Raw genomic sequence first — 107,062 nt, forward strand, 5'->3', positions numbered from 1 at the left:
TGTTGTGCTCAACTCTGATGAAATAATTGAGATTGCAGCTGGAAGGAACATGTAGCACACTGAATCCTGTAAAATGCCCATTGTTTTTATTAGTATTTTTCCCTGTTATGCCCATCATTAGCATTGTAAGGAAAGTAAGAGTTGTACATGTATTTCTGAAAGCAAGCTAATTTTAGAGAACATTATCTTCCTTTTACACTACAAAAAGATGATTAGAAGTACAATGGAAAGCAAGGGTATTTAGAAAGTCTACTTTGGAGGTCACTTTAGAAGCATTTCTATGCTATAAATGATCACAGAAATGAATATGAAAAAATGCATAGATGAATTTTGAAATTGTAAAGGTTTTGGCAAGTGAGAAGCCCTTTTCACATAGTGTCATCTGTTTTTGCTTTTACACTAAAACAGCCCTGCGGTATCCTTTTAAATAGTGCAGGAGCCCCCAGCTGGGCCTCCCTAACTTCTAGTGCAAACCCCACCAAAATGTAGAAAAAAACCTTTTCTCTAAATAGCAAGAGCCATGTGCCAGCAGTGCATGTGTGTATGCTATAATATAGACCCAGGTTGTGTGATATTTGTAGGCTTTACAGATTAGAAATGAAACCAGTTTTGTCACCATACTGACATGTTCTCTTAGATAAAAAACTCAGACCAACCAGAAAACAAATGCCCAACATTGGCACTCATCAGCCTTAAAGATGGAACGAATTAACATTCTAAAAGCAAATCCATCCCCAGCAGATTTGTTAGCCAAGAAAGGGAAGGCTCCACTGAATCCAGTAGAGATCCAGCTGTTGACATTGCAGAGACATATTTGAATGCATGGTGACACAATACCAAGAGACAACATCTTTAGTCTTTTCAAGTAAGAATCTTTAATTTGTAAGATCTTCCACGTGGAGGTGTCTCTATTACAACTTTTATTCTACTCAGTCATTTATATTTGGAATTTTTGTAGGACATCTGGGTGATTCAGTCAGTATGTGAACAGACAGTAACAATAAAGCTCCAGGCCTTACGAGCATCACAACATAACCCATATCCCCATCAACTGCTGTAATAACAACTGTGCATGTTCTGGCTTGGCTTCTGCTTATTACTGTAGTAGCATCTCCAAATGCTGCTGCCCATTCAGTGGAAGACTGGAGCTGAGCATGCTGTGTGTCAGGGCAGCAACCTTTGACATGTCTGGCAATGAACTACATGCCATGAATCTGGAGACAAGCATTTAGGTGCTCAAAGTTTTTAAGGGTCTGAAGCATAAGCTTCAAATAAAGGAGCTTGCAGGGGCACTTCACTAAGAAAAACAAGAGAAATGGAGCATTTGTCCTTAATCCAAACCAGAGTGGTTACTGACAGAAGAAGGACACTGAGAGGATCAAAGCTGTAGACAAAAAAAACGTGGCAGTTAAAAGAGAGGGTGCAGCAGTATCCTCATTCCTACAGACACTTCCCCCTGCAAAACACCGAGAGACTGCACATAAACATTTTTATTATCATGTCACATGATGGTGCTGCATTGACGGTGATAGATTTTCTGGCAAATGTTTGTGTAGAAAGGCAAACATATGGCAGAGTGATCTACTATGAGACGGATGTTTGGACCTCCGCCCAGCCCTTCAGGGATTCTCAGGATCAGTAAGAACCAGTAGGTCCGTTATAGTGTGTGTGTGTAAGAATGTGTGTGTGTGAGAATGAGTTCATATTCAAGGAAATAAGGGGATGTGTGTCTAACATTCTGATGTCTGAAGGTTTCCATCAGCTTTGTGTGTGTATACTGCACCGAATACAATTTCATGTGATGTATGTATAAGTAACGTGTAGTATAAGTTTAATCTTCCAGTTTTTCATTAGTAGTCTGTAAGCATGCAGAAATACATAGCATTTATAACACAAAAATTCTGGCTGGAGAACTCACATGCAGAATCTTGCTGGTTGTGCAAATGAGCAGTCAGAATTAATGGGAGTTTTACACTCAGCAGGCTTGTGTGAGTGTGCTTCCTTTCATCACCTTCTGCAGCAGAGGACTGGGTACACCAGGTACACTGGCCAGATTACTCCTTATATTGGTGTCAGCAAAGTTGCACCAACATTTGGCTTATTGGCCTTTGTGACAATTACAGTAATTGTAAATTATGTATTTGCTGAGAAATTAATTCCTCGCTTTGATTTGTATACATGTCACTTCATCAGCTTTAGGAAATGAACACAAAATGTGAGCATCTTTTGCCTGTTCATTTAAAGTCTCATTGCTGAAACAAACAGACAAGCAAATTGCACAAAGTGCATACAATGGGCAGTACTAGATGTAAAACATGTTATGGTTCTCAATTACAGAATAGCCTGCTGTTACCAGTTTATATTACTGCCCAGAATCTTGATTGTCCATATCCTTTGTTAACAATTGTAATTTTGTGTTATGTGGACGTTAGTGATATCCAGGAAATGATTCCTTCTATACTGGATGCTGAAGTCTATGTGCTGTGAGTTCCCTAAGCTACCATTGTAAGGTAAAATCTATCCTTGAAGGCTGGTTGTGGGCAGAGGAGGACACTGCATGGGAAAGCAAACTGCAACTCATTTCAGTTATCTGCCATTGCTGCCTCAGACTTGTCCTCCACATGGATGTATGGAAAAGTTGATCTTTACCTGTTGACAGGGTCCAAAATGACCTCATTCCAGCTCTGCTTAAACTGAGGCTTGCAGAGAAAGGTCTGTGGTGCCTAGCCAGATGTACCAGTTCTTGCCTTTCTACTACTCCTCTGCTAGCTATGCTCCAGAAATTCACTGTTGACCATTGGACGACAAAAAGCAGCTTTGAGTGTTCAGACTACTTCTCTTTGGGCACCGTGGGCCACATGGCAGCAAACACTGACTTTTATCTTCACAGGGCTAGCATCTGCCTAGTACAGCAAGCTGTCAGACCCCATGGAGTTGCAGAGGGAGGATGCAATACAAGCAATCTCTAGACAGGCAATATGCCCTTTGAAAGTTTCAGTGGGAGGTTTGCCTGAGTAAATCAGGAGCATCATGTCCAGTGGGAGTAACAGTCTATAAAAACCTGCCCATTATAAGACTATCATTGCCAATTCTGTTTGGCTGCTTCATCTCATAATATTCTCTTTGACTTTCTTAATACTAACCAGCCTAAATATTTTATGCTTGTCTTCCAGCAATATACTAAGCCCCTTGCTGCTACTCAGTGAAGATGATAGGTATTATTTTTCTGTTTATTCTGAACCATTGTAGTTCTCTGAACTACAGTGGGAAGGTTTGAACTACTGTTTACGTTCAATAAGACAGCATCCACTTAAACATAAGTGACAGCTAAAGAAGAAAATAAACAAGTGGCCAGAAATAAGCCATTTGCTTACCAAGTCACTATGTTCTAATTAAATGGTAATGTTGTCACTTGTCTAGAAATATGTACATCTCCTGGCTCATAATAATTTCTCTGCATGTCTGTTAGGATGTGTATTATTTTGTAATATTTATATTGCCTTTGTATCTTACTGAGAGTTCGCATTTTAGCAACTCAGGTTTCTCAGTGATACAAATCAGAACTTCACAGTATCCACAGTAGGTAAAGAGGCATAAACAGTAGCAGAAACAGACCCTTTGACTTCTGAGAGATCTAGTGCATATTGGCTGTTTGCTAGCAAGTGCAGTAGCCCTGATTTATTATTATTCTATTTATTATTTATAAACATATAACTTTCCAAACTCAGAAGAAGAAAACCGTGCTTCTTTGAAGAGGGCAGTGTTGAGGAAAACAAAGTCAGACTGTGGAGAAAGGGATACATTATACAACAAAGGGATCACTGAAACGCCAGGCAAGGTAACGTTAATTACAAGTTATAATCTTAATTGTTACTAAGCGCACTAACTTCCTTTCCTCCTCCACATCATACTCATGACCTTTTCTTCTCATCCTATATACGTCTTTAATTCCAGGCTCTTTACATTCTTACTCTAACCCACACTCATTAGAGATGTGGTAGACCTAATCAGCTGTCCTGGGTGTCTGGGAGGGATGGAGTTTTGGGGAAGGAATTCCAAAGAAATGAGGTTGTGATTCTTGAGAAGCAGGATATGAAGGACGTGTCATGAGCAGGGAGTATAGGCTGGAGATCTCTGAAAGACAAATAGGTGAGCAGGATATTAGGTTTGGCATGGTTAGTGGGGAAACAATCAACATGTGGCTGCCACATGACAAGATGTAAGTAGGAAGGGGCACTCTCGCAGGCCATCACAAGAAACGCGATCTGGAGGTAGTGGGTATGTGGAATGTGTGAAGAAATGTGCTTTTAAGAAGCTCTCACAGGAGCCAGCTGGAACCAGTTCCTGCGTTGCACAGAGTGGTGTGCTGATCTGTCAGAGAACACCAGAAGGCTTAAGTGATAGCATTTCAGACCAAGTGTGGTGGTGGTGGACACAGCAGCTTCAGTCCCACCCTTCCAGCTTCCTTCACTCCCTGGAAAGGAGTGGCTCCCCGGACTGCTGAGTCCCTCTTTGTTGAGAATTAGTAACTTGCCCCATTTTCTGCCCAGCCAGTGAGGACTTTCTTCCCCTGCAACCCATTAGGCTCAGTATCATATCTACTTCTCCAAGCACTTCTCCATGCCCATATTCATTGTGGCACCATCATAGTCATCACCCTCAGCATCACCACAGCCACACAGCCTGAGAACTCTCCTCAATGCCTTAAACACCAGAAATATCTCAGTCCTTACCCGCAAGTGCCTTTGAGCACTAGTAGCACCCAGTGGTACAAACCAGCCTCAGTCTCAAGAATCTTCATGCTAGCCACATTATCTCTTTTGCTCCTCAGCTTCTATCCCTGTTATTCAGGTGACACAGATATGAAGTTACAAAGCTCCTTAAATAAATATGTCCTGTTGTCCATGTCGGGATGTAATAATTCATTAAGCCACATTCCAAAAGGTACTTTTGACGAATGTACCAGAGGACATGTGAGAGAAATCCTTTTCTCCAGTATTTATGAGGGGAAACTACGATGGGGTTAGTGTCATGAATCTGGCACTAAATTTATTGTTCCTGCCAACTCTCAGCATATTTCTCAGCCAATAAATCTCTGAGGCTTTAGATGACACATTTAAAATAATTTCTACAGAGGAGAAATGTCTGTTGCAGGGGTTTTTTCCTAGGTATTATGAGTTTCTTATTTTAGAGATGGGCTGGCCATTTGAAGAGGCATTTTATAGATTAGTATATCAAATGGAGATGAGAAGTCCTTAGTTTGATTGCAATGAATGACACCTCTGCCAAACACTTAAAATTATGGGAACAGCAAAGTAGACTGTGCATCTTATCTTCTGTCCAACAAGGTAATCTTCATATCATGTGTAATGTTTACTGCATATTAATGGAAGCACTAGGTTTTGATGAGTGTTTCTCAACAAGTGACTGCTAAAGCGTTTCACATGCCACAAGAGAAAAAGCAAAGAACAGTGAAGTTGCAAAGTCAGGTAGTCAAACGTTGGGAAATACTTGGGATCAGGCTGCTGGTGCAACTTTTATTCTGCTGTCTTCTTGGGAGGTTTGTGATACAATCTTTAATAATCTCTTTCTGGGTTGGTTGGTTTGTTTTATCCCCCAGTACAAAATCTCAGGCTGGTTACCACTTAGACACTCTACTAGGTCAGAGTCCAGTATCTCTGAATGCAGTGTCAAGATTTCCACATAAGCTGATGAGTTAATTGGCAGCATAGTAACAGCTCATTAGTCTTTGTATGCAGAAGTTACCATCAGAGAATGAGACACAGTGGGCCACAGAATTTTGTCAGATCATGTGTGGGTTTTCTTGATGAATTCTAAGATATTATGCAGTCTTTGTCATCTTAAATTTGTGGCTGCTTTTACCTCTATCTCCTGACCCCTTTCTGCTCCTTCCCAGACTTTAGCTCCTGGTCCCCTTCCAGCTTTTCCCAGTTCTCTCTGCATGTACGCCTGATCACTCCACTCTGGTACACTGTCTAGCCATTTTTAACTCTCATGAGCTTTGCTTCCACAGTCATGAGCTGAATCACATTCACTTTAGCCTAGAGCACACTTAGTCCAGACAGAACATCTAAGACTTGTTTATCAACCCCTACTGGGCACATATGAATGTTTTTCAGACTGTTGTAACTTGACTGTGTTTACAACTGGCAATTTGGTAATTTTACAATGATTTCTTCCACTGTCATTGTCAGACATTGGGTATGGTTTAGCCACACAGTCATCACAGACACTTTCCATTTTAATAGTTAAATTATGAAAAATATACAAGCAACTGAAAACAAAGGTTGAATTGGAACTTGTTAAGCAGCACTCACTGTAGGCTGAAAATGTGGCTTTGGCTGAAATGTCTACAGAGAACAAGGAATGGCAGCAATGCATATTCACTGATAACATTTCCATCCCATACAAACCTTTTCCATTAATAATGGAAAACTCCCAGCCAGAGAGAAGTTAATTTTAACTGAAGTGCTCCCATCTTTTCTGCCTCTAGGATACACGTTCACACCTCTACAACACATAAAGCAATCACTTTAAAGATTGTCTAATTTAATATGATTTGGAGATTGCTACACTGTATAACATAAGATTCATGAAACTGAGTATAGATAACATGCTCCAGCTATGACACACACCCTTCTCCATTTTAAACTTATTACAGAGAAGGCTCAAGATCCCTTGGTGAGCTTCTTATCTCCAGTAATTAAGAACATCCTAATGGGCACGGTAAGTGCCCTTCAGTGCATGTTGGGATGGACATATAACATCACAGCCTCTTTGTGCCTTACACGGAGTAGCTCTGTGATTTCAGACAGTGCTCTCAGACATGCCTTGCACAGGGGAAAGGCTCAGTTGTGACTCAGAACAACTTCCTATTAAAATATTTAACAGAGAAGCACTAGTTCACTGTGGACATCGGCAAAATACTAATCACCATAATCATCGCTGGCACATTTTTGCATACAGGAAAAGGAAACGAAGAAGGAAAGAAAATTATATCAGCTATAGATAGATGAGTAAAAAAATACTTTTATTTCAGTATCCAACAGGAAAGCTCGTCATAAAGTGGCCACGCTGCAGAGCATTTAGGGTCTGATCTCAGATGAAATTTGAGTGAAGAAAGCAAAAATGGTGAGGTGGGCAGGGACAGAATTTCAGAGGCAAATATAATAACCTATGTGGCTTCTACAGACACAATATAGCGAGCACCTCACGAAATGGACAGTGCAAGATAGCAACATGAATAGAGTTCACATACGAGACAGTTTGCATACAAATGTATATGTGCAAAACTATGACCATGGAGTATTTAATGCAAAACTTGCGTATGTTTAAAAATTTATTCATTACTTTGGAGAGTTCTTTTGAAATTGGGCCTTTTATGTCCACATGCTCTTTTCTTAAAGATTGATCCATACTTTTGAATCAATGGAATTCTTTCCCTATGAAAATTGTCAACTAGGAATGTAGCTATTTTTCTCCATATATGAATAGGGGGAGAATGATCAGTACTGGCTTAAAGCTTCTCAATATCTAAAGAACAGTGTTTCCTTGGAATTACTGGGAGAGCAAAATTCAGTAGTGTGGTAGTGGCTTCAAAACAGTTACCTCAGACACCATCTGTTCTGGGTGGCTCCTGGGTTTCACTACTGACCACACTCCTGACCCTGCCACCTCTCTGTGTGGTCCTGCTGGGCCTCTGCCTTTACTCCCCTCCCTGTTCATACTTTTGGAAAGAGAACCCCTGTCTGACAGGATGAGAAGTGAGAGGGGACTCGATCTTACTGTACTGGGGGGCTTAGGTGAAAGGAGAGAGCCTTCCCTCCTGCAGATCTCCCATGCTCAGTAAGGACACTGTGTTCCTGCCTCTGACCTGCTGACCTTTGTTTGCCCAAGACAGATTCAGCTCTTGACTCCTGTACACTTAAGACCTGGCTTATATACATGTAGTGTATGTACTAGCAAGCCTCTGTGCCCGTGCATTCATGGTTATGATCTCAGACTGCTCTTGAAGTGTTTGGAAGAAACTCTCTGCACTCCTCTTTCCCACTTCAGTGTAGAATGGGTAGATGAACTCCCTTTGTATAGAAGAGAAATGAGAATAATACAGGTGACATGGCAGGACATCTCAGGCTTTGTATGCTGTGATGAATGGCTGACAGGTTATGCACACTAAAAACTCCTTTGCTGTATGTACTGAGGTGTGTTTCTGTGCTGTCAATAGGTGGAACATTTGATTTGGGGTTTTTTTCATTTAATAGCAGGGAAATTTGCTTTTTCTTTCCTGTCCTTTCTCAGTACCTTAACCATGGCTTGATGGAGAAGCTGTCTGCAAAGTCTGTTGAAGATTTCCAGCTGGCCAAACCTGAGCAGAGTTCTTATCTTCACAACTCATTTATCCTTTATACCCTATATGAAGGAGAAAAAGAGAGGTGCATCCTTGCATGTCTGTGGGACACATTTTCTTCTGCTTTGGAGCTCTAGCATGTCATCACCTTCACTGAAGACTAGAAACATTATTCATTCACTGCATTCTGTGCCAACACCAATGCTGGGACAAAAGGAAGTTAAAAGTGGACATTTCAATGAGATGTTTCAGTTCAGTATCTAGTCACTTTGAATTTTGCTATCCTGACATTAGCAATACATTGTTGCATTGATGTTTAGATAATAATGTCTACAGTTTCCTTTTGGAAGAAAATGGCATACATCCTGCTCATTTAAGGTCACTAAATTAGTTACTAGAAAGAGCTATTCACATCTGGGATCAAAAGCAAATAATGTATTAAAAATAAAAAAGAAAAAAAACCCACAACCCAACCCAGCTCCACCTCTCCAGTAGTTTTCTGGAGATAAGGCTGGTTCGGGGAGGTAACAGAGATATGAGAGGTGAGACACAGCACACAGGGTTATTCTGGACAGACTCTGATCATAGTGCACTGCTCCTACACTCAGAGATTTGCATTACGTTTTTCAGAAGGGAATTTAAATTCAAATGAGGTATCCGTTTAAAAGCTGCAAAATCCTATCAGATGTGAAAGTGAAACTGAGCTGTTTGGCCACATGTCTGTACTGAAGGCGATAACCCTGTCACTGATCTCAGTACTTCAGGAACAGCTACCGGCATTGAGCACAGTGCAGGCCAATCATCTGAATGTTTGTTCAGCTTCTTGGATGGTTTTTTTCCATTGTTAGTCTGCTCCTGATACCTGAGCTAATGGTTTTACAGCAGCACTTCCCCCAGCAGAGAAGTGCTTATCCTGTTTTATGACCCAGAGTGACAAACTTTATTGACTCATGTACTGCCAACAGCAGCATTTGGGCACTGGAACCACATCTGGGGACACCATAAACAGCAAGAGTCTTCTTGGTTCTGTTCCATCCCAGGAACAGGTGCTACAAGTGTTTCTTTCTCTTCTGTCTCTGTCATTACAAGACCTTACAGACCAGTAGTGCTCTCTATTGTTCATCTACTTCCTCCCTAAAATGTGACCCTACAGTCTTCAGCCACCTATTTTCTTCTTCATCAGAGGGAAGGTGCTTTCCTTGGGACTCAGCAAAGCACTCAGCCAGAGCTGTGTCCCTAAACCCAAAGGAATAATTGCCTCCTTGCATGTGGGAATGGTTGGGGAACCCACTGCTACAACCTCAGCCAAACCTGCAGAAAAACCTTTCCTAAACTTCTCTTCTGGTGGCTCTGCTTGCAGGTTTCTTCCTGCTTTTGCTCCTCTAGGCAATACTTTGGCATAATAAACATCAATGATAATTTATTTCTGAACATTACAACCTAGCTGGTAACATTATGGTAAAAAAGCTGTATCCATGGTTTGGATTTGTGAGTTCCCAGTGCTTCCCTCCCACAGAGGTGCATGTTTGAGAAAACTGGCATCATCTGGCAGGAGCCAGGCCCCAAACACGCTCTGAGGGCCAGCCCCTGTTGTGAATGTAACCAGATCTCAGGTCTTCGTGGCTGTGGGGTTTGAGTTCTGTGCTGAGAAGGAAGGTGGAGGGGTTAGTGGTGGGTAACATACTGGGTACAGAAACGGGGAAAACTCTGTGCCCAGGAGCCAGGCCTTTGCCTAGGGGCCTGTGTGCGGCCAGGGGTCTGGCTGCGCGGGGAGGTCGTTCTAGAGCCGGGGTTCTGCAGGTACCCCCGGTGCAAGGGGGCCGTGTTGACAGCGTGTGGCCAGCAGTGCCGGGGGGGCAGGCCGAGGCACCCCGAGGAGCCCATCTGTGCTGGGGCCTGGGCCTCCATGACAAGCGGGGACGGGGCACTCCGCAAGGCTGGGAGCCTTTGGAAAGCGGGGGCCCTGCTGTAAAAATCAGCCGGGTTCTCCTCGCTGCCCAGGCTCCATGTCGGGCGCGCATAAAGAACCATGTCATGCTTCAGCGGGGAAGGCAGGGCCGGGAGGGACTGCAGCCGCTCTCTGCTCTCCTATTTTCATAGAAACCGATCTGTGTACCTAGAAAATAACAGGAAGAGAAAGCGCGGGGGGGGGGGGGGAGGAGCGGGCGGGGGATAAGAAGATCCTGTTTTCGGTCGCTGCCCGAGGAGTAATTCGGAGGAGACGGCTCCATCTTCCCGGGGCCGCGACGGCTGCGGCGGGGATGGAGCGGGCGGCGCGGGCGGCGTAGCCAGCTCGCACGGGGGGGCCGCGGGCAGCGCCGCGCCCGCCCGCCGCCGCGGGGTGAGGGCTCCCCGGCCGCCCCCGCCCGGCCAGGCCCCCGCCGCCAGCCGGCTCCCTGGTACCGGGGGCTGCTGGGGTTGTGTCCAAGGCCTCCCCCTCCCCCGCGTACACACTCACACACACAGGCACAGGCACACACTCACACTCACACACTCACACACACCCCATCTCCTCCTGCCGCCGCCGCCGCCGCCGGAGAGATCGGGGATTGCCCGCGGCCCGGCCCCGCTCCCGGCTGCGCCCCGTGCACGGGCGCATCGCAGCCCACGGGGGCTCGCCCGGCTGCCCCCGGGGCGGCGTGTGCGGGGCGGGGGGTGCGGGAGGGCGGGGGGACACACGGCGGCTCCCGCGGCGGCTCCCGATGGCTCGTCCGCGGCCCCGAGAATACAAGGCTGGAGACCTGGTGTTCGCCAAAATGAAGGGGTACCCGCACTGGCCGGCCCGGGTGAGTACCGCGGCGGGGGGGGTCCGGACCCGGCCCCGCGCCGCCGCCCCCCTCACTCTCCTGCCGGGCGGGCAGCGGCCGGGCCGCGGCCAGCCTCCGCCGGAGGCCCCGGGCCCGTTCCCGCCGGCCGGGGGGCCGCGGTGCGCGCCCACCCCGTTATTATTGTGCATCTTTTCTTTGATCTGCAGATTTCTCCCCGGCCCCCCGGGAGGAGGAGGAGAAGGAGGAGGAAGAGGAGGGAGGGGGGCGAGCGCGGGCTGTACCTGGGTTGTTATCGCGGGGAGGAGGCTTGGGGAGCCGGCAGCCCTGCCCGCATGACAACGATGCTGTTTATTATACGCCCTCCCTCGCCCCGGCCCCCCCCGAGGGGCAGCGGGGTCCCCACCTCCCCCCGCGGCCGGCGCTGGGGCAGGGCAGGGCGGCCGCCTCCCGCTGGCCCACCGCGGCCCGGGGCAGGGGACGAGGGTTCGGGCCTGGGCACCCGTGTGAGGACGGGGCACGGCCTGGGGCAGGGCCAGAGCGGGCATGTGGGCAAAAGGCCGAGGCTCCGAGGCGGGCTGCGGCTGTCCCCGCGGTGGCGGACAAGGGGAGCCGGGCATGGTTCGGTGCGGAGAGGTTGGGTGAGGTGAAGCGGGGCCTATCTCGGAGCTGCGGCGGGGTCCGTGCGGGGTGCTGCATCCCTGCGGCTCGGCTGCCACACCGCTGCACGCAGGCTTTTGGGTGCTGGGCCTCCCGCTTCATTTCGTCTTTTACTGTGTTGACTTTCTTTAATAGTCCTTTGTCATTTTTTGTTTCGCGCTGCCATGATATAACTGAGGTGGAAAGGCATCGTGGGCATTTGGCAGGCAGATAAGCGCCCCATTGTATTTAAACATCCATTTGTAGTGCTGCTACAATAACGCAGAGCAGAGCTTTCTCCGGGGGGTCTGGTACACTTCCGTGGCCTGTCCCTTCCCTCCTTTTTGGTCACTGTTGTGTAAACTCGGTGTGTAACACGTGTTTGTGTGAACTTGTTGGCTAGCATCGACCAGCGACAGTCTGTACTTACCTGGCTCCTCCAGCCTTACTGGGACGATTGAGTGGGGCTTCGTGCCAACATGTTCTAGTCAAGGAAAGTTGTTGGTCTTTCTAAAGAGCATGCAGATAACAAAGTGTTGTATGCAGCATGCAGGAAAACATAGATGGGCAGGGTGAAGATGGACTGACATTTAGCATTACCTTTGCCAAGAGAGCTCTGGAAAAGGATGGGTGTGCGTGGTGGGAAGATGTCCTGAGTGTAACTCAGGAAGCAGAAGTGGTGTTGAGCAGCAGACACTGTCCAAGGAGGGAGGGCCACAGGCTTAAGTAAAGGATGGTGAAGAAAGAATAGTGAGAGGGTGCTAAATATCTAGAAGCATGTAAATAAGGTGGCGCATGCAATTATTTTGGCAGAGCAGACTAAAATTAGCATGCAAAAGGCCAAACTTAATCAACGCTGGGTTGCGGTTTTGTTATTCTATCATTATACAGGGTGGTGGATATACTACCTAAAAAATGGCGATTTATGTCAGCAGAACAGCATGAGCCACTGAAAATTGACTTCTTTTCTACCTCTGTTATGGTTTAATTTACTGTGAAAATTTTAATGTGAACAGTTGTGACCATTACCACGTTGAAGCATGTTAATCCCTTTCCTTTTTGAGCCTTTGTAAAATTACAGTTTGTTTACCCAGAAGCAGAACAGGGCCTTTTGTTTTAATGGCATTTTCTTTCCTTTAAAAAAATCATTATATGCTGTACAGCTGGTCATAGCCTTTGACTGGGTGTCTAAATAGGTGTGTGAATGGCACTAATACCCAACAGAACGCATCTTCACTAGGAGAAAGTAGGTGTGCTATTAACATAACTTACTTCCTTTCTGCAAACTAACAGGATGTAAAGTTCAGTAAAGACAAAAAGCAGTCTCTAGTTTTGACATGACTTAGCAAGCAGGGGTAGAAACTGTAGAGAGCCCAGAGTCTACCATCCGGTAGGAAGAGAGCAGTCAAGCCAGGGAAGCATTTGTACTGGGGTTTAGTTCATCTGAATGTCAGGAGGCACAGGATGTGCTCTTATAACACATGATACAGTTACATACAACATGTTAGATCAAGCTGATGTCTGCCTGAGCATAATGCATTGCTTGTGAAAAATACAGTTCATAACGTCTTTACTAGGACTTTTCTGCATCTTGGTTGACAAGTTTTGCCTGATGCATGCTTCCTTAAGCGAAGGCAAAACCTAGTGAGGACATTAGTCTTTATTTTGTTTCCCAAGACCAGAAGACAAGCACATTTTGGACTGAGAATGCAACTCATTATTAACTGAATGCCTTTTATTTAGGGAATTCGCCTGTTTCCAGGTCTTTCAGTGTTTGCTGCCTACTTCTTTATTCATTATGCAATTAGCATGTTTGATCTTTATATTCTCATGTAAAAACTTATTTCTTGCTAATATACTAACTAATACGAGTAACAATACCCTTTAATGACAGTGTTATTGTTCCTACCAAATGGTGGTTTGCAACTCTGAGACCTTTGGCATGAATTTCCTGCCTAGGGACAAACTTCTTAAACTGTGTTTAATAAACCTGGGAAGTGTTAAAGCAGGACAGGAAGACTGAAAGACTCTGCCTGCCCTTTAATGAAACACACAGCATACATTTTTTTGTGCATGGGCAGTGTCATGCAGAACAAGTAACTACGTCCAGCTGTGATAGATCTGCACCTTGCTCAATTACTCTTGTTCCTCATTAGGTGTAATGCTTGTGGGCTCGGCCACCTCCATGTGGCACAACACTGCAGACGTATCCAGTGTATGCAGCAATCTCTAGTGCTAGACCATTAGCCTTCCACCCCTCTCTTTGGTGGTGTGTTGATCTGCAAGAACAAGACTAGCAAACCTTTCACCTCTGTGAGTAAAGAGAGATAAACCATAAAGAAGGTGGCTGGATAGTGCTGAAATACCCAGGGACCACTGAAAAACTTTGTCTAATGTGGATGTGTTATAGTAGTCAAACTTGGAACTTTCTTTGTGGATTGGCCTAGAATTAATTTGAAAGGAGCCAGGCTTGCCACACTTAGCCAAATGGTAACGGCCAGTAAATCTTATCTTTACATACCCTGTTAAAATAAAATGTGTGAATAAAACAGACTCTCTTCAAAGATGCTTTAGATACTTGGGGCCTGAATAATGTCACTTAGGTCTTACTACCTGTAAAGGCTGCTTTGCGTTTTGGTATCATGTTTTCTTTTGGCAAAGCCAACATTTTTCTTGGCCTAAGTGGAGGGCAGTGAATAGATTGAGGGTTTAAACCCCAATAATTGTATTGAAGCTTAATAATAACAGTAGATAAAATACTGGCAGCAATTTGGTTTAACGCATTTTTGTGTTAGCCTCTGATGTCGGTTGCCCTCAGATGCTCATCAAACATGCAGAATAAACACCAACTGGCCAGGTCATCAGTCACTGTAATCCAGCAGACAAGCAATTGTGAATCCGGGGTGCACAATTTTTGCATGCAGAAATAAAGGGAAGATGCTGTTGTGCTTCAAATATAGGAAATAAGGATGCAATTCATTCTACATTTCATGAGTGGTCTTTGCCTTTGAAGCGCTAAATCCCCCTGTTTTAGTTTCCTGTTCATAAAAGACAGTTAACAACACTTTTCCCTTTAAAAAGGTGTCGTGGAGACAAAATCACTAACATTTATGAGTTGCTTGGCTACTGCAATGATAGGAGCTGTATTAGGACACAGAGAAAAATCTCTCTCTTCAGATATCCTAGTTTATCTAGGATAGATGTCCTGGTTTGTTGAGAAATTGCCTCTTGAATAGTCACTCAGATAAGATAAAAGGGAAAAACTAGTGGTAGATTCAGAAAGATCAATAACAGTGTTTGTTTTATGAGTGACCCTGAAGAAACAATAAGCACATAGTTGCTGAAATTAGCTGCTGATTTAAAAATAGGAAGGAAGCTGTTAATGCAACTATAGAGCACAGAGGAAAAAGTCTGGAATGACCTCAATAAAATAAGAGCGTACCCAAGTAAATAGCTGATGCCATTATTGAACAGAAATCTAGGATCATACAGCTGGGGAGACAAGAACGATATTTGGGTAAACACAGGTAGTTTGTGTAGGGATGGCAAAGTTGAGTGGAGTCAATACAAAAGAGATCCAATCAGGTAAGGCAGTGTAAAACACATGGATGTTTATAACTTTTTAGACCATTTTGTATTCATAGATCACAGCCTTTAAAGTTACTGTGTCACACTAACTATTATGAAGGTATATTTATGGTCTTCTGAATTTCCTGTTTGTCCTGTCCAGTTCCTTTATTGCTACTCTGTATTAACACCTCCTTGAACTCCAAATTTGCCAGTTAGCTGACAATCCTCATATGAATATCACTGTTAAAAAACACCTGCCAATAGTAATGACAAAATGGTATTTGGGGCATTTTAATGTACTAGAGTTGCAAATGGGTATGAAATTTTCAGCATATTGCTTAGAGTAATACATAGTAAATGCTGTCATTTTAATGGGAACTAGTGTCTGTGGTGAGCTGAGCATCATAAATGTGATGATTACATGATGGTTTTTATCTAAGTATGTTTTTTTCAGTAGTCCAGCAAGGCATTAAAGTTAGGCACCTTAAAGTATGAACTGAAGTAATCCAAGAAAAGGGCTTAACGGTAAGCTTATGCTTAAAGACTTTCTTAGACTAGAGCCTAAAAAGGTAATAACATTATATTATAATGGTATAATATAATATTAGAGTCAGTTAAATTGCATTGCCTCTACAGAGTGACAGAATTCCAGGAGACTTTCACTATCAGTAAATATATATATATATATGTATATACTGGGGACCCCTACAGAGGCATTTTAGTTAACGAACCTCTCTCATCCAGTTGAGTGAAGTACAAACAGAGATAGTGGGTTGATTGTGGTGAAGCTCTCCATGTAGCAGAACCAGGACCTATGTTCTCAGAACATAGTTTGGTAAAATACAAGATACTTAACGAGGAACAACTTTGGTCAGTTATAACTGCAAGTATTGGAAATATCAAACTCTCAAGCACATCATAGAAGAAAGATTCTACATTTTAAGTGTTTTGATATCTAAAACAGACCATTTGTTTTCTTATTAGTATAAGGATAAGGGAAGGTAGGTTTCCCCTGGCAGGGTTTATCTTTTTTGGCAAAGAATGACAGACAAGTATCAGATTAAATCCAGAAAACTTCAAAGGGTCCATCAGAAATACACAACAGATCTTTCTCTGTGTTTTTCTGCCAAAACTCAGTCTGCGGTCTTTTGAGCTTTTCTCCCTGGCCATTTGGGACCTGTCCAGTCCTTCACCATGTGCTTTTCTCCTTCTTCCCCTTTGGTTGCTCAGGTTTATGACCTCACTTTTGCCGTGTTACTAAATATGAGTCTCCTGTGACTTCTCCTTTACCAGCTCAGAGCTTCTTCCGTCTCTCTCCCTCTTTAATTATGTACCTCACTCATACATCACTCCTTGGAGATCTGCAAGCAATTTTTCATGGCAGGTCTCTGTTCCTTTCTGAGATGAGACATGATTTGCTGCTCACTGCAAAGGTCTGTCTTAACCTGGGAACTAATGTTGAAGTCGTGGATTCTTCTGGCAGCACGCCCATGACTTCTGTTGTGGTGCATCTGAAAAGAGCACATTTAAGGCAGTAAATCCTTTATGAAATCATTTTTTTGTTTCTAAACCTTCTGCACCAGGTTGACACATGTTGCTTTGACACATACAAACTTTTAGTTGCAGATATCTGGTTCTGCAGATATTCTAGAGTACGTGTGAGTGCCTTTTCAGTGACTTCATCAGCTCATTGAGAACTGTTTCCTTTACTTATAAAGAAATAATGAGTGAAGTGTGAACTTTCCTAGTGTTCAGAAGGTGGGGAACCTCAGCAGGTGTTGGTCTTTCTCTGTGCTCCTGCATTCTGCTTTAAGTGTGACTTAAAACCAGATTTCATCTGACTATTGTAGTTGAAGATGGAGTATTTTTTATACATAAAGTTGAACCATAGCTTACAGTAAAACCTTTCCAGTTGCTCTTGTTTGGCAAATGAATAATTTTGGGGCCAAGATGTTCTGTGTTTGTTGTTAGCATGGCAGGGATATTTGGGAAAACTTCTTTATAATTAAGTTCTTTAAATCTCTCTGGGTTTTGTTGGGTGTTTTTTTTTCTTTAATAAATGTGAATAACTAGCCCCAAATGTGCAAGTCTGATCTTTTTGTGTAAATGACAATAGATGAATACATTTTCTCCTGCAGTTTCAGGATTTTAAGTCCAAATGAAGCTAACCCAGAATAAAGACAGTTGTCTCCGAAGTTTTGAGGCAATAAGCAATCAAAGTTTTTCATACCCATACTGTGCAGACTTTTTGTTAGATATTCTTCCTTGTCAGTTTGAAGCCGCTGCATAATTTTCATCAACTAATCTCATGGAAGTCATTTGATACGTGTTTTGTCTGAAAGAAGGGTGCCTCTTTAGTGAAATCTGTAGCCTGTCAAGTCAATCTGTATGTTCCTGCTGCAAAAAGATATGAGAAATGTTAGTTTCCATTACGTTAATTGACAGATGTCTTCTTTTTATTATTTTGTAAAGAACCTTTTAGCATCCCCAACTGGAATGAATTTTTTGTAAGCATAGACAGCAAAACGAAGGCTGAGTTTTTGGTCTTAACTCTTCATTTCCTGATTCCCCCATCATAATAATACATAAATGACTCTTCCTGCATTTGGGGTAATAAAAATCTTGTAAGCAAGTGATTGCTGACAGTAAGTATATGCAATTGTTATTGGAGGACAGATGAAAGGATTTCCTGATAATGCAGGAAAAGGGAGGACATTGAAGGGAGCTTGGACTTTTCAACTTTTTGAAATGGTGTTGCCTAAGCAGTAAGGACCTTTCCAGTGTATGCTTGAGAGGCATAAGGGAGAATGAGTCTGCCTGAGATCTCTCAGTAATACTGTAACTTGGGTGATAAATACAGCAACAAACACTGGAAAGTAGTCTGTGTGGAACAGGCAGGAAGAGGTTGTGGAGCCAGCTTCTTAAAGGTGTTAGGGATTAGCTGAACATCAGTACTTCTCTGTAGCTTCTGGTACCTTGGTACTTCTCAAGTCTTCTCCTGCATCATTTGTATCTCTCATCTCAACATACCATGTGTATGGGCATGTATGTGTGAATATACACACACCTATTCTGTGCGAAGGTATACAACCTCCCATAGAGAAGGTAGATGCTTAAAACATGGGTGTAGCACATTGCCATGGTAGCACATCACTTGACTCTGGACTCCAGCAGAGGCAGCATCAACAGAGAAAGGCCCAGTACTCTGGCTGAGGCACAGCAGGACCAACTAGAATGAGCAGTTATTTGAAACATTCCAAGAAATATTTGGCAAACAAGAGAGTATCATGAGGTTAGGCTTCTAAAACTTAAAGAAGGAAACAGATCCTTGCTTCCTCCCTTTGGGAAGGTCTCTGCATTGCTGGCCTTGCACATCTGAGATTGTTTCATCCATTTGTGTAACAGCCAGTTCTAAACCTGATACCGAAACTGGAAATAAACTGCAGATTCATTTCCACTTTCCTTTCTTCTTCTGGGACTATTAGACATGACAGTCTTGCTAATACCAGCTTTTACCTGAAGGGTTTATGAGGCTTGGCTTTGGAGTTGGGTTTTTTTGTTTGTTTATGTATTTTATTTTATTTTTTCTAGAAAACAAAAGGAAGGTAAGAAATTTGAGTAAATGCTACAGCATCTTACCAAAACAATGAACTTTCCATGTTAAGGTGTAGTTCCTGTCACCCTCTTCTGAAGCTCTCCATCCTTCAAAATGGTATCAGGTCAACCCAAATATTATCCTTGGCATCGCTGCTCAAAAAAGACACATAATGTTCTTGAATTTCAGAAGGATTTAATCTCTCTCCTGGCCTTTTGTAAAGCCCTGTGGAAATCTGAAAATGCCTTTAGAGTAAACATAAAGGGAGATGACATAGTATTGTGCTCTGAGTAGCACAAAGCCCAGCATTAGAAGGGACAGGTGTCCATAGACCTTGGTCTCTGCCTTAGAAAAGTACACTTAAATGTCTTTCAGTTTTCCATTAGCAGACTGAAGGGCTAATTAGCATACATCTGTAGCCCCGACAATGCAAACTGGAAACAAGTGTTTATTTTGCCTTGCAGCAACGTGTAAAAAACCTAGAGAGAGGCTGTTTGCCAGCTATGGCTTGGCTGCTTGAATGGAAGACATCATGTAACAAAAGAGGAAAAACAGGGCAAGGAATATCATACACCAAAGAATTTCTTTAAGACCATCAGCTAACAAAGCCTCCTACATACAGCAGAGACGAGACAGGGAGGAGGGGAAAAATCCAGACTGTAGGGACCTTACAGGTATCACTGTAGTGTCACTGTAGGAAACAGTGTGTCAGCCTTTAAAGTCAGTAACTTTGTACTCCTTGGGCTTGGAAATTACCTACCTGTGAAGCCACTTCCCACGGAAACTAAAACCATGCTCATGCAGAGTAGAATAAACCAGGTATGGGAGAGCTGGAGACACACAATAATGCAAACCATTTCTGGGAATCAGTCCCATATCAGACTGAATTACTAAGTGTACCAGATATGAGTACATATTGAAGCTTGATAATAACATGGGGAGCGACCTTACAGAGATGTGTAGCATCGGCCAGGAGATGCAATCCAGGTGGGAGAAGCAGGAGAGTACAGATAGAGGAGTAAATGCTGTATCTGGTAAGAACAATTCTGGAGTTGCTGTCCTTCCCCTGATATGTTTGAGGTTTGTGTAGAAAGTCATTTGATACAAGCAGCTCTCTTTTGCTAGTTTTTCTTTGGCTCCACAAATCATACATTTTACAGTGGCCTCCATGAAAGGGATACTGCAAACCCCTTCTTTCAATTCCTGAAGGACAGGGTATCTTTCTCAGCTGGAATCTCCTCCGCATGAAGAAAACAAGAATCCAGGTCTCCATTCCTGGCTGTTACCCTAGTCCCTAGCCTATTCTTTGGTAACTAGGAGGCAGTTCCTCCAGCTCCTCCTCTTCATATCCTTTGGGAAAACTTTAGATGTAGGGTGCTTACAACTTACCTTTTCTATTGCACATCTCAGTATATTCCTATTGTAGCAGCCGTGGGATGAGGAGAAAGGCACTGATGGAGAGGTGTTTAGACTAGCATGTGCTGTGGGTTGGCTGTCCTGACAAAGCACCTGAAGATTATGCCAGAAAGCAGAGCACTGTTCATCAAAAGGATATTTCTGTCCTTCCTTCTCTCAGCTTTTGCCTTTCTCTTTCCTACTGCTTGTGCTGTGACCACCCAAGCACAGTGGCTGAGGGGGCTCAAGAGCCCGCAGGCATGCAAGGGTGTGATTTGTACCCCATAGCAGAATTGAGGCCATCCATCCGTGGGCTTCCTTCCTTCCTTGGGACATAATTTATTATTCATCACTGTATGTAAATCAATCCCTCCCTGTATGTAAATCAATCCCTCCCTATATGTAAATCAATTCCTCCAGCCTCACTCATTGCCTTTTGGTATGTGCATTAACATCAGTATCTCTGTATTTTGCTTTACCTTTCTTCAAGCTGTTACCAGCCTCCACAGTGACGTCCTGCAGAGAGCCAAAATGATTTTCCTGGGTGCGGCTGCACCATGTGAGGGTTGTCTGCCAGCTCCCTGGCACAATGTGTGTTTGCATATGGGGATTTCTGCATATTGCCTTGACCTTTGCAGCACATTGCTTGTTCAAATGTAACTTGTGGTCCACTATTGGCTTCCTGTAGTATTGCTGCTTCCAGCCTTCTCTCTCTTACATTGCAAGTCCTTTTTCACAGATGTGTTAGCTTTTTCCCTTTGCAAGCTAGATTTCTGTTTACTTGCAGCTGATATTTCTCCCAGGCCCAGGACTCTGTGAGTCAGTTGTCATATGGGTTTTACCATCACTGGGTGTAGTGAAATGACTGCGTGTTTATATGTACATACGTATGAGCATAAGAGACTATCTTTGTCTTAATATTTGCAAAGATTTCCACCTTGCTGTCCCAGATGCCTCTTCCAGAACATGGAAGAAGGTGGTGAGGCAGAGCCCGGCAAGGAGCACACCTGAAGAAGGTATCTCATGCCAGGCACTGTACCCTACTGGAATGTTGTTATTATTTATAATCTTTTTCTTCAACTAATTGGTTGCTAGTTGGTGTTCAGCCCAGATGTCACTGTTTCCATCTGAGCCAGTGTAAATTTGTACTTCTGTAAGGATTTCTTCAGACACTATTATCTGGAATCCAATTAGGCAGCGTTCATTCAGGATTAATCACATGTGGAAGTGTTTGCAGAATTGAGGTTCCTGTGTTCTTAGCAGTGTGCTATTACAACTGCATTTCATTATCCTCCAGCAGGCACAGGCTTGGGCATTTCATGTGTTCTAGGAGTAACCCTGAGTATATCCACTGCAGGGCTGGAAGCTCACTGTCCTGGTTGTTATGGAATAGTGGCAGGAAGATGATACCTATCCCATTAATTTGCTCTCAAAGGACCATATCCCAAAGGCAACAAATGAGTTCGACGGCATAAAGGTTTCTTGATTTCAATAAAACTGCTTACATGTGTGCTGCCGTGCCTGTAGAAACATAAAGTAGGACCACAGCCTAAGGGAGAAGGCAGACGTTCATCTCAGAAAGGAAAAAATAAAAGATGACATTCCTTACTGCGGTGCCTCTCCAAATACCAGGGCTTTTGAAAGATATTAGAAGTGCAGCAAACTCAACAGATAATTCTTTTCATATGGTGTCTGGATCAGGTGACTCGCATATGTTCACATTTTCAGGTACCTCTTTTGCTGCTCTTTATCAGCAGTTCTTTTTCAGAATCTTCCTTGTGCACAAACTTTATTTTCTTTGTCACAGTCAGTATTTCTGTCACAGCTTTAGAAGAAGGTAGCATAAAATTATGAAGCCTTGTGGTTAGAATTGTATTCTGTGCAAAGATCACCGGTAATAAGCTTGTTCTATCTGTTAGTACTTTGTTTTCTTTGCATCTACCTGAAGAACTCTGCTTTGGAGCTTTTCATTGTTGTTAAGGGTCAGTTTTCTGAGCAGGTTTTCAGAATTGGTACTTCTGGTAAAATGACAGGAATTCCTTGTTAAAGATGAAAACAGATTAGAGCAGACACATTTGTCAGACAGGGCTCTTCAGCATTAAAATGCTGTGACTGTTTTCTCCTTATCTTTTGGAAGATGTTTTATGCCATCTCCTGCCTTACAAATGAATGGATTCACCTGCGTATATAATTGCCATGGTACTGTGCTGGATGGGATCTGATCCTACAAAGGCAATGGCTTTGTTTATGCTGCCAATCTGTATGCCCAGCTGTGCTTGCAGGATCAAGTCTCTAGCTGTTAAGTTACTAGAAGCCCATAATAATAAAGATTTTAATGGCAGCATGTTAAGAAATGCCAGCTTCTTTAGCAGATGTGGGAGCAGGGGAAACAGTTTTTTAATGAGAAGGTTATAGTTTTTATGAAACATTTGCTGTAGAGGAAGGTGTTAGTTTTCTTGTTTGTCAAATGTCAGCAATACCATTGACCTGGTATAATAGCAGGGGTGTCAGGGCTGTCTCCAGGGCAGATTTATTGAAAAGGATGCTGTCATGAGTGCTGCATGTGAGACTGAATTGGGGATCTTGACAATTAAAAGCAGTGTGAGCTAAAACTCATTGCTTGTGGAGCATGGTTTGGACACATCAGGTGTCATCACTACTGCGTTAGAAAGTAAAGGCAAGTGACACTTAGAATTATGAATAGTGTCTGAAACACTTTGAGTTGGATCTTGTTGATTTGTATGGGGTATATATAAACACTATATCTGCATCTTAGGATAAATTTGTATATGCAGTGCTCCCTAATGTACTTCCTAGTTCCAGATATGTGTCTCATTAACCAGGTTCTATTTTATGTGTAATTGCCTTTTCCCAGTTATTTGCATATTATGAGTCAGAATAACATGCTGCTTCTGTACAGCTGCTTTCTAAAACAAAATGGTAACCTGATTTAAAACATGGTTTTTCACTGAGCTGCCAAGGGAGAGTGCTAAGCTGCCATGCTCTAGTGTGGATGCTGTTCCTGATTCAGAGGTAAAGAGTGGTTTAAAATCTAGTATTAATGTATGTGGGAAAACAGCCATTACAGTTGCACACGTTTAATTTGTCCCTTGACAGCCTGTATCCTTTTAGAATCATCCTTCCTTTAAAATTAATCTTCTGACTACCCTTCCAAGTCCAGAATAGAAATGAGAGGGCGAGATGGCCAGAAGCCCTGAGTCTTGTTTAGAAAGGGAAAGTTAGAGAAAATCAGACTTCTGGGAGACAGCAGACTCTGAGTAAACTTTGTGACTTCCGTGACATAAGTGCAGGTGAGTCACTAGGTTTTGTAGATAACTCGTATTCATGCAGACACCATATTCTGGGGGGTTATGTGAAAGTAGCACAAAATATATATACCTCATACACATATTCAAGTTAATTTACTGGATAGAAGGAGAGGATGCTACGGAGTAACTCTTAATCCTACAAGTATGTAAACATGCAGGCAACTTCAAACCTATGATTTATCTATGTAATTTAAATGAGAACACTTGCATACTTAAAACTCATATTTAGTGTTTGCAATGTAAAATATATGTATTTTTAGAATATTGGACATGCCGCCCTCACAAGCCTGGTCACTGCCATACTGATGCATTCATCTTTTCTCTGATGTTAATGCCACTTACATCCCTAAAAATACATCTTTTTGTCTTTCATGGTTTTATTGTTTCAGTTCTTTTCTAGCATAGTTTAGTAATTAAGATCAAAGTTCATTGGTCTGCATATATTTAATGGAGTGCTTTGTGTATTTTTATATAAAGAGTTTAATTCCTGTAAGCTGCTGCTTGAGGGATTTTTTTATTGCTTTTGAGGAAAATGTCCATTTTGGTAAATAAGGTTTTTAATCTTTCAGGGACTATCTACGTAAATTTCAGCAACATTACATTTTTGGTCAAAACTAAATGAAAACTCTCCTTCTGAGGTTTTGGAAGCAGAAAAACAGGCAGGTGGGGAAAAGTATGACTTGGCTTGGAAAAACTCGTTCCTGAGTCTCTTTAGGCAGACAGATTAAAATTCCTAAGAGTTTAACCTAGACTGAGGGACTTTGCAGAGAAGGTATTTGACACTGTAATGACAGCTCCTGGAAATCTGAGCACAGATTGAAAGCAAACCCAGTTAAAAATGGCAAAGTTGGGTCCAAGTGCTGCACAGAGACCACTGTGACTCTGTGAATCAATTTTCATTTCATGGTTTTAGTGACACAGACGACCCAGGCAGAGTTCCACCTTAGCAAAATAGTCTGCTGGTTTAATTGGTTGTTTTCTACCATAGGTGGTGGCTAAGCCTGCAGGAGTAATGGAAACAATTACTTACAGAGAGTTGTTAGGTTTGCAGCAAGCCTGGGCTTTCTACAGATGCTCAACTCTTCTGCAGGTACAAGTTCACAGCTTGTCAGCAGAGTTAACAGGAAAACCTGCCTTTGAAAAATTATTGCAAATCACTGTGTTTCATTGGCTTTGCAGTTAGAATCCGTTGCTTCTCATCCCCCAGACTGCGTACATGTTGTTGCTGTACATGTTATTTGCACCACAACAAAGTAATTGGCCGGTGCACCAGTGATGCTTGGAAATTATACTTACCCCATAGCCTCAAACTATGCACTGAGGCCTTTTCCCTATCAAAGAGTCCCATCTTCATGAGAACACCTCAAGTGCCATGGTTTGATGCTGAGTGTGCCTGTGCTTCTCCAGACCTCAGCACCAGGATGTAGCATGTTCAGGGAGCTCCACCACACTCAGTGCATGCAGAGCATACCTGTTCATGTGGCTGTGTACTCAGCAGGCTGCCAGTGCCTGCAAAAAGGTAGATAGGCAATAGGTAAATTAGCTTAGGTCCTGTGAAACAGAAGTTTATGTTTTGAAGTAGTTGCTTGCATCCTGCAAATAGGTATTTTGATGTGAACACATACACTTAGGAGCTTAAGACCATGCATCTGTGGTCTGTGGGTCCACAGAGAGCAATATAATGAAGACAAATACATGCTTAGCTGTGCTCCCATTCTGTCTAGAGGACCAGGCAGGACATTCACGTAGTCTCATGTCTGCTGCTGCACCCAAACCTCAGAGGACTGGAGAACACTAAAAATGTCCTGTGCTTTTAAGGGACAAAGATTTTGTGTTCTTTTCCTGTATTACAGTTATTTTTTTATGCAGGCTCTTGTGCAGTGACAAGGAGTGTTTCAGTCCCCTGATATTACGCTCCTTAGCTGCAACTGATGGTAACAAAACAGGTCACAGAGGAGACGAGCAGAATGGTTTTCTGTAACCAAAGGTCCAGAGAATAGTTGCAGCCTTCAGTGTCAAGCTTGAATCCTTCCTAGCAGGAGCCTGTGGGCTGCAGCAGGTGAAGCAGATTGTTTCCTTCTTTCTCTTTAGTATGTTTGTGTCCACCCTGACTCAAACTGGAGGCTCGTATCCTGGGACCTGCAGTCCCCACTGATCAAATTTCCTTACTCAAGACAATTTCAGCTGCAAGCTGTAGTGTCAACAGGGGTTTGTGTACTTTGTGGGAAGCTGAGCTAAATATCGCACCGGGATGCTTGGTATTCTTCAGCCTGGAATATTGTGTCAATCCAGTTTTATAACTGGCTTTTTGTGGAAATAAATTACATTGGAAAATAAATAGTAAATTAAACCAGGCAAGTCTAGGAGACTTCTTTTGGAAATTTGCTTATCTTTTGGCTTTATGTGTGCCAATATAAGGACTGGTAACACATCTCTTAATAAAAGCTCAGGCAGTAGGCTATGGAGTGTTGGATATGTGGAACAGATGAGCCTGGAATATAAAACTTGGTTGTGTGTATTTGACCAAGTGTCAACACTCCAGGCAGGCTGCTTCTGATTGAAAAGGATTTGACCAAGTTGACTGGCCAAAATATCCAATCTATTGAATATAACATCTTTCCTTAAAAGCAAACAGAATCAATGAAATACTGAAATTCTAGTGTAAATATAGGAAGGCCAAAAAATATTCCTCAGTCTAATGAATTCTTTTATCATTCTTCCATGCTTCCTAGCAGATGACATACAGAAGGTGGCAGGGCTTATCTGGGCACTTTGGGAAGGAAAGTGATTTGACTTTTCATGTCCCTTTGGCTTATAAGTAGAAAGTGGCAGGAGAGAAATAATGGTGTTTGTGAATGTACAATCCCCAGAATTTCTCCTTTGTTGATGTCTTGACTGGTTAATCAGCTATGATTTACTGTGTGCCTTCCAAACACATTTTGGATGTGCATTTGTTGCACATTTTTCAAGACAAAAAAATATTTATAGTAAGATCATAAAGTAACCAGATTTTGTCTACAGAAACTGCTTTCATTTGGTGTTAGTGGGCTCACTCTGGTTTGCTCAGGTGGATTGCAAACATTATTTTGATATCTGAAGGATAATTCAGACAAAGAATCAAGCTTCACTGTGCTTAAAGGGAGGAAAAGTAAACACAAATGTCTCAGAGCTGGCAGCCTTTGTTGAAAATGAACAACCTCTCCCCACCCATCCACAAATAAAAAGTGATTTTGTGAGCCATGAAACTCAAGAAGTTTATTTTTCTCTGGCTTGTCTTTGTGCGGATTCCCTGTTGTCTGATGTTTTGGTTGAGCCTGCATTGCAAGCTGTCTCTCAGCATATGGACTACTTGCTTGTCCATCTTCTGATTGACAGCCTGCCTGTTTATCACAAAACAGGGGGAAACTTAATATCTCTTTGGCCTTTCCCATTTTGTCTGGTTTGGCAAAATTGTCTGATGTGTCCCTGAGTTACTGCAGGTAAGAGTCAGACTGAAAATAGAGTGATCGCATCCTTTCTTCTCCTTAGGGAACAAACTGGGGGGGGGAGAAATCTAGTGGTAGCTCTATTGCTTCACTCACAGTGGCAGGGAAACACTTCATTAGGACAAAATGGAACATTTTTGCAGCAGTCTAACTTTGGGGTGTGCTGATGGGAGGATTACAGTTTGGTAACCTGAAATCCTTCTCTGACAGAACTGGAAGTACTTGCTATTAGTAATACCTGGCATTTTAGAAGTGGACCTTAAATGCTTTATAAGAACAGTACCACAGTCCCCATTTGAAAAAGTGAGACTGAAGGAAACGCAGTGATGTGGTCAAGGTCATCCCAGAGGGCAGTTACAGAGATAGGACTAGGCTGCATCCCCGATTCTCCTCCTATGACAGCCGCCTGTCCACCAGCCACGAAAGCTCACGGAGGACTTGAATCACATGAATAGATCTGTTATCTACAAAGTCATGTGTATAGATACCAGTCACGCAGAACTAAGCTTTGGCCCCATTTTCATACTGAAGATTAAAGCAGCTCTGCAGAAAGTGTATTTCAACTTTCTGTCTTAAAAATATGCTGCTAATTAGGGATGTAAAGAGGCTGAACTCAGCTGCAAGACTGCTGATCTTTCCTAGTGAGCCATTGCCTGCCAGCATTGTTTGGACTCCAACTAACCCTTCATTGTCTTCTATCTCGTTGAGGTCCTGAGCATGCACAGAAAAAAAGGACGATTGATGTCTTTATATTGTCATTTCTGGCTGTCTGCATGATACCCTTCAGCCATTTTCAGCAGTGCTCCAAAGTATGCTCTGCTGGTTTTAATCTTGTTTTGCTTTTTGTTTTTGCTGGTGGCACTCTTCCATGCTCAGAGACTTTTTTTAATTTCTACTTTTGTAGCTGTGCAATTCCACCTTATTAAGTTGGATTCTGCTTCTGGTCTCCCCCCTTCACAGGGTTATCTTCTTTAATAGGTGAAAAAGTGCATATGCCAGCATTCCATGTACATTGGGGAAGGAGCTGTGCTCTCCTTCAGATATCATACAGTCCTGATAAAGGAGAGGAAAATTCTGCAGTCTCCAGTCAGCTACAGTTGGATTCTGTTCAGTCTAAGCACAACAGAATTTGAGTCACAGTTTTTAACTTGAAGGAGGTTGGATATTTATTTTATTTATTTTTTTTTTTTTTTTTTTACATTTTAGGATCCTCTGGGAAAAAATAAATTAATATTTTACATTTTACAGAACATTATTTTAAATAATGGTTTAGAAAAGATACCCCCTCACTGCTGACTCCCGGTAGCATCAGCTATTAAAAAGCATTATTGAATCTGAATAAAAATATTATAGCAAAGCAAAATATCCTATTTTAATAATGGATTTTGAAGAGAATTGCTTTTATCCATCTAGAGTTTTGCTAATAAGCTAACTGCAAGAGATCAAGCTGCTTGCATGTGTTGGGCAATAATAAGCAACTTGAACCACTTTCCAGCAAAAATACTATAGGCCTTTGCTCAACTGCTGTGCAGTGACTCCAGGGATTTCAGTGGGAGATACTGATCTCTGCAATGCTTCTGTGTGCTTTTGCCAATCAAAGGCATTTACAGTATGTCAAAACAATCAGTGATTACTGCTCTGCAGTTTTAATTCCCTCTTTTGCAAAATAAAAGGGACTTGTTCTTGTGGTTTCAATGCCCACAAAAGCATCTCTGCAGGCTGAAGTAAAGCTTTCTTGTTGGTACATGTGGACCTGATAGGTATTTTTGCATAATACCTTTTTATTTTGCAGTGTAAAATTCTGTTGGAAAATAATGGAACAGGGTCTGGTCTGAAAGCCACCCTGACAGCCTGGAATTCCTGCTTCTGAACAGCAGCTTGTACACAGCACAGAGGTTTTGTGATAGCCATACAACATGACACCTGCTTCCCTTCAAGTGGAAGAAGATGCATCTGGGATGCCCTTCTGCCTTGATGGGCAGCACTGCCCCTTTCTTGACTGCTGCAATAACAAAAACCTCCACAGAAAGCTGCTTTACATAGGCAAGCAGAGACAAAGCTTGCTGTTCTCTCTGTGTCTCGGAGAGACATGTTTCCCATTTTGCTGGGAATGTAGAGCTCTGCAGAGCAGAACACCCAGGAGGGGGTGCAGCTTCCTCTGCTTCTGCACCAGCCCTCCCAGGGAGCTCCTCCGCTTGTCTGGAATATGCCACGTTATCCCACAGGCAGGCACGGGGATGATTTGTGCAGAATTCTGGGAGCCACTGTTGTTCTCTGCAGGCAGCTCTGCACCGTCCTCGGCGCAGAGCTGCGGCTCCCGTCCAACCCACCCAGCCAGCGCCTCTCTCCCCAGGGTCCCTAACCTCGTGGCAACTGGGAAGAAAGTGTTGCAGTGAGTACTGACAAACCAGCCTGTGACAACTAGTTGGAAATACTACCCGAGAATGCAGCAATTAGGCAGCACCACCACGAGCAAAATATTCAGGCTGCATATACATCCTAGCATGTAAATTACAACGTAAGGAGGCAGATTTCTTGCTTGCACATTGGTAGTCCCTAGCAACACCATTTGGTAAAGCCCTGGTCTGGTTTGAGAGGTCCAGGCTGAATTCTCTGTTGAGTGTTCCTGACCCTAGAAGCCTGGCATTTGTTTACTGGGAAGAAAAAGAAGCACAGTTACATCTTTAAAGCTCTGCTGCTTGGTTGGCAAACAAATGCTGGGAAGTGCAGCTCTGCTGAGGTTGTGCAAAAAGAAAGCAATTGTTATTCATTAAGCAGATGACAGCAACGGCAGCAAAGGGGATAAAACTTGAAATCTGAAACCACCTGCTTTAATTTTAGCCATAATTGAAGCGGCTGCCCATGATGCTGCTGATGCACAGATCAGATTTGTGTGCCATGCAGGGCTTTCTCTGTTGTCTGTGGCAGCAAGTTCCAGCCTGCTCCCTGCTCTGGTTCAGGAGGGGATGGATCCCCTGTTTGCAGGTTATAACGGGTACTTTAGAATCTGTTTGTTTCCCTTCAGAAGCAAAATGCAATCGCAGTCCGTCTCTCTGATAGACAGATGCTTTAGTCATTAGCGAGGTTTCTGTGACTACAACACTGTGTCCTAGTATGGGTGCACTTATCTCTTTTGTTCCTGGTTCAGCAGTGATGCTTTTCTCGCTCTTGTGCTCATGCGCTCTCTTTCTCTCCCTCCCTCTCTCTCTGCCTTTGATCTTGCTGATATGGGGAAAAATATCAGATCCAAACCTTCAGCACATTTAACCAAAACAGCTTGTAGGACGGGAATAAATTGTGACTGCGTGCAGCAGCGGGAAGCTGCAATATGGTTGCTTGTACCACTTGTTTTCTGTACTGCAGAACAGCAGCAATCATTAAGGAGTGCTGGACTTGTTCTGCAGCTAAACAAGCACTTAGGGGCTCGGTGTTCACAAAGGGTAAAATGGTTTTGCTGGGAATGGTGGACTCTACAAAGCTCTCCTCTCACAGTCTCTAATGCAGGTTTCATGTGAAACGGGTGAAAAGGGAAGATCTTTCTTAATGGCAGAAAGGGTTTCATCCTTCACTAAATTCCCTAGTTTTTTTGCCAGGCAGTTAAATGTCCATAAGACAGCACTGTCACTTCATATTCAACCTCATTACAGTACTAGCAATGTAAGCCTGAGAGCTGGGGAGCTCACAGCAGAACTGGGGAAGGCAGGAAAAGTCTTAACCTCAGCTGCACAGTGAAATGTTGGAGTGGGAGCATTAGCAGTCTATCCTTGAGCTGTTTAGTGCAGATTTATACTGCATGTGTCTGTACGTGTATGCCAACTTTCAAAAGCTATGAAAAGCTTTTCTGTGGTTTCCTGTGATGATACATAGTCAGGGGGGATACTTGGATGAATAAAGAAATACACCACGAAATGGGGAGCAGGTGAGCTGCGTGACAGATAAGTCTGCTGTCCTTTGTCAATTTGATGATGCTCCTTACCTAACAGTATAAAGTGCTGGGAATGCAACATGAGGCCTTAATTCCACTTGGGATGCTGCTTAGGAGAAGATCCTCACTGCTTTGGAGCACAGCACGTTGTGTGATGTAAGATCCCCATTCCCTTCTGATCAGCGTTCCTACTAAGCATGTGTTCATTCCCCTGATTTACTGATCATTTAAAGCTGTTTACTTTATTTCATGAGAAATTCTTAAAGGGCTGAGACAGTAACTGGACCGTGCTGCTCTGTAATGCAGCCCAGAGCTGGTGCCGTGCTGCAAGCAGCCAAATGAGGTTCATACTCAAGTCCCAGCAGATACTGTTTGTTTCAGTCATGGAGGTCCACATTTTTTGGAGTCTAGTATCTCTCTGGACATCTTCTTTATAATAAAGAGGAGGATGGCTGTGACATCCAGACAGTTGAGGTGTATCGCTCCTGCAATTGATAAACTGCCAGCACGGCCTTTTTCGGTTTGATGCGTAGATACTTCCATCTCTAAGGAAGCATAAAAAGTGTTACAGTGGGATATGCTGTCTCCCTGACCTGCTGTCTGTCTGTAAAGTGTTTTCCCTTCAGTGTTATTATCAGTTATAATCTAATACCTATATTTAAGTCATGAATTAGTGAACAAATAACCACATTAGGGACACTTATTTAAAAACAAATAGTTCATGTCAGAAGACAATGAGTTCTGAAAAAAATATCTTTGGCAGTCTTCTCTCTATGCATTCCTGATGATGAAGGGAACGCCAAACAGCCTGTCATGTCATTTCAGTTCCTTCTTACATGCAGATGAGCTAAAAGGGATTGCACGTTTCCATTTTCTACCAGTGTGTATCTTCCTTCTATATGCATTTAAATAACAGATTCTCCTTTTATTTCTGAGTTCATTGGCTTTGTTAATTGAAGGAAGTTGGGTAATCGCTGTGTCCACAAGGCGTGTGACACCTCTGACCATCATGGATTGTCTCATGCAGAAGGTGGTGGGTAGTGAGTGCATGGTGACACACGGCCCAGTGGACCAGAGCCCCACCATCTGCACCCCTGGGTCCTGATGCAGAAAAGAGACAGGGAATGGTTTGGAAGTGTTCTTATATCACCTGATTTTGGTGTACCTTCAGATAATGCTCCACGTGCACCTAAAAGACATCCATTTCTTTTGCAGAAAGGAGTCCTGTGATATTACAGCTCCACATGTGGCTCTCATTTCTCTGTCCTCAACGGGTGTCCTTGCAAAAAGACCAAAAGGACTTGAATTCTTACAAAAATTCATACTCCTTTGAGAGCCATGTAGCCAGCAGATGCTTTACAGTGAAAGAGAACATCCTTTGAAAACAATCTGGTGTTTATTAATCAACAAGAATTCAGTGTTTGGGGTCCTTCGGCAGGAAGAGAAGGAAAGCACATGTGGGCCTGGTCTCCTGAGTGGAAACATGCAGGTTCCATCCCCTGCTCTTCTGAGGAGCAGATTGTGTATAGCATTGGTATGTCAGCACTTTGTTCTCAGTTCCAGTGACATTTGACAGGATTCAATATGCTTATGTTGAGACTGAGTTGCTAAGACCCAGGCAGCAAGCCGTTCACCTGCTCTCTAGTGTTGCCCTGTAGATACCTAGATTCACTAGGCTTGCTCTTAGCAGGAGAGTTCTCTGGACACTTCATTTCAGATGGCCACATATGCTCAGAAGTGCTATTTCTGGGAAGGCAGGCACTTAGATCTTATTTAAAGCTGCGCTGTGTTTCTGGTTTATGTGGGTAGGCACCTGGACTCTCTTATTTCTGCTGCAGAGGACTGAGAAATTAGATATGGGTGAGACTAAGTCTTGGGCCTAACCTACTGCCTTGCAACAATTGCTCTCACTCAGGCATCTGAAAACGGGATCTAGGCATTGTTTAGTCTTCAGGGTTTGTCCCAGGCCCAGTTATATTGCAGGAGAGCACCCTCACCGTCCCTCCCTTAGCTGCTCTGCAGCTGAATCTTGAGGAATATGAGGCCAGCGATAAAATGTGAAAGAAGAGATGGGGTACAAAGGAGAGTAGTGACCAAAAACAGTTATTGGGATACTGCAGGGGAAGGAGAGTTCCAGGCCCTCTTCCCTAGGGGGTGTTGTGCAGTTTTCACTGCATACCACCACCACAGCCAGGAAGCACTCCGGTTTTCCAGTTGCACAGTCTCAGAGATAACATCTGTACCATCTGCAAGCCATTTGTTGCAGAAGTTACTTAGGTGGCTCTGTGAGATGACAGGATTACCCTCTGGGCTCCATGCCTTTGATGAGGCAGGATCTGAAGTTAACACTTCCATTAAGCAGACTTGATTTTATTACCTTTGTGTACTATAATGCCCATGAAATCATTAAAACTTTCTGTTGGCTCCTTGCTCTTCTGTCACCTCCCTGTAGTGTTTCTGTCATATGCTGGCTCTGTGTGACCTGCCTGCCTGAAAAATCAGCTGTCTTCCCTTCCTTACCCCAGGATAGGATACCTGCACTAGCACTTCCATGACTTGGTAGGGATTCTTGGGCGAGGGACACCACATTAGGGAATAATCCTTTTTCCATTTCTGTCTCGCAGATTGATGAACTCCCTGAAGGAGCCGTGAAGCCTCCAGCAAATAAATACCCCATCTTCTTTTTTGGGACTCATGAAACGTAAGTGAACGAACATGACCTGTTCCTTTGAGAATGACTTCTTCCATTGTAGCTGATGCCATCTCCACTGATTTTATTGGAACAGTCCTGACTGAAGCCATTGGGAGCTTAGAGACAGGTCCTAGGAGCCCAACTCATTTGTATTAAGACATGGAAGTTAAACCTGAAAGTAGGTGGGAACGCTGCTGCACAGATGATATATCGTGGTCTAAGCATAAATAATAACCAGTGCCAGTGTTTCCCGTAAAGAAAAGTGTTGGCATGAATTTATGAAAGGATCATCTGAGTTCTGATGCAGGGGCAATTTTTTGTTACTTGGATGTAGCTGACAGCAGAGATCAGGCTGTTGCATTCAGACACATTTGGGTTCATGTCCTGTGTGAGAACTTGCTTGGTAGGCTCATAAAAAGAAAGGAAGCAGACCCCAGAGTCTCACACAGTCCTCACATAGCCTTAAAGTATATGTGTTCCTGTGAGGTTTGTGCTGGGAATATTGTAGGATGGAGCTCTCAGAAGTGACAGAAGAATTGATCTGGATGAGCTGAGGGAAACAAAGGAATCAGAACAGAAAGGGTAAGTTAGGTCTCACAGTAATTACTACAGAGTTTCACAGTTATAATGTCCCTGTCTCTATTTTAAACTGTGTTTGAGGTAGTTAAAAATAAATCAAAGTTTCCATCTTGCATAAAATAGCCACATCTTAAAACTTTTTCTTCCCTATTTGCAGGCAACACGCTTTCTAGAATTCCTTAAAAATGTAAAAATTAAAATTCTGATTGCATTTAAATTCAATTGTAGAGGTTTGAAGCTTTATCAAAACGCTATTATTTATTTTTTAATTTTAAGATTATTCCATAAGTAAAAACCCCATAGCTCATACATCCCATTTTATTTTAAAGCTCTTTAAAGGCAGTTTCTGCTTAATAAAGATTAAAATAGCCTCTCTCTAGTTAAGAGAGCTGTAAGGAAACAACCTGTTACTTTGCTGTATTGTGATCTGCTACTACTGTCAAAAATAATCGGAAAAGAATAAGGTTCAAGTAAATTTATGGTGCTTTAAAATCAGAAACCAAAATGTGATTTTATTTCATAATGAGACTGTTTTTCTTGAGAAATATTTTGAGAAAAACCTCTGACCACTTTTATTTTGAAATAAAATCCCAATCTGGTGATCCCTTTGTTTTGGATTTTGTTAGCCCATGGTCTGACAGCAACATCTGAAACAGGAAAACCGTTTGTAGTTACTACCTTAACAATTTAAAAAGCATAGCTATTAAAAATGAGCTTTAGATTGCAGCTCCTTAGTTTTATAGCAGAGCAGTAGAAACTGTTACACCCTCCCAGTGGCAATGAATGAGTTTCAAGCAAAGATGTAGGCAGTCTTTCAGTATTCACTGTACATAAAAGAGCTAAAATAAGGTAGCTCATGGTAGGTTTCATGCAGTTTTCCTCTGTTATTTGTGTTAGAACTGTTTGTATGTATTTTTGGCAACAAGGAGACATCTAGCATTAGCAAGAGCATAGGTAAGATAATTTATTCAGATCCATTACTTTATTGGAGCCTTTAATATTAACAAGACATCTGTTAGTTTGCAAATCACTGTTTGGCTTTCAGGTAGAAAAGCATTCTTGGCTTTATAATTCTATAATTGAGATATTTCTCAATGAGACAACGGAGTGTGGATACCATTCTGTCTCATGTGTAGTTCAAGGAAAGCTTTCCCTTGAGACATGTCACCCAATGGCTTTAGCCACCAGCTGGCTCTGTGCTGGCAAACTTCTTGTGAGTGGGATGAATTAAGTGAATGAAACTTTTCACATTCGTAAGCACTGGGAAGAATCAGGGCATAAATCAGGCATTAATCTGAAATAATGTTTACAGCAAGGAAGAAATATGATCCTGTGATTAAGATGTTAGCCTGAGACTGAAGAGACTTAGGTTTTCCTCTGTACTCTGCTGTCAGTTGGAGTTTGACCTTGGGCAAATCTCTGCGCCTCAGAAGCCCATCTACAAAAAAGGGCAATTTCCCAACCCCATGGTGATGTATGAGAATAAATGTGTTGTAAATGGTGGAGCTGCACAATCCCCTGGTAGTGGAGACGATAGAGTTAACATTAATTGGAAAGATCATCAAGAAAGTAGGACAGTGATTATAGTGAAGGACACTGTGACTTGCTCATCTTCAGTCACTGGTGACATAGAATCTTCCATGTGGGAATGAAAGGAGTTTTTTGCCTTCACTATTTTTAATTGAACTTACAATTAGCCATCCCAGGACTGTAATACAGAGCAGAGCAAACACACTGGATATAGATAGCCAGTGGAAAGGGAACTGTGTTTTCTTCAGTTTTATATAAGAAGTTAGACTGTGAAGTATGTAGAAAGAAAGAGGATAAAACACCACTCTTTCTTTTTGTAATTATTTTTCCCTGCACTGTGGTGCCTGTGCCTGACATTAGTTGGCCCAGTACAGAGCTGACTTATGCAGCAGCAGAGCACAAAATCCCTCCTTTGCTGTGCTGTCTAAAAAACAATTTAGCCACAGCACCCTGTGTGTCTCATTGTTTCCTTGTGTTACTCATCTGCCTATATTCACCCATTGTTTCTTGTCTTATATGAAATTATAAGATTTTTGGGACAGAGAGCATTTTTATTTTGTTTGCACAGAACCTAGTATGTGGGGGGTTCATTCCAAGAAAGAAGCTCCCAGGCTTTCTGGCCGTATAGATAATAGTGAATGCCACTCTTGGGTTCTAGGCTCTTGGATTCTAGGCACTCCTTATGTGCTTTAACTTTTTATATGGTATTTCTAGGCCTTTCTGGATCTGTAACACATAAGATTGGAAGTTTGGTTCCCCTGCTATTGCAAGCAATTACGTCATATAATCCCTTTCATAAACTGCTCCAGTGCCAGTTCCCAGCAGTAGTTAATACAATAAATGAGACTCGGTTTAGTTGTTTCTAGAGAGACACAGCATGATTCTGCAACATCAAACATCAGGATGGTGAGCCAGTGCATTAAATCAGACTCACAGTGTAACTCCAAGCCAGTGTGTTAAATAAATAAACAAATAAATAAAACTGAAAAGAAGTGATGGAATGAGCAGAAGAATAGGGAAAACATATGCACTGTTAATGGTGGGTGGGGATTTGGAAGAGGAGGAATTGAAGTCCTTTTTTGAATTTTACCTTTGTTCAAATGCAGTGCGTTCCTGGGGCCCAAAGACCTTTTCCCATATAAAGAATATAAAGATAAGTTTGGGAAGTCAAACAAGCGAAAAGGATTTAATGAAGGCCTGTGGGAAATAGAAAACAACCCTGGAGTAAAGTTTACTGGATATCAGGTAAATGACTTTCAGTTGTATTTATCTTTCTCGTTTTCTTCTCTGAGGAGTTCTTGTCGATGTAAACATGGTATGAGTGATGTGCAAGATCCTGGTTTTGGTGGAGATAGGAAGTTTCACAGCTTTTGTAATTGTGTAATGTAGAGACAACTGTGGTCTTGTACTCTGTGACAAATTGAGCTTTAATCATACTGCAGAGCCCTCTGCATTCTGTGATATTCTGGGGTGGTGAAGTGGAAAATTCTGCAGCAGATTTAGTTGAATTAAAAATGGAAGGTTTTATTTACTGCAGTATAAATATGAATAATTTCTGACTCCTTTCTGCTGTTTATTTTTGTAGCAGGTTCAGTGTATTTTACATGGGCCTTAAGGTCACTGCAGTTTTGATTTTTACATCGGTAACGTATAACATGTAGGATACCACTGCCAAAGAAGTGGGGGGTGAGAAGGTGGAGGTTTAAGCTGCTCTTACTAGATAGGAGCTGCTGTACAACAGCTCTCCCTGTAGGATGTCCGGAGCAAAATGCTGGTGAAGCTGGAGGGGAGAAGAGGAGTCGGTGGGCTGGGTAAAACCAAAGAACTTTTCTCATTAAAAAAATATGGTCCTTTGAAGGCAGAAATCACCTCTAAAAGAAGGCAAACACCTATTACATTATTAGCACAAAACCTTACAAACCAGAGTTATGGACCACCTGCAAGCAAGCTGCTGCCTCTCTCGGTTCCTGTTTCATGTTTTCAGCCCTGCAGATGTTTTGCATACACTTGGGGATTAAAAAAGCCCTCTAGTGTATAGTCTGTGGGAGATGGGCTGTCAAAAGGCTCTCAGCCTTCTGGTCAGTGTTTGCTTTTTCCTAACACAGAATCCTGCGCTGTGGGGGAGTTGTAACAGCCATCTTCTCTCCTAAGTCTCTCCTATTGCAGCCAAACTCTAACATTTTCCATAGTTTCACCCAAAGTGGGGCCAGGTCTCTGCACTGAGCAACCCTTAGTTCCCTGGCAAACACGTTTTTGTTACTAGATCTTCTGTTTCTGCATAACCCCTTCAGAACATGCTATCCCAGAACCTGTGTGTGATAACTGCTTCCAAGTGGTATCTGAAAAAATTGCCCTTGCAGCCCTTTTTCTTGATAATTGCAGGAATAACCTGAGCTCTTCCTGACTATAGTGGTTGAAGTGTAAGCTGCCTGTTACAGTCTTTCCATCTTCAATACGGAACAAAAATGAGGTAATAGATTTTAGTGGGTTTTTTACTGTTTATGTTATTATTGTTATTTTAAAGGCAATTCAGCAACAGAGCTCATCAGAAACTGAAGGAGAAGGAGGAAATACAGCAGATGCCAGCAGTGAGGAGGAAGGTGATCGGGTAGAAGAGGATGGAAAAGGAAAAAGAAAGAATGAAAAAGCAGGCTCAAAACGGAAAAAATCCTACACTTCAAAGGTTGTCTTCTGAGTTTTTCCATTGTCACCAGTGGGCATTTATAGTTAGAATACCGTCCATCTCATTGGCAATCTGTTCATCCTTCTTTAGCATTTTGATTGCAGTACCGTAACAATAGTGTTCAAACAGGCAAAGGGAAGTGATGTTGGTTTTGTGACAGCCTTGGTGCGAGAGCAGTTGAAATATTCCACCCCGTCCTGCTGCCCACACTTTGGGGGGGGTGGAGGTGAAAGTATGGGAAGGAGTTCATAAGGGCTGGAAAGAAAATCCAGGCAATGTTGGATTAGTTGGTTTGATCCTCTTAGATAACTATTGCCCCATAAGGAGCAAAAAAATGCCTTAGGAGTGTGCATCTTGGGAGACGTGAGTTCAGGTTTGGTTCCTGTCCAGTAGAATTCAAGCTTCCCTTTCCATCTCCAGTGTGAGTGCCCCAGATGCTGTGCTAAAATGCGGTAGGGTCATATGTGCTCATCTGCTCTTGTAGCTGAGTGTAAAATGCTTCAGCACAGGATACAGAACAGGGAGGAGGAAGAACTAATTCATTAAGCAGTGAGGAGGGCACTCAATCTGTAGATGAAAGACCTGCAGTATAGTACCTACCGGCCCTCTTAATGTCTAAGTAACAGGTCAGATGAGGAAGCTAAGAGTAACGTGTCTCAGGTTGTGTCATAACGCCTGGTGAATGTAATCCCCAGCACAGGGACATCTTTGGGTTCAGGTACGCTTCTCATTTGCCATGTGGGTGAAAGGGAGCAGCATTACAGACGCTTCCTCCAGTTTTGTGTGTGCCTCTAAGTCTGTAATTTGCTTAAAAAAGTGTGGAAAAGGTGGCAGAGTCACATTCAGTCACATTCATGTTATTCTCTGAAAGTGAAAACTAAGTGAAATGAGAAGCAAGTAAACAATCTGATCAAGGCTCAGTTTGGGGGAGAGCAGGAATTTTTGGTGGTTCACCCACTGAACAAAATGTAGTAAGTAATTTCACCCCCTTTGTGTGTTTTACATTAGAAATTCAGGTCTGGTCTACCATTTTCTTTCCAGAAGACTCTGGGCAAACAGAGGATTAGGAAAATGGTGGCTTAATGCCACAATTTATCCTTTTGTACTGTAGTATTGCATAACATAAAGGGAGCAGAAAAGATGTATTGGTTCCACATGGCTTTAATGTTAATATATTAAAGCTGACAGCACTAAAAAAAGTATGGAAAGCAGCTCTGCTAATGTTATTCTCATTTTACATCTCTGTGTTTAATCAAAACTTTTGTCAAGCTGGCACCATCTGTTTCATTAACTAACAAAACCTACAGGTGACCCAACACTAATACCCATCTCCTATTACTGTGTCTGTCTTACAGTCCGTTGTGCTGCCAACCTGTGTTGAACACAGAATTTCTCCTCCTGTTTCATCGATGGCAGTAACTCCAACTACTTCACCTGAAAAACACCTTTCACCCTACATATCCTCCCCAATATTCACCTTGTGTAGGGAACCGCATCATCAGACAGCGTTACACATGCATGTCAGAAGTGGTTTTCTGTGACTGGAGCTCAGTTTTTACTTTTTACCTTTGTTGTTAATCATTTCAGAAATCCTCCAAGCAGTCACGGAAATCTCCTGGAGATGAAGATGATAAGGACTGCAAAGAGGAAGAAAATAAGAGCAGCTCCGATGCTGGGGATGCAGGCAATGACACAAGAAACACTTCTTCAGATTTGCAGAAAACCAGTGAAGGGGTAATCTTCTGTTAATACCATTCACTTCCCATGCAGTTTGCTACAAGGGGGCTGTGGAGCCAGGGGCAAAAGGCAATTGCAGTGACCTGTGTATATACCACTTGAGATCTTTTTACATTGCATTTTGGTGTTCAGAATGTGTCTGTAACAGAAACATGGGACTGGTCCTGCACTGAAACAAATTTTGCTCTAGAGAAGCAATAGGAATCGAATAGGAAAAGATACTACACACATTATTTTTGTTCCAACACTTGCATAGATGTCAGCTGAGAGGAACTGTTGAAAACCATGAGCTGGAATGATACAAAATGGATGTGAGAGCAGAATCAGACTGTTTGCATAATGCCTTTTGGCTCACTAAACAGTGGGAGCCTACTTATCCTTTCACACTTGTTTAACATTTGTGCAGTCCCACTGACTCCTCTGGAGTTCATGAAGGTTTATGTGCATATTACAGACTGCATGCTGCAGGTTTCAGGGCAGATCCTGACTTGGGAGATGAGTCTCCAAGGAGGGGATATATTGTCTGCTCCAGAGCAGCTTCATATGATCTCTTTGTATGTTTGTGTCAGTTTTGTGTTTGTATCAATATTGGGTTTTTGTGACCACAGCAGCAGAAAGGAAGGCTGCTGAGCAGGGGAATTAGCATGGGAATTGGTTAATCATCAGCCACCTTTAACAGCCACTGCTGTTTCTGAGACACTGAAGCAGCACAAGCTTCCCTGCTCCAGGACTCACAGCTCCATCTCAGAACCAGTTCTCACGAGGTTCCCATGCAAAGGCCCTGCCACGTGGCCAGCAGCCAGGCTGGGCTGTCACAGGAGCTGCTGAGTGACACGAATCCCCACGTGTGAGAGGCATCCAGCCATCACAGGCTCTCTCTGACATTGCCAAGGTACCTTTAGCACCCAGCTGCGTGCTCAGCTTCCTTCCTTTCTCACAGAACAACCTCTGGGGAGCTGCTCTTGTCTCCTGCTTGGAACCTCCTCCCGGAGCTTCTTTTCCTCCCATCTCATTGCGGTACAGTGTATGTGTTCCATGGCTCTTCACCTTATAAAGACTTTGGTATGTGGCTCGCAGGGCCAGGACAGTAACGTGCTCTGAGCCTCTCCCATTTTCTCTGAATAAGCCTCTGCCTTAAGCCACTGGCTGATGCAATGGGATGCTGTGCCCAATTGTGCCTTCCCAGCACCTCACAGCATTTGATTCTGGGGCTGAGGAGTGTAGCGAGTGCACAGTCCATCTCTTGCCCACATTCTGGGTAGTGAACCTTGTGACGCTTTTATGTCTTCAAATAGGTATTTGAGTAAGAAAACAAGCCATAAGGTGTATCTGAGGTGGCAAAAGGTTCAGGAAAGCGTGCTTTGTTTCCTGTGTTTGTAGCAATGACAGTGGATGTGGCTGTGAACTTCAGGCATGCTCTCCATGTAAGGACTAAATGCTTACTGAGTTTGTTCAGTTGCAGACTCAGTGGCTAAAAAGCCACATAGGATGTTGGCTTTGTGTTGGTGATATTCATATAGCTCTTCCTTCTATATCTGCCACACTTTTAACAGCTGGAGGTAGAGTCCAGCATGATGGAACATCATGGAGCTGCTCTGCAGTGTTTCCAGGACTGCAGATATTTTAGACTCTGTGCTGAAGTATCCACAGTCTGTCCTTCCTGTCAGCACCAGCTCCACAGAAATATAACCCACACTGTCACACCCACATGAGGGGCTGACTCTACTCTGACTTCTGCAACCCCAATGCTCAGGCTTCACCTCACACTTGAACTTCTGTAACTAGATCTCGGATGCTTTCAGCATGGGAAAGGTGGAGGTTTAGTAGCATGTACTAAAAAGAGATGGAGAAATGGTTTTAAGGGCAGCCTGAGATATAAACACCGATAAGTTTGGAGAAGTTCACATCCTGATCCAGGTAGTTCATCTTGGGCATTTCTGCCACAGAATCAGCATTTCACATGTAAATTCTCTTCAGTGTTGCTTCTGAGATTTTGTCAGCAGTGCAGTTCTCTTTTAGGACCAGGAGGGGACACTCCATCGCCTGGCATCCTCAAAGCCAGATCAGTGTGGTTTTAGAATGTGTGCCTTCATCAAACACAAGCACTCGGGGAAAGAGTAACCAGATTGTATTTTCCAGTCGGAGCAGTGTGTGTCTGCACTGTCCTCCTGGGGCATGGAGCTGCTGTCCTGCAGACACATCCTGCCAGACATCCAGACAGGGAGCACACTGGAGGCGCTGAGAAAAGAAGGTCAGAAAAGGCCAACGCTTGCCTGCAGAGTTGGGGTGTGGGCCTCTTGTTCACAGGCATGAATCGAGAAGTATGTCTAGGTCTGCTAATAGACACCATCATGAATGAGATTGTGGTCTCTTTAAAATCATGTAGCCTGTGAGAAGAGCACTGCACCACCAACACGCGGTGTGAAGATGGGCTCCCTGCTCCTTGCCAGCGCAGCACAGGAGTGCACACACGCACCCATTCCGCACTTCCCTGTCCTGAGCATCACGCTCAGAGCGTTTCTCTGGCCATGAGGTGGCGCCAGGAACACACCAGCATGGACCACGGCAGGGCTGCCCCGCGCCCGCGTCGCACTGGGCAGCGTCTCCGTTAGAATAGTCTGCAGAAAGGTACCGTGAAGGCAAAGAGACAGAAAAACGGGAATCAGAGCCCTGGATGGGAGGGTTTCATTCCCCTGGTTCTGGCACCAGGAGTGGCTGCTTGGAAGACGCCTGTAGTGGATCTGGTAAGGGCTGTGGAAGGTGCAGGGCTCAGCTGTCCACAGGCTGTGTCCCAGAGAGCCCTTGTTCCTGTGTTCTGCACCTCCGTCTCTGATCATGCAAGAGCTGCCTAGAGGACACAAGAAGCTTTTATCTTAATAATGCTACTAATAATGAGGTAATCATTATGTTTTATGTTTTTATATGGACTGCAAGGTGAAGACACATCTCTTCAGATTGGAGAAAACCTTGCCTTTCAGTCATATTCATACCCTCAGCATTATGGGGATCTTCTTGAAGGGCTAACAGCTGAAGCCAAACGATTGCAGGAGCATCTTCACCTGTATTTTTTAATGAAATTTCTAACCTCCAGGTGATAGAGGAAAGCTTGAAGATGTGAAGTGAGGGCTTCCTAAAGGCTCAAACCCACAGCAAGTAAAAGCACTTCCAATGCTGTGAAACTTTTTCTGCCAATTTCATACTGTTCAGGGTCTGAATTTGCGATTCTTTTTATCCCTGGGTTTGACAAAGCCGCTTTCTTTTCTTCACTCCCTCCCTAGTATCTCAGCTGTTCTGGAGTACTCCAGTGACTCTCAGCAGAAGAGCACTAGCTTCCTTAGACTCAGCCACAGTTTAGAATTGCATCCTGCCACTACCTGTTTCTCAGGCTCTTACCCTCAGTGCTGTTCTTTGACTGATTCCTTCCCAGAAAGATGAAAAGTGTCAACCTCAGAGTTGTATTATCTAATTAACTAATTAACTAAGAATATATTAGCTAAGACAGCCCATCCCTGAGCTTGCTCAGGAGCCCCAGAACGCCCCACACCAGACCTCTGTTAAATAGTGAATTGTTTTGGCTTTCTCAAAACACCACATAAACAGAATATTCCAGTGGAAAGGTCTTCATGGCTCTGTGTTGTTTACTTTCTATGGTACAAAAGTAGCTCATAAACCGCTGAATTCACTGCAGCAGATTTGCATTCCACATTTCGGTCCCCAGCAACTTGTACATTTGGTTCTTGCCTGGCATAACTCGGAATCTTTATCATGAACACCTAAGATGCATTTTCCTTTTACTCTCTGGATACCCATATAAAGACGTTTGAAAGCTGGCTGTAGTCCCTGCCCTATTAGACACTATTTGAATGTTAAGGTCAGCGCTAAGGGTATGTGGCAAGTTTCTCTTCTGACAGTCATTATTTTAGTGACAGTCTGGACACTGGGTTGGTAAATGAGGTGCTCCCTTCATGTACAGATGCACGGGTTACCTTTCAGGAGGTGAATGATTTTACCAAGTCTTTGAAAAATAGTAGGTTTGTTGGAAATTAAATACATTTTTTACTCCTGATACAGCCCGAATATTAAGTGGGGTAGAGGACTGTGATCTCTTTACTCGCACTGACAATCAGTTACTAACATGGGAGTCACTGGATCTATTTGTGGAGGTGACTGCTTGCCAGCATGAATAAGGGGATCAAAATCTGGTCCAAAATTACTGCCATCTGATACTATTGCAATTGGGAGAACATATTTAAAACAGCCTGAGTCCAGGACATATTTTTTGTTGTGATGTTCTTGTGGGGTAGCAACAACTCCAGTCAGTGCTGTGACAGACAAGTGTCGTGGCCAAACTGGGCAAGGAAACACAGGTTCACTGTGTCCTTCTGATGTGGTTTTGAGATGTTTGGTTCCTTCGCTCTTCCTTCTTTCCTTCTCAAGAATAACGCTGGTTGGGCTGCAGAACAGGTCTGGGGTTTTATCAACATTGAAAGCACAGCATTTAGGGTTCTAGTCAATGGAAAAGTGTTTATGTGGGCATCTTTCCAGAAAATGAAAACAGAGTGTGTGTTTGTCTGATTTTTTCCTGCAATTTGAAGTTAAAATCTACCCCTCCAAAAGGGTAACATTTGTGACAATGTGTCACAACTATTGCACAGTAGAAATTGCTATGTAAAAATCAAACAGTGGCATACCCTCTGGTGTAAAGAATTGTGTTGTCTGCTGCCTTCCTGTAGCTCAGGGTAAAGTGCTGCTAAAGCAATGGGACATGGGATATAACTCAGGAGAAACATAAATGTCTAAACGCAAGTTGAGATTAAATTAGCTGGTGTAGATTAAACATACTCTTTGCACCTCTGTGTGCATTGGATCCTGTAAACACTTTGACCTTAAACCAACATGGAATCACAATGATCATGCAGAGCAAGGAAGTAATTACCCTTCTGCCCATCCAGCAAGAGCTTTTATAGTACAGGATGGCCGAGTCAGTTGCCAGACACTGTTCAGGAAGGAATTTTCAGTGCCAGAAGAAACAAGGCAATTCGTGAATATAGGGTTATGCCCTCTCTGTGTTCTCTATCCTTCAGTTTTCTTGATGACTGCTATGTTTCACTGGAATCAGTCAGGCTCTGTGCTCTTTGTTTTGTGTGCAGTAGCACTGGTCAGCACAGCACATGTTGTATCAATAGTACAGTAAAGCTGAGAGGCTTGTTCAGACAAAGATGATGAGAGCTGATCTGTTTCTGGAGAGACATGAAACCATGGAGACCATGGAAAGTGCATCCTTGTTGAGCAAGAGCCTGAGCTGCCTGGGTAGGGGAAGGAGCCAAAGTCCCTGCGTGGCCCAGGGGTATGCCTATATTAGGGGAGAACTGTCAACTTCTGGGGCACCTGAGACAGAATGTGTTTTGTTTGTGCCATGCTGGGAGATGGAGCAGGGAACTGTGAAAATCCTACACGATTATTTGCTACCCAGCCCTTTATTGTCCCTCCTGTGCCACAAGAGACATATCCATGAGACACTGGGGAGTGGAAGGATTAATATTCCTAGCACCCCACATAAGAATGGTGCCTACCGAATCTTCCAGCTTTAGCCCAGAGGGGAGTTGTTAGTAAGTGCAAAGGTTTCATACTCTGAAAGGACAGCTTTCCTTACTGGAGCTGGGAGTGGTACCCTAGGGACTGACTGTTTCACCACCATCAGGGCTGGGTAGCAGCTGTCATTAACAACTTCAGCAGAAGGCGTGGTTTGGTTGACTAATCATTTGTTTCAATGGGTGTCTGTCCTTCCCTCTGAAGGGAAAGAAGCAGCAATGAACCCTTCTAAGCCATGTCTCCAAAGCTGCAGTAAGTATAATCTCAGTGACTCTTAAACAGAAGAGAGGTCGATAAAAGTGTGGTACACTGATGAGCAGCACGTTGTCACACCTTTGGGAGGAGGCAGGGCTCAGGCAGTTCCTGTAAGCCATCATCACATGCACGAGTATTTTGTAATAACCCATTATCATGTGTCCTTAGTCAGGATGTTCCAGGACCTCCCATGTGGAAAGTGCAGGTTTCCACTACTTACTGTTTGCAAACTTCTTGTCACAGGAGAGAAGAGCCACACTGAACAGTGTTCTGTCTTAGTTCACAGGGGCAGCAACAAGGCTGGGATTCCAGACTGCCAAGTGAGCACTCATATGCTCTTATCCTCAGGCAGAGAAGCAGTGTCTGCTGTAGCCATGGGGGAGAGCTTAGGCAGCAGACTGCTAACGCAGGGATGTTAATATGTCTTCATATTCTTCTCTGGATCCTGTGTAAAATGAAAACTCCATCTCCCCAGAGGATTTAACCTGTACCCCCCCACACTTATTCCTTGATGATGATTTTTTTTTTCCTTGGATGACCACAGTACTAGTTCCTTTGTACTGCTTCTGTGTTGTGTTTCCTTCTGTCTGTCAGGGTGTGGGTGGACAAGCATTCACTCAGAATTCTTTACAGAGGACAGAGATGCCTTGCTCAGGGTTAGGTAGGCATGTAGCATTGCGTGTTGGCACACTGCTGCACGAAGTAGGGCCCTGTGCCTGTCGGTGAGTTTCGCTATCTCTGCTTAATATGAAGAAACCAAGACTTGGAGACATTTGCCATGATCACATGAGGACAGTGATACTGTTCCTACTGATGTCAGTGAAGGCAAGTGCTGACCTTGACTCAGTCACGAAGAGGGAGTTTCTTCCTTTTCTGTCATCGCCTTCCAGAGAACTCCAAGCCAACTCCACTCTGTCCTTTTCAGAAGCAGCATTCCAATCTGTTAGCTAGGAAAACTGTTCAGCTTTCTCCGTGCTTGCTGAGTGTTTGTGTTTGAGCACAAAACACTGTTCTCAACATCGGGAGGCGCTCAGGGATCCAGCTGAGCCTGAGCTTCTGAACAGGGCCTGGCAGGGATCTGGGGTGGTGGAAAAATGCAGATGGTGGCTGTGTGTAAAGAACACTAGGAGATTCCTAATGAAGTGATTGGGGAAAACAGAAAAACAACCACACCTGTGACTGGAGCTGCTTATTCGAATAAAGCCCAAACGTTTACTGTTAAACTGTGTTCTCTACTATCTATAGTGGTCTGTTTAGCTGATGCTTTAGTTGATGGTGTTTAGTTGATGTAAGCAGTTTTGTTTAGAAAAGCATTATGGTTGGAACAGAGCAGGTGGTTCCTTGAGCCTGGGCCTTTGAAGTGTGGCAGTAAGGCATTCATTATATCATGTTTGTTACAGCATGCTTTTTCTTAAATTAAATGTGATCTCTTTTTTTCTCTCTCTCTCTTTCAGACTTAACCAACATAATGACTGCTGACTATTAAGGGAAAACACAAGAAGGTTACATGTTTGGTTGTCTAATATTCTTGGATTTGATATGAGTCATCACATCTGTTCATTAGTATCATCAACAGCATCCCAGTTTGTATGCACATTATTCACATTCCTATCTGTTGTGTTTGCAGAAATGACATTTTACCCTTTTTTCTAAGGGTTACTTTTTGATTTTCATATTATTTGGTTGCATGAAGTTGCCCTTTACCAGTGGCTGAGGTGTATGAAGATACCGCATACTTGAACATGTTCTCGATTCCTTTTCTAGACAGAAAAGGTGTAACTCCAAATTATATCATTCTAAATCAGCATTTTTTAAAAACAAGTAAAACTTAGAAATTAGTCCCCTCCATCCAATACTATGATATCTTCCACGTACAAACATGAGTTTAGATTTCCCTATATCCATAGTTCCTTGATTTTTGATCAGTTTAAAACATAAAAGAAAAATTCTTCAGTTGAAATCACCGCCAAGTTCAATAATGTAATAAAATACCTTTCCTTATTAGAAGTACCTAGCTAGTTATACTCTTAATACTTCTCAAAATCATGATGTAATGTACACTATCTGACTTAGTTCCTATATGTGGAGTTAGTGAAAGTCTTTTTGTGTTTCTTTAGATTAATACAAGGATTTTTTCCAATGCCAACACAATTTGAAATCATTCATTTGGATGCTTTCCATTTTTAAGCTTACTGTGATATAGAACCCTATGGGAAACCAAAAGAAAACATCAATTTTAAATAACGAAAGGCTTAAAAAAGGATGCTGTCATTCTGGCTTTTTTTTTTTTTTTCCATTTGGAAATAGAACTAGACTAGTAAGTAAGCATTCCAGATCCATTACTCTGTGTACATTATTGTTGCTATTGTGATAATAGAGATTTTTATTTATTTTTATGCCAGCTTTTATTGTGAAAACATATTTAGTCTGGTTTTATCAATCCTTGTTATGCTTGTCCTTGGAACATCTTTTGCGTATTCAAGGTTTGTAGTTGATGAGTTTACTGTAAAAAACTTAAAAAAAAAAAACACAACAAAAAAACAAAAAAGGAAAGAAAAAAGGAAACAAAAAAATGTATTGTTTTTACAGAATAAATTTATTGGAATGTGTATTGGGAGTAAGGTTTGAGGTTGTAAGCAACTAAGTTAGCGTCATATTTGGCTTCATACGTGTAATAATGTGAGGTATTAATGTAAGTCAAGTATTAAAGCAAAACATTCTGTTAACATGAGTTGACCATAATAGATACAAGTGCAGGTGAGATCTTTATTTTTTCTGTACTTTGCCTTTTCTGGATAACAGGAGGTTATTAAATTCACCTTGAATGTACTCAAAGTTTCTTTAAAACCATGAGCAGTGACACCAGCGGCTCGGATACCCGATTGTGAGCCCTCACCTCCTGATACAGCCCAACAGCTCGGGGCTGGTTTTCATGGGAGGCTGTGCTGGGATGGAGCTACCCCCAGTTCTAGTGAGCATGGCAGGAGGCTGGGTGCCCGAGGGCGTTATTGCTAAACCCCCTTTCACCAGGAGGCATTACTGAGGTGGGTTGGGGTTATCTTGGACCAGCCCCTTTGGCTGGAGGTGTGAAACCGGGGGTCTCTCTTCTGAGCACTGCTGCAAAGCACAGCTCAGTGTGCAGCAGGAGAGCCTTCCAGCATGAGTTTCTTGCTGCTTTCAAAGTCCCCTTGCACAGGGTGCAACATGGACATGCATGAGCTGATCCTGTCTCGTTACTGGTTAGGTTTAAAAAGAAGATCCTTTACATCAAAATGCCCAAAAGTCAACATTCCCAAATAAAGTGTTTCAAGTTAAAATGTATCAGCTAATTTCACCTGTGAGGAAGGCACTTGAGTGTACTGCTTGTAGTGTAAATACACGTAGAAGGCATAGAAATAGTTGTAATTGCAAACAGAAACATAAACCACACAAACCAAGGTCACTGTACTTGCTGCTACTTGTTTAGGAGCAACAGCATTAGCAAAAGTAGCTGCAGAGAAGAACCAAAACCCCTCTCTGAAACTGCATTCTCCGGTATAAGGTCAACCTGCCCTAGGTATCAAGCCCCTAGGCCCAGTTCAGAGGAGCTGGTTAAACTAGTTAAGCACACACTTAACTTCAAGCAGATGAGCGGTCCTTGCAGAGGTGAATCCTTAAAAGAATTAACAAAACTATGATTTGCTTATCATATATGGAGTCTTACCGTAAAAGTTGGTTGCTTCTTAAAAAGATTTCTTGGGATTTTTAACAAGGCTGACCCACAAGACATACTTTTTGACAAATAAAAGATGTGCATGTGACAGAGTTACGTATGCTAATTTTTCACACCTCAAAACATTGACCTTCCCATTCTACACTAGCTCTGTAGGGATTGCTGCCAGTGATACTCTTGAGGGTGTGGAGGCTAAACACTGACATCATCATTATTATTTAACTTCATGCAGTATTTCTAAAACTGTCAAAGTGGCTTACTTAAAAATAGCTGTGGGAACCCGCAGCTCTGCTGCAGCGCAAAGTCAAGATGTTGAGAAGTGGTACTGAAGGCAGTTGTCTTTATTTCCCTTTTCAAGTAGGATAAACAAAACAGACCGTGCAACTTTACACAACTGTGCAGATTTACACATCTTACACGCTTCATTCAGGTTCCATTGGAGCAGTTCAGTTACATCCCAACCCAGGTACATAGACAGCCAGAAGGAGGAGCTGAAAACAGTTGTGTTATTCTGTTTTTTCTTCTTGTTTTGGTTTCATAAAAAACTCTGGCTTGTTGACACATCTGTAAGCCAACAGCTGGGGAAGAATCCCATACATTATGTTCAGTATCAGGAAAAACTGTTTTGCTTCTTCAGGGACTCTGTAGATGTAAGGAGTTCGAGCATGAAGAGAAGCACCAATATGGGAAAATTGAGCCTGTGGTGTGTATATAACGTAGATATTAAAGAAGAGTAAAATTGATGCGTATTTTGGAAAGATGGCAAAATCTGCATGCAGGTATGCATCTCCAGTGACATTTTCCAAGCCAGCCCTTTTATTCCAGAATTATCTATCATACTTTTGCACAGTGGTATAAAAATACAGCCTAAACTAAGATAGTTAATACCTTGGTATAAGAGGCGTAAGTGGAACCATCAGTGGCACAGTAGGAGGTTTATTTTATGCACATGGTGGCACTGATCTCTAAGTCATGATTTCACCCTTGGCTTACGGGTGATATTCATGCAACAGGGTCCAGGATCCTTACCCAGGCAAAAGGCTGCAGAGGTATGTACTCTTGGGCCTCAGCCCAGTGATGGGGATAGGACTTGCACCCACCTACATGGGAATGTCATGTTTGGCATCAACGGGAAGCAGACAGACACTCTGAGTGAAGTTAGAATGTAAAATCTTGGAAGCTGTGTTAGTTCTGGGTTTGGTTTGTTTGGGCTTTTTCAACCTTAAACCCAGTCTTCCAAAGTTCTGATCCCAGAACTGATGATTACGAACAAGTCTGCAGTATTTGGCTTTGGGCTGGGAGTGGTTCTGAAGTACAGGTTAAGTTTACAGTAAAGTTATGTGCAAAGACAACCTTGCTGGGCTGAAGAGTATTTTTAGCGTAAACAAACATTTAAAGATAGAAGCGTCAGGATAGTCACTGTCTTTTGTCTCCATCTGTTACCTGCTATTTCAAGCCACAGCTCATTCACATTAACTATTGTGTGTCCATTTTGGTTTATTATTACTTACTTAGTTAGCCATGGAGATGTGTGATGGAGACTCACAAAGAAAACAGTTTTGCTTACAGTTAGCAAAGTAGAAAGTGAAATAAATACAGTTCAGGTGTTTTAATACACACCCTTCCAGCAAAAGGTTAGGCTGAGGCCATACATCAAAGCAGAAAAGGCAATTTGTTTTCAGGTGATTCTAATCACCTCCACTGATTTGGGAGAGCTGATCTGCCACACCTGAGCTGGGAAACAAAACAAACTTCAGGAGAATTCCACTTAGCATGTTTCTGTAAATAGCTGTTACACACTAAAGAGATGTTCAGGGCCAAACTATCAGCAGCCTTTTTATACTGGCCTCATAATTCACCGTCTCTCACAGCTTGTTTGTCCTCATCTGTCTCAGGCAGGAAGGAACTGCCTTTAGCACCTGGGATGCCTTGCTCAGCCTTCCCTTGCCTTGGGAGTATGCTCAGCCCAGGCAACAAGTGCATTAGTGCTCAGGAGCAAAGTCTTGTTACATGAGGTAGCAGCTTCCCAAGCAAATAGCCAGCCAGTGTCAGGATGTAGAGGAGGCTTATGCCTGTCTGAGGTTTACACAGCCTCTTGGTAGTATTCTTAGAGCCTCTTCTGGGGTGAACAAGATGTTAAGCTACGTACTTCTCTGGAGGACTGCAAGACCTACTTGTCACCAAGAATGACCAGCTGCACATCATAGTAAGTCAATAGTAAATTCATAGTCCATATTAAGCCTTGCCAGACAGAACTCTAAGGGCTGCTGTTGAGAGACCCAGAGCTCCCACAGCCTCCTCGATGCCTTTGAAGATCTAAGCCTTATTGTGTGGTCTTTTACAAGAGTTGTGGCACATTAGTGAGCTTTGAGCATTTTAAAAAGGAAAAGCAGAAACATTTTGTTCTGTTTGTAGCTCATGAAGATTTTTGCTAGCTAATGATGCAGTTACTGTTTATTAGAGTTGTTTTTCAATATAACACATGGCTTTTTCCTTTCATTACCAGGGAGGATATTTAGGCCTGTTGAAGTCAATTTATTATTTCTTTCAAAATTGATTTGTCTCTATGGAAATTGTGCTATGTCTTTAATCTCGTGTGGTTCCTTTCCATCGCTGTGCTCTGCTTCTCCCCACACCCTCCCCTTTTTTTTCCTCCCTTGGGGCAGGGATGTGTCTTAAAAGCAGATCTGTCATTCACCAGTAGTCCAGTCCTGCTCTTCTTTCAAGTACCAGGCAGGTTTGCACCAAACCCATGATTTTAAGACAGTAGTTGTTAGTTACTGCAGAGCCTCCTGCCTGTTACGCCCCAGGCTGGCACTGCCGTGAGAGCAACCTGAAGTCTGTTGTGTTGCCTTGCATTGCCTTGCCATGATTCACCTTTCAGCAAATGAGCCATTCCTTACTGCTTTCTGTCACTGAGCCCTCTCAAGTGGAGAGTTTTGAGGATCAAACCCCTAAACCTTGGTTGAGAAATCAACCACATGAGATGCTGCAGGTAAATTTCTAAGGTAGCCTTATCGATTTAACACCCAGCCTTTGTAATGTGGAAGCCTTGGCCAGCAGTTGGGAGCTGCCTGGTGCTGGACATGGCGCTGCTCAACCTGACAACTGCAATTTGGGCCTGCTCCTCATTAGGCTTTTTGTCTGTATGAAATAGCTTGGGTTTAGATGTTTTTAATTATATCTTTCGTCTTTGTAGGCTGTACCTTGAATATTTGATATCCTGCAGTCAGGAAAGCCTTCCTCCTAGGGATAGAGAAGGGCTTGGAAAAAGGTTAGGAGTCCTTCTTCACTCTGTGCCTTTCTCCAAAACTGGCTAAAATCAAGCAAAGATTGTCACTTCTTTTGGTGGGGTTTGAACAAGGTCTTATGAGCCTGAGGAAAGCCATCAAATAGAGTGGGGAGAAAGTAACTTAGGAAAACATGTTCCTTGGGTTTAGGTTCTCTTGTAGACAAGGGGTATTGGAAGAAACTAGCCACCAAAAATTCCAGGATTAAGGCAAACCGATGGAGAAGGAGTAGAGAAAATCCTCCTACATCTGGAGAACAGGGCAATGAGCTATGGAGAGTTGGTGAAACAGAATGGTTTTGGGTGGCAGAGCTATGGCTCTTCATTCCTTCTCTGGTTCACAAATTCGGAGGCTTCCAATGCTTTCATAGAATCAGAGCTTTTGGTACCTTAGCTGTGTAACATTTAAAGAGCTTCAGAAAGTCTAATAAGTGTTATGACCTGGTTTGGAGTCTGATTGTTAGTGACAAAATAATTCAAACCGAGAGCTGTGTGCAATTCTGAAAACTGGTACATTTTGTGTGAGAGAGGCTTGGCACCTTCAGAGGGTCTTAGTTTAGATGCATCACATGGTGTTTGAGACTTGTTTTTTGTAAAAAGCACATCATTCATAATGGTTGAAATAAAAATAATGGGAATTCCCACATTTGCTGTTTGTAGGAGAAGTGCTCTTTCCTGGGGAGCAATACCCACTGTTCCCGTCGTTACCTTCATTGGATCTTTGTGTGTAATAGAAAGCAAAACGTGTTTTGGTAATTACATGTTTTGGGTATCAATTACAGTGCTTTAACTTGAGAAAACAGTAGACACACCTGGAAATTTGTTCTGCACCTCAGAATGACCAAACCCAAAAGTAATCTAGGAGTACTCTATTCATTGTCACGCACATTTTTCCTCCCAGGTTGCTCACAGTTCACCAGGCCAGATCCATTAAATCATGGTCAGTTGTGGGATGACTGAAGTTCATTCTGCAGCCTGTCAAAGTGAATACTACAAAACACCTCTCCCAAACCTAAAGAAATGTTTCTGAATTGGGATCACATGGGGGGGTTGTGCTGCACCACACCATTCTCTTGATCCGTGTTTGTTAGCCCGCAGTTTGTGCTTGTGCTTAGGACAAGCTTTAAAGAGTAAAATGGGAAATTGCAAGTGTGTTAGCTTTGGGTTACCAGTAGCTTTTCTTCTCCTTGCCTAATATGTAAATTGGCATTATCCTCAAACCAAACCACAAAGGATAACAGAGGGGTTTTAGACTTCGCAGCACCAAGATGCTACACATATTAATCATACAGTTAAAAGGTACAAAGTGCCATTAAAAAAAGGGGGAGTATTTGTTATGGGAAGCATTTAAAGGAAAAACAAGCAAGAAAAAAAACAAACCAAAACCAACAAACCAAAACCTGTCTCCAGTCTGGGAGGCTGAGCTTTTTGGTAAACTTGCAAGACTGATAGCACATCCCGACTTCTGGTTTACCTTTCCTTGTGCTAGGTAATTGTTGAAGGAGCTGTTTCTTTCCTGACTGTCTGGGGAATTCATGAAACCTGAACAGTCTGCCAGTGGAGAGAGGTTCCTGACACCAGTTTGCCTACTTTAGCTAGCTTGTGCTTTATTAAGTTAGATATGGGAAAAACAGTTGTACAGTATTTATGATACCTTTTGCTCATCTAAACCTCCTCATTCATGTTTGCCAGGTTCTGTTTTAATATCATTTGGTAATTCAAGATTCTCTATAAACTGTGTAGGAAAAAGTAGTCATATTTTCTGTGCTAATTGCTCACAAATAGAAAATCAAATTATGTTCTCCCCGTCCTTGCTGGGCAGTTACGCTGGACTGGAGTTTGTATCTGTGATTATTTCAGGCCTGAGGAACAAAGCATTTGTTTGTGTTTTTCTAATAGAGGTACTTGAATTACACTTACTGCTGTGTCCCCATGTTCACATTATTGGTACAGGATTATGTGTGTATTTTCTTCATTGTCTGGATGCTCAGAGCACATTCAATTTCTTACATACAGTACAAATCAATTGTTGCTGTCTCAACTGCTTAATGGTCATCTGTATGTCATAAGAAGTTATTTATTAGCTCCTGTTAATTATTTTGGTTTGGTCATTTTTTTCATAAGCATCAGCACCATCTTGTAATTAACTACAACCATTTATTTAAGGTAATCAGAACAGAATGAGTTAAAGTATAATCATTGGTCTGCCTTGTTATACCAACATCATCAACTGACATTGACCATTTGGTGTGACTAGTAGATCCTTTTTCCACTTACGTTTTTCAACCTACCTCATTGGTCAACACATATCATGGAAACAAAGTATTGTGCTATTTTGTTGTGTTTGGGTTGTTTTTTTTTATGTGGTTGACTGTTACAGCTTTGACAGGCTTCCTTCAAGTCTCAGCTAAAGAGTGCATAGTGCTTAATAAGGTTTAAATGAGCCCAGTAAAAAGATTTTGCAGTAGGATGAAGTCTACTAAAACAAGAATGCAGTCATTCATTAGAGACATGTAAGAGGTTTGATACTTCACTCCCTTCAATTAGTTTTTTTACAGATATAAAAGGTTATATCTGAATTAAAGTGTCATAAAACCTGCATGGGATGATGAAGCCATGGACCCCTTATTTATTGCATAGGTCTCTACTCATTATCTTGTAATTAAAGAGTGAACATTTTACAAAGAAATACCTGAGCTAGTCCTCCAGCATGTATAAGGGTTAAATCGGGCATCCAGGAACAACCAGGCACCAGTAGGCCATACAGAGCAATCACATGGTATGGCACAGAGTAGAACATGTATGCCAGCATCTGCATTTTAAACAGAAATATTAGTTGCTTTGCAGTGCGAGGGAATTGCATTTAAAAATTAGCCAATTGACTGAAGAGCTGAGACTACTCAAAACTACACCTGGATGCCGTTGACCGGATCCAGCTACCCTAAGGTCTCCACTAATACTGATGGCTGTTGTCTCTTTGCCCCATCCAAATCCACTTCACCCCAGGACATGTTTTCTTACCACTTGCCATCTTGAGACCATGCCAATAAGCATGGCTTGACCTAATTCAGCATCCAACACAACATGGGGTCTGTTTCTCAAGCTCCATTACACTTTCAGTTGGGAGGCACGAGATACACCCAAGCCATGCCTTCCCCAGGAAGAACAGGTTCAGCACAGATACTTGGTTCTTGCAGAAGCCAGGGTTGCAGAAGAATGGCAACCTTGCAAATGCTGCAGATCTAAAGCACAGCATTCCCTCTTCTGCAGTGCCTCTGTCAATAGGGTTTGTGTAAGGGTTGAAGAGGTGGTACCCTGTAATGGCTGCATGAGAATACGCAAAGTACCATTTAACTTGCCATGAACAAATACTTCACTTACTGATCTTGTCATCTGTGAAACCCATCTTTCCACCACTTCACAAATCAGTTAATACTCTGTGCTCCACAATGCTTTACCTGAAGCTTAGGATAGGCAGCAGGATCTTTTATATAGGGCTCATGAAGTTGAATATACAGGCGGCAGAGTTCAGCAGGGCAATCCAGAGCAATCTAAGGAGAATTTGTAAAACTTCCCGTGAACAAAGAACATGTTCTAAACCACAGCCCTAAAGATTCACCAGTGGTCTGCAGCACTGCTACCCCACAGGCTTGCTTAAAGTCTGTTGTGCGAGTGACCCATTTGATCACCAATTAAAAGCTGAAATGCAGCCTCCTCTCAGCTCCTGCTCAGAGGGTTTGTGAGGAAATGCTGACAGCCTGCTTTAAAGATTTTGACCGGAAGAGAGTTCAGTCTGTTGGCTAAGCTGCAGTGAAAGTCTAATTGCTATTGATTTGCTCTGATAAACAGACTTTGATCCCAGCAAATGAACTTTCCAATGGAAAATTGCTCAATGGAAACCTCAGGTTAAGCACCCAACTGAGAACAGAGAGCTGTAAATGTAGTCCAAGAGAAAAGTTGCACTGTGGCATGATAGCAGTGGAGAGCAATGCAGAGAGGTAGTGCTACTTAAAATAACAGTAATTTTTAAAGGAGAGTAGCAAAGGGGAGATTATTGGGGTTTACGCTCATATAGAAAGAACAAGTTCACAATAAACACGGACAGAGACAAAAGTAGTTCCTTTTCATGATAGCCCTTAAAACTACTACAAAAATACTACTGTAAAATGAGTTATCAATCTGTGTCAACAACTGTCACTGTTTTATGGCAAGGCATCCTTAATGCCTAAATTACAGGACCAAACAGTAAGTTTTGCACAACTTAGTTTCATATGCGTTTGTTATGTGACTTGGAGGGGGAAATGTAAATACATACAAACAGCAGACATTCATCCCTGTTCTTTTCCAACATGGGCTTCCAAGAATCAGGTCTGAGTGGACTATAATGCATTAGATTTTATTCACTTTTTCACAAGCTCATGGTTACTGCAGCTTACACAGAGACCTCTGTGTGTATAAGTAAGGCCAGTTCCTGTTCGGCAAATGAAGTATCTAAGGAAATGACCATACTCAAAATCAGCAAAAACATATTGCTCTGAGAAATGCAGCAGTGGGACTGTAGAAGCAAATTAGATGTTAGAGCATGAATTAACATTTCCCACAACAAAATTACAAGTAAAACAGATGGTTATCAGTGCTGCTCTTAAGCACGACCTATGAGAAGAAATAAAGCAGTCTGTGGCAAGTTAGAAGGAAAAAAAGAGAGGCAAGTTTTCAGTGAAACAGCTGAAGATGACCAAGTATGTGAGCAGCAGAGCCACAAAAGGACAATCTGCGCTGGTAAATAAAATGTTATCTGGGTACTTGAATTGTTCTAGACATGATCAGATCTACACATCAAGCAAGCAGGTGGTTATCTAAGACACCTAAACATTTGATTTCTGTTCACTTAAAGATGCACAACTTCCCTTCTGCTTAAGACAGAAGCTTAAAATGCTTTAGAGCTGACAAAGGACTAGATTTACCTATTACTGCATTTTTCACCTTCAAGCATTTTCAGTACTGATTCATTCCCTCAGAAATTTTAATTCAATCAGCTGGGCTTAAAAAGCAAATATTTGTCTGAAAGTAAGCTCTTGGTAAGTAGAAACAAGTAGAATATGGGTTGTTCATGTAATATGGATAACTTCTTTTCATGTGGAAATGTTCTCTCTGTTCTCTATCTAATGCAGTGTAAATTAACTTGGTTTCCTTTATAATTTTAATGATGCATCTCTGTTTAGCAAAACATGAATACAGACTCAACTCAGTTGTTTTTTCTCTCTGCATTCTTGGCCATAAATGTAATACTAGAATGAAAACGGGTTTAGGTCTTGATCTGCACTTGGGATGCTATTTACTCTTGCACCTCCTTTTGAAAAATATACTTTACACAGGGTAAAATGGAGAAACAAAGCACCATTTGTCCTTTTATATCTAAGGCCTATTCCAACCATGAAAGTCTCAAGATTTCCCTGGACCAAAATGTAGACTTTTTCACATAGACACAAGGATTTCTGGTTTTCAAGTTTTTTCTAAAATTAGAGGACAGAATATTAAAATATCTTCAACTTACCATGCCCCTAAATATGCAAAACCCCGTTGCTAGAATGAGATATGCAGCTAACATTAAATCTATTGGTCGTCTTAAGAGTCCTTTCTTCTGGACTTCCTGAACCACCTGCAACACAGAACATGTTTAGTAAATATGTCCTGGGTCCACATGACATGTACTTAACTGCAGATCAATTGCTACAAGAAGGGTGAAGCAGTAAAATGTTATCACAGACACAGTTCTGCTATATTATGCTCTTTATCCACTGATTTTGGAGGTGGAAAGACTTACACATCTAAAAAGATGACTTTGGACTTGATAGGATGCTGTGGGAAAATTAATGTGAATAAACTGTAGAAATGGATGGATCCAACTAAAGCCATTTCAATAAAGATTGCTTTTAAAGCAACGTAGATCAAATGAACACTACTCTCACTCTGCAATCACATAAGGCTTTAAAGCAGCGTAACTGATTTCTTCAAAGTTGTGTCTTTTGTTAATTGGAATGGATTAATTTTCCTGGATGTCCATATGTAGAAAAGCTTTGAAAGTGTAGGTTTGTCTCGAACATTTGAAGTTGAATCTAATGTGCTTTGTAAAAGGACTGTTTGGAGGGACAGCAAAATGAGGGTCCATCGTTATTGAGAGGGAATGCTGGTTTTCAGCAGCCTGTGACACTATTGCAATTAATGGAATATCACTGGCATAAAATAAAAACTTTTCTGTGGCCCATTGAGTTCTCTGCTGAGTTCACTGAGCAAATGATATAACTTTTATGTGTAACACAGAAACAGAGAATGCAGTGTGTGTGTGTGTGTGTGTGTGTGCATGGAGAATGGAAAATCCTCCTTGCCTTCCTTTATTACTGTACACTATGGATTTCTCTGATGGGCACTGAAGCACTTGTCAGCATCTGGATCTGATTTGGTCTGTACCTCTCTTCCTCAGTCTCAGAACAGGAATCCCCCTGCGCTGCATAGGCAAATATGAAGGGTTCACACTCTACAGTAGCAAAGACCATGTAGATATTTAACACAGAAGATGGCTTTGGAGGAACCAAAGGCATCTCTGTGTCTACATGGTAAAACTTACAAGATCTGTGGAAATAATTCAACATGCTCTTTCAGCACTGTGTAGCCACAAAACTACAAGCACATCAGAATATCTTTCTGTATCCCTTCTGTTTTCGGATGAAAAAACTTTCCCACTTATATGTTACTCATTTCCTCTTCCTTTTTATTAGCTGCATGTTGGCACACAGACAGCAAAAGAAAAACCTGATTTCCTTCCTGTTATACACTTGTGGAAACGTCTCCAAAGCACGAAACAATAATTAGGATGGAGAGGCACAGTTAAAGGCACTCAGGATAAAGATACAATAAAGTCACTGAAACAGGAGAACTGATCTTGCAAGCACAGTTCCTGAGTAAGAACTGCAAGATCTGAACTGTGGTTTAACAATAGTGCTACTGTAAACACAAAGGCAACCTCTTCCATAAAACTGACTTTCTTTTTCTTTTAAAGCTAAAATACAAATTGACACTTTTGGTTTTCAAACATAACAGGTTTGTTTTGGCAGTATGGTGTCACTTCACAGTATTTAAAATACTAGTGTAGGAATGTTTGTAATATTACCTGCAAAGAATGTCTCTATTCTAATATTTATTCCTATGAAAGACAAAGGCCTCCCATGGCTGCTGAGTTGCAAGTCATTTTCAGATGTAGACTACCTCAGGACAATGGAAAGTTGAGGGCTGATACATTTCCACTTTTGTCTAAGTATGAAACATATACATGTATCAGTCTTCCTTTCAAAAGGTGTATTAAATGAATGTGCACATTTACTGTGATCACAAAGTTACAACAGAACTTTGTACTGAGGGGTTTTGGAGACATAGCCAGTATTAGTTGGAATGACCTTTGGTGCAGTTCAAGTTTGTGAAATTGCCAAGGTAGGGAAAACTCTCACCTTTTTTCTCTGCATGCATTTATGCAAACAAAATGAAAATGCAAAGCATATAAAAACTCAGAAGCAAGAAGCTGAAAGACAGCATGCACTTTGCTGACAGACCTCTTCGTTACCTTTCTTTTACACAGCAAGTTCACATCAATATGTGCTAAAATGAATTAATGTGTCAAGTGCACTGGCCGAGTAGCAATGAGTGCCACGCATTTCCCATGTATTGCAAGCGTGATGGAACTCTGCACAGATCCCACCAACCCTGCTGTTTCTTTTGTGTAGCAAGGAAGTGTGCTGGTCTGCTTTGCTGTTTTTCTCCCTTCCAGGAGAAAGCTATTTTCCATAACTTCTGAGAGGCTCCTTACATGATGGGGTTTAAGGAATTGAAATAATCTCGTGTGCTGTCCACAGAAGTCAGTCACATAGAAGTGTGTGTATTAATCCTGTTAGCTTTAAGGTACATTAAACTTTTCCGAACTGATACACTTGAGATCCATCTGCTGAGCTTTGCAAATACTGAAGCACAGCTTAGTTTGATTCTGAATGAAGGTAAAACTCTATTAATTTCTTATGCACCCACCTCTATTAAAAAACATCCAGACTGTCAATATCTCTTCTCTGTCTCCACATTGATTTTAGTTAATTATTTTAATTAACTGGTTTATAATAATACCATAGCAATGAATACTGTGGCCAACAGAACATAGCTTGCTTCCCATGCTTTCATGTGAGTATTTTTCCATATACTTGCACTGTCACATTTAAAAGTATTATTACATTTTCTTCCTAAATCTTTTAATACCAATTCTGAATAATTACAGCTAAAGAAAAATTCTATTTTACAGCTAATTGGAAAAGATTGAAAGAGAACTAAATATTTTCAGGACTCACAATGCTTAGTAGCATTACACACAGTTACTTCCTGGAAACAATATATAATTTAGGACTAGGAGTTGTATAAAAAATGATAAATTCATGAGTAGTCATGTTAAGATTTAAAAGCATTTTAAGGTACAGTTACTGAACATGGGTATTTATGCTATGATATGAAGCATAAGTTAGCTCTGAAGATAAATATGACTTCTGAAAAATAAACTACTTAGGAAGATAGGAGGCCCCAGTGAAAGGAATCAAGGCTGCCTCCGTGACCTTCTGAGTAAGGAAGTCTAGGTTTACAATAAAGGATTCACTAAGAAGTACAATGTTCAGTTTTCAGATCATCAGCTTTTATGCACTCTCGTTTTGAAACAGAATTTAAAAACTGAGTTTCTCTACAATATATACCAAAGTAAAATATCAAACCTAAGGTAAGCAGTTCAGCTCCTGATAAGCATAGGAGACATGGCTGTATTTCAGCAAATAAGCAATCCATCATGTATTTTCTATAATAGCAATTTTTGTGGTGTCCTCAGTACTAGGAAGACAAATTGACACATTCATCCATCCTCCAAGCAAAGGATGTTCTCATTAATACATATAGCAAAAATCACTATCACTAAGTACATGTAACTTCTCTACCCTGATGACCCTAAAGAATGTGTTTCTGGTTGGAATTAGTAAATCAGTTCAAATTGCTTTGGGATGGGACATGCAGTTTCCTGTAAGCCTGTGTGGGAGTGTAGAAGAGGTTTTGGCACCTGAAGTCTCCTCTAATTTGCTTTTCATAGAGGTTTGCACTAAAAGTGGTGATTCTGTAGCAGTTCTTCAAACTCCAGGAGACATGAACCTCTGTCTATACCTCTATTTCCTACTGAAGATTAAAGGATGGGTGGCTGAATGGGTGCTTTCATACATTCCTGGGAAAATCTATCAATGCATCATCTGCTGTTATTCTGTGGCACTGGCTATGCCACTCACACAATGACTGCCTATTAGCTATGGAACAAGAATTAGCTCCTTCATCTGTGTCTGTGTTTCCAGTTACAGAACAAACCTGACTGAGACTTAGGAGCTCTTGTGATGCAAAAATATTTATCATATTACATAGAGCTGATACGGTGTGCTGTGGCAATAAACTGGTTTGCTTATAGCTTTGTACTGCAGGTACTTTTTTATATATAAAACACTGCATAAAATATTGTTGCATTTTCTTCTTGGTCAGTTAATCTTATTACAGCCCAACTATTAAATTCAAAGGCAAAGGTCTAAGGAGTTTTAAGTAAACATTTTTACTTTTTTTTTTTACTTTTTTTAACAAGAAGTGTAAATAATTTACATCTCAATTAATATACATTACCTGTAAAATCTAATATTGCAGAATGTACACATAAAAAATACTAAATCACATGAAATCTGTAAGTTGTCTGCAGAATACTTTCCTGCAGAGCTTCTATGAGGATTTTGTTGTACTTTATGGAGCTGGTATATGTCAATATTTTCATCAGCTAAGAAACTGAAACAGTCAGAAACTGAATACATAGAGTGCAGTAACACAGTCACACATATAAATGGGTTCTTTACCCACCATGTTTAAATGGTCCTGCAGCATAGATGTTTTAACAGTGCCTACACAGACTGGCAGGACCTGTCACAACAGTGAGCAGTTACAGTGCATTCCATGCTCACCAAGAGACCTATAAAACTCAGTAGAAACGGTTTCAGTTTTTCTAACAGTAGCTAACAGTTAAATACAACAATATTACCTTGACTGGAGTGTCGTGAGTCACAGAAGGTTGGTTATAAATTCGGAACCCAGCCCATATGGGAAGGCAAATGTACGGTATACTTAAGAAAAAAGCAGGAAACACTTTTGTTCCGTATTTGCCTGTTAAAAGAATAATTATAAGATGTATAAGAATTTGTAAGCTGTATTGGAGACAAGTTTAAAAATATCCTATGTAATATAAACACTGAAGCAGCTGTGGTAATGTAAAGGTAAAACATCAGTAGCCGGTGTTAAAGCAACACACAGATTTTGTTAAAATGGTGTCCTCAGTAGTGGTAGAGTCACAGGTGACAAGGCCTGTTGGACAAGAAGCTACTTTGGAAACTAGAGAGGTTTTGAGGGGACAGGAAACCACCTCAGTCACTCTGCATAGGTAATCCTATAGGATGGGGCATCTTTAAAATCTCTTAAGGGAACCTGCTTCAAAAACGGAGATTATTCTTTGAAAAATGGAAAACAGGAATATATCAATTTTTTTAAGATCTGCTACTGTATTTATTTTCCAAACCCCTGATTTCTCCTACAGGTCTGTACTAGTGTTTGAGGACAAAATATAAATTCTGAACAGCCCAGGTAAATCAGGGAATTCTGTGTCTCTACACTGGCTACTCTCTGTCAGAAAGGAAGGCTTAAGGCATGCTCGTGATAACAAGTTTCTCTGCTTTCCCCAGAGGAAAGAGGAAGAAACGTTGTCACATTAAATCTGCTGACTGTTTTCACTGTGGTGTGTGTGTATCTACAAAGGGGGGAACTGAACTGTCCCCAGGCTGCACCATGAATACCCTGCCTCTGTCATAAAAAGCCAGAACAAGCTTTTCTAAAGCTGACTGCAGGATTTGGACACATGAACACTTCTCTCAGTTGAACACCTGTCACCTTTGCATCAATTTAAGCTTTGCTGAAAAGGAAATCTCTAACTGAGAGGACTGGCACTCCTAAAGAAGCACCTGCCGGTAATAATGATGGAAGGTTTTTTACTACAATCACCTCTATCCGCACAAACCATGCACTAACTTATGTTAGACATCTAGCAATGTTAAAGTTCTTTTTAACATAGAGTAAAATCCAGATTTCCCTTTTAAAAGTGATTTGGGCGCCTCTTCTAAGGTGCTTGAAAGTCAGACTACTAAATAAATTAGAAATTTTATGCAAAATAAGCTTCATATTTTTCTGATACTGGGAAAAAGTTATTGATTTATTGCTTAAATTAAACCTAGTTTGGATGAAAGCCTTATGGGTATAACAAAATACAACACTTTTTTTGTTCTTTTTGCATCTTTTTACTGATATCCCTAAAGTTCCTCTTTTGTATTACTACAGAAAGGAATCAATATTGCAATAAAATATAGATAGCCTAATGCTGAATTTAGAAAATGCTTCACAGGAAAATATTAGTCATATAAATTATGTCCTTACCAACAATGTTTCCAGGCATAAAGACAATGATGCTCATGATAATGGAGCCTAGCCAGTATAGGCCAATGGTTCTATAGCTTTGTCTGTTTAAAAGAGAAAACAAGACATCATCATTGCATAGGCCCTAAAAATCCCTTATCCCAAATCACCCTTAAATCACCAACTGCCATGGTTGTGTCCTAGTGAGTAAAGGTTTAAACATCTGTACCACAAGTCAACAGTGGATTTTTGACTCTGAAAGGGGGAAATCCCACATTCATGTGAGAGAAGGTTATCACATGAACAGGACAGGATTCAGTTACTTGATGTTGTGTTTCACTCATCTAAAGACTGACTGCATGATTTTGCACATCACAGATTGTGCAAGACTATAAAGGAATAACTAATTATTAATTTCACTCTGTTAATGCTTCTGTGACCAGCAGGAACATTAGCCTCTGGAATTCAAGTACTTAGTTTCTCAAACTCTTTATCCAACAGCAAGAAACATAAGAATCTCTAGAAATAATTATTTTCTCTTAAATTGCATGATACATTCTAACATGGATGAGAGATCAGCATGCTGAGCAGTACATTAATTCCTATTATAAAATATCTCTGGGGAAAAAAATGGATTTTCACACATGGTTTTAACATAGATTCATAGGTTAGGGTTGAAAAGGACCTTAAGATCACCCAGTTCCAACCCCCCTGCCATGAGCAGGGACACCTCACACTAAACCATCTCACCCATGGCTCTGTCCAACCTGGTCTTGAACACTGCCAGGGATGGAGCATTCACAACCTTCCTGGGCAACCCATTCCAGTGCCTCACCACCCTTACAGTAAAGAACTTCTTCCTTATATTCAATCTAAGCTTCCCCTGTTTAAGTTTCAACCTGTTACCCCTTGTCCTATCATTGCAGTCCCTAATGAAGAGTCCATCCCCAGCATCCCTATAGCCCCCCTTCAGATACTGGAAGGCTGCTAAGAGGTCTCCAAGCAGCCTTCTCTTCTCCAGGCTGAACAGCCCCAACTTTCTCAGCCTATCTTCATACAGGAGGTGCTCCAGTCTCCCGATCATCCTCGTGACCCTCCTCTGGACTTGTTCCAACAGTTCCCTGTCCTTTTTATGTTGAGGACTCCAGAACTGTACACAATACTCCAAGTGAGGTCTCACGAGAGCAGAATAAAGGGGCAGGATCACCTCCTTCGACCTGCTGGTCATACTCCTTTTGATGCAGCCCAGGATATGGTTGGCTTTCTGGGCTGCAAGCGCACACTGAAGCCGGCTCATGTTCATTTTCTCATTGACCAGCACCCCCAAGTCCTTCTCTACAGGGCTGCTCTGAATCTCTTCTCTGCCCAGCCTGTAGCTGTGTCTGGGATTGCTCCGACCCAGGTGTAGGACCTTGCACTTGGCATGGTTAAACTTCATGAGGTTGACGTCAGCCCACCTCACAAGCATGTCAAGGTCCCTCTGGATGGCATTTTGTCCCTCCAGCAGATCAATCAAACCACACAGCTTGGTGTCATTGGCAAACTTGCTGAGGGCGCGCTCAATCCCACTGTCCATGTCAGCGACAAAGATGTTAAACAAGACCGGTCCCAACACCGATCCCTGAGGGACACCACTCATTACTGGTCTCCAGCTGGACACTGAGTCATTGACCACAACTCTTTGTGTGTGGCCATCCAGCCAGTTCTTTATCCACCAAGTGGTCCACCTATCAAATTGGTGTCTCTCCAATTTAGAGACAAGGATGTCGTGTGGGACAGTGTCAAATGCTTTGCACAAGTCCAGGTAGATGACATCAACTGCTCTACATGCATCATCTTTAAGCTTTCCTTTTAACTAACGCATGACATGCAGATGGGCTTATGCTCTCTGCTGCAGAGTGAAGAGGGCAGACTTCAACTCAATGCTTTTGCTGGGCTTATTCAGCTGAAAGGGGAACTTGGTGAAGGTACAGTTCTTGAAAGTAACTAAGTGTTGCTTTGGCCTAAGACACGAAAGAGTCCTGAAAGAAAAATCTAAATACTGCATAGCAAAGAATGCCATTTGTAGGTTAAATGAGCATGCAGCAAAGGAAACAATACACAAATCAAAATTCCTTACTCCCATGCAATAGCTGCCACCATCAACAGATACATCAGATAATGAACGGAGCCATCCCAATAGCAGATCACGTGGCCATATGCAGTGTTCAGATATGGTTCACCCTAGGGAATATTTATTTTAAGAAAGATGCAGTGATTAGAGAAAGAATAATTTATTAATTCAACAGCAGGAAACAATTTCAGAAAAGTAAACTGATGCTCTCTGAAACCAGGGTACGGGTTTTGACTGACAATGAATGTTTCCAAGCACAGATTTTATTTAGGTAGGATCAGCTATAATTAAATCAGTTCTATATTTGCAAAATAGGGTGCAAGATGGGAGGGAAGACTTTTATGTTACTGTCAGCACTGTTCTGCTATTTTATGGAAATATTATTTTTCCATAGTTTAGTGATAAAAGCTACAAAATAAAGATACACTTAACATGAAACAAATTAAGATTCATTTAGCAACTTTGAGATCCACAACAGTATTGAATATACTGATGGCAACATATAACCTTGTAAGGTCCAACTCATTTCATGAATCTTTTCAGTGACTTTCATGTCGAGCTCTTACTGTGCTATTTTTGATGAATGTTGATATTCAGCAGCCAACAGATTCTGCTGACTAGGTATCTGGCGTCATCACTTTTTAACTCCAATTCCTTTCAGTAAAGTGATTAGATAAAAATAAAGAAGCAATTTTGTTTCTTTCTTGGTAACACATTTCGGTACTTGTCCTGGTTTCAGCTGCAACAGTTATCTTCCTCCTTCCTTGTAGCTGATGCAGTGCTGTGCTTCAGTTGTAGCCTGAGAGCAATGCTGAATGTGGTTCAAAGTTATCAGCTAGGCTTAAACCACAACAATCCTGCAGTACTCATCCACTCCTGAATCCCACCTATGGTTTTCTGCAAACACATACAGTCTATTCAATTCACACAGAAATAAATACAGAATACTATTATTTAAACCAAGTGAAATAACACTGGAGCTTGAAAAGAGTGCTATTTTTCCCAAATGAGTGATTTCAGGTCACTGAAAGTTCTGTCCATAACCATAATGAAATGGGTCAATGACCAAATTCAAGAAGACCCATTTGAATGTGTAACTGGCTATTTTCCTCTGGCAAATACTATACCAAGTTATTTATAGTAAAGACTTTATTTACATTTGTAAGCCAAACAATTGCTTACCTCTCTCAAGTAATGAGTCATGAATCCATCAATAATTCCATCTTGTTCAAGTCCAATTATTAGATTCACTACACTGGTAAAGGCAAATACAGCATACACTGTAATAAGATAAAGAGTAAAAAATAATAAATTAATAAATATTCAGAACCACACAGCTGCTTCACAGTCTGATAAATTCAATCAGGCAGGGATCTATTGAACCAGATGCATATAATTGAGGTCACAGATATTTAACATACAACATGATTTTCCCACATAGAGTAGTATTTTTTTTTTATCAGTGGTTAGTCAACAAAGTTCTTAGGAAGCTTTTCTTAGGAATACAAAACTCTGTGAGATGTAGGCACAGCCTCCATGGGAAGCCAGTGTCTGCAGGAACAACTATGTAGCCTTTCAAAAATCTTGGTCACAAGAAGTGTAAAACCTTGGCTGTCCTCATCTTTTGGAAAGGAGAAAGGACAATAAAAAGGAGGTGGAGAGGGAAATATGACTTGCCATTTTTGGAGGTGATCAAGGCAAACTGCATCAGCCACAGCAGTCCATAGGAGACCTATCTGACAAGTTAGCAAGTCACTCCTTTGACACGGGAAATTTATTTGTGATAGCTTTATGCTATTTATTTCCTTTGACTTCAGCCTCATGCAGAACACTGGGGAATGAAACCTACGAGTTGTAATGAGGAGGAAGACAGAAGGCAAATACAGGTGGTTTGTATCCTGCTTTGCCTATGGGCCCATCTTGTAAAACTGAAAAAAACAGCAGTGTTTTTTATTCTAGATTTTGCTATAAGGTAAACTAGAACTAATGTGTCCTTTTAAGGGGTAATCATTATCTCTATTCTTTTATGGCAAAGAATCAGTATAGAAATGCTTGAGTTTGCAGACAGCCTAAGCCAGGAACTGGGATGGTTTGAACTTTCCTGTATATCACAAACGTGAGTTAACACAGAAGCCTAATAAAAATAGGAGAATTAAGGAATTCAGTCATAGGAAGAACCAAGCCATGCAGGCCATTGATCCAAAAGTTCCAGAAAGACTAAATGAGTGCACACAGGATGAGATATATGAGAGGTCTACTGTGGAGTCTAAGTCCTGCTACAAAGATCTTAACAGAGCAGATATGACAGTATTTCAGTCATGGCCCAGCTTGAGTGTTACTCTTGTTCTTTTTCCTGGTCTTTCTTTCTTGGCTCCTTAGCATCCCCGCACCAGACAGGGTTCTGAAGCCATGCTTCAAATGTTCAGTATGAAATAACCGTCATATATTATCATTTATATAAATTAATACATTCTAATTTTAGCTTCACTGTTACCAAGACATACCATAAAACAGAGGGTCTTTGGGTGGTTTTCTTTTGACAAGAACACGAGCCAACAGAGCAATAAAAACCAGAACCAGCAATCCAACTGGAACAATTATCCAGGAACTGTAACAGTGTGAAAAAGAAAAAGAATTGAAAAGAAAGAAAGAGGCAGATTTTTGCTTGCTCAGCTTTTTTTTTACCAGCTGTCCTCGAATGCCCACACTCTTAAAGTAACTTTTAATACTTTAAAAGTATTTTAAGTCTCTTTCTAAAATGGTCTTTTTAGTTTTTGAAGTCTGACACATAGTCTGTCATAGAACTCATTTTATACTTTTGCAAATTTATGTGCCTGTCTTTTCACGTGATCATCTAAAAAAAGAAAACGCTAAAATAGCTAGATAAACAACATAGCCAGGAGTCCAGATTTGTCTGACTAAAATCAGTTTTCATACTGGTATCTGCAAAGATAAACAAAAATGATGGAAAACTTAGAGGCCGACGAGAGGTGAAAGTCACAAACACAGAGATTTCAAGGCCAAAAAGGATCATTAGGGGCATTTAGTCTCAGCTCAGCAATAAATTATCTACTCAGGGAATTACATATTCACAAATAAAACGCATCAGTCTTATGGAACACAGGTGGGTCTAGGTCTAATTTCCAGTTTTGGAAGTGCTACCAAAAGACTCTAAAAGGCAGGATCAGTTGGGAGGTCAGCAGAAAAGGCTTTTTCTCTGAAGACAGGGCTATAATGTTAGTGCATGTAGAGTGGTGCTAGGGGAAAGGACAAAAATCTTTGGCACAAAGGATATTTGTCTCCTTCCCCAAGAAAATGCAAGTTAAGAAAATCAGTTTGAAATTGGTTTATAGCTCTGGGTAGATTCTATTTAGTTCTCTTTAAGACAAAACTCTTCTCAGTCTTCACTTCTGTGCTTGTGCATAGAGTGAAAAAGGAGTGGAAAGTTAGGTAAGGTCCAGAAGCATACGCTAAACATATTTGTATATGATTTTTATACATAGTACCAATTCTGTGTGTCAAGAAAATAAATTGGATACAAATAATAGTATGACAATTTCAGCCTTTGTGCAACTTGACTTAAAACTATTGCAAAAACCGTGCAAGGTCAAACATATCAGAACATACACACATACTTTGAGTCGGGATGAGCAGCACTAGCGTGTTGGTTTTGTTTATGGTTTGAATCTTCTGCTAGTCTGTTTTCCCGGTGATGAATTTCTTCATACCATTACAGCTGTTAATATTGCAGTGACTTTTCACTGCGGTCTATCATTTTGAAATAAATATTGGCAATGAATCAAGTAAGTCAGCATGTGTTATTCGGCATTTCTCTAGCAATGACAAACTAAAAATGAAGTTATCGGCCGAAGGAGGAAAATGAGGACGGAACAGATGTAGCTAAGCCTTAAAACCATGAAGCAAATATTTGTGCAGTAAAGTTGCAAAACACCCCAGTCTGTGGGATCACAAAATACCACACGGACCTTTAAGTACAGTGGTTTTTCCATGAGGAAAGACCTTTATTTTCTAGACCTGCGGTTGATCCTGGGATCCTAGTTTTTTGGCAGAGCAAGGGCACATGGACATTTCCAGTTAGAACTCGCACGTCTGACGGGGTGCCTGAGCTGGTGAGTTCTTCCAATCGTTTTAAAATAGAATTGGATTTTGTTTGTGAATGCTGGGCGCCGGGACAGCCTCCAGCGCCCGTTGCCCCGCGGCTCCAGGCTGGGTGCAGGGCGGGTTCGACGGGGCCGTGCGGCACCCCCGGGCCGCTCTGTCCTCTCGGCGGCGGTGACCCTTGCTCCGGCGCACTGGGACAGGCTGCAGAGGATGCTAACCCGGAGGGCTTGGGGGTCCTGGGGTGAGGATCCCGGGCCAAGCGCCCCGCTCACGTCTCCCCGGTTGCATCCCTGCACTGCTCCCGTTAGAGGACGCGGGCAGGACCCGGGAGCGAGTCCCCTCTGCCGCCCGGCCCGCGCCCTCCGCTGCCCCGCTCCGCCTCCCGCCCGGTCCCGCTCAGCCCCGCGGCCGCAGCTGCCCTGTCCCTGCGCCGCCGCTAAAAATACCCGCCGGGCTGCCCTGGCCGCCCGCACCTCCCTCAGCCCCGCCGCCCGCTCCGCTCCGCTCCGCTGCCGCAGGGCGGGAGCCGCCCGGTCTCGCCCGCCTCACCTGCCGGTGGCCGCCAGGCAGTTGAAGAGGTACGTGACGGGGATGGCGGTGAGGGACAGCACGAAGACGCCGGTGGCCGCCGAGGCGCTCATGCCCGCGGCGGGAGGCGGCAGCCGCGCTCTGCGCCCCTGCGAGCGTCGCGCCCGGCCCGAGGCACCGCCTCGCCTCAGCCCTTCCCGCCCGCCGGCCCCTGCCCGCTGCCCGCCCCGCCTGGGGAGGGTTAAACCCGCCTCAGAAAGCGGAGCCGGCCGCGGCTGGAGGTCGGTGCAACCGCCCGCTCGCCCCGGGGCCCGGCCCGCTCTCCCCGCCCCGGCCCAGGCGGTAGGGACCGCCCGAACGGTGATGCCGCCCGCGCGGAACCGTAGTGGTGGGGGAGCGGCGGCAGGGAAGGGGCAGCGAACGGCCCCGGCGGGGCGCCAAGCGGCTGCTGCAATAGTTGAAGGAAGCGTTGGGAAAGAGGCTGAACGGGTCAGATAGGAGTAACGGCGCGGCAGGACAGACACCGCAGGTGGAGGCAGTGGGGTGCGCGAGCGGTGTCTGCTGGAACAGATCCTTGTCATAGGTCGGAAAGAGGTTCCCTTGATCTGTCGAGTGCAGGAGGCTAAGAAACCCGATTAAAAAGTATACACCTCCTTTTACATCAGAATTTGGCTCGGTTATTAGGAATAAGGACATTAGCATTTAAACAGTGTTTTAATTGTGAACTCACTTTTCTATTTAAATGTCAAAAAATAACAGAAACCTCATATCCATCATCTTTTTTTTCTGGCTTCAAACTTTGTTTATACACAAGTATCAACACTAAAGTGTTGGTGCGCAAACAGAAGTTGAATGCATCTTGTGTGCAAGGCAAACAAATGAAAACCACTATTCCTGGAAGTTAGTGAGCATTTAAACCCAGGACATTGGCAAAAGAGAACGGCCATCCTGTGTTGCCTGGGGAAAAGCAGCAAATGCATTTCTAGCGTGCGAGGCAGGCTCCTGCCGGTTGAAAGCAGGAAGCATTGACGCCGTTGTGAAAGCACCCATTTGCGATAATGGGCTCGATTCCGATTCCTCAGTGTTGAAATGATGCAGAGAACTGCTAAGGTGGCAGAGGAAACAGGGCACCTGTCCATCAGGAAGAAGCTGAACAGCTTGGCATACGAGTGCTTTCTGTAAATACTTGAGGAGTTAACACCAGGGAAAGAAAAGAACGCTTTAATTTGAAGGATAAAGCTGTGAAGAAACTTCTGCTACTTTCTGGAAACAGCTTCTTAGCTATCAGCAGTAAAGGGTCTTCTAAGTCTTTTACAATGAGTGTAGTGAATTAAAAAACAAACAAACAGTTTTAGGATGTTATTTGGTAAGTTTAAGCCACTAATTGATATGACTGCCTGACAGAAAGCAGCTTGATAAGCCAGAACATATCTATGTCCTATATATTATATACAAATTCTTGCATAGTTACTTTGCATAGTTATTTCAAGTGAGAAAGGTCTAGAGACTGGCCACATGTGTATGAATGGGTTAAACCATGCTGCTCAATCAAACTATCTGGTAAAAACATGATGCAATTCCTAAAAGTAATTTAGTCCACCCAAGTGTCAAAATTGCCATTGGATGAGTCAGGGCTAAATTTACCACCTCCAAATGCCTACCTTTCAATGCACAGCCGGTTCACTTCTCAAGCTTTCAAATGTATAGGCTGCTTATTTGTATGCAGCTGCCATGGTGCAGTCTCAAGATTCATGTCTCAAGCTTTGCTTCTTAGTTCCTATGCCCATAAAGTCAAACACTGTATGGAAAACTTCTTTGCCACTCCACCAGCATATTCCAAGCACTGATTTATGCCAGGCTTATTAACCAAGTCCTGTTTCAGCTTCTGAATGGAAACTGTCAGAGTACATTGTGTGGTCAGCACATAGCAGCTCACCAGCACATTATTTGAGTCTATTGTGTTGAGATCTACGAATTTTTGATTAAAAAAAATAAGTATGAGCAGCTGGTAGCAGAAAAGACTTCTGAAACGGGATGTTTGAAGCATTTGCTCAAAAGGGCATGGTTTTTCCTTTCATTTTCATCTCTCACCCTCTGGAACAAGAGCTCCCAGCTCCATCATTCCTTTCCTTTTCCTGACAGAGGAGGCCCCCAAGTCCACGCGTGATAGTGTTGAACATCTGGATTCTGGAATGCTATGCTTTCCATATAAAAATCTTAATTTCTAGTAGCTACAGGTTCTTCTAATCCCAGCCTTCCTTCTCTGTGTTTCTATTTCAGGCTTTATGAAGAAAGTAATATCCCCATCATTCTTGCTAACTTTATTTGTTAGGTGATACCAATTCTAGAGAAAAAGGGGAAAACTTCTTGAGTTCACGCAGCCCAAAGCCTCTGACCAACTTCCCCAAGGGCAAATAGTTCAAAATTTCGCTTTAAAACAGAAATTATGTCAAACAGCAAACTATGTTATGGACCAAGCAACACCCTCAGTTCAAAAGCAGGAGTCCTCAAAAACTAACACATACATTTCTCAAAAGCTTTAAGTGTTCTTATGGGGGAGGAAGGTGAAAGAACTTCAGCGCTATGTACCACCCTCTATTCACATGAACAGCAATATAAAAATTAAGGTAGGAATAGGGTGTCTTTAACAACATAGTTCCTAATCAAAGTGTTACAGGAAAGCAGTGTTGATAAACTGCTATCACCAAAGAAAGTGTAACCTCCCAGCTTCCTGTCACATACTCAACATTTCTCAATGTTGCAAAATATTTTTTTCCTTTCATTTTTCCTGAATTTTATTAATGGTAACATTATCATGAGGCATGTGGATGCCATCACTTGTAGAAAATCATACAACTGTTTAACTATTTAGCAATATTAGATGTCAGGATAAGATTGAAAAATGCAAATATCCTACATAAACTGCAGTGAAGCGTAGGCAAGCAAAATGAAGTAATGAAAACATTAAAATTAAGACTCCTTCCCATGCAGAAATTGTCAGAGAATCATATTTATTGACAACATGAGATTCCTAAAGTTCTGATCTTATGTTTCATCTGAAAGACAATCCCTTCAGCAGCATGGTGTCAAAACTGATCTTTCACCATATTGTACATTCCTCTGTCAGAAACCACGTGATTTTTGTCATTTTTAAATGGGAAGCTCAACTTTCTCTCAGTCGTATGCCACATGACAGATTGCTCAATGGGAATCCTGACCTCAGCCACAAACCAGATCCACTTCTGTGGCTGCTTGGCTGGCGATGCTCAACTCAAAAGCAGCATGCTTGGGCTGATGTTTGTCAGCTTCTCCATTAGACAGGATCAACAATCAGTATTTATAATATAGAAGATATTTCTCTTCTGTCTCTCCACTAAATGGCAGCAGATCAGTCTTGATGTCAGGACTAAGGCAGCATTTGTAAGTGTGCCAGCAAAGAATGCTGTGGAGGACATGAAAATGCTTTATTAATGGTCAGCTTCAAAGTAGGAGACTAACTGGCTGTTAAGTCTTCAGTCTGGGAAACAGCTATTATCTTTAATAACTGCTTGTTAAATCATGACAAATTGCAAGGCTTAACATTATATTGAGACACAGCTGATTTTATTTTAAATCAAGGAAATTACATTAATCTATACAAATATAGGTAGGTGAACCTTAAGCAAGCACATGAAGATCAATGCAAGGATTAAGAGATGCTATTTATAGCTCATGGAAGCACTGTTCATGTGTTCACATTGGCTTTGCCAAGCAGCAAGCCTTCACTGCATTATGGTGCCAGCTACGAAATGCCACCCTGCTACAAAACAACTCTTGTCATTCAGCTTTTATTGAAGTAAGCTGATACATTCTTGAAAGTGCACTTCCCCTATTTGCAAGTGAGTTTTTAAGGCAAGAGAATTCAGTAACCAAAAGTCCAGATAAAGATGGATTTAAAAGTGCATTAAAAGATAAATCAAAAGCTTCAAATTTGGAACTTTTGTCCCAGGGGAGCAGCTTGGACCACACATAACTGCAATCCTCTAACACCTTTAAAACCAACCTGTCCTATTTCTGAACAGAACAGAAAAAAATCCTGTTAGTTGAGGGTGTAAGACCTAACAAAGGATGCTGTATTATACATCACAGACTGCATGATGCACCAGAGGCAATAGACTGTAGTCTATATGGTATGCACTAGGGGTCAGGAGGCCATGTGCTAATGATCTGCTGAGGATCTGGGGGGATTCTCCAGCAGCAATCACTGCACCAAAGAAGCAGGCAAAAAGGAATTAATGGGTGTCCATTTTACTTCTAAAATTGAGTATCGATGTTCTTTAGGCACTTTACAAGACATATAATAATAAAAAAAAATGTAATCCCTGCCCTTAGTGTTTCTCAGATCTGAGACTCTGAATTCGTTTTCTGTGCATGCATGGATCCTGTGCTCCAAAACCTGCAAGGTCACATTACCTGCAGATCCCACATCACAACAGTACAGATTAATGCAAAACAGAGGGAAAATAACAATAACAGTAATAATCACAGTAACTAGCCCAAGGAAATACCATCATCATCATTATTATTATCATTATTATTATTATTATTATTATTATGCATTGTTATTGCAAATTAGCACATTTGAGTAACTTTAATGCTCCTAGTAATTCAGTCACCAGAGTGGTAATACTGATGCCTGTCGTCCATAGCAATGGCATGGATCAGATGTAGGAGATTTTAAGAATCTAATTGAACATGGAAAGGAAAAGATGTCATCAAGTGGGCCAAACCAGGAAGTTTAATCAGAAACAAATTTGTGATTTACTCTGAATTATTCTCTTCCCTCCTGAAGCAGACAAACGATGCTGCCTATGAGAACAATTGCTAATCACTGTAAAAATATATGCCAGCTCAAAAACCCTGATCATAACAACAAACAGCTCCTCAGAATATACACAAAGCCGAGTTCATGTGGGGAAAAGAAGGAAAGGGAGGAGAATTCAAATAATTTCAGGAACAAATGATTGAAAACAATATACTTTGTAACCCAAACCCTTTTGATGGCTCTCACAGAACTGGCCTTGTTTCATTGGCAGGGAAGGCCAGGGCCCCTGGGACAGCATTCCTGTGTCTCTGGGACATCCCCAGCATCACAGGTCTCAGAAATCCCTGCAGTTTCATCAGGACATTCTCTGCTTCTTCCCTGGTGTATGTAAACACTCTCTCTTCCTGCCAACAGGTAAAGGAACCTCAAAACTTGGAGAGTACTTCTTACATGAATTTCCACAGAAAAAAAGGCACCAGGTCAGCATGAGCTTGCTCAGGCCGTTACGCAGACCTAGAAAATGAGTTGCTCAAAAGTGTAGACACTCCCTGACCTTCTGTTTTGCTGGTTAGTGATCAGGACAACCTTCACAGCTATATAATATAATACTGTTGAACTTTTGTCTGCAGCCCTTGATTTGTAGCCATTCCGTTACATGAGATCAAACAAAAAGTTCTTGGGCCAATTTGCAGGGCTTACATTGTATAAATATTTTTTTCTATATTAGCGTCTGCTGTATTTCCTAGACACAAACTGAGCATGCTGAGAAAGCAAACAACAGGATGGAATTTTAGTGACATTCATATGTAGCTCCTTTTGGGAAAAGCATTGTGTATTATTTCTGATCTGGACTGGTGAATACAATCCCATGACATCACGTTTAAAAGTGGCTGACATCCACCTACTGGTAATGCCAAAGAAAAAACAGATGACTTTTTTTTTAGGAAGGAAGCTGGCATGGAGATTACAAGGTGAAATGAATATCCGAGGCTCATTGTTCACATGCAAAAAACTCCAGTTTCAGAAGGAAATCTGTTACTTAATATTCTCTTAGTTCTCACTTCCAGAACTGTTTAAGTTACTGCATTTGGCTTTTAGCTGATCAGATCTTCCAGCTGATGGGCATCCAAGTCACATTTCTCCTTTTCTTCATATCCTATATCCCTTCCTTTGTCTCCTTTCCTGGTTTGTTTTGTTGGTGTTTTTTTTTAATTTATTTCTTTTTTCCCACAGACTTTGATTTCATATTATTTTTATTTCTGTACCCTCATTGTCATAGGACAAGGGGTAAAGGGTTCAAACTTAAACAGGGGAAGTTTAGATTGCATATAAGGAGGAAGTTCTTTACTGTAAGGGTGTTGAGGCACTGGAATGGGTTGCCCAGGGAAGCTGTGCATGCTCCATCCCTGGCAGTGTTCAAGGCCAGGTTGGACAGAGCCTTGGGTGACATGGTTTAGTGTGAGATGTCCCTCCCATGGCAGGTGGGTTGGAACTAAATAACCTTAAGGTCCTTTACAATCCTAACTATTCTATGATTTTCTCTATTTTCTTTCTCAGCTCATCTCATGGGTCTTTTCCATTTTTTCTGTCTTTCATAGCTTTATCTTCTTGTGATTCATTTCTCATCCCAGAAGGTGTCTTACATACTCTCTCTGCCCCAAACACCCTCCTTTCAATTCTTTGGCATACCTTTCCTTCTTATTTTCTTAACCCTCTTCTGTCCTTCTTAACATCCTCTGCTACTGACTTTTTACAGCCATGGTTCTCTATGAGAGTCATGGCTGTTGGCTCTCGGCTGAGAGACTAACCTGTGAGTGAATGCAGGTAGCTGAAAGCAGAAAGACAGCAATGCAGAAATTCTCATTAATACCCAGATCATCCCAGGACCAAAATAAAAAATCCCCAGAAAACTACTGATCTGTGTTCTTGGTGTCACCATTTCCCTCATGGTTTTTCAGATCTCTGTCCCTAAACTGTCAGGCGGAATCTGGGCTTCTCCCACTTTCCCTTCTTTGCCCACCTTGGGACAAGAAACGCGCAAAGGTGATAACCTTCATTCTTCTAAGTCAGCAGTATGGTTTTATTTTTAAATATAGCCTCTGTGCACGGCTACTTGCTGCTTTCTGGCTGGTATACTATGTCTTCTTGTGCCCTTTGCCACTATAGTTTACCCCGCTGAAATTGCTTCCATCTTGCTTAAGGTTCTTTTAAACTCGTTCTGCAAAACGAACCACATTTGCTTGGTCTCAGTTTTGTCCTAATTATAAACCTAAATGCAAAGTGGTGACATATTCTGTTCCCCTTTTAGCCACACGTTTCTATAAATGCTGACAAGTCAGGAGCTATGATAAACAGCTTTCAGCTCTGTAATTCAAATTGCTGCTGTATTTACAGCAAAACTCCAGTAGATGGCAAAATGATCCACCTTATTTTTCAACTGACAGTAGCTCGAGAGGACTCCAAAACCGTACCTTTTTCTTTCCCTTCTCTTTCCCAAAACCCACCACCAGTATACTAAAAATAAACCTATACTGCTTGTCAGAATTTGCTCAATTAATTGGGAAGAGACTCCTTTAACAGTGCCTGTTGTGACAGGGTGAAGTGTAACAATTTTAAACTAAAAGAGGAGAGATTCAGGCTGGATGTAAGGAAGAAACTGTTAATAATGAGGGGGGTAAAAAACTGCCAGAGGTTGCCCACAGAGGTGGTGAATGTGCCATCCCTGCAGACATTCAAAGCCAGGCTGGATGTGGTTCTGGGCAACCTGATCTATTTGAAGATGTCCCTGCTCACTGCAGGGGGTTGGACTAGATGACCTTTGATGGTCTCTTCCAACCCAAGCCATGCTACGATTCTATGAACTCACCACTCTATGCTCCCTGGTCCAAGGACATTACATTTGGTGGCTGCTGCACTGCCTCATTGCTACGTTCACAACGGCTGGTTTTGCTTTGATTTTTCTCCTCAGATGTTTAAAACACGCAATGTCCAACCACACTGTAAGTGGATTTCTTCTGTACAAGCACTGCAAGGTACGTGCATCAACAGTCATCAACATTCCAACATTATTTCACAAACAGTTAAAGTAGGTGATCGAGCTTTGTTTTCCCTGCTACCGTAAGGAACGGTATTATAAGCAGGAATTTACATTTGAGGTGCACACACACCTGCACTGTGCGCGCGTTCCCACATGTACCGGTGTAAAGGCCCGTGCCCGCCGCCGCACTCTGTGGTTCGCACACCTGGGTTTCCCCTCGCAGGGCTCTGGAAGCGCACTCCCGCCGCACACGCGGACATGAAACGCCTTTACAAGCCTAACGAGTAACACGGACCGGAGCACGGCCCTGCCGGTGCCCGTGCGGCCACTGGGAAGGGAAGGGAAAGTAAGTCCGCAGCGGCCGCAACGTCCCCACCGCGAGCTTCCGCGGCACAGAGGCGCATGCGCGGCGCAGGGGCGGTGAGCGGCTGACGTCGGGCGTTCGTGTGCTGCCGGTAAACGGAGCGGCGCGGCCTGCCCCCTCAGGGCGGCGATGGCGGCTGCCGGCGGCGGTTCGGGTGCGCCCGTGGAGACACCCGCCGCCACAGCCGCTGCCGCCGCGGTGGAGGCCGGCGCGGTGCTGCAGCGGGAGCCGCTGTACAACTGGCAGGCCACTAAGGGGTCGCTGCGGGAGCGCTTCGCCTTCCTCTTCTCCAACGAGCTGCTCAGCGACGTGCACTTCGTGGTGGGCAAGGGAGGCCCCCGCGGCGGCGGCAGCGGTGCGGGCGCGGGGGCCTCCCCAGGGCCCGGCCAGCAGCGCATCCCCGCTCACCGCTTCGTGCTGGCGGCCGGCAGCGCCGTGTTTGATGCGATGTTTAACGGCGGCATGGCCACCACCTCGTCCGAGATCGAGCTGCCCGACGTGGAGCCCGCCGCCTTCCTGGCGCTTCTCAGGTCAGGCCGCGGCGGTGCGGGGGGGAGGCTCTGGGGCTGGGGGCAGCGCACGGTGGGGGGGAGCGGGTCTCTCCCACCGGTATCGCGGGGCCGCGGCGGGCCTCACTCGGCCGCTGGCTCATCCCCTCGAGCCGCGGCCCCTCCTGGCTCCTGTCCCTGGAGAGCCCTTCCATTACCCCGGGCCGCCGGCATGTACCCGCAGGGGGAGACGCGGGGAACACGCATAAGCACCTTGCGGGCTGCACGCAAGGTCACACCGCCCGGGGGATGCGGTTTGATTCCTTCTTGCTCTTTCCCCGGCATCCTTTTCTCAAGAGAAGTGCCCTAACTTCAGAGCAGCTGGTTGTACCTTCAGAAGAGTACTTTGGTAGTCGTGGATGACTGGTTTGGGGTTTTGATTCTGGTTTTAATAAGATGATGGAGGTTAGTGGTTCCACCGAGAGCTGCAGCTGTCTATCCACCTAACAATGGCTAAGAAGGGACAGAGGCTGTTGCACCAAGCTTTTTCATTTCATACTTCCTTTGAAGCTTTATTCATCTTATTGGCCACTTTTTCAGCCTTGGCAATAAATTGTTGTATCATTTTACCAGAGTAATACACCCATTGTAGTCACACTTCACATACTTTTGGGTGAAGAATGAGCATACAGCAGAAGTTAGTAACTGATTTTTGCGCCCAAACTACCCAAATGAGTGATACCTGATGTGCACTGATGGCAAAAAGTATGTAAAATGGATTAGTGATTTCTAATTTGGGCAGAATAGGATCTGCTGCTTCTCATGCTCACAAAACCCTTGGGTTTATCTGTCATCTCTTTTTACTAGTGCTAAATAAAGCTCATGGAAACAATTCTGGTAGTTTCTTTGTGCTGTGGTGTGGTAATATGACAAAACTGCTTAACCTTAAGATTTTTCAGAAAGAAACTCTTCTGCTAGCAACACTTCTATAAAAGCTTATAAAATAGATTTCTGTAACAAACATTTGGGAAACAGTAATATTATTGCCTGGAAATAAATATGTAATGTCTTGAAGCTTTCTGTAATAGGAAAAGTTCTGAAGTCTTAGCAACTTTCTTTGTTTATTACCATAACAGATAAGATCAGTGAGAAGAGTCACATAGTCCTAGTAATCATGCACACAGGAGTTGCAATTGATTGGGGTGGGGAAGAATCCACCATGCAGCAGCAATGTCTCTGGTACTGTTAGTAAATGGGCTGTGTTTTGCGGATTCTTAGCAGAGAGGGAGTGGCAAGGTGAAGAGTTTGTGGGGCAGAGTGGGAGATAGTAGGAAGTGTCTTTCAAGCAAAATGGTTTCAAAGGTTAAAAGTAAATGACTGTGCACATCTATGTGTTTGTCTCTGTATATGTGGAAAAAACAATGGAGAGTAAAAAGTGAATATAATTAAAAAAGTTTAGATAAAAATATGAACACAGAAACAGGTGAGTTCTAAGTAAAGATAAGGGTGGTATTTGAAAACAGTACAAGTGAAGGAAGAGACGTTCTTAAATGCAAACAAAAGGCATCTTCTGTTGGTAGAGCCGCTAGTATGCAATGGGCAGGGGACTTACGTAAGTAAACTGATTACATTTGTGTCTTGACTAAATATCCCCAGACTAATGCACTGTTGATACCTCTCAGGTTTGATGTTGTCTTTGGTATGAAATACGTGGCAGCTTTTTAGGACATTCTTCTGCATTTTTGAGCTTATTTTGGAATAAATATACCTTGCAACACCTTGTTAAAAAGATATTTAAGGGTAACTTCTTTAACATAGACCAGTACAGGATGTCTTCCTTGCTCATATACACTGTTTTTTAAATATACCAGTGATAACACAACTATGTTTGGTTGTTTTTTTTTCTCCTGATGTTAGCTGGAAGAGGCAAGAATTAACCTTACACTGTTGGCCTCTTCTATCTGTCATTAGTACATTGGTCAGATATTGATGATTGCCTTTTATAGGACCTGCCTTAATCTCTAAAAAGACCAATTTGAGGTCTAGTGGCTAGAAATTAAGTTGGGATCTTTGAATACACATAGCAAATTAATGTCAAGGTAAAGGAAACATTGAAGTGATGCAAAAGCTTTTAGGGGTGATTCACTAGTTATTTAATGTTCCATAGCTTGTTTCCATTTTATTTACTCACGTGGTTTGTTAAGTCATATATGTGGTTGATGTGTTTCACAAAGATCTACTGACAAGTGCTACTTTTAGAAAGAAAGCAAAAGGAAAAAGATTTTTTTCATGAAAGTTTTTTACATTCTCTTAATATTCATTCTGTCTGTATGTGTCCAGTGAGACAGTTTCATTTCTTTGTCCTGTGATGTAAACTTTCATCAGAATTAGTATTTTGTCACTAGTTTGTAGGTCAAGAATTACATTTATAGGGAGGAAAACAGTAGTTAGAACAATTTAACATCTGATGGTCACCAAGTTAATGTGAAATCTGGGTTGGGGGGATTTTTTGGCTGTATCTGTACACAATTTAAAATTGGCTACATTTCCTTTTTTTTTTTTTCTGACAGGGGACTCTAAATAATAAATCTGTGGAGTTAAAATATTTTGAAAGAATGAACCAAAACTTTAATTGACAGTACCACTGTAATTCCAGTAATACATTGTAGAGTTTATTTTTACCCCTAGAGGAACTTGGATAGTCATCTTTGTGGGCTAAAATCCTAAGTGTAAAACCAGGAAGCGGGTAGAGAGCCTTTTAAAATTGGCTGGGGAAGGGGTAAGACCTTTCTTAGAAAACAATTTTCTGAGCTCAAAGGCTTGGAAATGACTGTGGTATATGTTTTAGCTTCTCATCCAGTATTCCTCCTGCTTGAAGAGTTTTCCCACATGAGACGCAGAGGTTTTTGGGAAGCAGCTGACTACTTCAGTAGTTTGGCAGATAAGTCCTTGAAAGCTGAAATAACCAGTCACAAAAGTTTGTATTTGCTTCCCAGTTAAGCAGGGTTTTGTTATTTTGTTTTGGGTTGTTTTGTTCGTTTTGTTTTGTTTTACCCAGAAAATTAAAGCTGTCTCAATAGGATTCTGCTTTAGGGTTTCATTTTGTTGGTTTTAATAAGATTTAACTTTTTATTTCATTCACAAATTGCAGGAATTTAACTTGTCCTTTGATCATGGTATGAAAAAGAAAGTGGCAACATGGCATGAGTTTAGCAGTCTGTCTTCCAAATGCCTTTGCAGAAGACTTTTTGGCAAGCAGCAAATAAAGGGGTAATCATGACTAACTGGAAAGATTCCTGTGTGCTTTTTTAATGGTGAAAATATTTCAGCTGTTGGAAGGATGCTAAAACTAGGGGCGCAAGAAGTGCTAACCTGAGAGGAAAGTGACATAAAGTATACGAGAGGCTTATGTAAAGTGAATGCTTGGGTGATCACTAGAAGTGTTCTTCCACTCTGCACATACGCACACACCATCCTGGGTGACAATAAAATTAGTCAATATATAAAGAGCAAGTTGTTCTGTAAGTCTCTCCAAGTGGAGGAGAGGATGGAGGAAGGCAAGCAGGAAGGATACACGATCCTGAGCCCTACTGAGTTAAGTGGAGGAGGAACAGTGATATAAACATAAAGGTGTACCAGTTCAGACCTGCCACAAATGGGAGAGGTAATGCAAAGACAGACATGAGCAGAGGGATTTTCAGAGAGAAGACACACCTAGAGTTGCTCTTTTATGAGTAGATGGGTGCATCATGATTATCCATTTGTTTACTTAAGGGAGATGTATTATACAACATCCTAGAACAATGGACTTTATTACCATTTTTCATAGTCTATACAGCTACCTTTTAACTTTGCAAATTCACACTTAGTTTTTGCAGAAGACTGCTATTTGGCTTTAAAAATCCCAGAAAAGTATTGGCATTGTCAAAAACTTGGAATCCTAAACACAGGAAACTGACAGTGTGACTTTTGTAATGAATTTGGATGCCTCTTGTCATAGGCTGTCTCAGTTTCAAAGTATGTAACTATATTGCATGTTCTGTAACTATGAGTTGTTACACCCTGTGGTGATCAATGTCTAGAAACAGATTGAGATCAAAAGGGTCCAGTAACTCCATGCAACATACTACCCCATCCTGTCCTGAGTGAATACCGTAACAGATGAGCTCAGTGAACATTTTGTGCATTTGTCTACATGTTACAAACCTTCTATGGAGAAAGTGATAGTTAATGAAGATGTGTGGTGACAATGTGGTACCTGAACATGACGTAAATAGTATGCAATAAGGGATGGGTTTGGTTGGGATAGAGTTGGATTATTCACAGGAGCTAGCATGGAGCAATGTTTTGGATCTGTGCTGAAAGAGTGTTGATAACACACTGATGTTTTATTTACTGCTTGAGATGCTGTGCAGATCTTAGTAGTCAGAACTTTGATCACTTAAGTCCTGTTAGTTTGTCGTTGGCATACTTTCAGTTGAGGAGTGTCTCCTAATGTATATTCAGCCACACAGAAGGGAAGGGGTTGGAGCACAGAGCCTTAAGTGTGTCCTTTTTCTGTTTGGTTGGGTTTTTTTTGTTGTTTTGGTGGGGCTTTTTGGGGTTGTTTTTTTTTTTATTTTGGATTAGGTAAACTTACAGTGTAGTTTGTGTGGTAATGCTATTTTTTTACAGCCTGTTAATGTTCAACTCTTGCATGATTTGGACCCCAAGCTCCTATAAAGTCAAACAAGAAAGGTTAGGGCATTTTAGGTAGATTTATTTTTTTTTTAAATCTTAAAACCAGAATCCAAATGCGTTATTCTAGTGCTTTAATGAACAACTTGTCCATTTGCTATACAAAACTGTACCTATGAGATCTTAGTTTCTTAAAAGTAAATTTGCCAGTGACTGTGGCTGTCCAGTCAGCCCATCGTTTTCATCACAGATAACAGTTTATAGGTTTCATAAATCAGTTCTAAATGACCTGTATGAAACTTCTACTAAAAAAAAAAAAAAGTTAGCATTTAATGAAACTCATTCTTTCTAAAAGCTGTTTCATGTAAATCCCTTTTCAAAAGTTAATTTAGAGCATCATCCACATTTCCTAAGTGATGTGAAAGCTGCCTGTTTGAATAGGTTGGAGTATTGTAATGGTAAATACGTACCTCTTGGTAAGTGGCACAAATTTAATGTTGCACACCTTGTTTAGTTGTGTGTCAGCAATTATGTAAGAAATGCAAACAATGAAAAATGTTAGTTGAAACTTGAATTCTGTATTACTGTTACTTAGATCTTCCCATGTTGCAAATAAGCTTGAGTCCATTACTTTGATAGTTTTCTTCTGTTAAATACGAACTGCGTATTGTTACATTTTAAAGCCCTTCTAAACATCCTTGCCATTCATTTGTTTCCAGGAAGCTCTGAACAAGAAATATTAAGAAAGGAAAGGTTTGGCCTTTCTTGAGGAGTTTCTGCATTTGCTGATGTGCCCTGCTTTATTATGCTCAACCATCTGTGTGTTGAGACAAATGGATTTTGTAAATCACAAGCTATTCTTGATTATTATCTGAAAAACTGATTAAATATTGCTAAGATTATCTTCCATGTTACCTGTAAAAAAAAATATTTTTAAAAAGGTCATACTTTCCATGATGAAGCTTAAAACAAAACTGATTTTTTTCTGGTCTCAAATAACAACTTCTCAGGAAACAGGGTTTTTTTCTCTGGTTTGGGTGGGAGCTCCTATCTTTTGGTTCACATCTTAACTCTAAAATCTCAACCAGTCATCTAGCCTCAAGTAGTGGAGACAAGCTTTGCTGTGTGCTTTGCTGTGGTAGGAATAGAAGAGTCAAGGTCATCTGCTTGATGACTCCCTTTCCTCTCCTCTGAACACTTGAGTGAGTGGTAACTTTGACGTGTTATCACAGTCTAAGTCCTTGACACTGTTCTCCTCGTGGGAAAGCTAGTGTGCACTGTCAGTAAATTAAGTTCAGTGATATAGCCGCAGAGGCTTATGTATTGATGTTTAGCAATACAGCTCTTGCTAGTGAATCAAAAGAGAATGCATTTGTGTGTTAAGTAATTCTGCAGCTCAGCTGTTGTTTACAGTTGGTAGCTATGTATAACTAGTACAGCCAGATCAGTCTTGGGGAGTAATACATATTTAAAACAAATGTATGCTATTAGGTTAACGTAATACACTTTCTTAAACCCTCTAATTTGCTTATCAATTTGTTAAAATGCTCCATGGTCAACTGTTGCATGTGCACAGTGCAAATCTGTGACCTGTTTTCTAAATGCAGAGAGACTGTTGTGTTGTGCCTAACCTTGCTCTTATCAAGATAGATGTTTATGGTCTGTATTTTTGTATTGATTTCCAGGTTTCTTTATTCAGATGAAGTTCAGATTGGTCCAGAAACCGTCATGACTACTTTATACACTGCTAAAAAGTATGCAGTCCCAGCCCTGGAAGCACATTGTGTGGATTTTCTAACGAAGCACCTCCGAGCAGATAATGCCTTTATGCTGCTTACTCAAGTAGGTAAATCTAAGCTTATTTTTGGTTTACTAGGAAAATCAGTATTTGGAAGGAAATTACTAAATATTCTTTCGCAGTAGGTTTGCTACCATATAGCCTAATTTACGTATAAAAATTTCTAGTTGATCTGTTAGCGTTTTTACAGACTCAGGTTCTTATAAATGTGGACTAAAGGCTTTTCTTTTATTTATTTTTCTTATGCAATGGACTGAGACATTTCAAATAGAGCCGGTTTATTTTAGAGTGTATTTGCATTAATTTCTCAATTGTTTTACATGAAGACTGTGCTTTAGTTCTCTATAGTAGATTTGAGGTGTCCTTTTTTTAGTTATACTGCTACAACTACAAACAAGCACAAAGAAAAACTTGCATTCAGTGAGTTCTCCTTAACTATGTACTTCTTTGAGAATTTAAGTGCTTTTTAAAGTTATAAACACAAAGACAAATCAACCTGTTTTAATTTGGATCTGTACTAGAGTAAAAATACTTGCTTTTTAAAAACAGTGGTGTGTCAGCTTTATGTTTAAAATGTATTTCTTTACCATTAGGCTCGTTTGTTTGATGAACCTCAGCTTGCTAGTCTTTGCCTTGACACAATAGACAAAAGTACTATGGATGCAATAAGTGCAGAAGGCTTTACTGATATTGATATAGGTAAGTTATTTTGTGTGCCCTAAGCATTAGACTTCCGAAGGGAATTGTAGGATGTGAGAAGACTTCATCACAGTAACCTGGGATAGTTTGCCTCTCCTGTCTGAGTATGTGGAGTTCCAAGCACATTTTATCTCCTTGTCATAGAGATAAATGCTTCCCCATGCTCTCCCCCCTAATCTTGACTCACCTTTGCACCAATGTGATGGCCAGCTGCAGATCTCAGAATTCAAACAGCAGCACCTTCATTACATCAGTGAGTTTGCTGATGAGCAAAACACGACACTGCATATGTATGGTATGGTAATCAGTGCAGGTTTTATTATCCACCCCTGCAGTTCTTTCCTTTGAGTTTCACTCCTAAGCAGGGTTCCAGTGTGTTGGGTCCCTATTTGGTTAGCGCTGGTGCCACGGGGCGCCCACCATGGTAATGCTATGCTTTTGTTAAAGCCAGAGCTTTCACTTGCCAAGTGTTTTGCCTTGTTCCTGAGGGATCCACACCTGTTTTTTGCATATAACAGGAGTTGTACTGTCCTGTTGCTGTATGGTACCCCTCTGTTCAGAGTTGCACAGATCAGGTACAATTTGTGAAATCTCTGTTTAAAAAAGTAAATAAATAAAACCCAAATTGACGATTTCTATGTTTCGTCCTTTATGTGAAGCTAGCAGCTGTACATTTGCTTACAGAACTTCATTGATGCTATATATGTCTTAAGATTTTAATCCCAATTCAGCTAGATTGTGTGGAAAAACTCAGCTGGAGGAAGGTATGCCAGCTGCTTCAAGAAGTTGTAAAGTCATTGTTAACTCCTGTTCAGTGTGATTTGTACCCAGACTGAGTGTTCATCTCTGCTCTTGCTATAAATCCGAATCTATTTTGACTTTCCAGTATATTTTCTATGACTGCAAACATACCTTGCTTAAATTCAGTGCATTTAAAAATTTGCAAAGAAGACAGGATATTCAGAATCTGAAAACACATTTTTTTTCAGGCTTGTGTTCTATGAGGATTACTGCATACCTGTACCAATACATACCTGTACTGCATAACAGTACCAGTATACTGTTATTCATAAAATAACAGTACAAGTAAGAAATACAGGAAAGCCTCCTCTTTTTTTTGAGAGTACCTTGCTTCACATCCTGTGTTCCACCTTCAAGCTTTGTGGGTGGCAAACACATCAATGTTTGAAATCACTTTCTTGTATTTTTAAACTGGTTTTATGTGCACTGCTGTTGCTTGTGTCTGTAGCTGATCCAGACTGGCAGGTGGCTACTCAGATGATAATGTGACAGTGTCATCATGAATAACCTGGTTTTTTAGTAGTGTGCATTCACCGCTTGGTCATTTCCAGTTCTGATCTTGCCCTAGCCATGGAAATTCTGCAGGATATTGAATGTCCCTGCATAGATTATATATGGTAACACATTTCAGGATTAAGAAGAAAGTTAATGTGCTGTCTTCATAGCAGGAAGTTTAGTTCATAATAGGATTTTTTTTATTTGGAGTCTGTAGACCATTGGGAGATTTCCTTATACATGTTTTACATTTGATATCTTTCTATGAATGTTAGCGTTTACTTAACATTTTGAGCTTATTTAATGTGTAGTACTGTTACTGGTTCGGATGAAAACTTACCTGGATCTGTTAACCTTTTTTTCTTCAGACACACTGTGTGCAGTTCTAGAAAGAGATACCCTTAGTATTCGAGAAAGTAGACTTTTCGGAGCTGTTGTTCGCTGGGCAGAAGCAGAATGTCAAAGACAGCAACTGCCTGTGACATTTGGAAACAAACAGAAAGTCCTTGGAAGGGCTCTTTCCTTAATCCGTTTTCCATTAATGACTATTGAAGAGTTTGCAGCAGGTGAGTTTTGGGGTTCTTTGTCTTATCGGCTTACTGTTAGGTCATATCTCTGCACAGCTCATCTGTGAGTGTTTAGATGCTTAACACTCTATTGTTATCAGTGTTGTACTAGTAAAAGTTGTGATGCACAAGTGAAAGCAAAACATTCTGCAGAATATGCTCTAGCTGTTGGAAAATATTGTCATCTTCAGTTTGCCAGTACGCGTGGTTTAAATACAACAGTTGGAGTAATTCTTCAAAGCATCTTAGAAGTCTTTTCTTTTCACAGGCCCTGCTCAGTCTGGAATCTTGTCAGATCGGGAAGTAGTAAATCTCTTTCTGCATTTTACTGTCAATCCTAAACCTAAAGTAGATTATATTGACCGACCAAGATGTTGCCTTAGAGGAAAAGAATGCAGCATTAACAGGTTCCAGCAAGTGGAGAGTCGCTGGGGCTACAGTGGAACAAGTGATCGGATTAGGTATGGCTTTTGAAAGTATTTGAAGGAGAGACAGAGAAGTGTGGGAAGAAAGGGAACAAATTGCTTAACTTTGACTTTCTGGCGTAAGACACCGTAACAAACATGCTGGTTATACTTGGGAGCATTTGAGTTTTGTTGTTGTTTTTTTTTTACTTTCTTAAAAATAACTCAGGCTGTTGCACACATAAAATATAAAGTATCAAAGAATAAATTTCAGGAGGGTTGGTACATTCTACAGTGTTTGGGTACTAGCTGCATATTCCTTTTTAAAATACCAAATCTTTGATCTGGTTTTATTTTGGAGATACTAAAAAGAATCTCGTTCTTTTTTGTTTATCAATATTGAATATCTTGGGGAATTAGCAAAGGTTAAACCTATAAAGCTGATACCTTACAAAGCATTTTCTTACTGTTGAAATATAAATAGAAGGTGTTATGGGGGGGAGGAAGTAATTTTCAGTTTACTTTCCTAGTCTTCAGTGGGAGGCTTTTCCTTATTTGTTTGGGAATAAGGTAACACACCCATCACAGGTGTTTAAATTCCTTTCTTGGCTTGTGTCTTACTAGGTTCACAGTTAATAGAAGAATTTCCATAGTGGGATTTGGATTATATGGATCTATTCATGGACCCACAGACTATCAAGTTAATATACAGGTACAGTGTTTTCTGTTTAAATAAGCTTATGTAGAAACTACACTTGTAGTACTGGCAAAAGTTTTAGTATGTATTTTGGTAGGAGCAATAAATAAGCTAGGAATCTAACCTGTGTTTTGTCCACAGCAGTGGCCATAAGAGGATGACTAGGGAAAAGTAAGAACAACATGAAAATCTTTCTCCCTTTGTGCTTTATTCTCCTGTCCTTCAATCGTTTTTTAGTATAGGTGTTTCCAGAGACTGATTCTGGTTTCTCTCTTTAGTAGTTTCTGGTGAATCTTCTTCAGGATACTTGTCTGGTCTAACCTTGAATTTGTGTAAGCTTTCTGCAGAAGAATTTTATAGCTTTGTAATCTGTTCAGTTGTGCACAAAGTCTGTCCTTTAGTAAAGTTTCTAGTGATTTGGGAAGGAGATCTTGGATTAGTCATCAGCAGCTCTCTGTAATAGGGGACACAACATAGTGACTGCTAAAAAATCCCACTATGTCATCAGGAAGATAGTAAAAACAGGATAAAAGGTGACATTGTATTGCTGTATGAAAGCCAGGTATGCCCGCATCTTGAGTATTGTGTGCCATTCCCAGTCTCACACAGTAGAATTAGAAGGTAGAGAGTAGGGTAATTAAAATGATTGAGGGACTAGAGCTGCTGCTTTATGAAGGAAGACCAAAAAAGGCTAGGACTCTTCAGTTTGTAGGGTAGTTGTGAGCAATGCTTCTAAAAGTATGAGAGCAATGGCTAAAATAAATGCAGAACTGTTTGTTATTCACCAAACCCCATAATATTAGAACTTGGAGACTGTTACTGATACTCTTACCTGTTTTGGTCTTCTGGTATCTGCAGTATGCAGATACTGAATGTCCTGCTAGAAGACACAGACACCTGTTTTGAATTTGGTGGTATTTGAACATGTTCATTCATCAATAGCAGATCCATTAGAAGATAACAGAAGGAACAGAAGGGGGATGTGCACTGTAGCACACCTATTAGAACAGTTGCAGATGCTGGGGGAACAGACTGCAACGCCCAGACTTGTGTACTAACCCAGAGCAGCATCTCTTGCTGCTGTCAGAGCATATTGGACCATTTGTCTGATCCAACTGGGTATTAATTACATTCTTAGCTCATCTGATACATGTACTGGGGCTTAGAGGCTTGTCTTTGCCCAGAGCTTTTTGGGAAGACTGGCATCTATTACTGATTCAAGTCTTAGGGGGAAGTTTGCCTGTTACTATTACCATAACTTCTGTAAAGTTGCTTTCTGTTTGAGGTTTGCTGAAAACATTGTCCCAGCATGGCAATTCTCCTGGTTTCTTCTGCTGGTAAATGATGTATTTGTATTCCTGTTCTCTAGGCTTCCATGTTGAAGACCTTATTCTGCTGCTCATTTTATATCTTCTTGCATGTTTATAGCTTCATGCTTATTTATGGGCATCCATGTAGGGTGCTTAGCTACTGCTTTGTTGAAAGAATGATTTAGCATGGGTTTTGATGCTTTTAGATAGCTGTTCCTAAGCCTTCTTTTAGCCTGCTTAATTGCATTTTTTTACATTTTAATCTGTCAGTTTGGCCCTTTATATTCTAATCTGGGTACGATTTCATATCTCTATAGGATGCCCTTTTTTGTTTATGTCTGGTGATAGCGTTTTGCTCATCAGCCATTCCAGCTTTTTTCCCCTTTTCTCAGGCCTTTCCTAATAGGTGGTATCTGCCAATACTGTACTTGGGCATGGGATGTCCTTCAGCAGTCTGTGTGCTTCTTATAAGGATTTCATTTTCTTAATTGCTCCTTCTTTTGAACAAGCTTCTTCATTTTTTTTCTCTTTTTGCAATGTAGCATAGCTGTGGTGCATTTGCTTTTGTTCACATGGTAGTGTTGACTCTTAAGTGTATTACAAACACTGTTACATAGTGTTCCTGTTATGAAATTTTGAATCTGATCTTGCTCATCAGTCAATACCAAATCAAGGGTTGCATTTCTCCCTACTGAGCAATTGGTTAGCAAGCTCATCAAATGGCCAGTGATAGCATCTAAAAATGTCACCCCTGTTTCATGTCCTGATACAACGCTTGCCTGATCTGAGTGGGTAATGGAAGACACACTAAAATTGTACTTCCTGCTCTTGTAGCCTGATTGATCTCTCTTAGCATGTTGTGGTCAGGATTGTCTTCTAGTAATATTGACCCAGCACTGTATTTTTTTCAAGTATGGAATTTCAGTCCATTTGAATTCTCTTTCTTATTGAGATGAGTTTTTCTTTGATTCTAAGCTTTCTAAGAGGGTATTAGCATTCTGTGACTGCCACAGTTACCCTATGTTCTGTGTATTTCGTAACCTGGTACTATCACTTCACATGGATTTATTAGGTGTGTTGGAAATGTTGTGAAAGAAAGAATCTGTGACTTCATTTAGGGACAGAAATTCCATTGTTACTATCTTACTTCAAAGACTTTCTGCGTGTGCTGGAACTGCTGTTCTAGTTCATTTCCAGGCATCTTACTTAAATGACAGTTTACTTAGTCTTCTGTTTTCTATTTGATGATTACTGTTCTCTGACCATCCTATACTTAAGGATAGGAATTTTGTCTGCCTCTTAAGAGAAAAATGTTGTGCCTTTCTTCTTAAGATGTTCCAAACAGAATGTATCTGGAATGTGGTTTTGAAGGAATTTATTGGCTTTTCACATTCCACAGTTTAAAAGCTAATTTGGAAATTCCTTGATTTGAAAGTAGCATCAGTTTAGTTTTCTCGAACTATACATTTATGTAAATGCATAGCATAGTGCACTAGATAGGATCTTTAGAGTAAACCAGTTGGTACTGGGGGCCTAGCAGCCGTATTACCTGTATTTGGAGATTTTTCCTTTGCATTAACTTGTTTGATCCTCTCGGCTAAATTCCCATTAGCAGATGAGATAGTTTGGTGTGCTCCTTCAGCATGTTTGACGGATGCATTTTGTCTGAAAATAATTGAGTCCTTGAAAAGCAAACTAAAACATATTAAGTGGGAATGATCAAGAGATTCACTTGAAAGAGATGCTCCTGAGCCTTATTGAAAGGCTAGTGTACTTTTACAGTTCAGATGAAGGCCATCCACCTTATAGAGGTTCTCTTTATCCTGTAAGTATCCTCAATTCCTGATGAATCTGAAACTTTCTTGTCACAATTTTTTCAGACAGGTATTTAAGTCCTGGGTATTTACCTTTCTTCTTGGACCTGCATCAGTGCTAGCAGAGCTTGAGAGAATTAAACACATAGTACTTGTCTTAAAATAGTGATAGCATGTATTGCAAATACGTCTTTTATGTGAAAGGGGCTTAGGCCTTCAGCATGATAAATGTTAACGTTTCTGTTGGTTGTGCCTGAGGGAAAAATTGGAGCACATTTTGCCTAGATGCATTTTGCTTCATCTCATTTGTGCAATATTAAAATTATGGCAATTTAATAATAAAATATTAAAACTGATAGGATTCTTGCTGGTGCAGTAATCATGAGAAGTGTCCATGTTACTCTAAAGCTCTAATATCCAACTTCTGCAAGAGGTTGTTCAGCGAAATGGATGACTGCTACCCAAAAGAAGTGCGTTATCTGCCGTTACTGCATCTTAGCTAGTGATTTCTGTTTGCCACTTAAAATGGAATATGTAATCTGAGTGTAATTTTTAAACTGAGTCTAGAACATGAATTGTATAAAACATAGCAGCACAAGTTCCTATTTTCTTTTAAGATCGTGTCATTAACTGCTTATTTTATCTGTAAAAACTTGTTTTCTAAATTAGCCACAGCTCCTGTGTGTGCTTCCCTCATTTGGGCTGTGTAGGTGTACCAGGATCAGCAGATCTAAGTACAGGAGTATATGTAATATATGAAGGTCAGAAGATGAATGTGTAAGAGCTGTTCTTCATCTCCCAGGCAAAGACTATAACCTGGTTGGAGCAGTGTTGAATCTAGCCCACAGGTTGAACAGCCTGTGTGGAACCTGCAGGCCATAGTTCAGCACTGCTGGGTCAACCCTAGTGGTATCAAGTCATTACACCTACTTTCCAGTCTTGAGATAGCATTATCCTTGCAATTAAACTGGGTGGAGTAGGCAAGTGTTTGCTTGTAATCTTCTAATATGAATACAATAAGAATCTTTCTCAAGCTTATAAACCTAAAAATACTATTTTCTTGGTTTTGTACAGATAATTGATTATGAGAAGAATCAGACGCTAGGACAGAACGACACCGGATTTAGTTGTGATGGAACAGCCAGTACGTTCAGAGTTATGTTCAAAGAACCCATAGAGATTTTGCCAACAGTTTGCTACACAGCTTGTGCAACGTTGAAAGTAAGAATGTCTAACAGTACAGAAGAAAAACATTACTTTGGTGCAACAGTTGTTCTTTTCTGGCTCTTCTGATGGAAAAGTGACTTCTAGATCTTTGATTTATTTTTAGTGCTAAAGAAAGATATAGTTAAACTCCACAGTAACTTGTAAGACTGCTGTCGCTTTTCTGTGCCACCGAACAGAATGTGCCTTCCCACTTTCTGGCTGATGGAAGTTAGAATGAGTCCTAATGGGAGTCAATGCTTCTGTGTGGGCAAAAGCGCTATCTAGAATGTGTGATCTTCAGGTCTCTGTAAAAATTTAAGTTTTAATTTCTTTTATTGAGCATATTCTAACCAGTATAGGTACAGAAAACGAAAAGGTTTGGGTTTTTTTAATTGCTGTTTTTGTCACTTTTTATATACTAGCGCTTCAGTATAGGAAAGAATAATTTGTTCTAGGAAAGTATCCCTTTAATGTTACGGATAAATTTTATTTATTCAGTGTTTTCTCAAAAGTCTTTTAATACTCTTTTAAATATAATTCCCCATATGGGAATCAAAATTTATTTATTACTAGTTGGATAAAATCAAGTGGTTTAAGTCTACTGTCAGAGACATTTTTTGTTATTTAGATATAGTGTACTCGTGTTGTCTGTGATTTTTGTATGTGACTTATATGATGTGGGTACAGACGTTTTTACTGTTAAAATATCCTAACTCAGTACTGTTTGAACTTCAACGTTTTATGGGTCTTGCTGCCTGCTTCTGTTCAGTTGCTAATCTCTTGTGATGTTTTTCAGGGTCCTGATTCTCACTATGGAACAAAAGGCTTGAAGAAAGTGATCCATGAATCTCCTACTGCTAGTAAAACCTGCTTTGTCTTTTATAGTTCACCGGGTAACAACAATGGTACATCAATAGAAGATGGACAGATACCAGAAATAATATTTTATACATAATTTCACATGCTCATCTCAAATGCCTCAGTGTGTCAGTGGACTTAAGCTCACTGTTGGCAGCAGTTAAAAAATTATGCAGAATTCGTGAATGTGTGAGAACAAAACTTGTTTGAGAGGTACCAGAAAAGCTGATCTCTGTGCATAATTATTGGCAGAATGTAATTTAGCTTTTCTTCTTGACAAAACAGCAAGTGGAATAAGTATTCTGCATATTGTTTTAAATAGTATCTTGTGATTAATTTCTTTGTATTTTCATCCCTGTAGTAAAATGTAGTAAAATTCTTTTTTTCTTGTCCTTTTTTTTTTTTAATGGAAAATCCTTACTCATGATGAACTTCTTGTGTATGTTATCCCCAACCTGTCCTAAAATGACAGTAAAGCTGCTGCTGTAGTCCCAGCTTATACTTTTTTTCCAGTATGACCTCAGAATGACTGTATGGACGTGAATTGCTACTATTTGTTTGGGGGGAGGGGTTGTGTTTGGTTTTTTGGCTCTTTTGGGGTGGGTTGTTCGGGGTTTTTTTTTTTTTTTATTTTTTTTTTTTTGTTGCTGGGTTTGTTTTGGGGGTTTTTTGTTGGTTTGTTTTTTGTTTTTTTTTTTGGAAGTGCATCAGCAAGGCTGGATTTCTATTGCCATCATTTTGTCATTTTGGATGAGCCATCGAGAACTAATGGACTCAGCATGGCAGAGCATACCTCCAGCTGCACTGAAGAAATACCAAGTCAAATTCAGCCACAACCAAGTCGTTCCAGAATCCCTCTTAATTCAGGAGGGCTGTTTTGGAACACAGAGCTGGTTATGGAAATAGCCATTGGATATACATATGTGCCTACCGGAAAATGTATAGTGTGAAAATGAGAAAACAAGACTTTTGCTGATGATATTTTATCACTGGGCATTCTAATACTAAAAAAATTAGTATGAACTAAAACTTACTTGTGTGCAATTAGTTTTGCAGATTGCATATGATAATTTGATGCCATTGATGTATGTATATAATATCCAGTGTCTTTCAATATGTACTGTGTCATAGTAGAATGTCTCAATGTACAAAATGTTGTACCCTCTCCCGAATTACACTAAAGTCATCATTTGAGAACACAGGAGGAAAAAACCTAAACCTCTCCCTGTTTCTCTTCCCTGATTTCTCTCTTAAGTGCGTGCTCCAGGTCTCTAGGTCTCAAACCGCCGTCTTTACACCACGCCCTGTGTTTGGAACCAGCTGCTGTGCACACGTTTTGCACGCTCGTCCCCCAAGCGGAGCTTTAACGCTCGGTGGCCATAGGCTGCGGTTGCGCGTGGGCACGCGGTCGGAGTCAGCGGCCGGTTGTGCCCCGTGCTGCCCTCGGAGCAGAGGGCGGTGCTGGCTCAGCGCAGGCGGGGCCAGGGGCGGAGCTTGTTGGTGTTGCCGGAAAGGCCCCGCCGCTCTATGTCGGCCCTTGCCGGCTTCCGTCGGCTGCCGGTGCGGGGCGGCGGTAGGGCCATGCCCCGAAAGGTGTGTGCGGGCGGGCCCTGGAGCGGGGAGCGGGTGGGGGGCGCCCGCAGTGACCGCATTTGTTCTGTTTCAGGGCAAAGGAGCCGGGAAGGGGCTGGCGGAACCGGGCGCGGCCGCGGGACCGGTGGCGGCGGCGGGTGACGGCTGCGTGAGGGTGGCGGTTCGGGCCAAGCCCGGCGCCAGGAGCAGCGCCGTCACAGGTGGGTGCTGCCTGCCCTGCTGAGGCGCGGGTGCCGGCGGGACACGGTGCCGTGTGCAGAGGGGGCGCGCGGGGCCTGAGGTGCTGCGGCCGCCTCGTCTGAGGAGCGCGGCCGGAGCGGGAGAGAGCTTCGTGTAACGAGTGCGTTAACGAGGTGCGTGGTTTATCTCTGTTCCCTAAGGTGTGCGGGGAAAAGGTCACTAGGAAACGGAAGTAGTAATTTCACGCTTAGAAGGAGCCCGGAGTGGCTCTTTCACGTTCCCGGTCAGGCCTCGCTAGGTGGTGCAGTGAGCACGGTGTCATTTCTTATAACTTTTTGAGATGTGGAGCGCGCTCGGTCAGCATCGCAGTCCGTGTGTAATGTGCATGCGATTTGTACTTCAAGAGGCTGTGGGTTTTATTTGAACGATAAAAGCTTAATCTAATAAACGCGCCCCCCCGGCTTTCTCGCGTACAAATCAGAGCTGGTTTTTGTGGAGGTGTGTGTATGAAACGAACAAGTTGGGATGCAGTAGTGTGTCCAGGTTAAGTCAGCAACGCAAGGAAGCTGTGGGTGATGCCATAGCTCTCTGGGTGGGTTTGTTATGGCTTTTGGTAGGGTAACTTGGTTTGTGTGGTGCTACACAATGCCAGGCTGGACTACACCTGCATCAGAATGGGGAACAGAGAGAGGGGCTTAAAACAGTGCCCTGGTTGTGTGAAAACCGGTAGCTCATGGCTGAGCTCTGGTACAGGTCTGAAGTCTTCTCTCTTTGCATCACGTCATCACCTTTGTACTAGCTAATGTATTTAAGGGAAGTTGTGAAGAGTAAAAATGGCATGCTAATCTGTATGTTTATTTGGGTTTAAATGAAAATGTTTTCAAAACCATAAACATTCATATTTAGGAGACAATAGCTAGATGTTTTTAATATTTTGAGCATTAAATCCTTAAATTATTTATTACAGATGTGACAGCAGAGGCAGTAGGTATAGCTATTGCTGCACCTCCATCAGATGGGGAGGCCAATGCAGAGCTGTGTCGCTACCTCTCGAAGGTGCTAGAAGTGAAGAAGAGTGAAGTTACATTAGAGAAGGTATTTGGGTTTTTTCTTTTTTTTCCTTTCAGTCTTGCCTTGCTGCAATTTAAATTTGGTATTTTGAAACTTACTCATCCAGTACAGGAAGCTGCTCTCCAAGTTCAGTGAAAAAGATACTTTAAAAGTGTGTTATTCATTGAGAACAAACCTAGCGTAGGAGGGATCACAGCTGATTTGGGATCTTTAATCACCATAGTTCTCATTGTGATATGTTTTCCAGATCTGTGTAGTTCATGTTTTTTTGTGTTCTTCTAAGATCCTCTTGTTTTCGTGTCAGATGCAGTTCACAAAACTTGTGCTTTGCAGAGATGTGCATTTTATTAATAACTGCTTTTTTTTTAAGTTACTTCTGTATTGGAGTGAAAGTCTTATTACAACTGTCACACATAAGCAAGGGCATATGTAAGCACTTGGGTTACAGCTGGGCCTCAAGAGTTTCTTTGTAGCAGAATATATATGACTTGGCAGGTGAAAGCTGTTTGTTTTATTCATTGCACTGAATAAATAATTTGTTTTATTAATTCATTGTACTTGCAGTCAGTTTTTCCAGCCATATTCATTTATACTTTATGACCATTAGAGCACAATGAAAAATTGTGCTTTTTATTTTTTGTCTGTTGGTTTAGTGTAGTAGTTGAAGTCTGTCGAAAGTAGCTAATAATCTGAGAGGAATAACTGAAGAAAGATATGAAAGAGTTATCAAATATATGTATATATCCACTTTTTAAAAACAAAAATGCAAATTAGTTGGCATCTTGCTTCTAGGTGATACAAGTAAATTACAGAAACTTGGCACTCCTTGCTTTTTGCCTTTAAGAAGAGCATCAATCCAGGGCATGCTCTGGGAGCTGTATCCAGTTTTAAAAGGAGAGTAGATGAGACATTGTTTTCCATCTTCCAAATAATTAGAAAGGCCATCAATGAGCTCTCACTTACTGCTGTTAATTCTGCGTGTCCCCACTTTCAGAATTATTTTTAAAGTACCTGACAAGTTGGTGTTACAGTGAGATTTTTTCGCTATGTGTATTTTGCGGCGATTCTCTGAAAGATGTTTTCTTGTTGTGTGTCTAACCCAGGGTGGTAAATCACGTGAAAAAATGGTGAAGATTGTGGTATCGATGACACCAGATGAGGTTTTAGAAAAACTGAAAAAAGAAGCTTCCAGTTGACCTAAAACAAGAGTGGGAAGTGGGAAAATGCATCTTGATAAATGGACTGACACTATTTCTGATGTAAATCTTGTCCTGTTGAGAATGTGGGTAATGACTAGGGAAGAACACTTCTTCCTCCCACCCCCCCAGTACAGCTGCTGTACAGTTTCATGTGGGTTTGGTTAGCAAAACTTGTCTTTACTGAGGCTCTGTTTCTGCTTCTGTTGCTACAGTTGTGTTTTCTTTTTTTCCCTCTGGAGTTTCCTGTTGGTAAGATTTGTCCTCTTTCTAGTTTAGAAAAGTTGTTTCTTAGTGAAGCAAACTTTGGTTAACATAGTGAAAGGCTTGAACTGACAAGCTTTGTGAGTTTTCATGAGGATGAGTCTGTCTGATGGTAAAGACCCTAGAGGAATGTTCTCTTCAGTACCCAGCAGCAAGTACTGGGTGCAGTTTTGCACTGCATGTGTGCACATACATCTAAAACAGATGTATTTGAAGCCAATAGGCTGCTGTTGATCACACAGGTAAGCTAAAAGCAGAATCACTTGAACAACTGAAACCAAACCAGAGGTTTGCAATACAAAAACCTGATGCAGAGCGTGGTAACTGTACACGGGAGGTCACTTTGGAATGGTCTGTAATTAGTTTCCTGAAAAGTAGAGATACAGTCATGTGTCTTTGCCAAATGTATGTCAAGTGTAATGACTGTTTTTAATAAAAGGAGTGAAAAATCATTATCAAACTCTTTTGTGTGTTTATATTAAAAAATAAAAACAAAACAAGAATTATTATTTCCTCAAAGTTGTTTATTAGAATCTTATTTTTAAACAGGGCTTTTTTGCAATCAATCTTTCGTTTAAAAATTAGTAGCATTCCAGCTCACAGAGAACTGAACAGAGTCATCTGTAGAACAGAACAAGAAGTCTGAAAGAAAATGGGCAACTGTATTCCAGTCTTCCTGCTAATGAGAACAACTTCTAAGTAGAAACTTCTCTCCTTATCATGCTTCAGAGGTCAGAGTAAGTTTTAACTAGTGTTAAAACATAAGTGATATAGATAGCACATGTGAGAGTTTGCTTGTTCATCTGCAACACTGCTGATATCTGAAGTTGTCCTATCTACTATGGTTGTAATTTAAAAATATATATTATAAAAATGTAATATGTAAAGTAAAAAACTGCTCTGCACATTTGATTACTTTCTCCTGGAAAACAATGTGTTACGTATGTGTAAGTTCCAGCTAAATTTCTTTACCAGCTTTTTCATACAGTGCAGGCTTCATAGCTCATAATTTATTTTTTTCTGGACAAAAGTCTTTTGCTTCAAGAAATTCTTTTGCTTCCTGTTATCCTAAATATTGCAACAATTGGTTTTAGGCTGGGAGAACTGGTGCTTGTCAAGATGACAACTCCTTCAAGGTGACTCATTTTGAAGATGCTTTGAAAAATGTCACCTTCTTGTTTGGAGAACCAAGTCTGAATTGTGAATGCTGTTTACTTAATGGTCTGCATCTGGGCTCTTTTTTTTCTCAGGTTTTTGGTCAGCCACACATTGCCTTGGGTGCCTTTTTTTACTTATCCTCTAGTCTGTACAGGCTGGTTTGGTTTTACTGTGCAGTCAGTTTTGGTTCACTGCTCCTTCCTGTTTTGTCTGTTCTTGCCCAGCAGAGGGGTACCGTGTCTTACAGAAAAATTAAGGCAAAGCAAGCTAAACTAAGTGCTCACGGATGGGTTGTTGGTTGTTTTTGTTTTGGTTTGTTTTATTTCCTAAACTTATTTTTAATTCGAGTAGAAAACAGCAATCCAAAGACTGAGGAATCCAACATTTATAAATTCTGTTTTGAGTTGATGCTGCAACAGCCATTACAAAGATTTCTTTGGAAGTCAATACAATGTGTGACATTATTATATACTATATCAAAATAGTGTATTACACTTTCCCATGACTTCAGACCCAGATGGAGGAGCTGTGTAGGCATGTACAGTCTCTGAAATACATTGGTCCTCAGTGATGGTTACCTACAACAGTAGCCAATTTTATCTTTCAGTTCCCTCTCTCTTTTGTAACCATGTTCTGCCTAGTCTTTGCTACCTTCTGCTTCACAGGTTTCACCTTTCTTACCCACCTTCAGCTGGCATTCTGCATCTTCCTAATCAGTAAAAGTAATTTGAAGACACATAGGGTGCCGTCAGTGTATTATACTGTCATTTCTATGTAATGTGGGCCAGGGATATTATCATATTTATCACTTCTCAATCAGAACTCCAGTACTATTCAGCTGTGAATTTTATTAGACTTTGGGAAAACAGCCACTGTGCCCTTCTCCCTGTTGCACTTCTGTTTTCCATTGCATTTATGAGTGTACATGTGTGGGGAGGGAGGAGCCCATTTGTTTAATACTGACTGTGCTTGGCCAAACCAAGGACTTTTTTTTTTTTGCCATCTGGACTGTACTACAGCACTTAAAACTCACTTTAATTTGTCCAATTCAGTCACTGTACAGTATTTTTTTTCAACGCTTGCTGCAGTTGGCTGGTTGTTAGCTTTGCTTCTTAGGAAGTAGAAGTATTCTTGGTGGCATGTACTGAGGTCGTGCCTTCTTATGCTCAAGGCATTATTTAGTTGAGGGCACAGTGATTATGTGGAAAAAGCCAAGGTAGATGGAAGCCACAGTAGCCATCCAAGCTAAAGGGTGAAAATTAAGTTCTCCTGGTAGTAGTGCCCTGCTTCACTTCAGACTGAATTAGTGCCAGCAGTGTGGCACATAAGGCTTTTACATGCTGGGAATAGAGAATTTGTTTAATGTGAGTAAGCAAAGTCATTTTAAAAGGGTAATATTAATAGCACAGAAGTGTTGATATATCTGATACCCAAGAGCCTCTTATATAATTTTTTTTCATGCAGTCTTCTGATTATATCTGTAATACCTTGGTTGTGGATACATGTATCCCTGTGAAATGCCTGGGAAGCAGGAATTGCTGGTCAATTGCTGGATATCAGAAGTCAAGTACAGAAGAGTTGAGCAGTTTATATGACCAAACAAATCAATGCCAAAACTGTGATTTAGGCCTAGCTCTTTCAAATCTTGTATTGAAATCCTAACCTGTCAACCTCTTCATGAGCATAGTGAAATACCTTTCATTCTATTGAGAAAACTGTCAGCAAATAACCCTACCTCTGCAGCAGAGTATGTTTTTAATACAACAGACCTTTGTGATCTTGTAGGAGGCTCATCCAATACTTTCAAAAACACTTCACACCCCCTGTCTCAAAATATAACTTAACTCTTACTTCCAGACCAGTTAAAAAAACGTCGTGCCAGCTGCTACCGTCCTTTTACCTGTTGGTCCTTGCTTTATCCATGTGTGTCAAGCTACATGATTACTCAATTACTTGAAATCCTACTATTGACTCAAACACTGTCCTCTTTTCCTAATGCATTGTCTGACTGACTTCAGTAAAATCTGCCTAATGATGATTTAGTATTCTGCTGTTTACAGACGAAAGCAGTCAGTGCATTTAATTAAGTTATTTAAACATCAGCAAAGTAGAAGTTATCTGAATAAATTCTGTGCCAAGGAGTCCGATAGCATAAGAGATTCTTGGTCTTTCATCCACTTGGTTACATTTGTTTTCTAGAGTCCAGCTTTGAAAGTAGGTACATGGTTTCACTGCAGTATTGTAACATGCTAATGAAGTATATTGAATTATTCCCGCTGAAGCTGGCCTCTTTGCTCTTTTACTTTCAATCCATTCCATTTGTCATCTGCAGCTTATTCCTATCTCTCCTATTACTCCCAAGTGTTTCTAAATCCCCATTTCTTCAGGTATCATCAGTCTAAATAGCCCTGTATAATTGACAACTTTGTCAATAACTGGCAGTGGCAATTTACCAGAAAGCACAGTTTAATATCTTCCTTCTTTCAGCTTCCAGGAAGATAGATACACCTGATCTTTCTGCTCATTTCTTCACATGTCTTACTGTGTTTCCCCCTCATACCATTTATTTGCATATGTAAAACTTGAACCAGTTGAGTCCCTTTTTAATTTTTTTTACTTCAACCTACTACATTCCTCTCAATGCTTTTAGTCTTTATGTCAGAAGGATGATTCATTGCCATGTATTATAGCAGTGTGCTCCCCTGTCTCCTCCTGGGAACACAGTGCTTTACCTCCACATAAAGCTTATCTTGGTTATTATTCTCTAGGAAGGCTGCTGCACTCGGGGCAAAGTACTCTTAATGTAGCCAAGGCACAATAAACAGTCAAAAAGCTGCTGAAGAAATTAAGTACTTGCCTGAAAGTAGGAGTCTGATATTTCTCTAAGGTACTGGCAATTCATTTCTTCCTAGCCCTTTACATATTAGCTTTTCAAGTTATTGTTAGTGAGCCATGAAGAATTTTGCTTTCATTTATAAATGATGCATTTATCTGGGTTTGTATTGTTTCAAGAGGTGGGAAGTTAGAGTGATGAAGTAGTCTACCTACCATACCATCTTACTGCAGCTCAAGGCTCAATTTTGGAATGTTTTAAATAACACTTTTGAGTTTCCAAGTCTGAACTAAGGCAGGTAGAAGGGGAAATACACTGAGTATTAATTTAGCAGTCGGTCACTATAGAAACATGGCCTAATGAGAACAGTTAACCATGGACTTAAAGAGAAAAGAACGTTGGAATGAGCAGCAGAGGGTCAAAGTGTCATTTTATGCTGCTCAGATAAGAGTTGTCTGCCTTAAAGTAATAACTGGGGTTAAGAAATATAATTCTGGGGTGACTGTCATTAAGTTTCCTTTTTCCTCTTACCTAGTAGGTGTGCAGTGCACGTGGGGAGGGCTGCAGCACGTTGTTCCTTTGACCAGCTTTCACTGCTGTGGTGTTTTGCAAACCAGGATTTGAGGCATAACTTATAAAAACAGTTCAAAGCTCTCAATACATGTTAGGACATACTTGGTGTCCATCTGCCTGAAAGCAGGTTGAATTTTCTAAACCAAATTGTTTATACGGAACCTTTGTTTACTGGTGCTACTTTCAGTAGCTTGTCTTAAAAGGTATGAAGTTTTCTGCTTCTTTTCTGATATTCAGAATGTCTGTGGGGTTAAATCTGATAGCAATGTAGCTGCACATGTTCAGCTCAAGCTGCCAGCTTCATGACATCTCTGGGCCCTGGTTCACATGCTCTCTTGCTGCCTCTCACATTCAGTTTTGCTGCTGTTGTTTCAGGTAAGTGCCCTCCAGCAGGACCAGGCTCTATGCAGTTGTTTCTGCTCTTTATTTGTCACATTAGCATTGTTGCTGACACTTATGTCTTTAGATGCTACTGCTTCTCTTTTTGCTGTTTCTTGGGCCTGACAGCTCTTTGAGATGCATTCATTGTGTAACAGGGAGAGAGAAGGAGGGGAGTACCTTGTGATACAGTCTTTGCAATGGGAGGGCAAACCTGTCCCTTCCACAGCTGCAGCAGCTCTATATAGCCCTCTAGTATTTGCCCTTTAATGAAATGCCTCTTTTTGTCTTCAGTGGATCTGACAGCAATCAGCTAGCACATATGTGAGCTCATGTTCCTGCTATGGCGAAAGATTGCTATTAGCTATTAGGATGTACTTCTGAAAAGAAAATTTTCTTCATGTTCTTAGCTGCCTTTTTACAGTGGAAGTGCAATCTGGTACTAATCAATCTGATAAGTTTATGGGTTTAGGGGAGGATTTTTTTCTGTTTGTTTAAAAAACCTGATTAAGCTCATCACTGGCTGAACATAAATGCTAATACATAGAGGGGACCAGCCAGGCAAATTGCACTTGGCTAATTTCACTTAATGAGAATGTCTGATTCTGTTCAGTTACTTCCTCACTGAGTTCAGGTTCAGCTGCAGACCAAGGAGCCTTTTGTTAAATATTTTTCAAAGATGATCAGCATACAATGATGCTCTCAAACTATATGACTTCCATTTGCTATGATTGCTCTCACATACAGAATCATATGGTTTGGGTTGGAAAGGACCTAATGAACATCTAGTTCCAACCACCTTGCCGCAGAAAAAATATGGACTCAGTCAGAGATCAGTGTGATCAGAGAAAAGCCATTTATTACAGAGCATCAATCCTTCTTATACGGTTTCTCTGCATCTGCTTACAATAGCTTCCTGTATTATAATTGGATACATTTATTATAATCGAATACATTTTCTTGTAACACACAGCGACTACGGTTACATTTATAATAGCTCACTGTATAATATTTGGACACATCTACAATAGCTTGCTGTAGTATAATTAGATACATATTCAATAGCTTGTTGTATTACGATTAGATACATATACAATAGCTTAGTATATTATACTTCGATACATATTCTTGCAGCACACAACAACTAGTAACAATTAATCAAATAAGCATATGGGAACTTAACCTTTAAAATTTGCTAACAGTCCACTATTTTGTATCTTAGCACATTCCAGTTTCTTCTTATCTTGCTTGCACTGTTACTTTTGCTTCTTTACCCGCGTTCCCCTTCATCCTCGGTTCATGTTGAGCTCCAAGTAGGCACTTGTTGACTTGGGAACGTGGCCATTCCTTACTAAAAATCCATCCATGCCACCTGCCATGGGCAGGGACAACTTCCACTAGACCACGTTGCTCCAAGCCCCATCCAACCTGGCCTGGAGGGTGTGAGAGACTACATATTTTATAGCACCTGCTCTCCTTAGTTTAGCACTTAAGTCAGAATGGGGAGAAAACCTGTCAGGTTTTCAAAGCCTGTAAATCTAATAATCTGCAGTATAACTTTCACAGTTATTTTTTACTTGCTATCTCTGAGTCTAGGTGGGAAAAAAGATACTACCTATGGCCACCTTAGTGTGAATCCTGCGCCCTTAAATGCCAGTCTGAAATTTTTCAGGAAGGAACAATTCATCCTCTGAGATAGATTCATGCAGGTGACATCAATGTGTGATATGGAAGGAGCATCTACAGATGCTGTTTTGTTTCTTTTTGGGGTTTTTTTTTTAGAGTTTTGTGGGTTAAAACACTAATTCAGGTGGAAAGGTTGATGAGCTGCTCATAACTAGTTCATCTATTCTGCCATCCCATCTCATTTAAGTAAATTGATTCTACAAAGGCAGCTACAGTTTTCCAGTGTTTTTTCATTTTGGTTACTGAACTATTATCCTTCACAGCAAGTCAGGGCTAACACTTTGTAATTGCTGTGAGAGGCTGGCACATCCCCTTGACACCAGTCGGCCAACTGCAACTCCTAGGGTCTGGTCTTATCTGCAAAGCTTTGTCCAAAGCATTGTGAAATCTCCCACAGGTTTCCATTAGGGTAAATTGGCAGCTCTGGGAGCCCAGCCTTCAGCTTTTTGCAGCGGGAGGAGCTGCTGCCAGAATGGCTCATTCAGGTTAGTGGATATGGTGAGCTTGCTCTGCAGGGGAAGATAACTGCGGACTGCATTAAAAATTGTCTCAAAATGTCAGAAAAGAAAGCGTTAAGACTCTAATATGAAGGGAAATTTGAGCTGTGAGAAATTCATGCCCATCATTTCTACCTTTCATCTCTGAATTTTAGACCT

The 107,062-nt window shown here is 41.6% G+C and overlaps 4 protein-coding genes and 2 long non-coding RNA genes across 15 annotated transcripts; 4 read left to right on the top strand and 2 right to left on the bottom strand.

Moving 5' to 3' along the window:
- Positions 1–3,663: 3,663 nt before the first annotated feature.
- LOC133208995 (uncharacterized) lies at positions 3,664–6,132 on the bottom strand. Its single transcript, XR_009724555.1, has 2 exons — positions 4,734–6,132; positions 3,664–4,134 (listed from the first exon to the last, which is right to left on the bottom strand). It is a non-coding gene; the product is annotated as an uncharacterized LOC133208995 (long non-coding RNA).
- A 4,562-nt stretch (positions 6,133–10,694) lies between these two features.
- Positions 10,695–48,748, top strand: HDGFL3 (HDGF like 3). The gene is made up of 6 exons (XM_061347285.1): positions 10,695–11,154; positions 33,696–33,772; positions 36,979–37,117; positions 38,397–38,555; positions 40,143–40,289; positions 47,594–48,748. The coding sequence occupies exons 1-6, from the start codon at positions 11,071–11,073 to the stop codon at positions 47,597–47,599; spliced, it is 612 nt and encodes a 203-aa protein (XP_061203269.1). The 5' UTR covers positions 10,695–11,070; the 3' UTR covers positions 47,600–48,748.
- On the bottom strand, positions 48,715–71,669 carry TM6SF1 (transmembrane 6 superfamily member 1). Of its 8 annotated transcripts, XR_009724557.1 has the most exons (11): positions 71,478–71,669; positions 69,311–69,414; positions 67,989–68,086; positions 66,813–66,916; positions 64,715–64,797; positions 63,276–63,397; positions 58,695–58,799; positions 56,599–56,691; positions 55,833–55,952; positions 51,472–51,580; positions 50,344–50,549 (listed from the first exon to the last, which is right to left on the bottom strand). XR_009724557.1 is itself a non-coding variant. In XM_061347281.1 (10 exons), exons 1-10 carry the CDS (start codon positions 71,567–71,569, stop codon positions 49,373–49,375), a joined length of 924 nt encoding a protein of 307 aa, XP_061203265.1. In that variant the 5' UTR covers positions 71,570–71,669; the 3' UTR covers positions 48,715–49,372. The 8 variants fall into 8 exon arrangements, 7 of the variants coding, with proteins under 7 accessions (XP_061203265.1, XP_061203261.1, XP_061203262.1 ...); XM_061347281.1 differs by lacking the exons at positions 50,344–50,549; positions 51,472–51,580 and adding an exon at positions 48,715–49,375; XM_061347277.1 differs by lacking the exon at positions 51,472–51,580 and having other exon boundaries at positions 50,175–50,549.
- On the top strand, positions 71,124–95,786 carry BTBD1 (BTB domain containing 1). Of its 2 annotated transcripts, none has more exons than XM_061347276.1 (8): positions 71,124–71,506; positions 86,512–86,668; positions 87,218–87,323; positions 88,988–89,185; positions 89,454–89,646; positions 90,214–90,301; positions 94,485–94,631; positions 95,413–95,786. In XM_061347276.1, exons 1-8 carry the CDS (start codon positions 71,139–71,141, stop codon positions 95,569–95,571), a joined length of 1,416 nt encoding a protein of 471 aa, XP_061203260.1. In that variant the 5' UTR covers positions 71,124–71,138; the 3' UTR covers positions 95,572–95,786. The 2 variants fall into 2 exon arrangements, with proteins under 2 accessions (XP_061203260.1, XP_061203258.1); XM_061347274.1 differs by lacking the exon at positions 71,124–71,506 and adding an exon at positions 79,750–80,191.
- Positions 71,686–76,983, top strand: LOC133209000 (uncharacterized). Its single transcript, XR_009724558.1, has 2 exons — positions 71,686–71,945; positions 76,675–76,983. It is a non-coding gene; the product is annotated as an uncharacterized LOC133209000 (long non-coding RNA).
- A 1,137-nt stretch (positions 95,787–96,923) lies between the features above and the next one.
- CUNH15orf40 (chromosome unknown C15orf40 homolog) lies at positions 96,924–100,227 on the top strand. Of its 2 annotated transcripts, none has more exons than XM_061347286.1 (4): positions 96,924–97,067; positions 97,141–97,267; positions 98,215–98,342; positions 99,422–100,227. In XM_061347286.1, the coding sequence occupies exons 1-4, from the start codon at positions 97,002–97,004 to the stop codon at positions 99,512–99,514; spliced, it is 414 nt and encodes a 137-aa protein (XP_061203270.1). In that variant the 5' UTR covers positions 96,924–97,001; the 3' UTR covers positions 99,515–100,227. The 2 variants fall into 2 exon arrangements, with proteins under 2 accessions (XP_061203270.1, XP_061203271.1); XM_061347287.1 differs by having other exon boundaries at positions 96,967–97,034.
- Positions 100,228–107,062: the final 6,835 nt, after the last annotated feature.

This window comes from Neopsephotus bourkii, unplaced genomic scaffold (assembly GCF_033783945.1).
Source record: "Neopsephotus bourkii isolate Nb327-2 ecotype Australia unplaced genomic scaffold, CSIRO-AGI_Nbou_v1 NB_318, whole genome shotgun sequence".
Lineage (NCBI taxonomy): Eukaryota > Metazoa > Chordata > Aves > Psittaciformes > Psittacidae > Neopsephotus > Neopsephotus bourkii.

Coding starts and splice junctions, on each gene's coding strand:
- HDGFL3 (XM_061347285.1), top strand. CDS start 11,071: ATGGCTCGTCCGCGGCCCCGAGAATACAAGGCTGGAGACCTGGTGTTC. Junction 11,155..33,695: donor ACCCGCACTGGCCGGCCCGG/GTGAGTACCGCG, acceptor TCTGTCTCGCAG/ATTGATGAACTCCCTGAAGG. Junction 37,118..38,396: donor TAAAGTTTACTGGATATCAG/GTAAATGACTTT, acceptor GTTATTTTAAAG/GCAATTCAGCAACAGAGCTC.
- CUNH15orf40 (XM_061347286.1), top strand. CDS start 97,002: ATGTCGGCCCTTGCCGGCTTCCGTCGGCTGCCGGTGCGGGGCGGCGGT. Junction 97,068..97,140: donor GTAGGGCCATGCCCCGAAAG/GTGTGTGCGGGC, acceptor GTTCTGTTTCAG/GGCAAAGGAGCCGGGAAGGG. Junction 97,268..98,214: donor CAGGAGCAGCGCCGTCACAG/GTGGGTGCTGCC, acceptor TATTTATTACAG/ATGTGACAGCAGAGGCAGTA.
- TM6SF1 (XM_061347277.1), bottom strand. CDS start 71,569: ATGAGCGCCTCGGCGGCCACCGGCGTCTTCGTGCTGTCCCTCACCGCC. Junction 69,415..71,477: donor TGCCTGGCGGCCACCGGCAG/GTGAGGCGGGCG, acceptor ACACTGTTACAG/TTCCTGGATAATTGTTCCAG. Junction 68,087..69,310: donor CAAAGACCCTCTGTTTTATG/GTATGTCTTGGT, acceptor ATCTTATTACAG/TGTATGCTGTATTTGCCTTT.
- BTBD1 (XM_061347274.1), top strand. CDS start 79,791: ATGGCGGCTGCCGGCGGCGGTTCGGGTGCGCCCGTGGAGACACCCGCC. Junction 80,192..86,511: donor GCCTTCCTGGCGCTTCTCAG/GTCAGGCCGCGG, acceptor ATTGATTTCCAG/GTTTCTTTATTCAGATGAAG. Junction 86,669..87,217: donor CCTTTATGCTGCTTACTCAA/GTAGGTAAATCT, acceptor CTTTACCATTAG/GCTCGTTTGTTTGATGAACC.